Source organism: Pinus tabuliformis, chromosome 3_1 (genome assembly GCF_031772625.1).
Source record: "Pinus tabuliformis cultivar Carrire ecotype Pingquan chromosome 3_1, CPIR1, whole genome shotgun sequence".
Taxonomy (NCBI): domain Eukaryota; kingdom Viridiplantae; phylum Streptophyta; class Pinopsida; order Pinales; family Pinaceae; genus Pinus; species Pinus tabuliformis.
Window position 1 is genome coordinate 832,904,016 of NC_142301.1, and position 144,179 is coordinate 833,048,194.

A 144,179-nucleotide genomic window follows, 5' to 3' on the forward strand; every position below is an offset into this window, starting at 1 on the left:
AAGCAAAGCATTTGAAAGGTAACTTACCTCAGAACCGTCTAGTACCCTGTTGAAGATTTTTGACAATATTTGATTCTTCTTCTTCTTCTGACACGTGTCCTGACTCGTAGTACTTACCTTTGCTCGAAGCCTTGAAGGCAGCTTCTATCATGTCTGATGGACCTCCTTTCCTCATTTCATAAGTAGTTAGAATTCCGTGCAGCTGTGACATTTTAAGGCTTTGTAGATTCTCTTTTTCTTCTATAGCAGAAACTTTAGATTCAAACCTAGGGGACAAAGATCTTAGAACCTTTTTCAACCACAACAAACTCTTTTATTTCTTCACCCAAATTTTTCATACAATTAACAATCTCATCTACACGAAGAAAATAGTTAGCCACACTTTCATCATTATACATCCTGAGATTTTCATACTGAATCCTGAGGTTTTGAAGTTTTGCTCGTTTTACCTGATCATCTCCTTCATAGCTCAGAACAATCTTGTCCCATATCTCTTTTGCAGATTTAAACTGCATTACCTTGACAAATTTTGATTGAGATAGGCATCCTATTAGAGTATTGACCGCCTTTGCATTTGTTTCATATTTCTTCTTCTCAGCCGGATCTGTAGGAGTTGCTGATCGAAATGTATGCCCTGTATCTATGATATCCCAGACTTCTGTACCAAGAGATTGAAGATAGTCAGTAACTCTTACCTTCCAATAAACGAAGTTTGTCCATCAAAAATCGGTGGCCTGATTGATGCTTCCCTCTCGTAGTTGCTCATGATGCAAGATCCTTCTTCAAGCGATCAAGCTTCTTCTGAAGAACTTGGCTCCGATTCCAATTGTTGGAAATAATACTGAAAGGGGGGGTGAATCGGTATTATCAAATTCTTTTCAATATGCCTTCCAGATTTATACTTTAATTTATTCTTCAAATATTGATCGTTAATTTGTATGTCAATGCCATATAATAATGAAAAAGAACAAGAAAAATAGATAAGCACACCAAATAACACCAGATATAAGGTGGAAACCCAATGTGGGTGAAAACCACCTGCTGTAATATGTCTCTATCTTCTTTCAATTAGAAACTTCTTTTACAAGGATTTTGTACTAGTGCAGTCCTTTACCAGTACGCAGGCTGCAACCTGCAGAGAGCTACAACTCTCTCTCATTTTCCAATCTCTCCTGGAAGGGAGCTACAACCCCCTTTGCTCTTCTACTTCTTTAAGGACCATGTTTCATTAATTTTCAGACTGGATCCAAGAAGATCAAATAATCATCAAGTACATGCAAATCACCCAATCTCCTTATACAATCAACCAATGAATCACCCAACTTCTCAGAATGTTGTAAACAGAAAAGTAATACCAGAAATCTAAACCCAGAACTCTGCAGCAATAGACAAAAGACAGCCGACAAATGTTTCAAGACAGGTCCGCAACTTCACCGATATAAACCTGCGGATATCCGCAATCTTTCTGTGCCTGAACTACGCAGATCTGTACTATATCGTTCTGCTGCTCTGCGTACCACCACACCTTCCCCTTCTGCTGAACTGCGTACCTCAACTCAGATATGCACTGCACTGTCTGTCTGACCGCGTACCTCTGCACTGTTCCTTCTGTGCCTCTACGTATCTTCGCACTTTGCTTTCTTCTGCACTGCGTACCTCGCACTGCGCCTTTTATTGCACTGCGTACCCCCGCACTGCGTCTTCTCCTGCACTGTGTACCCCCGCACCTACGCCGTGGATCGCCTGCGAACCTCTGATTAGGGCCAAATTAACAGTCCTCCAATGTGCCACAGTCAGCCCGATCCATAGATCTGATCATGCTCCCGAGAGTTCACAACTTATCAATAGATTCGCCTTAATATTTCCCCTTGATTTAGATCTAGCTTTGTAAAACCAAACACCCAAAATTTCAGATCTTAAGATATTCAATATTCACAAGTGTCTCGCCAAGTGATCTCTTTCCCCTTTTTATAGTCAAACCCTTATCCACACCATGGGACAAAACCATCAAAATCAATACAAGGGATCCAAACCGGGTTCAATAAATTAGATCCTATACCACGGCCCCAAACCATAGGATCGTAAAAGACGGGCTAAATACCAAGCGCCAAACATAGGATACCCCATGTGAGCATGCTTCTTTGCATTGGAGTGAGTGAACGGGGGACCACACCTTATGAACGGTGAACCTGCGGGTATGTCCGCACTCCCTGGACGGCGAACCTGCAGGTCCACACCTTTTCAACGATGCACCTGCAGACCTCTTATTTTCCATCATTTTGAGAGCCTGAAAAGAGTTTTGCCACTTGAGTGAGTTTCCATCAAGTACAACACCTGAACCATAGAGCCAAACCAGAATCATAATGCCAACATTGTATGGGTGAAGTTGTAATACTCTCATCAATTGGAGTGATCCAGGTAAAAGGTTATTGGTTCGAATGAATACGTTGGCCGATATGGAGTGGGAAATGTAGGTAATCAAGAAGAATTTGAAAGTAACGCAGGATAGACAGAAGATCTATGTAGAGCATAATAGTTGTTCAAGGATTTCCGGGTTTGGGAATAAGTGTACTTGCGCATGAAACCGAAGAAGATCTCCTTGCATATGCAGTCATGTGCCAAGTTGGCACCTCAGTTTTGTAGACTATTCAGGATTATTGAGAGGATTGGGCCAGTAGCCTATGAACTTGCACTACCTCAAACAGTAAATTTCCATGATGTTTTCCATGTGTCATTGCTTAAGAAGTATGTTAAAGATGTTGATGATGTGATTGGCTGGTCTGTATTGTGGGTGGAGCCAGATGGAGAATTCAAGCTAGAACCTTAGTGTATATTGCAAAAAAAGGTGCTCATTCTTGGTGCATGGTATGGGTTACCCCTGCACATATACCCACAGTATGCACTTAACACAATAACACATCTACAATTGTCCTAGGATATTTAACTCAACGAAGGAGTCAAATCTATAGACCTTTAATGGCCAAGTGGCCCTCTTACAAGTTCCTTTGAATTAGAACTTCAATCACCCCACCTGAAACCTCTATCGGGATTATATGAACCCTTATAAGCCTTCTCTAGCCTCTTTTGTGCGATTCTACCTCAAATTTTCTTTATCATTAGACAAAAATATATATAAGTCATATATCGACGCTATTTTCCTCAAGAAATCTCTTACAAAGGAAATATCATGTAAACATACCTTCCTCTCTTTATATGGGCTTTTCATAGTCTCCGAGGTTATACCTCATCGTAATTGGCCATCGCATTGTTCCACAGTCTTTGCACATATACACCATCCTCCGACTATCCGATCTCCGACTATCGGAATATATTATATATGTTTTAGTCTTGGTAGACTAAATCCACACTTTGCGCCAATACATAGGGAAACCGCTCTAAAACACATATAACGGATCTCAAAGATTATAAATGCGCCACTATAACCTCCATTGGGTCCGTGTCTTTATCGCTCTCTGATATCCGAAACCCGACGCCTGATCGCCGATAAGCCCTGACGCCAATCGTTGATATATCACTATCGGTGATATCGCAACATTCATAAACGTTGACCCTTGTGCCTTTGATCACCGATATGTGATTTAATCGTGACCATTGATCTGGCCACGATCCAATGGTCCGCGATTAATTGTTATTTGCTATGTGCAAACCTTCAAGTCTCACTCTGATAACTTAAAAGGGACTCTCGCCGATGTGACTTAATATTTTCCATTGATCTTAATGATCTAATGGTTGCAGAGCATCAAGCCTTTACTTCTCGCTCACCTCTCTTACGTGGGCTTTTCCACGTTTTCAATGGTTTTCCTCTGGTTTCTTCAAGGCTTATTTCTTCTGCTGCACTGCTCAACTTCTCTAAGCTTTACTCCCTCACTCTGTTATCTATCCAGAGCTTCTCTTTGCTTCCTTAATTAGATTCAAAGACCCCTTTTTGATTCTTCTGAATCATGTTACGCCTTTGCGTATCCTTCAGGATTCTGCCTAGAATCTCCTGCAACAGAGCCTACAATTTAGGTAATTCATTCATGAAAACATTCTTCAATACTCTGACTCAGTTAGAAATAAACTTTGAATATATATTAATGCAAAAGAAAAAGATTACATTTGAGACACTTTGATGTCACTCACACACATACATAGGCCATATTCTACTATTGGTGGCCTCCTCCTACTGAACACACAGGTTCACTTATTTATAAGAATGCATTGGATTTGATCATTGGAGGATTTTGATCATCCCTCTAACAAAATCCCTAAAGCTCTCTGCGTGCATACATATGTGGCCATAAGTCTCCTTGAGACTTTATCCATTCCATCTTTTCCTCTATTTTAAATAGAAAAGTCTTCTTATCAACTTCCTTTTAATGCCTAAAATCTCTCTCTTGTTCCTAGAATCATGGAACTATTTAATAGTCGGATTTGACTTCTACCACTCAAGTTCTCAATTATTTATTTTTGAGAGCATTCACATATTCTCCATTATCTAATTAAGTCACACTTAAAGCATAAATATTGCCTTAACTTGATACTTAGGAAAACTATTTCCTAAAATGCATGACACCCTATGTCTACTATTTATAATGATTTTCCTTGGGCTGAATGTTTTTGCATCAGACTCCTAAAGTAGAAAATATTCATGATCTCATGATCATGTGTCTTCTGGTCTTGGTCTTCCTGGATCCCACACTTTGTTCTGTAATTGTCCAGATGATTTATTCCTTTGCTTCCACTGCACTTCTTTTGTCTTTTGCTCCATTTTCTTCTTCCTGTCAATCAAGTTCAACTTCTGATGGATCTTGCTTGCTGCTGTTACCATTTTTCTCCATTTGAATTTCTTCATCATCTGCTGCCATATTTCTTCCATTTCTATGTCCAACATATCTTTGGGCTAGTCCATCTTCTGCTTCTTACTTCTGCCTTCTCCTCTTTGTTTCAGGTTATTGTTGTTGTCTTCTATGCTGACTTTTCTTTTACTTTCTTCTTTCTTTGGTTTACTTTCTCTTGCTTTACTTGCTGCCATTTTTTATACCTCCCTAGCATCCTTACCCTCTTTCATGATTGAATCATGACTGTTCAACATTTTCTCCAACAATTTAACGTCTTTGTTCCATGGATTGAATTCTTCCATGAAGTATTATTCTTTCATCTTTACTTGGCTGCTCACCTGTGCCAAATCTCCTCTAGCAATTGCAACAAAACTTGCATTCACAAAACACTAGTTAAAATTAGAAACATGAGGCTTTATGCCTCTTCTTTCTTTGGCAACATTTCTTCTTTTGTTTCTCTATTCTCCTCTTCCTTTGTCAACATATTAGTATGCTGATTCGAATTCTCAATAGAATTCATGAGAATGTCCATTATTCTCTCTTCCACACCATCTATTCTAATGATGCCTTCCTACTCTTGTCCACTGTAGTGAACTCCTCCTCCTTTAACCTCCTGCTGGTTATCTTTGCTTTGAAATTGTTTGATTCCTATCGCCTCTTTACCATCTTCAAACAATCTTTGCTCAATCTCTTTGATCACATACTCATACTCATTCATACTATTTAATGAACCTGCAAACAAATTTTTGCATCTTTTTGTCTCCATGCCTACTTGAGACACACATTCTTCTTTAGAAACTGTAACTGCAACTTCTGTTCTACCTTTAGCTTCTCTCATCAGTTTCTCAAGCAATTTAATCTCTTCTCCACACTTAGCAAGCACTTCATCACAATGCTTTCTTCTTCTAGATTCATCCTTTACATGCTGTGTTACAATATTAAAACACTGTCTTCCATTGATCCTTGTAATCTCAAGGTGTTTCTGCTGTAGCAAATCACTACTTCCCTCATTCAAGAGGTCTTCTCCATCATACTCTATTCTCCTAGAGTACTCCTCTAGACTTTTGATATATTTAAAAGAATGTCCATCCTCTTCAAAACACTCCTTTGTTAGTTTTCCATTTCCCAACGTTAAATCCTTTGCATAGGGTTCCTCCTTCTTAACATCCTTCAATAGATGTCCTCTTTCCTACTGTCTGTCTCAACAATTTCCATGGCTATCTCTACTGTGCCTATCATCTAGTGAAATGATTATCCTTTACTATGTTTTCAACTAACATATTCTCTTCCTCAAGTTTTCTTCAGTCCCTTGTTGTTTATCTCCTCTGAAGATATCTTCAAATGGTTGTTTTTCTCCTGCAATATCTGCCATCATACACAAACTATCAATTTTAAAAATATATAAGACCCTATGGTCTCACTTGATGGTTCAGCCATCATATCTCCTTGCTATTCTAAATCATTCATATGATTAAGAAATTCTTCGATGGTCTCTTCTTCAATCTCCTCAAGCCCTTCACTTAGTTTCTTGACATCTTCCACCAGTTGTATATGAGATCTATCTACCTCATCTTCTTCCAGAACAAAATTTTGATTCTGCTGGTCTTTTTCCTTCTTCATGACAATATCAGCCAATTGTCCTTCACCTGCAAACATACACAAATTGTCAAATTTAAAACCATGTGACCCTTCAACCTTACTTGAAGTTTCAGTCTTCAAGTCTTCATCTTCACTATCTCCCAGAAATTCTCCTTGTTCTGGTTCACAAATGGATTCTTCCATTTCTAACTCAACTTCCTTGAGTTTTCCCTTCAACCACTTCACTTTCTTTTGCTGCAACCTTCTCTACATCTCATGCCATTCTACTAGCTTCTTCCTCAAGACCCAACCTAGTCTTTGGCTTTCCTCAAGCATTCTCATTAGTGCATTGAGTTGTTATTTAATTAAGCAATCTCTTTGTTAATTTCCGCTTGACTCATCTTCTTGCCATTTACCTTGGCATCCTTCTTCTCATATCTTCTTCTTTGGCTTCTCTCTAAAACTCTGCTATGACTATCAATAGTCATCTTCTTCTCTTCTTTCTTCATGAGCTTTTGCAACAAGCCTCTGCAACAGCTAGTCCTCCTAGCTGCAATCTTACCTCACTAAGCTCTCCTCACTTAGTCTTTTGGTAAGCACGGGTCCTCTATCTGGAACCTCTTCTTGAGCAACACCTTTGCTCCTTCTAGGCTTCTGCAATCTCTCACTTTCTCTTGAGAACACTTCAGCTGTCCTCTCTATCCAATCTCTTGTTGGATTCTTCAGGTTCACTGCCACTTCTCCTTTAGAGTATTCTCCTTACTCTGTCTTTAAGAACTCACTTGTTCTTCTCACAACTTCTCTTGCTATCACCTGTGCATTAGTATAAAAACACACATTCCTAATTTAAAATAGAACACATTACCTCACTTCCAAGATCTCAGCATGATCTTGTTTCACCATTCCAGCTGTCCTTTGAATGGATTGTCCTCTGTTTTGTCTCCAAGTCCTCTTTCCTTCAGAACTTGCGCTAAGCAATCTTGCTTTCTCTTTCCTTCAAGGAATCCTCTGTTCCTACTTACTCCAAGCCTCTGCTAGAACTACTACAATCTCCCACTGTAGTCTTTATCATTTAGCACATTACCTTTTCCTGTGTGCAAATTCCTTTTCGCAGAAATCTTCCCTGCTTTATTTCTGCTCTGATAGTAATTCTGCTTTGACCTCAATTGCTCTGATACCACTAATGGTGCAAGGTATGGGTTACACCCACACATATACGAACAGAATGCATTTAACACAATAATTCATCTACAACTATCCCAAGATATTTAACTCAACGAAGGAGTCAAATCTACAGACCCTTAATGGTCAAGTGGCCCTCTTACAAGTTCCTTTGAATCAAAACTTCAATCACCCCACCTGAAACCTCTATCGGGATTATATGAACCCTTATAAGCCTTCTTTGGCCTCTTCTGTATGGTTCTACCTCAATTTTTCCTTTTCATGAGACAAAAATATATATAAGTCATATATCGGTGCTATTTCCTCAAGAAATATCTTACAAAGGAAATATTGCACAAACATACCTTTCCTCGCTTTATATGGCTCTGTACTGTCCCCGAGGTTATACCTCATCGCAATCGGCCATCACATTTTTCCATGGTCTTTACACATATACGCCATCCTCTGACTATCCAATCTTCGACTATTGGAGATTATTATATATTTTTTACTCTTGGCAAACTAAATCCACACTTTGCGCCAATACATAGGGAAACTACTCTAAAACACATATAATGGATCTCAAAGATTATAAATGTGCCACTATAACCTTCGTCGGGTCCTTGTCTTTATTGCTCTTTGATATCCGAAACCCGATGCGCGATCACCGATAAGCCCTTATTCTGATCACCAATATATCACTATCGACGATATCGCAACATTCATAAATTCTTACCCTTATGCCTCTGATTGTCGATATGTGATTTAATCGTGACCATTGATCTTAAAAGGGACTCCCGCCGATGTGACTTAATCTTGGCCATTGATCTTAATGATCCAACGACTGCTGAGCATCAAACCTTTACTTCTTTCTTGCCTCTCTTACTTGGTTTTCCATGTTTTCAATGGTTTTCCTTCGGTTTCTTCAAGGCTTATTTCTTCTGCTACGCTGCTCAACTTCTCTAAGCTTTACTTCCTCACTCTGTTATCTCTCCAGAGCTTCTCTTTGCTTCCTTAATTGGATTCAAAGACCCCTTTTTGATTCTTCTGAATCATGTTACGCCTCTATGTATCCTTCAGTATTCTGCCTAGAATCTCCTGCAACAGAGCCTACAATTTAAGTAATTCATTCATGAAAACATTCTTCAATAATCTGGTTCAGTCAGAAATAAACTATGAATATATATTAATGTAAAAGACAAAGATTACATTTGAGACACTTCAGTCTCGCTCACACACATACATAGGCTAGATTCTACTATTGGTGCCTCCTACTATTAAACGCGCTGGTTCACTTATTTATAAGAATGCATTGGATTGGATCATTGGAGGATTCGATCACCCCTCTAACAAAAGCCCTAAATCTCTTTGCATGCATACATATGTGGCAGATAAGTCTCCTTAAGACTTTATCCATTCCTTCTTTTGCTTGTTTAAAATAGAAAAGTCTTCTTATCATCTTCCCATTTAATGCCTAAAAGCTCTCTTGTTCCTAGAATCATGGAACTGTTTAAGAGTTGGATTTTACTTCTACCACTCATGTTCTCATTTATTTATTTTTGAGAGCATTTACATATTCTCCCATTATCTAATTAAATCACACTTAAAGGCCTAAATATTTCCTTAACTTGATACTTAGGAAAACTGTTTCCTAAAATGCATGACCCCCTATGTCTACTATTTACAATGATTTTCCTTGGGCTGAATGCTCCTGCATCAATTCTCCATAACCAAGCAATTGAGTAGGTTAAAGTGCAGTGTAAACACTTTGGGCCCAATGAAGCTACATGGGAGATGGCAGATCAGATGTGGGCTATGTATCCTTCATTTTTTGTTGGTTGAGGCAAAGCATTTTTGGTATGATGTTTGGTATATGTTTTTGGCATATGTTTGGGTGATGTTTGGTAGATTTACATATGTATAGGGATGTAAATCCTACAATGATTTATGTTATAAAGCTCTAATAAGTGGTAAGGGTGTCATGTCTTTATAGTTGTTATATTGTCATGTTTGTATGCTTTTGAGTAGGGTGATCACTGTAAACACTGCATTGAGCTATTTTATAAAGCTCCAGGGGTAGTATATCTTCTTTTCAGGGATTTTGCTGAGGTACAGGTGTGGTTGAACATAGAGGGTTTTCCCCAAGGGCGATTGTTTTGTAACAATACTTGTGAAAATTCCATGTAATGAAAGTTGATAAAGGAAAAATATAACCACGGTTGATGGGACACTTATTCCAAGCTAAATGTTGGCAAGACATCCTAGTGTGGGTGTTAGTTTGGCTTATTATGGCTATGGAAATTGGCAAAGGCAATGACTAAGGCTTTTGAAAGGCAAAAATGGATTTTTTGGCACATTTATTTAAGAAATTAGTGGAAATTAGGAGAAAAAGAAGGTGAGAGGTCACAGTTGCATGTGAGGAGGAAAATGAAGGAAAATAATGGAAAATGAAGAAAATAGAGGTTGAGTTGATAAAAAGGCTTTTGAGGATTAGTTTGTAATCTTTTGTCGAATTAATTTCGGAGCTCTCTCATTATTCTCTCTCTCTCTATCTCACTCTTGGACACCTAGAGTTTTCTTGGAGCACTTTGGCATTGGAGAAGAAAGGAAAAGAAGGAAAGAGGAAGGTAGGAGAAAGAAAGGAAGAGCATGATCAAGAAACTACAGTAAGATTCTCTGCAAGTATCAATTTGCATGTGTGTTTTCCTTGTTAGATTTGGCATGCATGGAATTTCATGTAGTTTTTTGCTGTTACAGAATTGGTTTTGCTAGGTGTGACAATGTTATCATCAAGAAACTGCCAAGAAAATTGAACAAGACAAAATCTTCACTACTTATACAAGAGGATCAAGGAGAATACAAAAGAACCAAACACACGATGATCAACCAGAGTCAAATGCAAATGCCACAATGGACATTGAAAGCAGTGCTCATTACACAACCATAACAGGAAGTAGAAATGGAAATCGAGAGTAGCAAGGGAGAAAGGAAAGAGCCAGTACCTACAAACAAGAAACAGAGAGTGCTAGAGAAACAAATGAAGAGCTAAAAGAGGAATTGATGGAAGCAAACATGCTGGAGAAGGTCACAAAGAAGGAAAAATGAAATGCTGAGAACTCAGAGCAAGAAGATTCAGCAGAAAAATGAGAAACTGAAGAAGCAATTAAAGAACTTAAGGTTGATCAAACTGAAACGTGCTAATGGGCAACAAAATGGTACACTCAGAAAAAACCTCTCAAAGAAAAATATAAGAAACTAAAACATGAGCTCCAAGTCAGAAGAATGCCCAAGTTCAGAGGAGTTATAGATGTATTGCTACAAGCGGAAGAGGCACAAGCAGGAACAGAATATAAAGGGAGCACATCAGGAGCACATTAGGATTAGCATGAGGACATGCTAAATCATTGAGCTTGGGGGAGATGTTGGTACTATTTATTGCCATCCTTTTCTTCTAAAAATCCATCATTCATCCATCATTTTCTTCCATTAAACCCCTAATAGTCCATTGAAATTGATCAATAAGCATTATAATTGTTATTTTACATTAAATTTAATTTGTGGATTTTTTGTTAAAAATTAGAAAATTTTCAAACAAAATTTCGGGATGTCATGACTTCCTATAATTGGTTTATGTTGTGACACGTGGCATGGCAGGAAAATCAAAACCGAGGATAGGGACGTGATCACAGATGTACATACATGGCGAAAGATCTATTTGGCATCGCATCTGGAGCTCCTGGATACATGGTCAATGCTGGTCAACCCAGCCTTTTTGGTCATAAAAGCAGCAAAAGCCAGAGTTACCTAAACTGATTTCGTTTTTCTTTGAAATCAGTTAAGATTAGAAAAAAACAAAAATCACCTTTTTGATTGCAAAAACATCTGCGTGATGATGTATGTACATTCGATTGCAAATCGGACTGTGTGATAAGGAGACATTAAGTGTATCATATTGTATGGTATTGTTACGAGAACTCTGTTCTTGTATGTAATTGATTTCCAGACTTTAATCACAGGCAATGTTTTATCATTCTAGTGTTTTATGTGTTAACGGTTTCGACATCTGAAGCTTCCTAAGTGTACCATCAACGCGTGGAGGGCCCTACGTGGGGACTGTTATACTTCCATTTTATTTTTCATAGCATTTAGACTTCAGATCTAAATAGTGTTTGATGCCATTTCTTTGCTTGTGAATTCTTTAATTCGATTAGAAGTTCTTGGGTTCTTGTTTGATTCATGGTGATAGCTTGAAACTTCAATTGCTAAATTATTGAACAAGATCTTGTAAAAGATTTAATTGAGCACTGAATTTCGAAGTATCTCTGTGTGATCTCCGTTTTCATGCATTTGAGTCTTAGTATGCTTAAAAGAGTTTTTGGTTTTCATGAATGCTTAGTGTGTTAGTTGGAAAGAGTTTTTGTGAACGATATTCTTTGTAAGAGGATTGAAAACTCAGACTAGATAACACTTTGTTTTTCTTAGAACAATTGATTCAATTAGGTGATATAAGTGTTCGAATTGTGAAAGGAAACATATTCTAATCCTTGTAAAAGAGTGTTGTAGCCTGTCACAGTTGAAAAATTATATAGGTAGATGAGATCCTTTTAGGTCTATAGACTGTAGACACGTGCCTCTAAGTTTAACCTACTTGGTTGACATTTAAATTTAGTCTAATCTAGACCCCTGGATTGGTCACTACAACCATGATAGTAATGAACATAGCCCAAATCGGTCATTTCAAAACCTGTCCTCAATTCCTTCTTTATGGATGCAATGTAGCTTTCATTGTTCCCTATCATCAAAAGATCATCTACATAGACCACAAGATATACAACTGTTTTTCCAACTTTGTTGACAAATAAAGTTGCATCATCAAGATCATTTGTTTGAAATTGAGTTTAAGAAGATGCTCAGTTAGTTTTTCATACCAGGCTCGTGGTGCTTATTTGAGGCCATACAAGGATTTCACAAGTTTGCATACTTTATGTTCATGTCCTTTCATAGCAAATCCTTCAGGCTGGGACATAAAAACATTCTCTTTTAGATCTCCATTCAAGAAAGCAGTTTTTAAATCCATTTGATGGACTTTCCAACCGTTCTGAGCTGCTAGGGAAAAGAGTGTCCGGATGGTAGCCCCATTTTGCTGTGGGGAAATAAGTCTCCTCATTATATCGACCCCTTCCTTCTGTGCAAAACCTTTTGCCCACAAGCCTAGCTTTGTGCTTGTCAAGTGAGCCATCAGCTTTATACTTGTTCTTGTAGATCCACTTGCAACCAATTGGTTTGGTTCCTAATGGAGGATCAACCAGATCTAAGTGCCATCTTTATCTGGGCATCATACTCCTTTTGCATCGTTCTTTCCATTCATCATGAGAAGCAACTTCTTTGAAGGAAGTTGGTTCAAATGTGTAGACAAATTCAATTCACAATCATAAGAAACATCCATATCAACAGGTGAATCTGAGTCATCTACATCACCTCCATTTTGCTGGTTTGAATTCTAGTTCCTGTCTTTCCAACCTCTTAGGATGAACACTTTCAAGTGTCTTTATCAGCACTTTGGGGGACCTTTCTCAGATGGTCCAAGCTGCTCCATTGATTGAGTTGGGACTGAATCAAGATTGAGTCTCCCAATTCTATCAATCACATCACTTAAAGCATCATCCATTGTTGGATTTTCATGCGGGGGAGAGAGTGCTTCAGAAGAAGATTCCACATGTTGATCTAGTATAGGAATCCCCCCTTCAAGATGTGGAATCTAATTATCAAATTCTTGAAATGATTTTGCATTTGTGAATCTATCCAAGTGATTAATTTGTCGCTCAACAACATTGTTAGTTTTGGATGATTCAAGAAAGATTACATCTCTAGATACAACAAACTTTTTATTGACTTCATCATAGAGATGGTATGCTTTGGAGGTGTTTGAATACCCCAGGAAGATACACTTACAACTTCTTGCACCAAGTTTGTTTCTATGTACCTTTGGTATCAAGGCATAATAGGTGGAACCAAAGACCCTGAGATGCTTTACCGAAGGAATGTGCCCATACCACATTTCATATGGAGTCTTGTTTCTAATAGCATTAGATGGGCATTTATTCTTTATATATACAGCACATAGAACTGCATCAGCCCAAAACATCAACTTTACATTTTTCAAAAACATCATGGAGCGCATTTAAGATTGTCCTATTCATTCTTTCAGCTACACCATTCTGTTGGGGGATTATAAGGTACAGTTGTTTGATGTTTGATCCCATGTTGGTGAAGATAGTTTTCAAATTCATTTGAAGTATATTCTTTTCCATTATCAATGTGAATAGAGCCAATATGAGATTGTGCATCATTTTAAATCCATGTATGAAATTTCTTGAATGTTTGAAAAGCATCAAATTTGTTCTTCAATAAATAAACCCAACACATTCCGGTGTAGTCATCAACAAATGTCATCATATATTTATTTCCATTTGCAGAAGGAACATGCATTGGACCACATAAATTTGAATGAATGAGTTCAAGTTTTCTATGTTCTCTTGAATGTGAATCATGAAAAGACTGTTTGCTATGCTTTCCTAGAATGCAAGCATCACATTGCTTAAGTTTCCTAGGAATTGTAGGAAAACTAGCAACACCATTTTTTCTTCAACAAGCGGAGGTTTTCATAGTTCAAATGTCCAAATCTAGCATGCCATAATAAACTTGATGAAGTGTACCTTCTTCATAATGAGAATTGTATGAGAAATGTTGTGCACGAGCAGAGGTACCTTGCAGCTTGAGAAGCCTTTCTTCTTCTATTCCCCTCATGACAAGTGAGTGGTCAGATGCTTTTCTCACCTCAAGCTTGCCATCAAACATATGAATGGAGTGACCTTGCTGGTGGATGTGGACCAAGGACAGCAAGTTTCTCTTCAGCTGTGGGAGATATAGAACATGATGCAGAAGGAAGTGTAGAAGACCAGGCAATTCGAGCCTGATTGTGCCAAGCCCTGATGGCTTGATTTTTTATTGGTCTTCAAAGTATACTACTCCATCAACATTGTCAGTAAATTCTTCAAAAAAATATTTTCTTGAGTCATGTGGAAAGTTTCTCCTGAATCAAACAACCAATCATTTTTCCAAGAAGCAAGTGAAACATTGATTAAGTCTTCATTGACTCCGATATTACATTGTGCCACAACATAATGAGCAGATTTAGGTGCTTTACCTTTGTCTGTGTCATTAGTTTTACCTTTGGGTTTATTTCTTTGCTGCTCAATTATGTCCCAAGGTAACTTGCATGTATAGGCATCATGTGATCCATTTCTTTTGCAGCGTATTCAGTGCAAATTTGACTTTTCTTCTTGAGAGTGTTTGCTCCCCCTGCCTCTGAGATATCTTCCTCTTCCTCTTCGACCACCTCTTCCTCTGGAAGAATATTCGGCAAGATTCTTTTCTTTATGAGAAAGGCACACAACCTCTTCAGAAGATTCATGGGCTGTCTTCTTTCCAAAAGCTTTCTCTCTTTCAGCAATTTTTTTCACAAGAGAGTCAAAGGTAATATCTTTGAGATTTCCATTTTCTTGCAATGACTCAAGGTAATTGGAGTAAGTAGGATAAAGTGCCTTGATAAAAGCGATAAGAGGAATATCCAATTCAACCTTAGTGGATTTGATATCATGCATTATAGATTTTACTTCGGATGCAAGAGCAAGAGGATCATTATTTTGTAATTCAAGAGTGAAGAGTTTAATCATGAGTTGAACAACTTCAAGTGCAGAATGTGAGTCATAGAGTTCTTTCAGCTTTTGTAAGGCTTCGAAAGCAGTTGAAAATGGCGAAATATGGTGACTCACCTCTTCACTTATAGATGTTACAATTAATGCATAGGCTTTGTTGTTCTTATTTTCCCAAATGGCGAACTCTTTGTCTGAGGTAGGTTGTTCTGGCTCTTTGTCTCTGTCTCCAATACACACTCCTTTCCACAACTCATTAAAAATGAGGGTGTGTTTTATCATCCGGGACCACTCAGGATAGTTCTCCTTGCCAATGAGAACTATTCCCACAATAGATATGATTGAATGCATACTGTAAAAAAAATACTTCTGCTGGCAAAAAAAATCTGTGTACTGTAAAAAATACTTCTGCTGGCAAAATGTGCTTCAAAATAATACAGCCTTATTCTTCCTTCTTGATTAGGTAAGAAATTGATTTAATATACAAAGAGCAGAACCATCACCATTTTTTTATTTTTTTTTTTGCATTAGAATATGGTTGCAATTCAAGAGAAATAAAAGATAAACAATATCAACTTCTCAAAAGCAAATCGGAATTCTGATGCAAATCGGAATTTGCCAAAAACTTGGATGGAAATATAATAGGCAATATCATCCCTATGCTCAAATCCTATGCTTTACACCTTGACTGCATACTTTCTCATTGGAAAATACATCTCTTTCTTTTTCTGTCTCTCAGTCTTCAATGATGCCTGATGCTCTAATTAAAAAATGTGTCCAGTCTCAGTTCGGCTGCATAGCTGACACACATTTTGGGTGTGTACGGGCTGGCAAGAACCTCGAGCTGTGCACATGCAGAATGACAGACCCCTCTCTTTTCAAACTCAGCTTCTAGACTTTCGAGCGAGTCTTTTAGGGATGCAAATCAAGACCAGCTAGTGGACTTATGTGAAAGCAGGTCTGGCAATGGAGAGAGCAATAGTGTATGGAGGGAGCAGCGTGATATACCAGCGTATGGAGGGAGCGTTGTTATACTAGCGTGGAGAGAGCAGCTAAATATGAAAACAACGCATAGTATTCAACAGCATTTATGTATGAAACACACCAGCGTTTACCAATTCACCACACTGATATATATGAAACAACATATATTTATGAAACACACCAGCATTTACCAAGTCACCACACTGATATCAGGTGTCTCCACCACCATTGCCATCGCTACCAGCACCATCTCGGGCAGCATTACTAGCAATTTCCAAAACCTTAGCAGCTATATATTCAAGACTTCAAGAACAACGCACAATGATTAACCAAGAACAGCGCAGATGGGAGCAGGGCCTCCTTCTCTCAAGCGGGCAAAGAATGAATGTCAATTAGGGCCTATTCACTGAATACGGTTACCCAAACCTAACCATCTTTTGGTGAGCGTTTTGTAGGAGCAGCATAAAAAACAAAGTTATCGGATGGAGCAGAGAATAACGGTAAATAGTAGATGGAGTAGGGACAAGAGCAACATAGCAGGCTAGTGGAGGCGTCAAAGTTGCCAGGCTAGCTAGTCCGCATAGGATTCAATGTCAGAATAGGGAGTTACAAAGTAGAGGGAAGCCAAAAATGGCGCTGGCTCTGATACCATGTCAGACCAGGTAGTAACTCCTCAAAAACAATTCATTGATATTCATTCAGGTTGGTCTTTATTATATACATGAGGGAGAGACTGTTCATTTTGTCTCCCAATGACTATTCATATTCTCTATTATTTATTTACATCAATTTCAGTTGTTCACCCAATCTTGATGATTAGGTGTCAACAGGTTGATCATTCCTTTATTAACACCATTTTAATATTGGTTTTCATTTACATGTATATATGTTATTGTTCGATGACATCAATATTTTTATTACTGGAGCATCTTAATCATCATTAACACCAAAGCGTCATGTCACTTAATTGCTAGAGAAATGTGGTAATTGTCATTTGAATGTGTGTGTGTGTGCATGTGTGTGTTTCTTAATATTAGATTATTATAGGAATTTTCAAGAACACATTTACATGCTTAGTGGTTCTTACGCTATTTTTAATGCTGGTGAATAGCCACGATATTAGTTGATTACCCAAAACAAGCCATTCACTTATGTATTGTTTTGTTGGTGATAACCTCAATGCACATCAAGTAAGCAATGATAATTTTTTTCCTCATCCAAGAATATTTATTTATATAACCTGCGAAGACAATACTACCTCATAATCACTACATCCATGTTCCTACTCATAATTGAAGCAATACATTGTACTTGCCATGGTTAGACTTTATTGTTGGTATTGCTATCATTTAGGTACATGAGGTTAAGTTTTTAAACATTTATAGTAAGCAATGCTTAGATAATTTCTTTCTAAAACATAAAAGTAAACAATAGTTATCACGCATAATACTTAAGGATTTGCCTTGGAAACCCTTAACTAAGAAAACTAGCAAATGCTTGGAGTCATGCCTCTAATTCTAATTATTTAAATTCGCCATTTAGAATACAATATACAAGATCATATGATTACCAAAACCCTAATCTATTGACCTAAATTAGATTACAAGTTTAATTCCTTAATCAAAATTAGAAAATTGTGGACTAAAAAGCCAAGTGCCAAAAACTATTAAATATATACACAAAACCATGTAAAGTATATAACACATGCTCAAAAATGAGGAGATAACAATTGCTTAGTTTCAAACATGAAACCATTATGAATAATGTTAATGTAAAATCAAGTGTTGTATAATGTTTGATAGAATAAAACCTTGATACTTGGCTACGATAGTTCAAAGTAGGAGACCAATGAACCAATTAGAAACAAAGCCTTTCTTTTTTACCTATTGGTGGATGGAGGCAGATCCATCTCTAATATGAATAACACATAAAGGCTCTCAAATGAAGGGACTTAATTCTCATTGCATTGTTAGCCAATTGTTTTGTGTAGGTAAAAATAGAAAACAATGGACCATTGATTGGCATATTACAGATCTTGCAACTGTCAGAAGAACATTGACCTTTGTACAAGGTAGAGAAACAAATTTCATAAGTTATTTTCACAAAGCATCCATGTTGGTCAAGCAAGTGAGCTATAAGTCCCTCACTTATGGATCAAAGACCCTAGTTTTGTCCTTAATGAAAGTATATACATTCTTTGCTTGAGACAATTTCTCTACTTAGAGAGGCAATCAAGATTTATCAACTCAAGGTAATCAAAGGTTGTTATGCCATCTCGTTGGTTTTCTATTTCGAAAATAGGTTTCTATTATGATATGTAATTTGGTGATATATCATGTCCACCTAAACTAAGATAGTGATGAATATCTCCTTGTAAATTGAAACCTACACTATCTTCTAAATTAACTTCTTTTTCAAGATTATTTTTATAGATAGGTGCCTTTTAGACTATCATGTTTGTCGCAATGTGAAATTTCTAGATCTAAATATTCTAGAGGAATATATGTGTGACAATGTGAATCTTGCTCATGGTAAAAGTGTAACTCTTCTTATTATGTAATAGAAAGGAGATAAGATTACCTCTCAAGTAATTGTTTCCTAGAGGGTTTGGCACTCTCACGAAATAATACACTTGCACAACCCTCAATATGAAATAATCAACATATTCATTTTTCATATTTCCTAAAGTTCACAACGAAGTTCTTCATATTTACAATTTTCATGAGTAGTTACAAAATATTCCATGAACTACTTCTAGTTATGAATGGATTTGTTGGTAATCCCCTATACCAACTTGAATATGTCCTTCCAATATAAGGGTAAACAACCTACATACTTCATTATCTTATATTTTTTTGACAAATTAGCATGGAAGGTCAAAATGGCTAAGATGCCTAAATGTTGAGGTTTTCCTTTTATTATGAAATTTAACTTTAGGGAAGAGATCTACCATCTTCTTTGAGATATCATGTAATGGTACTATAATACTAAAATATTGACCCCACACAGGGATATGGTGAGGAAACATGGGTTGTTAATGCATTTCTAAGAATGGCCCCACATAAACCACCCTTATTCTAGCATTAAAAAAGTTGACATGGATGAATTGCTCTATGCAATCAAAAGGGATTCTCCCTAACAAAGGGTCCCAATCAATCCTTACACTATTTTCAATACAAAATGCATTTGGTTGATTTCTCGACAACCTTTAAATGGTTTTGAGTAGCTTTACCAATTGCAACTTGGTTTATCATTTAAGATTTTGGGGATGTAATAAATGAGTTGCAGTTAATCTAATATGCAAAATGAAAAATGATGCTTAGGCTAAACTATGAAAACCAATGAAATAAACATATATCCAAACATATCACTACTTTATACATTGAGTAACTTGTTACAAAGAAAATAAAATAAATAATTTAAATAACTGCTTGCATCAAAGAGAAGTTTGAAAATGAGCAATTGACTATAATACTATACTTATGGCTATAGACATACTATTTGTGATAGAAACAAAATAAGGCAAATAGTTCATACATGAGAAAAGACTACATTATAAAAGAAAATCCTTACTCCAAAACTCAATAAACTAGCAAACTTAGTTCTACAAATCACAAGTTTTAGAATTGAAGTCTGTTTCTGAATTACTTGGCCAATACTAGCTTTCATTCATTAATTTTATGAAGTAGCTTACAAAATTGCTAAAGCAAAAGGCTTCTTCTCTATTAGGTTTATTATTTATGGGAGGGAGATGGAGGTCATTCATTTTGATTCATCCAACTGGATCTATCTTCTTAGTTTTTCAATTTATTTGTTCAATTGTCTTCCTTGCTACTTGAGGGTTCATTTTATTCATTAGTGATATTTTTTTCTTTAAGATTTTGGTTCCCTTCTCGGTCATTCAATTTATGTACTAAGCTATCCTTGTTGTCATTGTATGTCGCCTTCATCTTAGTGTATAAAACACATAACACGTTGGTTAACTTTTGAGAATAAACCAATAATGCCATCGAACAAATCCCTTTTTGGCATTTCAAAATAAAATGAATTAGAACAAGTTTCAACAATTATGCTAAGTTCAAGGACAAGTCTTTTGATTCAGACGAATCCCAAAATCAAGACCTTATATTATATAAATTTGAATAGGGAGGCTCTTGTTTGGGCAGTTGGGTTGACCAACAAATCAGGGCAAGGCAATAATGAACAAGTGAAAAGGGGCATGATCTAGAAAACTAAGGCCAATAATTGAGCTTAGAAAAGATCTTAGTATGAATTAATCAAGTTCAAAAGCAATAAATGAACATTCAAATAAAAATTTAAAATACCTTGAACAAAAGGAGAGGACATTCAAAAATTCAAAGAGATTGAAAGGAGGGCCCAATTTGGAGATTTGGCATGGTCCAAAAATTAGGACCCATCCACATAAAAGTTGGAGGAAAGCCCTAAATAGTAATAGGGGTTGATTGCAAAATTGGGACAAGAGAAGAGGAAAAGAAATGAATAGAGGGCTTGACTTGGTCATTGGGGTTGATTTCCAAATCTAGTTGATGTAAGATTTGAAGCAAAAGTTTGAACTTTGAAAGGAGCATTCAAAATTCAAACAAAGGAGATGAAATAATAAAAAATCATGAACTAAAGGCCACAGGAAAGTTTGAAGGAAACCTTTCTTCCATTGAAAACTGGCTAACGCAATTTATTCCATCTCATAAACATCATTTCCTTCTTCTATCATAATTAAATAAGTTTTAATTACTTTAAATTCTTCCAAACACTAATTAAATAATTCTTATTGTTTAATTATTTCCTTATTACACATAATAATTAAATAACCTCTTTTAATATTTTCTGTATTTTCTTATTAATTAAATAAATTTTATTGTTTATTAAATTCATCTTATTCTAGTCTCCTATAATTATATTTTATTTTAATTATCTAATTAGTCAACTAAGCCTTCTATATTTTATTTTTCACTTTCTAAATTCATTTCTTCTTAATTTTTATTTATTTATTTATTCTTATCCTCTCATGCAGATGATTAGAAGAATTTTATTTTTATAGTCTACTTCCACCTCTTAAGTGCAAGTCTCCCTGACTTCTTACTAGGGATCTCAGGACAATTTTCTCATTAATTAAATATTTTTTATTATGTAACTAATTCTTCTCTTATAATTAAATAATTATTTTAATTAATTAACTAAGTCTTCTATATTTGAATAAATAAAATCTTTATTTTATTTATTTCTTTTCTAAATTCATTTCTTCTTAAAAAATCAAATCTTTATTTTATTTATCCTTATCCTCTCATGGACATAATTAGATGATTTTTAATTTTCTAGTTAACTTCCACCTCTTAATTGCAACTCACTCCTATTTCCCAGATCATGCAATTAATTAACTATATAATAGAATTGGTAACCTAATTCGTAAACTACAATGGATATTCCACTAGACAGTTCATCACAATAGATATGATAAAATTGTATCTAAAAATATGAAATCTCCACAGTATGCATGCAAATTAAAATTATGCAGAAAATAGATAACAATGGAATAAGAACTCACAGACCACGATTTGACACAAGATATGACTTAAAAAACTCTTTTAAAAGAAAACCCAGCTAGAAGGTGAGATTGCTCTTCTCTCTTTCTTTGAATAGAAAGTGGCTATAAGTATAAAGAAGCATTGCCTGTGACCCGTGGGCTACTATACCACACAAATCCTATATGTGTGCTCTTATCCCTCTCGATTATTTTTTTCTCATTTATGGAACAAATGCACTTGAAAGAATGGAATCCCTTTTCCTCCTAGTGGCTCGGTTATAACATAGCCCCGATAGCCCGATAGTTTGAAGGAAACCTTTCTTCCATCGAAAACTGACTAACACAATTTCTTCCATTTCCTAAACATCATTTCCTTCTTCCACCATAACTAAATAATTTTTAGTTACTTTAAAATCTTCCAAACATTAATTAAATAATTCTTATTGTTAAGTTATTTCCTTATTACACACAATAATTAAATAACCTCTTTTAATATTTTCGTCTTTTCTCATTAATTAAATAGATTTTATTATTTATTATTTAATGAATTCATCTTATTCTACTCTCCTATAATTAAATTATTATTTTAATTATTTAATTAGTCAACTAAACCTTCTATATTTTAGTTATTCACTTTCTAAATTCATTTCTTCTTAATTTTTATTTATTTATTTATTTTTATCTTCTCATGCACACAATTAGAATAATTTTAATTTTATAGTTTACTTCCACCTCTTAAGTGCAACTCTCTAGGGCTTGTCTCTAGGGAATCTCTTGACAATTTTCTCATTAATTAAATCATTTTTATTATTTAATTAATTCTTCTCATTTTAGTCTCTTATAATTAAATAATTATTTTAATTAGTTAACTAAGTCTTCTATATTTGAATAAATAAAATATTTATTTTAATTATTCTCTTTCTAAATTCATTTCTTCTTAAAAAATAAAATTTTTATTTTATTTATCCTCATTCTCTCATGCACAGAGTTAGATGATTTTTAATTTTCTAGTTCACTTCCACCTCTTAATTGCAATTCACTCCGAGTTCTTAGATCATGCAATTAGTTAATTATATCATGTAATTGGTAACCTGATTTGTAAACTACCGTGGATATTCCACTGGACAGTTCATCACAACAGATATGATAAAACTATATCTAGAAATATGAAATCTCCACTATTAGAGTTTTATTTTTCTTTAGATTTATGGATATGTAGATTACATATAATTGTGTATGCATGCAAATTAAAATTATGTAGAAAATAAATAACAATGAAATAAAAACTCACAAACCGCAATTTGACACAAGATATGACTTGAAAAACCCTTTCAATAGAAAACCCAACTAGAAGGTGAGGCTGCTTTACTCTCTTTCTCTGAACAGAAAGTGGCTACGAGTACAAAGAAGTATTTTCTGTGACCCGTGGGCTACTACATCGCACAAATCCTATCTGTGTGCTTTTATCCCTCTTGATTATTTTTTCCCATTTATGGAACAAATGCACTCGAAAGAATGGAATCCCTTTTCCTCCTAATGACTCTGTTATAACACAACCCGATAGCCTACAAGTGGTTATGTTTGACTACCTCAACTCTGAACCGGAGTTACAATATGGACTCTTCTAGAGTCTTCTTCATCATAATCATGTGGCTAGCCCCTTTTCCATGAATAATGGGAGCTGGTGTGGCATCCTCTTGAATTATGGTGGTTAAAATAGGAAGGTCAACTTCTGAGTGACATAACTTTTGCATACAAATTCTGATTGATGCAATTATTGCACCATTGGAAAGACTTTTATGTGTAGAAAATGAAAAAAAGGAGTTAAGCTAAAGAGACAAATTTTATCCCCAGAAAATTTTATTTGATGCCTCATAATGCTCTTAGAAGGTTTTAGGCCCCAATTTGTTAATTCGGGTCTCGCTAATAAAATTGGTCATGTGAGCTGATTCCTCCACTTTTTGCACTCTAAAAGCATCGAGATGGATGAAAAACAATATAATGATCCAATCCAGATCATAACCTTCCTTAAATAAATTATTCTCATCAAATCTTACCATTGATCTTCAATCTATTGCATGCAATCTCAACCATTGATTGACGCCTAACAAGCCTATAAATACAACCCTCATCTCACTATCTAGGGGAGTGGGAATTTTGTGTATCAGAGCTATCACTCTACGACTTTGTAACCAAGTAGTTTTAAGTTATTTTCAAGCATATTGAGCTACCCACATACTTATTTTTTTAAGCACTCAAAATGGAGCACAATTGGGTAATTAAATTGTGTTTGATTTATATTGTGATTTCACTCATATTTATTTGATTTTATTCCCCAATCACAATAAGAGCACTCAAAATTCAAACAAAGGATATGAAATATTCAAAAACCTTGAACTAAAGTCCAAATGAAAGTTTGAAGGAAATGTAAGAGGTAATAGGAGGGCCTAATTTGGCAATCGAGTTTGATTTTCAAAGTGAGGGACTAATCAAGTAATTGAAAGGAAAGAAAGGCTCAATTTTCAAAATCAGAGTGGGGGCTATGGGGGCAAAAAAAAGTTTGACATGTAAGTAAAGAAAGGGCCTAATTTGAGAAGTGGGTTAGATCTAAAATTAGGATGCAAGCTCAATAGACAAGAGAAAGGGAAGGAGTTCGAACTCAAGTTTAAAAGAAGAAATGAAAACTTGAAAGAAAAGTTAAGAGACAAAGCTCAATCCAAAAATTAAAGAAAATTCACACTTGAAAAGCGAACTTAGGGTCACAATTTGGAAATCGAACCAATTTTGGGATCAAGTGACAACTTAAAAATGAGAATAAGAAGAGCATTGATATTAGGATCAACCTTGATCTAGAAATCAAGGCGTAAAGAGAGTTGAAGAAAAGTGAATAAATAAAGAAAAGTACAAAAAAGGGAAGAAACCAAAAACTCAATGGAGGTATGGAGTTCAAGAAAGAAAAAAAAATTAAATCAAAATCAAGAAAGTGACACATGAAGGCCCATTTGACTTAACTGTCTAAAACAAATGAACAATGCATTATGTAATAAGGCAATGAGGAATCAAGGTTAGTGTAAATCCATAAATAAGAAAGCACACTTAGACTAGTGAAGCAAAGATGGGTCAAAAGTTTTTCTCAAAACTTTGCGGCAGGGGGGGGGGGTTTGTTGATGATTCAACATCATTTTAATTATATATTTTATATGTTATTAATATACATAACATTAGGGGTGGTAGGAGCAATGGGATCATCTTGGTCTTGGGGGAAAAACACCATTGGCTTAAGCATGGGGTTTAGAAACAACTACAAGTAATCAAACATAGGTGTGTGCTCTCCTTCATGGAAAGTTCTTGAAAAGTGTACATAGAGTGAGGAACTAGATTGTTATTAGCGATTCAAGCATAATTATCCATTTTAGAAACTCCAAGAAAACATCGTATGATAGCAAGCCTACATTTGTGATTACAAAATTTCAAAAAGAGACCCTTCCATTCAAGGAGACCATGTTTTTCCAAGTCCTAAAGGTTTTCAATTCATAAGCTAACATCCTTGCAAATGAGGCATCAAAACTTAATGAAGGGACCCTTAAAAAATTTGGGGTTTATATGCTCAAGCCATCCCCTGTGTTTTCTCCATGGTTTATCATGCATGAAGGCATATTATGAACCCTTCAAATAGCCCTTGTTAATGCAATGAAGAAATCATGTTATATTAAGTGGGAGATGGGATGTGGAGCACATCACTTCTATGCAAGCCTTGCACATGACAATTATTACTCTTTGTTAGCAATTTGAAGCTTCTTGTGGCTTAATTTAGGATTTAGGTGGGATAATGACTCAATATATAGGTGGCTCATCTAGTGATAACTCATATTGGTGCTTCACTATGGTTAACCTTATTTTTCTATTAAGAATTCCTAAAAGAGACTTCTTGGTGGTTCGAGAATATTGTTTAGAGTGTTGGGAATTTGTGATTTTTTCTTCACTTTGGTGCTTTGTTTAGGAATTTTGTTTTAGTGCTTTCCACTTTGTTGTGTGTTTGGGGCCTTCGTTATTGTTTGGGTTATCTATGGTTGGGTTTTTGTTACATGTGTGGGTTTAGTTTGATTTAAAACTTGAATTTATAGTTGGCTGCCCAAGATGATATTACTCTCCCTTGTGCATAGTCTCCAATTGTGTATTCTTGGGTTGACATCCCACCCTAGCTCACTGCATCTATTTCTAGGGACAATTTGGGTTGGTTCTTTAGGTGCCTTTTAATTTTTCTTTTGATAGGGAAATAGAGGAAGTTTCTAAATATGGTCTATATAGGGAAGTCCAAAAGTTATTCATGGTGCTTTGCATGCATGGAGATTCACAATTGGTAATAGAACATCAAATTTCTCAGTGACTGCCAAGGTTCATGAAAACAAACATCAATGCATATCTGTGATTGCATTTGTTATAGACACCCTTGTTTAACATAAGAGAAGAATGGCGAAAAATGAATAGATGGAATAGATCGATTTTTTGGTAGAGAGTTCCTGGAACGAAGTTAGGGTTTAGAACAAGAAGCAACAGCGGCGAGCTGGTAACAATGGAGGGGCAAGGAGGAGGGAGTTCCACTCCCTCCTAAAGTAACGTAGTATCACACAGAAGCAAGGAGGCGAGTGTAAACAGTTTCAGGAAACCTACGGAGGTGGAAAAAAAGAAGACAAACACAAAAGAACCGGAAAGCAGCAAATCCCATGAATAGGAAGAGATTCACGGGGTAGTCAGGAGGGAGACGAGACCGGAAGATAGTACTCAGAGAACTGAGTACAAATCTGCAACGGGACCCTATAAACCCAAGTCAACCATTAAACCTCAGGTGGTATTAAATGATCCTGCACTACAGGTGCACAGAGATCACATGGTGACTTACACAGTTATATGCAATTTTATGGGTATATGGCCCACGGAAAAGAATTTGTACACATGGATAAGAAACAACTGGAAACCAAAGGGAGAAATAAATCTATATCTAGGGTCCAAGGGTTTCTTTACATTGGTTTTCACCAAACTAGAGGACAAAGACAGAGTGTTTGAAGGAGGACCCTACTTCTATGTTGTTGCAGGCCTATACATGTGACCTTGGGTGATGAACTTTGTCCTAGAGCGAGAAACGTTCACATCGGTCCCATATGGATAAGACTATACTCCTTATCTTTAGATTATTGGCTGCTTGAATCCTTAAAATCTATAGGCAATAAATTAGGGCATTCTAAAAATATCAGAGGCAACCCTGCGAGGGAAATATGCCTCCTTTGCTCGCATATGTGTGGATATGGATCTATCGGGAGCACTTCCAGATGAAGTCATTCTAGAAGTGTATGATGAGGAATGGGTTCAGGTGGTGGATTATGAACATGTCCCATTCAGATGCCGTAAATGTCATGAACATGGGAACCTCTTTAGAGATTGCCCACAAAATAAAATGGAGAATATTCTGAGAACCAACAAAGGTAAATATCCTAAAGGATTAATCAAGGTGGGAGGCAGAGGGAAAGGAGGAGGAAGAAAGCACCAAAAGAAAACTAGTGAGAACAAGCTACTAAGCCATAACAATTTTGAGATGTTAGAAGAAGAAGGAGGGAACAATAGAAAAGAAAACGCACTAGAGATCAATCCTGCAGAGAAGGAAAAAGAGGACAACATGGAAATCATACATGAAAACAACAAACAGAAGGAGAATCGACTAAGCACTATGGAACTTGGTAGGGACCATGAGATGACTCCAAGTGATGTTGGGACAGAGGACCACGAACTACAGGAGATTCTTGAGAGGGAGAATCTTGATCTAGAAAAGTTCCTAAACCAAGGAACCAACAAAGGGATTGACTCTCTACCACAAGAGGAGTTTGACAGAGTACAACAACTCTTCCTCTGGAGATCTCAAACAAAGGCTACTGGAGTTAAAAGGCATCATGACAGCCAGGAGAACAAAGGGGTCAAATCAATGGAGGAAGCATCAAGACACTCTACCAAGAACCCAGGCAAGAAAAAAGGAAGGAAGAGACAAAATGAGTTGCTAATAGAGTGTGGGAGACTCATGATTAACTCAGGCAAGATGAAACATCTCACCAGTTACTCATTTTCAAACCCATTAATATGAAGCTCACGACCTGGAATATTAGGGGGCTAGGAAGAAAAAGAAAACAAAAAAATCTCAGCAATAGAATAAAAGAAGAAAACCCAGATATGGTTTTTATACAGGAAGCAAAATGTTCAATAGACAAAATTCGGGATATACACAACAAATGGCTTATTAAATATGAGTACCTAGAAGTCAAAGCTAATAATACAGGGGGTGGGATCCTCACTCTTTGGAATCCTCAGAAATTTGGAATTCTGGATGCTAAAGCATCTAGGAACTACCTTTCAATGATTATCCAACCTCTGGGTGACAAGAAAATCTATATGATCACAAATGTCTATGGTCCTCAAAAATTTGAAGATAAACTCAGGCTCCTCACTTCATTGGAGGAACTGAGAGAGACACCCGGCAATTCCCTGGATTTTGGGAGGAGATTTCAACATGATCAGATCTCTTACAAAAAAAAAAGGAGGGACCAGAACACTAGGCAAAGACTCTGTTACATTCTAGAACTTCCTAATCAACGTGAATCTAGTGGACACGGAAATAGCTAATGGCGCCTTCACATGGAACAATAAGAGGGGAGGAGCTTCACAAGTTGCCTTGAAACTTGACAGATTCATTATCTCGGAGGACCTCTTTCTCACTGGCCCTAACTTGAATGCTTTTATCCTTCCTTTTGGAGGATCAGACCACTGGCCTATTCAACTAGAAGCTTCATTTATTAGCACTCCGAGGAATAGACCTTTCAGGTTCGAAAATGTTTGGCTCACTCACCCTAACTTCATCACCAATATTGGAAAATGGTGGTTGGAAGACATGCCCATTCAAGGCACGAAAATGTTCCTTCTGCAACAGAGACTCAAACACATCAAGCTCAGACTTAAAGAATGGAACAAAAATGAGTTTGGCAATATTTTTAACACCAAAAGAGAAGTGGAACAAAAATTACAGAAAATTAACCAAATTCTCATAAAATAAGGCTTCACTGAGGAAAGGAAAATGCAAGCTGACTCTCTCCAACAAGAATGGGACAACAAATGTCAGCAGGAAGAAATCTTCTGGAAACAGAAATCAAGAGTGCAATGGATCAAAGAAGGAGAAAGAAACACAAGGTTTTTTCATAAATCTACCATGGAACATAGGGCACATAATCGGATTACAAAACTTATTGATCCTCAAGGGAAAGAGCTGAGCACGCACAAAGATATAGAATCCATTCTGGTACGACATTTTCAAAACACTGCAGAGGAGCCTATCTTAGATAGATCTCTATTCATTAAAAGCTTCACTCAGCACATTCCAAAAATAGTAACCAGAGAAGACAATTATAATCTCAATAGGCGAGTGACGGAAGAGGAGGTCATTGAAGTAATCAAAGAGATGCATAACAAGAAAGCTCCAAGCTCAGATGGTTTCAACTTATACTTCTTCAAAGCATGCTGGGAAATTGTCAAACATGATATCCTTGAGGTGGTGGAGGATTCAAGAAATTCAAAAACAATTCTAAAAGCGCTAAATGCTTCCTTCATAGCCCTAATCCCTAAGTAGGAGAAAGCTATGACACCAGATAGATTCAGGCCCATAGCTCTATGCAATGTCATGTACAAAATCATTTCTAAAGTAATTGCCAACAGACTCAAGCCCCTTCTTCCAACACTAGTGTTTGGGGAGCAAACGGGATATGTGGAGGGAAGGTAAATTCTCAATAATATCATTCAAGCTCATGAAGTGGTGCACTCTCTCAAGAATAATAAGCAAGCGGGTATGATCATTCAGCTTGACCTAGCGAAAGCTTATGATAAGCTAAGCTGGTCATACATCAGGGATGTACTAAAAGCATATGGCTTTGACCATAATTGGATAAGATGGGTTATGGCTCTGGTTACCTCTACTAGCTTTTCAATCCTTCTTAATGGCTCTCCATCCAGGACCTTTTGGCCTTTGAGAGGTCTCAGGTAAGGAGATCCGCTCTCCCCCTTCCTCTTTATCCTTATGATGGAAGGATTAGGCAAAGCGATCAATGCAGCCAAGGCGTAAGGAAGAATCCAGGGTCTCAAGCTAACCCAGAACGGAGACACTCTGACTCATCAACAATTTGTGGATGATACCATGCTGCAGGGCACAACCACGGTCAAGGAAGCCAAAGCTTTCAAATAAATTTTGCATGATTTTGCCATGGTTGCTGGCATAGAGGTAAGCCTCACAAAATCAAAAGTTTTCTTTTTTAACACTAATATTGTTATTCAGAGAAATCTCTCCAAAATTCTCGGCTTTCAAAGAGATTATCTTCCCTCCAAATACCTGGGAATGCCTCTCACTGACAAACCCCTAAGCAAGGAAGTTTGGGATCCAATGACTAATAAATTGAAGGACAAAGTCAGTAGATGGACAAACAGATCTTTGAATTTAGCAGGCAGGCTAGTTCTCACAAAGGCTATCCTGCAAACTATTCCAATCTACATGTTTTCAGCTCTTCCTGTCCCAAAAGGAGTTTTACAACTAATCAGAAACATCCAAAGAGATTTTCTTTGGGGTAAAGGGGAGGAAAAAAAGAAATGGGCTCTGGTAGCATGGGACAAGCTATGCAAACCCAAAACTCATGGGGGTTTGGGTCTCCATGACCTGGAAACTCTAAGCAAAGTTTTAGGAGCAAAACTTTGGTGGAGATGGCTAAAGGAAATGAGAAACCCATGGGCCAAGCTCTGGAAACAGAAATATGCAAAGGACTGGCAAGAAAAGGACCACATTCGCATGACAGGACACATCAGGGGCTCCCATATTTGGAACAATGCTTGGGAGAACAGAGCCTTAGTTCAGAAACATAGTTTCTGGGAGATCAGAAATGGGAACCTAGCCTGGTTTTGGGAGGACAACTGGCAGCAGGAACCTAACCTCTGCAGAGAAGGACTGGACATTCTCAAAGATGATACTATCAACAAAGGGCTACAAAAGGTAAGTGACTATTGGGATCAGACAAGGGACAATGGTAAATGGAGAACTTGGAAGGTACCAATTTACAGTGAAGAGACCCCTTTGAAGTCCCAGGTTGATGCTCTTGCAGCGATCCTGGAAAAGAGAAAAATTTTAATCTCAACTTCAACCGACCAACTAAGATGGGGAAGAAACAATGAGGGCAACTTCAACCTCAAAGAAGCCAAAAGAATTGCCACTGGATTTAACTTTCCAAGTCCTGACAAAATTTGGAAGGACCTATGGCAGAACCCTCATTGGATGAAAATCAAACTGTTCATGTGGTTGGTACATCACAAAAAGATTATGACTTGGGAAAATCTTAGAAAGAAAGGGTTTGCAGGACCATCTAGATGCCAGTTATGTGGTCTTCATGAAGAAACAATGGATCACCTTCTTAACCTCTGCACCTTCACCTCAACATTATGGAACTGGGTTGCCTCAATATTCAAGCAAACTGATAGGGATGAAAACGACATCACTAAAACTTTAAAGAATTGGAGGAGAAACTTATCAGAAAATGAGACAGTCAACATAGTCTGGACTCTAATTCCAGCGTTTTTGATCTGGGATGTTTGGAAAGAATGCAACAACAAAATTTTCAAGGATAATTCTGGCACAACCCAAAGCATCATAGCTAAGATCTTAAGACAGCTCAAAGAAACTGTAAATACCCTTCTGAAGCAACCTCTCGAGAATCCTCCTTCTCACCAGGATGCTCACTTTCTTTTGCTTTTAGGCCTCCAAAAGCTTGTCCCCTAGGGCACAAACAGGACTACTATACACACTACAATGGGGAAGGCTTTCTGGCAACCGCCCCCCCTGGCTTTTTGAAATTCAATATAGATGGAGCCTCAAAAGGAAACCCAGGGGCTGCTAGTTACAGAGGAGTTATAAGAGATGACAAGGGAAATATAAAAGTTATCTTTCATAGCCATTTAGGGAATGCCACCAACAATATGGCGGAGCTAATGGCCATAGAGCATTGCTTAGAAATATTGATGGATCTCAATATGCATAACACAATCATTGAGGCAGACTCTGAATTAACAATTAATTCTGTCAGAAAACTAGTTAATGGCTCGGCACCAGAAAAAGTTTCAAACCACTGGAGACTTTTGCAGGTCTATTATCGTATTCAATCACATCTAAGAATCTTGAGAACCCTCAGTTTTGCTCATGTACGCAGAAACGCCAACAAATTAGCGGATCGGCTGGCGAATGAGGGGGTGCTCTGTAATAAAGATAACAGTAAATGTAAATGGGAGTTGGCACCCGCAGGGAAACTGCGTGAGGACTGCCACACTCTAGCAAGCGTAGATAGGGAACATTATCATAGAATGAAGGAGAAGCAGCATTTTGGAAATTAAGATGTTGAAGGATGAGGGTTCAACATGCAGAAGACCTCCGACCCGGTGTGATTAGGCCTCCTAGAGGAAAGGTTAGACATGGAGAGAGAGCGGGATGCTTTTTTGAGGTAAACAGAGTTTCAGTGGTTTTCGGGCGACCCCAATCCCCTAAGTGGTATTTTAAGGTTTTCCCTCGGTGCCACTCATCATTCAACACGTGGCTGCAGGAAGGTGAGAGAAAACTGCCCATATCGGGCGAGTTTTCCTCGTGCTTCTTCTCTGCTTGATATTCTCGTCAATCGTCGGATCTCGCTTGTGATGATCTATGGCTATGATTCATCAAGCTAGTTGGCGGTGTTAACCACTGAGCTTTTCGCGAACATGGATGTGTCTCGTTCGCTTAGTATGGGTTTTGGGCGGTGAATTAGCCCGAGAGTTATCTCCCTGGGTGGACCCAATTTGACTTTATAGATGGTTTTGAAATTTTTTAAAAGTTCGTTGTGTTAGATATAAGGTGGGCTAGTTGAGCTCTTGCTTTCGCTGGTCTTCGATGCTCTGGCTCGGTTTCTTAAGTTTGGGGGGGCCGAGGTTTGTAACATACATTTATAACTTTTTAGTCAATGAATGAGAAGAAAAAACTCTTGCTTTAGCAAAAAAAAAACATAAGAGACGAATGACTTGCAATTTTAGTAAAGGCTGAGATTCAACTACCTTCAATTCATAATGTTAGTGATTTCAATGTTGGAAAATCCCAAGGAAGAAGAAACAATATGCCAAATGATGGAATATATGGATTTGGGTATCCTAGAATCTCATCTTAATAAACATGTTTTTTGTTAGATTTCATGTTATGTAGAACAATATTAATTTTAGGAGTCCTTTTTAGAGTTTAAAGTCTTATGCTTGCATTCCCAGTGTTCTTATAAGGTAAGACTCTTTTAATATTAACCTATTATTCAATTTATCAATATGTGTGTGTAAATTACAAAACAATGAAATCATTTTTCTCAAGAAACAAGTTAATGACCTAAGACCCATAAACATTTGGTAGGAGCAATATCCTACCCCTTACAAACCACCAATAAATTATTATAAGTATGGTTTTCCTTGACTAATGATGATAAACCAATTCATATGTATGAATATTAACTAATAATAACTATCCCCACCACTCATTAATAACTAAATCATGACATAATTTTTCATCGAACAAATACAACAAAAAAACAAAACACTAAAATATGACCTGTCTTCTCATTGTTTTGGAAAAAAACAAAATAACTCATAAACATATATAACATAGCTATGACTTCATATTTAAATAAAATTTTATTTTTTCGATAACGATTGTACTGAATCTAATGTAATGATGACTTCACTTTTAGATAATATTTTCATTTCTTAATTTGATATTTTTACAAGGGTAGAGTATTATTATTAACAATGTCATGTCGGATAACATGTTGTCTTCTCCCTGTATATTGTTTGTGTGCCCCTCAGTTGATTTAGTCGTAAATATCATTGATAAGTACCCCACGGCAAATAAATCATTGATAAGTACCAACCTTGTGGTGTCATTTTCTCTTGGTAGCATAGTCAAGCCCTACATTTTCACATATTAATTACTTGCCACGCCTTCTTTCAATTCTCTAGATGAAATAGTTGGTATGTATTTACAAGGCATACCAACCATGGTTTAATTTAATCCTTTGATTAACATCAAATTCTTTATGACCAATTAAATCCCAAATAATAAAATGGAAAAAAAAAATGCGAAATTATTCTCCACGCTATCTGCATCTGCATTAAGGTTCTGTTACTCTGACAACAAGCACACTTTTTTTTTCTTAATACAAAGAAGCCGTTGGAACGTGGGGAAGTGCAGCTGAATATTAATTTAGCTCCGATATCAACTTTTAGTTTTTTGCAAAGCTGGTGACAGCCATGCAAAACCCTTTGCCACTTCATTTCACGTGCAAACATTTTCTTGACAACCCATGTGTACTTTCCCTCCTGACACACCTTAATCCCAAGGCAACCAATATTTAATGCATTAGTTTATTGAGTGTTTTTTTTTTTTAGAAAAATCTTTGTTGAAAATCAGATAGAGATAATTTTGTCGACGCGTTTCGAACCAATCATTGTGGTTCATTGTCAGGACAAGTTGAATGAACAGATCTTGCAATGCATTATAAATAGATTGGGCAGAATATCCAGGTAACAGCTCAATTTGACTGGGAAACGGCTAGTTAACGGCTAGAATCATGAAAGTAAAATTTGGTAAGGATTTTTGTAAATCTAAGTTATAGTTGTTAAACTCTAAAATTTTAGGTGCCGTTTAGGATTTTGATGGTGCTGAATTTATTTCCAACATAAAAAAATATGATTCAAACACTCTATCTACAAGATTTTTTGAAATTTTTTTGCCCAAATTCCGACCACTTTTAAGTGTCCAAATAATTCTTCCGACTCCTTAAACAATTCCTTATTTAATAAACAAGAAATCTATAAATGCTTATATATATCCACCGTTAAATAATGTTTTTGTTTAAATTTAATAGTGAGTATACAACCTGACCATATTAATATATATATCCACCGTTAAATAATGTTTATGTTTGAATTTAATAGCGAGTATACAACCTGACCATATTAATAAGCATATAGAATAAGCCTATAGATTTAGAAATATGTATCGCCTAATCCTAAAGGTAAGCTTTCAAAAGTGCGCCATATGTGTCATTGTTGCGAAATAAGGTCCTAAACCAGTCCCTCACTAACTTAGCGACGAAGGAATGAAGCCTAATCCCTCCAAAATTTGTGGTGTAGTCAATGAACTAATATGATAGCGGACGGAAATATTTGGTGGAAATTTGGAGTTGAGCTACCGTCGTTATTAATAATTTGGAATATGTGCCCAAACATGGTATCAAAGTTTGTGCCAGGTAACATCATTTTTCAATGTAAAGGCAACTTTCGAAATGATTTAAAATGGAAGACAAAAGCTTTTTAAATATGTGACAAACATGATTTGTTTTCTGTAAGTAAGATTTTACTGATGGAAAATGAGATTTGAACCTCTTTTACTTTATTTTATATATTTTTTTAATGATGGAAAATTGGATTTTAAACACTTTTAACTTTAATTTGGAATATTTTTATTTTTATTGGAAAACAGCGTTTATGTTACAAAATTAGCTTATTGCCAGCTACACATTTACAGTTTTTTAATGAAAGGATGTTGAGTTGATTTATTGGAAACTCGTTAAATTCGAGTAGACTTATTGTTTTTGTTTTTTATTTTATTTTTTATTTTTAAATAATTAAAAAAATAATTTAATTAAATTTATTGATCGTCGTTTTTATTATATTTTTTAAAAATAAAATATAGTCCGTATATATTTTTAATATAAAAACTAAATTCAATTAATTGATTCTAATTAATAATTGTAATGGGTTTTACGATACAAATAATAAAAATTTACATTTTAATAATTAATAAATCATATATGAAAAATATATTAATTTTTATTTTTAAAGTAACTAAAATATACACATTTAATGATATAAACAACTTAAGTTTAACTCTCCATGTATATGTGATAAGTGACCTCTTAATATTGGTTTTTTTTTCATTATCAAAGTAATGTAACAAATGGTTAACAAACACATGTACTATCAAAAGCACAGGTACTACATGCATATTTGCATTATTAACTTGGTATTTAGTTAGAGTAATTAGGATAAGATTTAAGATCAAATTTTTCTCATTATCATTCTAACATTAAGAGTATATAGAATATTCTGTAACTTATAAGTTGCAATTTTGTTTTTAATATACAAATAAGTTTTAAAAAATTAATGGGTATTCAGATTTTGTAAATCACAATTCAAATTTAGGATTAAAAAATCTCTCTCCTAGACTTTAAGTAAAACTAACTAAAAGAGAAATGCCAAGGGAAAAGCCAAAACATCAATTAATTGGACTACCCTTATCACAATAGGTTAACATGTCTATTTATAAGAATTAAGTAGAAAAGATGACGAACCATTTTCCCAACTACTTAAACTAATCTTATAAATCATTAATAACCACATTAATAAAATTTATCTTAATTTACTCATCATATTAAGTCATACTAAAATGTCTTATTCTAACTTGAATATCTTATTTATAAAAAAAAATTACAATGAAAACATTTTATTATCAAAATGCTAATATTTCAAATGAATTATACACCCCACACCTTTAAACCACATTTTTAAATAAATAAATGAGAATAAATTTTATTATCAATAGTATTTTTTCCATTTTAAATTTATAAATTGTATTTTTTTCATTTCTTAACAAAAAAATCCCTATATTTTAATTCTTCACCTTAATCCTAGTTCATTACATCTTAATTAACGTGTTTTCAATCCAAACTATCACTTATTCTCACATGCAGTGATTTTTTAATTAAGTCAAAGTCATATTAGTTATAATGATGGGTAAAACCAAATTAAAGCACAAATAATTTGGTGTTTGAAATTGATTTACAAGGAGTCTTATTCATGCTCACATTTTTGGAAACCTCACCCATAAATTTGTAATATTTACCATAAATCTATAGTGTGAAAAAATACAAGCATGATGAATACAATTCCCTCACCAACTCCAACTTCTAAAATTTTAGAGTTTGGAATCGATTTACGACTCTCACCAGTGTTGAAATCTTGAAAAAATGATAAATTTAATTAAATTTTTATAAATGCACAATTAAAGAGCATTAATTAAATTTTTTTATAATTCTGGAATTTCTTACAAAGACCATTAGTTCGCTTCGACGAAACTAAAAGTAAAAGGAAAGATACCCACATTTTTGGTGAAAAGTCAGATTGATGCTACGCCGGCCGATCGATGACGGATCACGATGGCTCCGTGCTCATCGTGCATTCACCGCAAAATCAATATATAGAGATTGGAGGATTATTTTAAAATTTCGGAAATTGTGTTTTATTTAATAGTTGTGTTTATTCATTTATTTTGAAGCAAATCCATGCAGTGATGCGACAGATGACTGATTTTAGGAATTGCAAACCCTGAACGAGTAACTGCGACCGTGCATTTCATATATCAAGAAAGACCGACTCCTTTTTTTAATTTTTTTCACCGGAGCGCCCCACTCCCGAGTCCCACCCGTCCCTCGCACGAGCTGACGCAGTGCGGCACACCTGGCTAACATTTATTGCCGCATGAAGCTACTGACGGGGGCAGCTTGGACTCACATGTTATCGGGACTCGGTGCCTTAACTGTCACGGCGTGTTGGAACGGCAAGGTTCTTGCCGGAGACCAACCCGGGAGGTTTTGTAAACGGGTATTTCAGAGGGAGCGGAAAACCGCCTTATATTTCAGACTGGTTTTTGGTCTTGGGTTTCTATTATGGGGATAGAGAGGCATTTCGATCGAGTGGCCGGAGTTTGCAGGTGAAGGAGCCGCTGCTGGTGGCGGTTGTTGGATTGGGTCGGGTTGGGGTGGCGGGTTTGGCAAGCTTTAGTTGTTGTATAGTTCTTTTCCATGTAACTGTTTGAAAGGGGAATAGGGATTTTGCGTCAATAGAACGACTCTGCGCATTTTTCTCATGGATTGCTGCAGCCGGACAATAGTAGTGTCTGAAGCCGTCTTTGGCGGGCGGGTGAAATTCTTGGCTGTAAGTCGTCGCCTGTTCGAATCCCGCAGGCTTCTCTTTTTCCAGGGTCTTTGAATAAGGAAGTAGAAGGGCTTTTGAATGAAGGGAATGACGAAGATACTGGGTGGGAAGCTGAGAAGAAACAAGCCATGCCTCACGCCAGATGAACGGAGCAGCCATAATAAATCTAAACATTGCAGAGCTGATAAATCCCAGAGGCGCTGTTATGGCTATGCTCGTTTTTTCCTCTGGGTTTCTATGCTGCTCTATCTGTGCTCTGCAGGGCCGGATTTATTCTGGCTTGTGGGCTGGAAACCCGAGAAGCCTGAGGTTGTGGGGGATGTGATTCAGAAGCCCATGGTTCGAGCCGGTGGCCTGGTTACTAATGTTCTCGCAGAGGAAAATTATACGCAGGGGCGTGGGAGAAAGAATGTGTTTTCTGATTCGAGGGCAGAGTTTTCAGGTACTGTGGGTTGATTTTTTTTTTTTATTTTTTCTAGTGCTTTCGGATTGAGTTTCTTATTTTTTATTTTTTTTGGCGTTTCAGGATTTGTGGGTGTAAAAGTGGATTGAGTTTCTCATTTTTTTTTTTTTGGCGTTTCAGGATTTGTGGATGTAAAAGTATTTGTTTATGAGCTCCCATCCGAGTTCAATGAGGATTGGCTTGTGAACAGCCGTTGCGCCAGTCATTTGTTCGCTGCAGAGGTCGCCATACACCGTGCTCTGTTGAATAGCTCTGTGCGCGTGTTCGATCCCCAGGAAGCTGATTTTTTCTTTGTGCCTGTCTATGTTTCGTGTAATTTCAGTACCAAGAATGGTTTCCCCGCTCTGGGCCACGCGCGGCCTCTTATTGGCTCTGCGGTGCGCTACATATCGGAGACCATGCCTTTCTGGAACAGGAGCGGAGGCTCCGATCATGTTTTCGCTGCTACGCATGATTATGGAGCATGCTTCCATGCCATGGTAAGTTATCGTTGTCTTCTTGTATGGCAGAGTATAGTGGTCTCTCTGGGGCTCTGTATTTGATAGTTTGGTATTTTGCAGGAGGACGTTGCAATTCGTGATGGGATACCGGAGTTCCTGCAGAACTCTATAATCTTGCAAACCTTTGGCGTCAAGGGCAAACACCGTTGCCAGGACGTGGAACACATACAGATTCCTCCTTACGTTGCCCCCAAGCCAATCGAAGCTCTGTGGGCTGCTGCGCCTCCGAAGGCTAAGCGTGATATTTGGGTCTTTTTCAGAGGAAAGATGGAGATTCATCCAAAAAATATCAGCGGCCGTATATACAGCAAGTAAGATTAAGCAATAGTTTCTTGAGCTCTGTTTTCTTAGCGGTGGATTTTATGAATTTTAATGAGTTGACGTGTTTGTCTGTAATTTGCAGAGGTTTGAGAACAGTGATATGGCAAAAGTTTGGGCACAACAGGAGATTCTACATAAAGCGGACGCGATTCGATGGATACCACACAGAAATCCTGCGCTCAGTTTTCTGCCTCTGCCCGTTGGGGTGGGCGCCCTGGAGCCCCCGCATAGTGGAATCCGTGGCCCTGGGCTGCGTCCCCGTCATCATCGCGGACAACGTTGCCCTGCCATACCCAGACGTGGTTCCGTGGGCGAACATCTCGCTGTCAGTGCCTGAGCGTGACGTGGCGAAGCTGGGCAAGGTGCTGGAACGAGTCACGGCCACGAACCTCACCGCCATACAGAACAACCTCTGGAATGACACCATCCGACGGGCTCTGCTGTTCAATGAGCCACTCCAGCGTGGCGACGCTACGTGGCAGGTTCTACAGGGTCTGACACGTAAGCTCAGCAGGTCGTATCGGAACAGGTCCACGTCAGTGTTACTCGAGTAGAAAGGTCAGAATTACCTCATCTCTGGGTATGTTGCATTATTAGGTCTTGCACGTCGTAGATGTGTCAGGCAATAATTCAGCTCCGGCATGTGGATTTTATTTAGTGGCGTTCGGCTATAAGTTCTCTTACAGAAAATGGAATACGGTGGCAGGGTTACATGTACAGCGATGCAGCTGGTTTTATGACAGACTATTAGCAGTCACATGCAGAAGAACGCCACGCTGGATTGGCAGGCTCAATTGGGCCCCACGCCTTCTTTCTTGTTGTTGGTCGTGTCTTCGGCAGAGAGAGCATCCGCTGGCAAGTTGGGGGAGACCCAGAAAGCCGGGTCAGTGTTTGGGTAAAGTAGCGATCAAAGTCGCAAAAAGCCCAAGAGGACGATGACGTGTCTGGCGTTCTCCGGGAGGAGAGGAGCCGTGTACGGGTCTCGATTTTGACTTCCGTGAAGGCTTTTATCAATTTCCACCAACTCAGCATCCATCTCATTCAGACCTTCAAAACCTCTTGCTCTATACGCCTAATTATTGAGCTCACCAGTCTGAGATAATATTTTTTTATTTTCATAATTCAAAAATATCATATTCAAAGGGATGAGTCCTCTAAAGGAAATTACGTGATATACATATTTTAATTGAAAATTATTATTTTGTTTGAAAGACCCATATTGGTAGAATATATATATATATATATATATAGATATATAAAAGGCTTTCCACAAAGACAAAATTGATGAGACTTCTGGTAAAATCAATACGCTAAAAGAGTTGTTGCATATTCTCTGGTACAGTACATCAATCTGAAAAGTAAACGGACGCCGTAAAGTAAAATAAGAATCAACAGTGGTACGTTTAAAGTATGAAAATGATTTTATTGAAAAAAATTGCCCTTAACAAGCAATTGTATGAAAATGGCCATTAAATAACTGTAACTGCATGGCCTTGATTTTTTAAAATTTAATGCTGTAACTGGATGAGTATTAGAATGGCCTAAGTGACTGACATTTTTATAATTTTTAAAATATTAGTTTTGTTTTTATTATGCAAAAATAAAAATAAAAATAAACAAAAATAGTGGGTAGCAACGATTACTTGAATGCTAAGAAACTGGAGATTTCAATCCCTTTTGATTTGGATTGGAATCAACATACATTACTTTAACAAGAAGATATTGGAGTCTTTTAGTTGGATTTTGGTGTTTTTGATTTGGATTTGAATAATTTGTTATTTTTGAAGTAATATTGTTGTTTTAACCTGGCTGGAATTATTTGTAAATTTATTCCAAAAGTTTAGAGACCCCAGTAGAAATGGATTTGCAAGTAGTCTCATTAATGTTATTATTATTTATATAGCTATTTTATTCCAAAGACAAAAATAAAAAATTAAACTTGGTATTTGATATTTGTTTTCTAAGTAATAATAAATTGGGTGGAGTTAGTAATTCCTATTTACGAGTCAAGGCTAACAATATAACATTATCTTGATATATTTTAGACACATTTTTAAATTATAAAAAATAACTTATATTTATTATAAGTAAATTAAAATTGTAATATATTTTTTTAATTAAAATTTGGTAATATTTTGAAATCCTAAATTCATGGTTAATTCAAAATCTCAATCAATTGAAAATACCGCAAAATTCTTTGGAGCGGTTTAGATTCAACAAAATGCTTGAAATGAGAATGTATCAAAACCAAAATATATGTACCATAAGATTATATTTTAATATAGAGATATAATTTAATCTCTATATTAATACTTCTCTATATTGAGCAATGATTTTGAACATGTAACGAAAAGTTCCAAGTTGCATTTAACCTTAAAAGTCAAACATAAAATTAAAAAGCAAAAGCATAAAGCTAAGCAGTGAGCCACAAATTTTATTTGAATGCGGTCCAGACGAAAGGTATATGTAGAAATGGTTTACCAATAAACAAATTCATTTGTGAGGCAGTTTCCAAAGCATCAATATTTAAATAATATATTTATAAAAATTTACTGTATTAAACCCTAAATAGAATCAGACGACTTTTCCAAACCAGGGGCACCATGTTCGGGAGAGAGTTCACTGTTTACGAAACTAGAAAAGAAGAACGAAAATTAAATTATGCCGTTTCCTTTTTAAAATATTTTTGTTATATTTTTATGGTTATTTTAAATTTTAATATAAATTTTTATAAAATACAAATAAAACAAAAATATTTAAAAAAGTAGACTGACAAAGATTGGTTATTTTGTATCGTGGTAGTATTTCTAGGAATCTTGGAAGAAAATAAAGCAAATTTAGAAGTGACTTAGTGTAAAGAAAAATACATTTTATATTATCCTATTTTTAGATGTTAGGATTCGTCCCATTTGGAATAAGATTATGATCATGCGTTTAATAAAGTGAGGCTTGATTCATTATGTTAAAATTAAATGAAGAAAGTGAGTTTGATTTCATTATGTTAAAATTAAATGAAGAAAGTGAGTTTGATTTCATTATGTTAAATGTTACTAAAAAAAATTTTAAGATAGAATATTTGGTGTTGGTATGTGGAATGTCTTGCGTGTATCTTTAGATTTAAGCTATTAGGTCAGGTTTTATGGGAGTTTTTAATTTTGCTATGTTGTTTGATGTTGTGAATGCAAAGTTTCAATTTCCTTCGTGACAACAAACACTTTTTGTAATATTTAAAAATTTGGTTTAGTTGTTTGTTTGTTTTTTTAGAGTATTCAATGGTTTGTTCAACTGTGTCATTTCTTTTATGGCTTGTGGGCACTGTTCAAGTTGTGAAGTGTTGAAGTTATCCTAGATCTTGAGTTCTTTCTTGCAACATCTAGATTTTTTGTAATATATCATTAAGTTCTACGCTTGCCACTGATTTGTTGTCCTTTTTCATTCAATTCGTGACAATTTGCATCCAATCCCTTGACTCGTGCAAGGGTTGTTGCGTCTGTCTAGACTTCAACGTGATACTCCTTTTTTCAGAGGCGTAAGTACCTATGTTGAATGTTTTCGATGGACCTTGCTACATGAAAAAATGAGAAGTACATGAAAAATGTGATTGCACTCACGTTTTTCATGTATTTCTCATTTTTTGTGTAGCAAGGTTTGTTGAAAGCATGCAACATGGGTACCCCTTGGATGAGTAATTAAATTCTACATACGACAAGTGTTCCTGCTTGAAATTTGAGTAAAACTGTAAGAATATGAGTTGAAAAAACAATGTTTTTATTTTTTAATCTTTTTACTTTTTTACTCAAAAAATGGTGAATCATCCTCCATGGTTGCCATCATCATCTTGAATCTTATTGGTTCTTATAAAGTTGAATTTTTGTTTAAAAGCTCATTTTTTACTTTAAAATTTCTCTAATACAACGTCTTCCTCTGTTACTCTGTAGTGATTCCCCAACCATTGCTACACCTAATCCTTCTTCGATTGTATCTAGATGCAGAGTGGAGTCGTTTTAAAATGAGCTATTGGGCTATATACTTCAATAATGTAGGGTGGTATCTGCAAGATGCCCTCTATTATATGTTAGATCATTTCCATGTATGCATAAAAGGTCACATTATTATCTATCTTAACTTATGTGTGGAATGCCACAAGTGTATCTCACTACCATGATCAATTGCTTCTCTATATTGGGACACTGCATCTCCTCTGGTTCCCTCTATGTGAAAATTGCGATCAGTATCAGTAGCCATTCATACTGAAACATTGCATTGTTGTCATGTGCTTTTTGATAGTCAGTGAAAAATTGGTTTAGTAGAAATGTGGCTCAATTCATCTTGAACCCTTTTATGCACATGGATATTGTTACAATTACTCTTGTTGGGACTTCATCCTTTTGATATTTACGCAATAACTTGCATGCCATCTTTTGTGTGGCAAATCTAACAACCCAATTATTTATGCAGGGGTTGTTAAATCATTTCTTACCCCTATAAGTTCCATATTTCTTGTTGACTACCTCGGCAAGTGCTTTCTCTTTGCATTTATATGTGATATATGGTTCTAGATCTTCACCTTCTTTAGAAAGCACTATGATTTTGCTAATAACTTGTGGGTTGAGGGATTCTCGTTAATATTGCTATAGGAATATTCCATGCACACAACTCAATAGGCATTTAACACAGGGGTTTAAATTTATGTACACATGCCCAATCTTATGGTTCTCGATAGCACTGTGGTATTTTTTTTGTGCGTGCTATGAGAATTTCTTTGTGTTCGTAATGTCATGTTTCAAAAATTTTAAGTGCTTGATTGCACCAAGCATATCCCCTTCAACAATCATTCTATCTAAGATTTGGGGCATTACCAATGGGTATTGAAGATCCTTCTTTAGATGTATTAGCTTTGCATTGTTTTTTCTCGGTGGTATGTATTCTCTTTCAAACTTCCCTATTATTGGCTCATTTATTTCCACTTCTTCTGTTGGATGCATAGGGGTTGGAGACACCCCTGATGTTTTGGTCCTTGCTTTTTGCTTGGGAGAAAAGTTCCTCTAATAAATGTCATGGCTCTGGACTTTGGAACTGGTGCATATCTCATAGCTTTGGCCCTCTTTTCATGCTTTAAATAACTTCAGTAGAATGAGTTTTTCCATCAAGTCTCCCCCTCTTATACCTGAATATGTCACTGCGCTCTTTCCTAGCCGCAATAACTCCATATTTGTTAGGTAAGATTCATTATCCCTTCATATTTATTTCTCTAAGCTCCTTTTGCCTCAATGCATGGAGTCGGGCACGCTGAAGTCTTATCAATGACCTCTTCTACCATATTTTCCAATTTGGAAGGACTATCTCCTTATAGTGCACCCAAACTATCATCAATGTAACATTTTCATCGTGTCTCTTACCTTTTTCCAGTTTTCACGATTCCCCCAGCGAGTGCTCGACAATTATTTGATCCTTTGAATAGTGTACGTTGTTCTATGAAGTCCTCCTTTCCACATCGAGTGCAGAATTTGTAGTAAATTTTGTTAGTCCCTTTTTCCAATTTGAAGCTCAATCCACCATTTCTTCGGAATTGCCTTCAATGCTACCTCCAAAGTCACTATCCTTGTCACCTCGTCGTCATTTAGGGGATCACACACCTCTGTCCTAATATGGGAACACCTTATGGTGAATACCTCATGTAACATGTGTTGCCAATTCTCAAAGGTTGTATTCGAGTCTAATGCACATGATCTAGCACTTTTCCAGTGAAGATCTCCATCAACAGTTGGACTAAAAATATTCTTCCTTGCGAGCTGTTATGTTGTAAATATTATTGAGTTCTGTTGCGTAGAATCCATCCCTCATTCATTCTGTAAAACCTCCTCCCACATTTACCCAAATTCATAAGCTCGCTAGGATAAACATGAGATGAGTGTCATTATGACATGAACAAACTTCCAAGTTCTAGCTAAGGAAGTAGAACTTACAACTGAAGACTCACTGACATCTTACAGGGACTACAAACCAGTGAGACGTTGAACAACCACTCCAAGCGATCAATCCCTGAGCTGGACTCTAACTTAGAATCCCAACCACACACACAATAAGACAAGAGTGCAGTTATGAGGTCCCAACTGCACGCACAAGCCTGCATCCATGTGGTCATGGCCTAATTTCCTCAGTTCAGTGCCATAGGTTCCTATATCTTGGCCACTTTTTTACGTTAGCCTCCAGACCACTACCCAAATTTGCTTGTAACTTTCCAAAATCATAATTAACATGACAAGAATGCTAAACATTCAAACTTGAAGCAAGAACTTGAACTGGGCTACCTAATCCAGTACAAACATTTCATCAAACATATGACAAACATGTAAGCTACATGGCATGAATGCATATATGATCATAAAATGATAGTCTTCATCTAAGAATTACCAAAAAGGCTCTAAGCCCTCTCTGACTAGCTGCAATAACACTTGTTACGCTGTGCATTCATCAACCATACAATAATTTATCAAAACATGTCAAGATCTATAGGTAGATTACATCATATAACCAACATATAACTAGAAAATAACCAATATAGAAACCATGCTAAATCAACCATAATATTAACATCATAACTAGTGCAAGTGCTCATAGATCACAATAGAAAAATAAATTTTATTAACATGTGAAAATGCCAACCAAGTTAGGGACTTCTACATACCACCCGACCATAGATTGGGTCGAACCAAATCTCTTTTTCAACAAATCACCCCACGCCATATTCCAAGCATGAATGTGGGATCTCATAGAATAAACCAAGACAAAACAAACCATGTTGAAATTGATTGCAGTTCGCTAGAGTGACATGGCTTTGTCTCCTAGTTAAATCAATAAATTCGAGTTATATGCTAGAAGTAGAGTTTTGCATGTATTGATTGCTAAAATTTAGCAATCTAGTAGAGTTCTTGTTAGTTAAACTTAGTCATTGATCTCTAGTCGCTAGTTGAGTCAATAAGAGTTTAGTTGAGTAGTTATCATTGTTGCGAACTCATTGATCCTCAGTTAACTGATCAATTTACTAAAAATAACCCTAGTAATGCATGGAATTCAAATTCCCTAGTTGAGGTGGAGGAAAAGGCACATTGTAATTATAAATTGTATACTAGTTGATTGTGGAGTGCTTTTGCATTGCACAGGTGATTAATTCCTCTATAATTTGTGCGTGAGGAAATAGGGAATTCCCTATCTTTTAGGAGAAAATTTTCTTGAGGATTGCATAAGGAAATATGAGGAAATTTGAGGCCTATTTTCACTAAGTGTTGGTCAGAGTAGGTCAGCGAGGAGGAGATCAGAATCGCAGTGTAGAGTGTGCTTCAGGATTGAAGCAAGACATTGTAATTGATCCTTATTCTCATCTGAATTAATGCAAAACAGTGGATGGGTTTTTCCCAGTTGGGTTCCCCTGTGAAATCATTGTGTTTCTTGTGTTTTGATGGTTGCGTGTTTTGCATGTGTTTCTATTTTGTGTTTTCTTTTTTGCAGAATTGTAGAAGAAATTTGTCTCTTGATTTCAGTTCGAATTCATTAGTGGTAACAAAATTTCTTTCTATTTCTAAAAACTAGGGCTTATAGAAGCCAAACCACCTCAACCCTCAACCACAGTGATTCCACCTCTACAGTCTGGAAATCACTAACATCAACTAAATCGGTCTCTACCCAAGTTTTCAAGGACCTTAGGGACTAGTAACTCAACCCATATCCTTCTCGGGCTCCAAAGCGTTTGTTCCAACTGTGGCTCCAGGGACTAGTAACTCAACCCACCAAGGGCTCCATGATGTTTGTCCCAAACTATGGCTCCACGAACTAGTAACTCAACCCAAAATGTTCAAGGTATTCTAGAGTGTTTGTTCCAACCCACAACGATTGGGAACCTAAGCACCAATCATAAAACAAGTGGAAATACTCACAACACCATGAATATCCAGGGAATGGAAAGACAAGACTGAATCCATGGTCAATCTAGGAAATTCTCCATGCCAATGAAAACACATAACCAAGGAATCACATGCATATACCATGCATCCAAAAATCAACAAAGGAAATCACACATGCACCCTGTTACCTGCAAAGCAATCCCACTGTAGCTACTGATCTAACTGTTTCATTGCACCCCGTGTTTTCCTTTTCCTTCTTTCTCCAAATCCAAGTGAATGCCAAAGTTCTTTAAGAATTCTCTAAGTGTGCAAGAGTACTATAAGAGAATGAAAGAATGAAAGGAGAGTTCAATTCAAAACTATAAAAAAAGCTAAACCAACAAACCTAATCCAAAAAATGTGATTTGATTCTCTGAAGCGAAAAGCTAAGCTAATTTCCCTTGCATGAAAATATGTGTCTCTTCACCTTCCTTTTCTCCTATTTTTTTATTTTCCAAAATAAATGCCAATTATTACCTATTTTCCTTAGAAATGTCTTTGTCAATTTCCATAGCCATAATAATCACAAGTGATGCCCACTAAAATGTTTTCTGAACATTTAGGTTGGAAAAATTTGTCCCAGGACCTTGGTTTTATTTTATTTACATGGAAAATCAGTTAGAGGTTGTTATAAACCCCTCCCGCTTAGGGGAACGTTCTTGTTGTTCAATGATGCTTATAACTAGAAAAACGTGCTACCCATGGAGCATTATAACACATCTCGATGCAACATTTACATCATACCAAACTGCTGAAACCATGAACACCATAATTTTTGTTGGAGCTTTATAACACAACTCATTGCAGTATTTACAATATGTAAATGCATATATAAACATAACCAAAAATAAATATATCAAAACACATGTTCCAACACAACTGCTCAATTAACCAATATGGAAGGATACATAGCTTACATCTGATCAAGCATCTCCCATGTAGCTTCATTGGGTCCATTGCACTTTAACTTGCTTGATTACTTTGTTCTGGAGCACAAGTTGTTTCCGCTGCAATACACACTGAGGTTATTATTGGAAGTCTCCCTATGGATCCACCTACAATACAAACCACTCAATCACATGCTCAACATCTTGGATATATCTCTTAAGCAATGAAACATGGAAAATATCATGGATTTTCACTGTCGGCAACAGTGCACGCTGGTAGGCCACTGGTCCAATCCTCTCTAGGATCTCAAAAGGCCCACAATACTGAGGTGCCAATTTGACACATGGCCCAATTCCCAAGGAGCTCCTCTTGGACTTGATGCACAAGTACACATGATCCCCAACTTGGAACTCCTTGAATGTCCTATGTTGATTTGCATAACTCTTCTACTTTGTGCTACCTTAAAATTCATTTTAATAACCTGCATTTTATGTTCCATCTCAGCCAACATGTCTAGTCCAATCAACACCCCGTTCACTGGATCACTCTAGTTGATAGGAGTATTACAACTTTTCCCATAAAGAGCCTCAAATGGGATCATCCTCAAAGATTCATGATACCCATTATTATATTCAAATTCCACTAATCAAAGATAATCCTCCCACTTCCTCTATTGATGCATGACATACATTCTCACCATATCCTCAAGAACTCTGTTAACTCTGTTTGTCCATCTGTTTACGGATGATAAGCCGTACTGAAGGCTAACTCTATCTCCAAGCTTGCAAACAACTCCTTCAAAAACCTGGAAGTGAACTTGGCATCTCTCTCTGAAATGATCTTCTTGGGAGCACCATGTAACCTCACTACCTCCCTGATGAGTATCTGAGATACCTCGTTAGCTGAATTAGTAGACTTCATTGCAATGAAGTGAGCTACTTTATTCAACCTGTCAACTACAACTATGATGGAATCATGTTTCTTCGATGTCCTCAACAAACCCGTAATAAAGTCCATGGAAATGACCTTCCATTTCCATTCTGGAATTAGAATAGGATGCAACAAACCAACTGGATGTTTACACTTTGTTTTCACCTGCTTACAATCCAAACACGTAATAAAGTCCATGGAAATGGCCTTCCATTTCCATTCTATAATTAGAATAGGATGCAACAAACCAACTGGATGTTTACACTTTGTTTTCACCTGCTTACAATCCAAACACGTAATAAAGTCCATGGAAATGACCTTCCATTTCCATTCTGGAATTAGAATAGGATGCAACAAACCAACTGGATGTTTACACTTTGTTTTCACCTTCTTACAATCCAAACATCTTGCAACAATGTCAACCAATTCCTTCTTCAAGTTTGGCCAATGGTAGAACTTCTTCACAACTGTCAAAGTCTTTTGGTATCTCGGGTGGCCTGAATATGGCTTGACATGAAACTCCCTCAAGGCAACCTTATTGATTTCATTTTCATCTGACACATAAATCATGTTCTTGAATTTGACCAAGATATTTGTTGTGAGGTGATATTCCCCATCTCTATCACCTTCACCCTGATATTGTAATATATGCATTGTTGATATCTGTCATCATGCTTCCCTAGCTATAATATCTTCTCCTGCAACCTTGTCTCATAAAAACTCATTGCTGCAATATGATTCACTTGCACTCTCCTACTGAGAGCATCTGCAACTCTGTTCTCCTTGCCCTTAATGTACCTGATCTCAAAGTCAAACTCATTAAGAGTATCCAACTATCTATCTTTCCAAACATTCAGATTAGGTTGGTTAAACAAGTACTTCAGTCCACTATGATCACTCATTAGAATAAACTTACTGTCAAAAAGATAATGCCTCCACATCTTCAATGCATGAACGCTAGCTGCCAACTCAAGATCATGAGTCACATAGTTCGGCTTGTGCTCATTCAACTTCCTTGAATCATATCATACCACTTGTACTTCTTGCATCTAGACTCCACCAAGTCCCTTCTTGCAAGCATATGTATATGCCATGAAATATTTATTAGGATCTGCAATCTTCAAGGCCGAATAATTTGTAAGCAACTACTTCAACTGCTAAAAACTAGTTGGAGACTCCTCAGTGTATTCAAACTTCTTTCCTTTCTTCTGCAAGGATGTAATAGGATAGGAAATCCATGAGTTCTTGATGAACCTCCTGTAATAACCTGCTAGTTCCATGAATGATCTTACCTCATTCACATTCCTAAGAGCTAGCTACTCCATGATATCTCTAATATTTTTCGGATCCACTGCTATCCCTTCCTTGGAAACAACATGCCTCAAGTAATCAACTTCAATTTAAAAGAAACTGCACTTGTTGAGCTTGGCATATGACTGATTCTCTTTCAACAATATCAACACTATTTCTAGGTGCTCTGCATGATCTTCCTCATTCTGAGAATATATGAATATGTCATCAATAAACACTATCACAAACTTGTCGAGATAAGGACACAACACATTGTTAATCAAACACATGAAAGTAGTTGGAGCATTAGGAAGATCAAAATTAACCACTACAAACTCATAATGCTCACACCTAGTACAAAATTTAGTCTTATAGATGTTTTTCTCTCTGATGCGCCCCTGATGATATCTTGATCTCAAGTCAATCTTTGAGAAAAATGTTTCTCCCTTCAACTGATCAAACAAGTCATAAATATGTGGCAATAGATACTTGTTCTTGTAGTCACCTTGTTCAACTCCATGTAATTGATGCACAATTTGTTCTCCTTCTTTACAAATAACACTGATGCAACCCAAGGTGACATAGTTGGCCTTATGTATCCTTTATCAAGAATTTCCTTAAGCTCCAACTTCAATTCCACCAATTTTGGAGTGCTCATCTTGTAAGTTTCCTTTGATGCCGGTGTTGATCCTAGTACCAACTAAATAGAGAAATCCACTTCCCTATGAGGCAATAACTCTTCAAGATAATACATCCTAAAACTGCTGCAAAACAAGATAACTTTTCAAGACTTCATTATCCTCAATGTCCTCTTTGTCACTGGAAATATGCACTGCAAAAAATACAATGCTTTCTCTAAACTATGCTTAGCTTGCATCACTGTAACCATTCTCATTGATGTAGGCTTCTTCTTTATCTGCAAGATTCTCTTCTCTCCATCACCATCCAGACACTCAAAATCCTTGTCATAGAAATCTACCTTAGTCCTATGAATAAAAAACAAATCCATACACAAAATCATACTGTATGATCCCAAATGAAGCACATTAGATGTGTTGATATAAGCATACCATTCAACTCAAAGGCAAAAGCTATCACCCAATGGTGAACTCTTTTCTTGGTCCCTGTAGCCCACTGTAACAACCAAGACTCAACATGCACTTTTTTATTCAAGCCATAATTATACACCAGGTTAGGACTAACATAACTATAATTAGATCCAGGATCAATCAAAATGGAAAAAAATAGATCACATAACTTACCTTCCATCTGAATAATGGGTGCCTAATGGTCCACCTAACTATTATCAAGTGCTTCTAGATCTGAGGAATACTCTGACCAAAATCCCCAACTGTCTGTGCCCCCTAAGCACTGTAAATACGAGATATGCCACCCTGGTGCTGTGGGAAATCTCTCCTAAAATGCCTCTACCACAAGTCTAACATTACAAGGGTTTCCTGCCAATGCCTTTGTTCAGCGCCTTAGACTGAAATACATTTCCTCTCTTAATTGCATTGAACTTCTTATAAGGTGCTACATTCTCCTTATCACCTGCATCCTAAGGTCTTCCTCACTTTTTAACCCACTTTCCTTTAGTCTATTCATTCCCTTTCTAATGACGTCTCGACCCAAACTTATGATTAGACTGAACATAACAATGCTTCAACTTCCCGATGCCTTCTTCCAATGACCAAGACTCATCATACTCAATCTGACCTTTAAATTATAAATACAATCCATTAATGAAACTTTGGACCTTTGTCTTCTCATCGTTAAGGTAAGGCACATACCTCAACAATTCCAGAAACTTGGTCATATACTCTTCATCTGTCATAGATCCCATCTTCAACTCATAGAAATCCTCGGCATTTCCATCATAAAATATCTCATACAAGTACTTCTTTCAAAAGAGTATTTAAAACTCATTCCAACTCAACTCCTCTGTGTTGATGCCTCTGACATGGTTCACATCTTTCCACCAGATGTATGCTCCTTTTGCGATTGAAAATAACTATCATATCTTTCATATTCTTTGTATAATCATATAATTCAAAAAATTCTACATTCCAAGTGGCCATGCTTTTCAATCTTCCAATTTCTTCACATCCGCATCAAAATTAGGAGGTATAACTTTATTGAATGATATGGAAAATATTGCTTCTCACTCCTCCTATAAGGATGATGGTGATGATGACTATGATGTCTCTCTGAACCAAAACTAGAATAATATCCATAAGCTCTACCTTTCATGTCAGGTTTATCTAACCATCTTCCACCTCTGATTGTGTCATCTCTGTCCAACCTCTATCTTGATTGAGACCTGCTACCATATGCCCCATTAGTCCTTTCCTCCTATCCATGATTGATTCGTGGCTATCCCTACCTCTACAACAAGCTCTCAAGAATCACTGCATTGACCTCTAATTTTTTTTCCATGAGCTCTGACACTGTATTTCATGTCACTGAATTATCTTGTCATTATATGCCTTGCAACTTTTGATCTATGCCTTTAAGCTTCTCATTGTATCTGTTATATCAGGAGAGTACTCACCTCCTTGCTGCTCAACTAACCTATAAGTAGAGTCACGTGAACTATAATCCACCATTTTTCTTGTCATCTTTGATCTTCTACTTCCTATAAACGTACCACGTTAGATAAACCAAATATAGACATAATAAAAATTATACCTTAGTGTGAAGTTTAGGGGAGGCTATCTCATCTACACAAACAATCCATATTAGCACAATATGTATATACATAATGAAATCAACATATCAATCATCTCAACATCAACATGACGACACAAGACTGCAACAATGACCATCACAATGCATTCATAACAACCATATCGACAACTAACATGCATGCATAACAATCACATCTAACCCATCCAGTCCAAGTGTTTGAACCTGGAAGCTCTGATACCAATTTGTAATGCCTCCTCTCAAATTTACTCAAATTCACAAGCTCGCCAGGGTAAACATGAGACAAGTGTCACTATGACATGACCCGACCTCCAAGTCCTATTTAAGGAAGTGAGGCTTACAACTGAACACTTACTAGCATCCTACAGGGACTACAAATCACTCAGGCGCTGAACAACCACCCCAAGTGATGAACCCCTGAGTTGGAACCTTTTTTCTCTGACCTAGCACCCCATTCGCACACACAAGAAGGCAAGAGTGTGGGTATGAGGCCCCAACCGCACATACAAGCATGCTCCCATGTTGTTATGACCTAAAATCCCTAGTTTAGTGCCAACGATTTCAATATTTGAGCCACTTTTCTAGGATAGGCTCCTAACCACTGCCCATAACTGCCTGTAACTTTCCAGAATCATAATTAACATGACGACAATGCCAAAATTTAAAACTTGAAGCAAGAGCTTGACCTGGACTACCTAATCCAAACAAAAATTTCATCAAAACATATGGAAAACATGTAAGCTACAAGTCACAAATGCATATCTAATCATAAACTGATAGTCTTCATTGAGAATAACCGAAAAGGCTCTAAGTCCTTTCGAACTAGTTGCAATAACACTTGTTAGTCCCTGTATTCATTAACTTATCAAAACATGTCAAGAACAATAAATAAATTACATCATATAAACAACAAATAACCAACATATAAATCATGACAAATAAGCCATAATATCAACATCATAACCAATGCAAGTGCTCATAGATCACAATAGTAAAATAAATATTATTAACATATGAAAATGCCAACCAAGTCAGGGACTTCCACGTACCACCCGACTATAGATTGGGCTAAACCAAATCTCTCTTTTCATTAGGGGAATTTTGAGGTCTAAAATGGGTCTCCTAAGGAAATTATAAAATAATAGTGGAAATAATAAAATAAGATTACATTACATCATCAAATTTTAGAGGGAAAAAAGAAAAAAAACAATTTTTCAACTCGTATTTTCAACTTATCTCCCTATGGGTTTACTCAAATTTTGAGTGACAACACTCGTTGGATGAAAAATTTGATTCCTCATCCAAGGAGTACCCATGTTTCATACTTTTGATGGACCTTACTACACGAAAAATGATAAATACATGAAAAATGTTATTGCAATCTTGTCTTTTCATGTATCTTTTATTTTTCATGTAGCAGGGTCCATCGAAAGTATGCAACATGGGTACTCCTTTGATGAGGAATTAAATTTTTCATCCAATGAGTACTCCCGCTGGAAATTTGAGAAAACTTTAGAGAGACAAGTTGAAAATACGAGTTAAAAAAATAGTTTTATTATTTTATTATTTTTTAATCTTTTTTATTTTTTTACTCCAAAAATGGTGAATCATCTCCCATGGTTGAGATCATCATCTTAAACCCTATTGGTTCGTATGAATTTTATTTTGGCGTTACATTTTTCTTAGGAGGCGCATTTTAGATCTCAAAATTCCCCTAATATCTAATCATCCCCATGCCATATTCCAAACATGAATGTGATATCTCATGGAATAAACTAAAACAAAACCAACCAGGGCTTCCAAATGCAAAACCAAATCAACCCTCAACCACAATGTTTCCATCTCAACGGTTTGGAAATCACTAACATCAACCAGATCAGTCTCTACTTAAGCTGCTTAGGGCTCCATGAACTAGTAACCCAACTCACAACCTTCTAGGGCTCCAAAGAATTTGTTCCAACCCCGGCTCCAGGGACTAGTAAGTCAACCCACCAAGGGCTCCAGAGCGTTTGTCCCAACCTACAGCGCCAGAATCTAGTAACTCAACCCAAACTTTTCTAGGGCTTCTAGAACGTTTGTTCCAACCCACAACCATCGAGAACTTAGGCACCAATCATAAAACAAGTGGAAAAACCCACAACACCATGGTTATCTAGGAAATGATGAAACCACTATCAATCTAGGAAAATCTCCTTGCCAATGAAAACACATAACCAAGGAATCATATGTATATACCATACATCCAAAAATTAAAAAGGAAATCACACATGCAACTTGTTACCTGCAATGCAATCCATTTGTAGCTTCTGATTCAATTGTTTCTTTGCACCCCCTGCTTTCCTTTTCCTTATTTCTCCAAATCCAAGTGAATGCCAAAGTCCTCCAAGAATTCTCTAAGTGTGAAAGAGTATGGGAGAATGAGAGATCAAATCAAAACTATAAAAAAATAAACCAACAAAAGCTAAGCCAAAAGTTGTGAATATTTCTCTGAAGCCTTTTTTTATCATTGATACCTCTATTTTCTTCATTTTCCTTCATGTTTCCTCTAATTTCCCTTGCATTCATATCAGTGTCTCTTCATCTTCCTTTTCTCATTTTTCCTTTATTTTCGTAAATAAATGCCAATTATGATCTCTTTTTCTTTACAAATGCCATTGCTAATTTCCATAACCATAAATAACCACAACTAATGCCCACTATAATGTTTTTCCCAACATACAGCTTGGAATACGTGTCCCATGACCATGGTATTATTTTATTCACATGGAAAATCAACCAAGGGCTATTACAGGTGGTGGGCTCCAGTATTGTAGCAATAATGCTACAACTCCTGGAGCTTCCTTATCTAATTTTATCAACCCGGTAGTTCGTAACAAACTTGGAAGCGACGGTGCTGTATGCACAAGTACTAGCTCTTGTCGTAGCTGTCACTTGGTCAGCTGGCACAAGTCCGCTAGGGGCTCAAGCCAACTTCTATGAGCTCTTAGAAGAAGCTTCTTAACTGATGAATGAAAGCTAACTCAAAGGAAATTAACCTACTTGCAGAAAGAACTGAAAGCCAACAAGGAACGCAAACCCTAGCAAACCCTAATCCTACTGATGCAAAGGTGGGAATGCAAACTACTGAAAGAGATGCCATTACTTCTAGGAATGTGAGATGCAGGTGTCTAGACTACTTTGATCTGAGGAAAACATATTTTTGTATTTTTGTTCAAGTCGTTGGAATTATTATGCATGTGCTTCTAACTGGGTTTTGACTGTGCAGGGATAGATCAAGGGGAGGAATTCTTGGAAGAGGTCAGGAAGGCTCAGAGAGGGTCTAAGGAGTCCCTAGCATCCTTTCAGAAAGTTTCACAAAGTTTGGATGCCAAGCAACCATGTTTATGAGCTTCTACAGGAAGTCTGCAGGGGTTCTACAGGATGTTCAGAATTTCTACAGGAAGTTCAGTAATTCCCACAGGATGTTCTACAATCAGATTTTTGGGTGATGGATGAGTGGAAGAGGCTGCATGGATGGATAAGGAGGTAGGAGAGGGGTTTGTAATGACTTAGGGACGGAGAGATGAGATGAAGAGGGGGTGTGCTAAGCTGGTTTGTCTAAAGGAGGGTAGAGGGAATGGAAGGCCGAAAAGGTAGAATAACGTGGGTAATAGAAGAGTTGGGAGACAAGGGGTCTACTTGGGAGATGAGTAGTTGGCCTAGGCACGACTTAGAAGGATAAGGGAGTGAGGGAGTAGTACTGCACAGTGTAAACGAAACAAATCATCCACGTCCTGCACATAACTAAAATTTCATCAACCTATTCTAACCGTTTTAATAAAACCAAAGAACAGCAACGTTATTTCTGAGGAAAATGATGCATGGCACTGAAGCAAAAAATTATTCCACAAGATCTGAATGCATGGACACTTCTACAAACGAAAATATTGCATCAAAGATTGCATGAACATGTAAAACAATGTTTTTGGTGGGTGGCACTGTCTGCAATTCCAGTCCCTAAACAGAGGTGAAAATGAGTGTGCAATCAACCCTTTTTGGAACTCTTATTAACTCCAATCTCCTTACTCTATTCTAAACTACTGAAGCAACTATGTGTCATAAAACTAACCTACTTAACCACACCAAGAAATTCAACTTAGCAAACTGCGTTTCCAAATGCATGTAAAGGAAAAGAAATACAATGCTGAAAGAAAGATAACAATACAAAGGAAGGAGGCCTTAGGCTCTCAGGTTGGGCCCAACCCCGAGAGCTATGGCTCCTTTAAGAACTCAGAACTGAACTCAAATCTGCCTGCTTTCCATTAAAAGATAACAATCATAAATCAAATAACATGCCACTAATGGCTTACAAAAGAGCAAAACAGAGCTATCAGCTCGTAGTTCAGAATGTGCAACAAGGTTTCCAAAAGTCCTCTTCGAAGGCTATAGCCCTATCATTTATACATCTTGAGGCCCCAAGCTGGCCTCCTAAATCAGTGGGGCTTGGCTGACCAAACTAAGAGTGATCTGTTGCTTCCTCAAAATCCGTTTGGCTGCCTTCTAACTCGGTGGTGGTGGCTGTTGGAGCTCGGAGTTGGGGGTGAAGATCACGAGGAAGGCCATTCAATGTTGTGGACAACCTTCCTACAAAATCTCAATCCCAGCTTGGCTGTCTCCTAGCCCTCATCTGCGTGGTTTTGCTCCATTAAATGTCAAAAAACCTGAAATAAGCACGTGTTAGCCACCTAGGAATAGTGACTACCCTCATTCGTACAAATGACATAAATATACTAAAAAATGATGCATAAGTTATGAAAAATGAAGGGTTGAGCAAGGGTAGTTAGGTCAAATGAGCCCAAAATGTTACCAAATTTGGGGCTCATCATCACCCCCCAGCTAAAATGATTGCTCATCCTTGAGAAACTAATCCAGCTCCTCGTCCTTCATTGCCTTCACTACCACCCTCACATCCCAGGCCTCTGCAGTAGTGTCCTCCTCACTGATATGGAACCCAGCCTTTCTTTCCACCTCTTCCCACTGTTCATGCTCATCTTTTTCTGTGCTGCCTTCCATCAATCCTAACAACAGAGGTGGGCTTAGCTTGAGGCCAATCCAGCTGGCCTGGAGGTTCTGCATGGATTTCTTATAGAGGGGCACCCGTACTAGAGCTTCCCTCATTCGAGTTGGAGTGTGATATTCCCTGATTTTTAGACTGTGGGCCAATGTGTTCCATCGGCGGGTGCAAGCTTGAGCACAGTTGTCCCCTAACAGTCTCTCCATATCCTCGAAATGCGCTATGGCCTGGGCCTGCTGATCCATATATTTCAATAAAGCTTGAGGGTCGGTGGATAAGTGTTGGTGTGCCGATATTAATGCAGTTGGATCCCCTGGCTCTGCTCTAATTAGTAATGGCTCATTCAGCTCTCGGTTCATGACCTCTTTGACTTCTGCTGCTCTCTTGTCTTCATGGTTCAACCATGAGGCAAATGCCATCAACTGCATATCCCCTAAGACTGTGTTTGGATCCCATGAAGTCACATTAGGAAGGGCCAAATTATGGAGATAAAACTCCGATAGTTTGGCCTTATCCTCTGATGAACTGGTATTGCATAATTCTGTGAACTGCTGCGGGTCTTGGAGTTGGGAGATACCCCTTTGCGCTAATGCATTGATTTGAAATTGCAGCCACTGGTCTCTTAGGTACAGGCCATAGGATTTGGCCGGCTGTCTGCATTGTATAGCATCCATGGCCCAACTGGCCATGCAGGCCAATTGTGCCTCTTTTTGCTGCAACTGCTGTTTGAGCGCTTGTATCTCAATTTGTGCTTGCAGTTCTTTTTCCTGTAGATGCGAGGTTGGCTCCCCAAGACCGACTTGCAGTCCTTCTCTGCCTTGTTGTTCTGCTGTGATGTCCCCTGAGGATGTGCCCGTTCCTCTCCTCAGCTCCTGTAGCTGCAGTCTAAGTTTTTCGTTCTCTTCCTGTAGGAACACCCGCTGGTAGTTTGCCACGTGTTTAGCCATAGCTAATTCCTTTCTTGCCTCCTTGAGTTGTTCCTCCAAGGGGCCTATGTCTGCCACACCTTTTGATTTGGCTATTTTCATCCACGTGTGGGTTCGTACTCTCTCTTCCTCCAATGCAAAGAAAAGTGGCACAGTGAATTTCTGTGGTATAATTTTTCCAGCTTCTAAGAAGTTATAATATGAGCTCAGACTTGGCTGAGGACTAGGCTCCAGAATATGTTCTTTCTCTTCTTCTCTTGGTGGCTCTACTTCGTCTTCCCTCGGTGGTGATGAGGGTGCCTCTCCTTCCATCCTCTCTGTCTCCTTAAGCCGGGCCAAGGTTTCCTGTAGAGCGGCCTCAGCATCCTGTAGCCGGGCTTTTGAAGCCAACTGGTCCAACCTCTCTTTCCAAGTAGTTGTTTTCGGGCTCCCCCTCTCATAGGTGACTGATATCTTTGAGGGGGACCTCTCCCTGGGTGAAGTAGGGGTATCCTCTATAGTAATTGGGCTGTTGGACGGAGGTTGTGGCTTGCCCGTTTTTATTCTCACACTTCTCCTAGCTTTGAAATATAGAGGGGCCTCCCTCTTTCTCTTTTCCTTTGGCTTAGGAGGTGTACTGAGGGCGGCCAGCATGACTGCTGCCTCCCTTGCAAGAATGTCGGCTCTCTTTTCCTTGGGTTTTCCTTTCTCAGGGCTTCCTGTAGAAGGCCCTTTATCAGCTGATTTCTGGCTTCCTGTAGAAGCCGGTTTTGGTTTTCCTGTAGAAACAGGTGGCACCGTTTTAGTTTGTTTTGCTGAGTGTGTTTTGCTTTTTGACTTGGTCGAGGCTGCTGTCGAGGTGCCTTTACTGACGTGGACCTGCTCAGTCTTGTCCACCCTACTTTGTAACCTTTTCTCTCTGGGCGTCAACATGGGTGTGTCATTCTTCTCTTTGGCAACCTTTTTCTCTTGTTTCTCCTTTTGCTCTTTCTTCGGTGCTTTGGCCGTGGGTCTTTGGCCTTTTTCTTTCTTCTCTGTGGATACTGACTCCTTCTCCTCGCTGCTGGAAGAACCAAGCTCTTCGGTCAACATTTTTATATTTCCATCCTTAGTCAGATTTCGAAAGGCTTTCCACGAGAGAGGGACTTTGTATGTGTGGAGTGCATCCTCCACGAGGAGCTTAATGAGCCCATGGTGGGCTACCTGGTTTGGCGTGCCTTCTTTTAACTTGGTGGCACATTCTGTCATAGACTGCAGTAGAAAGTAGGGAATACTTAGTTTGTTTTCTGCAGGTAGGTCCATCTGATGTCTCAATTCAGTGAGTAGCCGGAAATGGTACCCATACACAATGCTAAACCGTCCTTCGCATGTGATGTATTTCATAATTTGGAGGTTGACCTCGCTCCAAAGTGGCAGTAAGATAGTTCTGCGAACCCCGTTCTTATCCTCTGAGAATTTATCCTCTGGTGGGAAGAACTCCTTTTTAGCCTTTTGGCCTAATTTCCTCTCCTCCTTGTCCCACGGTACCCCCATTGGGAGCTCAGTGACTCGGCGGATGAACTGTGGGGTGAGTCTGAGACTCAAACCCCTGAAATTGACGGTGGCCAGCGTTTTTGATTTTGGCTTCAGAGCTCGCAAGAACTCCTCTGCCACCTCATCATCATATCCTTGCAATTTGTCGCAGAACGACATCCATTGTGCACGAGTGAACAACTCTACCACCTCAGGGTTCTCCCTTAGTTTCTTTGAGTTGGTCGGTTCCTTTCTGATGAATCCACCCGGCATGGTGAAAACCTGCTATGTAGCTGGAGGTGGCGGGTGCGTATAAAAAACTAGCCTTTTGGGACAGAGCATAGAACTACGCCTCTGCCACGCACACAATTCGCGAAGACTATCTCCAGATGAGCCTTAACAGGGCTTAATTACAAATCACATCCTGTAGAAAACCTTACATACACTTCGACGACAATTCATGCAAACGGAAGACAACACTTGCAATTTTTATGATCAGACTGTAGTTTTACGTTTTTGAGAACGTCGACTCCGCCACCCTCGAAACCAATTGCATGGGAGGCACAGGTTCAGGCTTACCTTTTCCAATTCGCCACCTTTGACGTGAAGAGACCAATTTTCCTCGTGGCAGTGAGCTTCCTGTAGCGTAGCTTTCCTGTAGAAGCAGCGCACGGGTTCTGGAGAGCACTGCAGTGGTTCTGCGCCTTCTGTGCCACTACCAGACGTTCGAACAAGCCGAAGACTTGGAGTAACGAGCTTCAGAGAAATTCGGACGCTCACTCGACTTCTAAACGGCTGATGATAAATGCGTGGGGTGGCGATCTAGCCGATAGATTTGAATCCGATGGAATTCGTGGCGCGGGGGTGAGCTGTCCCTGCTGGACCGTTGGACGACGTCACCTACTCATTCCACTGCAAGTTTCCTTGACTGTTACATCATTCCCCGCAGATCCGCCGCTGTCATTTCTGTTAAAACGCCGCTTCCCCCCGACTGGACACTTCTCACGTGTCTATTACCCGGTTTGCTTGCCACAACCGCCACTTTCCAACCCCGACTAGACCAGCTGACTGGTCGTCGTGGCCAGTTGAATGGCCATTCGACTGCTCAACCCGTTCATTTCATACTTGCAAACATTTCAAAGTATTATTCATGTAATTCGACGAAAGAAGGGTGAGGCACTTACCTGTGCGGCCGCGACATGATTTTCCAGGTTTCAGGACGATGGTGATTAGATTTGCTCGCTGCTGCTATTTACACAGGCCCGGAGGTCCTTCCTTTTCGCAGGCTGCTGATGGTTACGATGCTTATTACCTGGCTGTGGGTGGTGCATGTGCCTGCTCTATTATTGCATGTTGCAGGCGATTTAATGGTGTACACTCTAGCTGGCTGAACTACTACGGGATTCCTGTAGGATGTCCTGTAGCAGTTTTTCCTCCTCGGGTGCATGCTGAACGGTGAAGACGGTGGCATCACGATCACGATCGCAGGGCCCTTGGATAGCTGTGATAAGTATTGCATGGCATCTCGGCATCTTTTTTCCATTTGAGAATCGCTTCCTCTGATAATTCAGTGTTCTGATTTGACTGTGCAGGTATTTTCATTGCATGGCAACTGGGGTGGTAGAAGGAGGCGACAACAGTGTGTGATGGAGAAAATAGTAGCTTGCATGCCTCCATGCCGAATCTCGGTCGTTAGATCTCCCCACACAATTAGTTCTAGGTCGTCCAAAACTTCTACAGGAAGTTTCCTGTAGAAATACAGAACTTCCTGTAGAAAGTCTGTAGCTTCCTGTAGAAGACTAAGCTGTGATCAAATCGTGCCCAGACCTTGGAGAAGATGAGTGTTTTCGGAGGGGGTGCTGGTGCGGTCACTTGGTAGCATAATAAGGACCCTTGTCTTTGAGTTGAGGGACCTCTTTTCCTTCATAGAACACCTACAACCTGCATGCATTGCCACATTGTGAACTTGCTGTCTCTGTTTTTTTGTTTTTTGTTTTTTTTTTTTGAAAGACAGCAGGGGCACCTCCATGAGGTTTTCACCCTTACCATCTGCCTTGAGCGTCTCAGAGAGGTTTTCACTCAAGGGTCTTTTTCAAACCTTTTTTCTTTTTTGAAAGATAGCAGGGCGCCTCAATGAGGTTTTCATCCCTACCATCTGCCTTGGGAGCCTCAGAAAGGTTTTCACCCAAGGATCTTTATTTTTTTTTATTTTTTTATTTTTTTAAGATCTTCAGGGTGTGCCCAAAACAGAGGCAGAACCCTTCTCTATGACCAGCACTGATTTTTCCACAGTTTTGATGAATTATTGTCTTGAGAGAGGTTTCCTGTAGATCTTCAGTCGATGCCCATTGACAAGCATAGGGATGGCCTCCTCATCAATGGTCCGAATAAGCACAGATCCATTGTCATGACATTTTTCCACTGCATATGGTCCCACCCATCTGGTTCTCAGCTTCCCCTTGAAATATTTATGCCTGGAATCATACAACAGCGCCCAATCTCCCGGCTGAAATTGTTTGTCATTGAGGTGTTGGTCATGCCACACCTTCCTCTGAAGTTGAACCACTTCTGAGTGAAGAAGGGCCTGCATTCGGTGCTCGTCCAATCCATTCAGCTGCAATAACCTTTCTTATTGGGCATGGCTGAGATCTAGGTCCAGCTGAGCTGCCATCCTCAAAGTGTTGTATTCGAATTCAATTGACAACAAATCTCTCTTCCCATAGACCAACTCATAAGGTGTGAAGTCGATTGTGGTCTTCCAAGTGGTGTTGTAAGCCCATGTGGCCTCAACCAGGTGATCTGCCCAATCTTTCCTGCTGCTGCTCACCGCCTTAGTCAAGATCCCTTCTAGTGCTCTATTGGTGACTTCCACCTGCCCATTTGCCTGAGGATGATAGGGGGTGGAAGTCCTATGCTTGATTTTGTGATGAGCTAGCAGGTCTTCAATTAAGTTGGAGGTGAACTGGCTTCCTTGATCGGTGACTAGCTCTCTTGGGTAGCCAAATTTGTAGAAGATGTTTTCTCTTAAGAACTCGGCCACCTTTTCTTCTGTCGCTGCTTTGATCACCTTGGTTTCTGCCCACTTTGTCAGGTAGTCTGTGCACATAATGATGTAAGACCTTTGCCTCGAAGGAGGATTGATTGGACCCACAAAATCCATACCCCACTTCTCAAATGGCTCAAGAGTCACTTGAGGTTGGAGAGGCATTTCATCCCTTTGAGTCGGTTTCCCCATCCTTTGGCATTGGTCACATTGGATGATATACCTTCTGACATCTTGATGAAGCGTGGGCCAATAGTAGCCTGCCTGCAGGATTTTGAAGGCAGTCCTCTTTGCTGCAAAATGTCCTCCACAAGGCCCATCATGACAGGTGAGGAGGATATCAAAGACTTCCTCCTCCCTTACACAACGCCTTAAGATCTGATCAGGGCCAAGCTTGAACAGGTTGCCCCTGATCCAAGTGAATGAGGCACTTTTTCTAACGATTCTGCTCTTCTCTCTTGAGGATAGGTGCGGAGGGAACTGTGCTGAAACAAGGTAGTTTGCTATATCAGCAAACCATGGAGAGAGTACTGAAATAGAAAACAGATGTTCATCAGGCATCTGGTCATCCACTGTTCCATCCTCATGTGCAGATAAATCCAATCTAGACAAAAAGTCAGCAACAACATTTTCTTTACCTGGTTTGTCAACGATAGTCAAATCAAACTGCTGCAACAAAAGTAACCATCTAATAATACGAGCATTCACATCTGGTTTATTCATTAAATATCTAATTGCAGCATGATCAATATGTACAAATGTTTGATAGCCAGTGATATAATGTCGGAACTTGTTCAGTGCATGGACCACGACCAAGAATTCTTTCTCAGTTACAGTGTAATTCAGTTCTGCCTTGGATAAGTTTTTGCTAACAAAGTAGATGGCATATGGAAGTTTTTGTTCAACTTGTCCTAAGGCTGCCCCTATGGCTTTGTTCGAGGCATCAGTGTGGATGTGGAAAGGTAGGGCCCAGTTTGGACCTCTGAAGATTGGGGCAGACACCAACTTGTCCTTTAATTCATTCAGAGCCCTCTGACAGTCGTCAGTCCATTTAAACTCAACATCTTTTGCCAAGAGGCTAAACAATGGAGAGGCTAGCTTGCTGAAGTCTTTAATGAATCTCTTATAATACCCTGCTAATCCTAAGAAACTCCGAACATCTCTTACCTTTTGAGGAGGTGGAACCTTCTTGATGAGAGCAATTTTGTTGGGATCCACCTGTAACCCTTGGCAAGAAATGGTATGGCCTAGCACGGTCCCTTCAGTCATCAAGAATTCACACTTTTTAGGACTAAGGGATAGGTTCATCTCAATGCACTTGGTTAGGACTTTTCCCAGATTGGAAATGCTTCCTGGAAGTTGGACCCATAAGGAGTGAAGTCATCCATATAGATTTCCACCGCATCATGGACCAGCGCAGAAAATATGCTCAAGACGGCTCTCTGGAAGGTGGCAGGAGCATTGCATAATCCAAAGGGAAGAACTCGGTAAGAAAAGGTACCCAAAGGACAAGTGAAGGTGGTCTTATCTTGGTCTTCCAGGCTGATTTGGATCTGTTTGTACCCGCTAAACCCATCTAGGAAAGAGAAAAACTTCTTTCCTGCCAGTGCATCCAACACTTGATCTATGAAGGGGAGAGGAAAATGGTCTTTCTTGGTAGCTTTGTTCAGTTCTCGGTAGTCCACACAGATTCTCCACTTCCCATTTTTCTTGGGAACCAACACCAGAGGGGACACCCACTCGCTATCCGAGATGGGGTAAATGAATCCGGCATCCAACAGTTTTTGCAATTCTTCCTTGACGATGTCCTTAAGGGCTAGATTCATTCTCCTCTGGGGTTGCCTAACTGGTTTGCAATCCTCTTTGATGTAGATGTGATGGGTACAGACCGAAGGATGGACTCCTTTTATCTCCTTATAGCTCCAAGCAAAAGCATCTAGATGACTGGCCAACAGACTACACAGCTCCTTTTCCTGGGAAGGAGATAGGGAGGAGCTGATCTTTAACGTTCTCTCAGGGCCGAACTCCACATTTTTGACTCTGGGAGTGAAAGGGTTGGTCACACAAAGGTCCACTAAGGTGCTGGCTTGGGCATCCTCCACCAATTCCTCTAAGGACAGTGCACTGGGAGGTGGATTCTGGATCAAGGTCTCAATCAAATCATCCTCGGTTGGGGGATCTCCCCTAGTGGTGTCTAGGGTGCACAAAGGTGCTGAGTACACCTCATCCTCTTCTCCTTCCTCCAACCAAAGTGGTAAGTCATGCTCTAATGAGGGTTGGGCAGGAGGGTATAGGACTAGCTGCTTGGACATAGGACCATTTTTGATGGTCATGTTTCCTGCACGACAGCTTATGTAAGCATCTGCAGTGGCTAACCAAGGCCTTCCCAAAATAAGAGGGTATCCAGTGAGCTTTGCCTTTGGTTGCAGAACCAAGAAATCTGCAGGGTATTCCCAAGTGTCAACAGAGACCAAGACATCCTCTACAATCCCTTCGGGAGTCACAGTGGAGCGATCTGCTAGTTGTAGGACTGTCGAGGTCTTTCTCAAGGAACCCTGAAGGTTGAGTTTGAGCATGGTATCTCTGGTCATCACATTAATGGCAGCCCCCAGATCAATCAAGGTGTGAGGTATGATGGTGCCATTGATGTGGACATCTACTACAGGACTCCCAGGATCTAGATACTTTGGGCAGATGGCCTGCCCTAACATGAGATCAGACAGTTGTCCTATGACATTGATAGTTGAAGCATCTCTCTTTCGCCTGCCTGGGTGTCTGAAACACTTTTCCTTAACCAGTTTGTTGTATATCGGTACATCTTTGATGGCTTGGAGAAGTGGTATTTTCACACACAACTGTTTGAGTTCCCCCAGAAGCTCATCCTCCTCTGGGTTGGGTTGTGTGGTGGCTGTTAGTCTCTCAGGAAAGGGTGGAATGGCCTTTGGTTCACTTTCCTATTTATCTTCCTCGTCCTCTGGGGGAGGAGGTTGGCGATCCGGAAGAGTCTTTCCAGATCGCAGATTGATCTCCTGGATCTCCACAACATAGGTAGGGCATGATGTTTCCCCAGTATATACCTGTTGGGCCTGTCTGTTGTTGGGGTTCAGGTTCGGTTGAGCAGGCATTTGAGGTTGCCTTGGAGGAGCAGGAGGTAATGGTTGTGGTTGAGCTGGTGGTGGAGGCAAAATGGCGGGAGGAGTATTGTACTGGGGCCTCCACCCCGATTGAGGTGCATTCCACTGAGGCTGTGGCTGGGCATGTGAGTGATACGAATGAGTAGTAGGCTGAGTATGGTATTGAGGTGGGTAAGACCATGGAGGCGGTATAGACCAGGAAGAATGAACAGGGGGTCCCCAGGAAGGCATAGGAGTAGATTGGTTGGGGCTGTAATAAGCTTGGGGTGTCCCTTGCATCCCTGCTGGTAAGGTCTAGGTCCTTGCGGCCTCCTTTGGTTGAGGAAATAGAGAGGTTCATTGGGGGCCTCTATCCCTTGATACATGGCTCTAAGCCCAGGTAAGGTTGGACATTGGTTTGTGGGGTGGTCCTCCTCACAAACAAAACATACTTCAACTGAATGTAATGGGCATTCATTCTTAGGATGTTTCCTTGTACACCTAGGGCAGAAGATAGCCAAGGCCCTCTCAGCTTCTTCTTTCTTCTGCTGGATTCGGAATGTATCAAGTTGCATGGCAATGGTCTGTCTCACCTCACTCTTGAGGTCCTCTAATTGATTTGCAAACTCATGTTTGGAGAAAGGAATACCAGCTGAGAGGAGGTTTCCTCTACCTCATTTCCGGGCTGCCCTAGAGTGGTTTCTAAACACAGTCTTTATGTCCTCATATGGCAGTTGGTAAATATCTCCTCCAGCTAACATGTGAAGGGTATCTAAGAGGTCTTCAGGGACTCCTCGGAGCAGGACCAACTTGAGGGATTCAGGGTCAAGTGTGCACCTGGCCCGTTTATAGCTAAGTTGGAACCTTTCCTCGTAATCCTCTAAGGACTCATCATTTCCCATGGTCATCCGAAAGATTTCTCCCTTGGTTTCCTTGGACCTACAGTAGTCCCGGTATTTGGTATTGAAAGCTTGCTGCATCTGAGTCCAAGTGGTGATACTGTTCCCAGGTAAGCCCATGAACCAGCGTAATGCTGCATCCTTAAGGGTTGAGGGGAAGAGTTTCAGCTTTTGCTCATCTTCAGTATAGTCATAGGTTCGACAAAGGACAGAAAACCCAAACAGGAAGGTATCAGGATCTTCAGTAGTCAGTCCATGGAAGTGAGGTAAAGCGGAGGGGATAATGTTCTTCATTTTCATGTCCCCATTGGTCTCTCGGATGGGGAAGGCACCTTCAATTCTCTCATCTCCTCCCCTATTGTCAGCCATAGCTTCAGATGGAGTGGTCTCTAATTCTTCTTCTGCTATAGGATCTTCGTATATCTCAGGAGGTTCGCCTATAGGTTCTTCTGGATCACTGTCACCAAAGAAGAGAGAAGGGTGACTCAGTGATGTGGTGGGGGTGTTGGGTAAGAATTTGCCTGTTTTATCACGATTCCTACGAGGCATGAAATGGAAAGACTTTTGATTGCTTTTGTTTTTTTCTTTGGTACCTGCAAAAACTGAAACAGATTGATCTACAACTAACTATCTTGCTGAAATGAAAATGCAGAATTGAAATGAAAGTAGGAAAGAACTAATCTACTTTGCTCAAATGAAATTGCAGGGATTGAAATGTTAGTCTACGCTTGCAGAATTGAAATGCTAATATATTCTTGCAAAAATGAAATTGCGGAATTGAAATGTTAATCTATGAAAGCAGGAAATGTCTATGCTACTTTTGCAGAAAGGAAATTGCAGAATGGAAATGAAATAAACTACTTAGTAGAAGGCGAGAGTAGGAAAAGTAGAAGAAAAGCAACAATCACTAATACTCTGACGCTTTCCTGGCAACGGCGCCAAAAAGATGGTGGGCTCCAGTATTGTAGCAATAATGCTACAACTCCTGGAGCTTCCTTCTCTAATTTTATCAACCCGGTAGTTCGTAACAAACTTGGAAGCGACGGTGCTGTATGCACAAGTACTAGCTCTTGTCGCAGCTAGCACAAGTTCGCTAGGGGCTCAAGCCAACTTCTATGAGCTCTTAGAAGAAGCTTCTTAACTGATGAATGAAAGCTAACTCAAAGGAAATTAACCTACTTGCAGAAAGAACTGAAAGCCAACAAGGAACACAAACCCTAGCAAACCCTAATTCTACCAGCTAATCCTACTGATGCAAAGGTGGGAATGCAAACTACTGAAAGAGATTCCATTACTTCTAGGAAGGTGAGATGCATGTGTCTAGACTACTTTGATCTAAGGAATACATATTTTTGTATTTTTGTTCAAGTCGTTGGAATTATTATGCATGTGCTTCTAACTGGGTTTTGACTGTGCAGGGATAGATCAAGGGGAGGAATGCTTAGAAGAGGTCAGGAAGGCTCAGAGAGGGTCTAAGGAGTCCCTAGCATCCTTTCAGAGAGTTTCACAAAGTTTGGATGCCAAGAAACCATGTTTATGAGCTTCTACAGGAAGTCTGCAGGGGTTCTACAGGATGTTCAGAATTTCTACAGGAAGTTCAGTAATTCCTACAGGATGTTCTACAATCAGATTTTTGGGTGATGGATGAGTGGAAGAGGCTGCATGGATGGATAGGGAGGTAGGAGAGGGGTTTGTAATGACTTAGGGACGGAGAGATGAGATGAAGAGGGGGTGTGCTAAGCTGGTTTGTCTAAAGGAGGGTAGAGGGAATGGAAGGCCGAAAAGGTAGAATAACGTGGGTAATAGAAGAGTTGGGAGACAAGGGGTCTACTTGGGAGATGAGTAGTTGGCCTAGGCACAGCTTAGAAGGATAAGGGAGTGAGGGAGTAGTACTGCACAGTGTAAACGAAACAAATCATCCACGTCCTGCACATAACCGAAATTTCATCAACCTATTCTAACCGTTTTAATAAAACCAAAGAACAGCAACGTTATTTCTGAGGAAAATCATGCATGGTACTGAATCAAAGAATCATTCCACAAGATCTGAACGCATAAACACTTCTACAAACGAAAATATTGCATCAAAGATTGCATGAACATGTAAAACAATGCTTTTGGTGGGTGGCACTGTCTGCAATTCCAGTCCCTAAACAGAGGTGAAAATGAGTGTGCAATCAACCCTTTTTGGAAGTCTTATTAACTCCAATCTCCTTACTCTATTCTAAATTACTGAAGCAACTCTGTGTCATAAAACTAACCTACTTAACCACACCAAGAAATTCAACTTAGCAAACTGTGTTTCCAAATGCATGTAAAGGAAAAGAAATACAATGCTGAAAGAAAGATAACAATACAAAGGAAGGAGGCCTTAGGCTCTCAGGTTGGGCCCAACCCTGAGAGCTATGGCTCCTTTAAGAACTCAGAACTGAACTCAAATCTGCCTGCTTTCCATTAAAAGATAACAATCATAAGTCAAATAACATGCCACTAATGGCTTACAAAAGAGCAAAACAGAGCTATCAGCTCGTAGTTCAGAATGTGCAACAAGGTTTCCAAAAGTCCTCTTCGAAGGCTACAACCCTATCATTTATACATCTTGAGGCCCCAAGCTGGCCTCCTAAATCAGTGGGGCTTGGCTGACCAAACTAAGAGTGATTTGCTGCTTCCTCAAAATCCGTTTGGCTGCCTTCTAACTCGGTGGTGGTGGCTATTGGAGCTCGGAGTTGGGGGTGAAGATCACGAGGAAGGCCATTCAATGCTGTGGACAACCTTCCTACAAAATCTCAATCCCAGCTTGGCTGTCTCCTAGCCCTCATCTGCGTGGTTTTGCTCCATTAAATGTCAAAAAACCTGAAATAAGCACGTGTTAGCCACCTAGGAATAGTGACTGCCCTCATTCGTACAAATGACATAAATATACTAAAAAATGATGCATAAGTTATGAAAAATGAAGGGTTGAGCAAGGGTAGTTAGGCCAAATGAGCCCAAAATGTTACCAAATTTGGGGCTCATCAACAGGTTCCACGTACTTTTCTCCCTCCATTAGATCTAATGTCGTAGTAACCCTTAAGTCCCCAAATTCGAATATCATCTACCTTCTTTTAAGGTTGATTATAACTTGATTGTTAAAGTTCCAATCGATCCAAAGAATTGCTGGATAGAGATTAGTGTTGTCCACAATCTCAATGACCTTGAAGTTAGCAATGCTCTTAACCCCATCAATATTAACTTCTTCTCCTACCAACTTGCCAATAGGGAATATTCTTGATTCATTAGCCATTCTTAGCTAAATAGGTGACCAAATAGGCTTTGTTCTTCCCATCATATCTCATTTTTGCCTCGGAAAAAGGTTCACATCTGATCCCAAGTCTAGGATAATGTGGTCCATATTGTATGCTCCAATTTGTGCATTAAGTCTAAATTTCCTTGTTGTCCTCTTCTTGCGCATTATTTGTTTAACTACGCATGTGGGGTCTTGTGCTATAGGCCCTTCCAACCCTTGTTAACATTAATCGATAATTTTGTGTAACTCATCTAGGGGTGATCTATATTTTATTAACTCTACATAATTGTCCAAGAAAATTTTAATTAGGCTCACTTCTCCTCCTCCTCCATTTGGTGCAGAATTGTCATAGATTGATGGCATGTCATATACAAGTTTTCGTTGTTGTGTAGTTGAACCTAACTAAACCCATGTTGTCACAACCAACTCCCTTCTTTCCTCCTTGTATGTTTCTTTTTCATTTGATGGATCATACTTAAGAGGTGGCTTCACTTTGTTCCTTAACCATGGGTACTCTTGATTCCCCATCCCATTGGAATCTGCTCCCATTCTTGCTCTTTGTGTGTAATTTCTCCCACTTGTGGTCAATCTGTGCTCTCTTCTGTAGCTATCATCTACACATTTTCCCCCCTTTTCTCCTACCATATTATAATGGGCCGAGGACATTCCTCAATAGTATGGTCTAGTTACTTGCAATAAGTACATGTTGTGCGCCGGTTAGGGAAATATCACTCTAAATGCCTTGATTTTCCATACTTATAATAAATAATTGGTCCTCAGCCTCATCCAAATCCTCCTCAGCGTCTACTCATATACCCTTTTCCTTTTCCTTGCATCCTTTAGCCTCTTCCTAGATTATATCATCTAGGTTTATTATAAATTGCTCAACAAGTTTAATGCACTACAATTATGTTTGTCATGCCTTGATTGATTTGAAAAAGTCATGGAACAATGTTTTCGTCTAGATTTTATGTTTTTGCACCATCAGAAACAAAGTCGGTATATGTCCCCCTATAGAAATTTCTCTATAGATCAGCTAGCTCTGATAACATGTAGAAATTCTCACTGTAGATCACCTGATAATGCAATATACTAAAGCAAAATACTTGATCTACCTCTACTATCAAACTTTGCAGAAGCTTAATCATTTTGAGCAAAATCAAATAGAACACATATAATAGATGAAGAAGAAACAATCACACATGATACATAGAAGAATACTATGGGGAAAGCCTCAACTAAAAACCCCGCTATCTGTATTATCATACAAGTGGAAATATGTTTAGATTACAAAAAGAATCAGCTCACAAGTTATCTTGCTGTCTCTGCAATTAAACAATGTTGCTCATAGACAGTCAAAGGCTTCTCCAAACCTTCTCCTCTACCCTCCAAGCCTCCTATTTCCTTGCGCAGTTTTTCCTGGGGTCTAGTGCTTCCACTTGTGTGAATTCCCACTTCACACTGCTCACTTGGCTTAGAAGTAACTACGCAATTCTGAAGGAGATAATTCCTTATGCAAGGATGAGTTTCCTATATAGGAAAAATCCTCCAGCTGATAGTACAATGTCCCTTCCTCTGATCTCAAATGGGTCTCTGACTGAACTAACATGCATGAGTTATTTATGAGAGAATATTTAGTTATTTGAAGTGCAGCAGTTACATGCATGCATGCATTAACTAACTGAACTCACAATTAATTCAACAAACTATTTGAACTAATCTAACTGGACTTAACTCAATTAACTGAGCTAACTGATTACAACTCAAAGTACAACTCATCCTGATCTCCTTTAATCAAGGGATAACTTCCTCAATCAATGGAGAAATTGTTGCATGTCCTCACATAGACTTCATGTTTGATTTTCTCCAACTAATTAACTCAAGATGAATTAATTAATTATTTTACAAACAGCTGCTATGATCAAATTCAAATTTTACTTCTTAATTTTAGTTCAGGGAATAACTAAAATTGGAATCTAACCCGAAATGCTATTTTTAGCACTTCCATCTTTCATTCCTTGTTGCTATGTCCAACACTGGTACCCAAATTGCTATTTATAGCAGCGTTATTTTTAGTATTTCTTGTTGCTATTTTCAACACTCGCTCTCAACAAGAAAGGCATTCAACTCAAACCTGATCCTGAACCTTTGGAATGTTCTGCATGCAACACTTCTCCCAAGTGTTGTTGCTCCAACAACTCCAGAAACAAAAAATATCCAACCTGAATCAAAATGATGCCTCTGTCATCAAAGTCTCTGACTGCTATTGCCTCTATCGACTGAAAACTTTGCACCTCTATGCTCTTCAGTATCTGACTGCTTTAGCCTCTGTCACTTTGATCTCTGACTGCATCAATCACACTGATTCCTCCTGCTGCATCTGTGCTACTGTTGGTCCTGTCTCCCAGCACTGCATCCGCACTGCACCTCCTCTCATCATGTTGCATCGTGTTGCCCACTGCTGCACTGCAACTCAGTTACTGAGAAGTAAGTAACTGATCTCCCAACTAACCTACCTGTTGGGCTAAAAACATCCTCTGATGCTAAAGCTTCCTCTGCCGCTCCATCCGCATCTGTTTCTACCCACTTAGCTAGTCCTTCTACTCCTCGTCGGGGTTCCCGTAGCAAGGTCTAATCAAAGAGGCTGGGTACCTCAAGGATCCTACCCTTATTTCAGCCTTCTTGGGACAATCACTTCACATTGCCCCACCTCCCACCTGGAGGTATGGATGCATGTGATCCCTCTGCTCACTTGACTCGAAATTTCCCCCTACTAGAGGTCTCTGCATGAGTGGATGCCTCCACTCGATCTCCTCTCATCTTCTCTAGTTGTGGTTGCTCCACAACCTCCTGAAGTTGCTTCACCAATTGTGGCTCCTCCACAATTGTCTGAGACTTCTTCTGGCACTGCATGTTGAGAGGTAATGTACTCTCCCTCTCAACCACCAAGTCTCCAATAGTTGCCTTGATCCTCAAGGCTTTGCATGCATCTTGAACCTCAAGAGCATACATGTTCTTGACTCGTGAACCGATCTGATTCACCTGTCTCGTGGTGATGTGTCGAAGGAAAACCTTTCCCTTACTGAAGACTACATCATAGCCTTTGTCTTCCAGCATTGCGATCGACACCAAATTTTTCCTCAGTCCTGGTACATACTTGACATCGGTCAAGGTAATATGAGCTCCATGCTCCCTTTGGAAAACAACCACGCCTACACCTGAGACACTATACTTTTCATCATTACCCATCGCTATGAGTATTTGGAGATCTTTCTCCTCCAAGGTACTGAACAAACTCTTGTCTCCAATCATGTGGAAAGAAACTCCATTGTCAAGAAACCAACCACATCCCACCATGGATGAAACCATGCATGTGAAGAGGGTGAAATCCAACTTGAACTGTGAGGCCAATGCCTCACCTTCAGATCCTTCCTTGGATCCCATCTTGGATTTCTTTAGTGGACAATTTGTAGCAAAATGGCCCACCTCATGACAATGAAAGCATCGCACTTTCGATTTGTCAAACTTCTTCCCACCATGGGAAGAACTCGATTTGGGATGAGAATCCTTCTCCTTCCCTTTCTTCACCTTACTCACTAAGGTGCAATTTTCTTCATCCTCCTTGGATGAAGAACCATCTCTGGTGCTTCTTCTTATCTCCTCCTCCATCAGATCCGACCAAAGTTGTTCCCAATTTGGCAGTTTTTCTCTTCCATTTACCGAGTCTTGGTAGCTATTCCAGCTTTTAGGAAGATCAAGGAGTGCAAGACTCACCATGTCATCATCAACTATCGTGATTCCTACACTTCCAAGCTCATCCCTGCAGGTGGTGAGCTTGTTTAGATATGTAGAGATCATGTTGCCCTTTTCACACTTAATTTTCCGAAGCTTGTCTTTCAGTGCCAGCTTCCTTTGATCGCTGCTGTTCTGATATAGATCTTTCAATGTTTTCCACATTGAAAACAGTGTCTCCTTCCCATGGAGGCTCGAGACAATGTGGTCTCGAACTCCCTCTAGGAGGATTCTTCTTACTCTAGCCAAACATTTCTTCCATTTCGCCAATTCTGTAGCATCAACTACTGCCGGCTTGGGGACTTCTTGATTAATGAAGTCCTTTAGACCGTTATCCTCTAATACTGCTTCCATGTGATCCTTCCAGGCTATATAATTCGAGCTGCCATCAAGGGCATACTCGAGTCTTAAACCGTTGAACGCCATTGGTGAAATTGAGATGTGATAAGAACTCGATTTCTATATTCAGGAACCTCAAACTTCGAACTTCTCCCTTCTTGTATACTGTTCTTCGCTTTGATCACCTTTGCTCTGATACCATGTAGAAATTTCTTTATAGATCAGCTAGCTCTGATACCATGTAGAAATTCTCACTGTAGATCACTTGATAATGCAATATACTAAAGCAAAATACTAGATCTACTTCTACTATCAAAATTTGCAGAAGCTTAATCAATTTGAGAAAGATCAAATAGAACACATATAACAGATGAAGAAGAAACAATCACACATGAAACACAGAAGAATACTCTAGGGAAAGCCTCAACGAAAAACCCCGCTATCTATATTATCATACAAGTGGAAATATGTTCAGATTACAGAAAGAATCAGCTCACAAGCTATCCTTCTCTCTCTGCAATCAAACAATGCTGCTCATAGACAGTCAAAGGCTTCTCCAAACCTTCTCCTCTGCCCTCCAAGCCTCCTATTTCCTTGCGCAGTTTTTCCTGGGGTCCAGTGCTTCCACTTGTGTGAATTCCCACCTCACACTGCTCACTTGGCTTAGAAGTAACTGCGCAATCCTGAAGGAGATAATTCCTTCTGCATGGATGAGTTTCCTATATAGGAAAAATCCTCCAACTGATAGTACAATGTCCCTTCCTCTGATCTCAAATGGGTCTCTGACTGCACTAACATGCATGAGTTATTTATGAGAGAATATTCAGTTATTTGAAGTGCAGCAGTTACATGCATGCATGCATTAACTAACTGAACTCACAATTAATTCAACAAACTATTTGAACTAATCTAACTGGACTTAACTTAGTTAACTAAGCTAACTAATTACTACTCAAAGTACAACTCATACTGATCTCCTTTAATCAAGGGATAACTTCCTCAATCAATGGAGAAATTGTTGCATGTCCTCACATAGACTTCATGTTTGATTTTCTCCAACTAATGAACTCAAGATGAATTAATTAATTATTTTACAAACAGCTGCTAAGATCAAATTCAAATTTTACTTCTCAATTTTAGTTCAAGGACTAACTAAAATTGGAATCTAACCCGAAATGCTATTTATAGCAATGATATTTTTAGCACTTCCATTTTTCATTCCTTGTTGCTATGTCTTGCACTGGTTCCCGAATTGCTATTTACAGCAGTGCTATTTTTAGCATTTCTTGTTGCTATTTTCAACACCCCCAAATCCCCAAACTTAACTCCATAATCCCTTACCTTGTGCTAATGGATTCACAACTCCCCTAGTCATGTATACAGTGACAGTTGGACATTCATTTCTATGGTGTTATTCCTTTCATTATATGGTGCATCAAAAATCTTTGTACTTTTCTTTTCCTTTTGCTAAATCCAACGACTATATTGTCAGCATTTCCAGTTGTGATGATAATTGCACCATCCTTGCCTATTTTCACTACCTACATATGATGCTTCTAGCTTCGTGGCAGTCTCTAGTGCTTCAAATTACGTGTCAAACTTTTGTTGGCTTAATGGGATACGTATATGTGGCAATAGACTTGCAGTGAACCATTCTGTACATTGAGCATCAAGAATTGGAAATGATAACTAGTCTAGTAAGACTTTCAACCTCTAGTTCTAATCCCATATCAACTCGCTAACATACTACTTAATCTCCTTGATCTTTGTGATACACTAGGATTTCAATTTCAGTTTCTGAAACTCCTTCAACAAGGCTTTCTTGATCTCTCCCAATTCTCTACCTTACTCACCTGGCATAGTCTTCTTGAATTTCATGTGCCAAGTTAATGAAACATCCTTAAAAATTGTCTCTAGCTATGTAACGTTTATCTGTTCATCTTATAACTTCTTAACATTCCAAACTACCTCACACACAAAACGATGGTGCTCAAGATCCTCCGATATGGTACTGTGAAAGCCTAACATTCGCATGGAAGGCTCAATGTTTGTCATCATTCTCTACGCAATTATGCTATGCGATACATTTTTCTGATTTGCTGATATCCTAAATCCTTTCTAACTACTTCCACTACTATTACTACTTTGTCTATTCCCTTTACTAACTAAATTTAATTGCAACAACTTACTGGGCGATCTTACTTCTTAACGGAACGATGCACCTGAGGTCGTGGGTTCGTTGTAAGGTATGGATTGAGCAGGGTCACTGGGATACTTTAGTTCTTCTCCTTCCAAGCTAAGTTGAGGTTATCCTTCCTTGTCCTTTCCTTTCTCCTTATGCAATCTCTCATTCTTCTCGAGGTTTGACACTCCATCGAATAGGTGATTGATGCAGATCTCTTCCCAACTTCCACAACAATGTTTCCATCTTGTTCCTTCTCTGGCCTTTCTTGCTACCATTTTATCTGTTGTAGGCTTCAATGCAGATCTTTCTCTCACTTCACTATTGCGCCGGAATCTCATCTCACTGCACAATACTCTGCTAGTTTCTTTTGTTGCATTCTCTTTTTGCATTGATGTTTGCGCCTTAACTTGTCTGATATATTTAACTTGTATTATATCTTCCATATTTCTATCTATCTGATTTCTCAACATCCGTAATCCACCTTATTCTCTCTCTTATAACCCTCTCCTCTCTAACCTCAGGCCACGACTAGTCAACCCCTAGTCTACCCATTGCATGTGAAGAGATTCAACTACTCATATTATTAGCTTCCATCATCATTACTCCTTTCTCACACAACAACATCTTTATCTAATTGAGTAACGATTTCACAATCTTCCTTGCATTCCTCCAAAAAAATTCCTCTCGGCTTCATTATATGAATGAGTAGCATCTATCACAAATTCAAAAATGTATCCCTCTAATACACTGTTCAACTAGAAATCAACTGCACATGAAACTTTGTTGTTCACCAAATTCACCCTTCAAATTGGTGCTAGATTCCAATTGTATGGTACTTCAGTGAGCCAATTTCTGATGTTCTCTAATAGTCTTAGTAACCACTTTGCTAGAAATACGAGAAACTCAATAAAGAAAATATCATGCAACTATGTAAAAGTGTACTTTTGCAACCACTTCTAGGGATTGATCCGCTAGTTTTTATTTTTTTCTATTGCAAATTCACGTTCCTTCATTTGTATCCATTTTTGTATCTCCTCCTTAGTTAACCCCCACATTCCCTTCAATCACAGATCCAGTCTAGACAATAGTTGTTGGCACACAAAGGGAAAACTTGAGTTTAAAGTGAAACAACCAACAAAACCCCTCAGACACTAGTCCTTTCGCATCACCCGTAAGTAGGTGAAGTCTCACTTGAGGTATCTTGTGAGGGACGACAAGAACCTAGATAGTTCTGAAGTGGTGAAAGGGGTGTGGAACCTAGGCTAGCACAATCATTCTCAACAAAAATATTTTTTGAAGTGTACCCCAATTTTATGCAGTAAATCAATCATTATCAGAACACAACATAACATATAAACCATATCAATTATACCAAACTGTGCACAATAGAAAATTATCCTAAAAAACAATTATATTACTTTAGAAAATTCTTCATTACATCACAGTTGGCGCAACTCACGAGCCTAATACATCAAATTACGGTGTAAAATATTCACAAAGTACTCATCCTAAATTGAACATAACAAGGCACTTTTCCATAAAATAACATTGCAACTTTATTTATATGTTTACATTGGGGCACAAGGATGACAAACCACCTATTTTTACCATGGAAAATTCTTATACTATGGGTAAAAACCCCCAAAAACTAGCCTAAAATATTTCCTTCCTTTTCATGTTCCATGTGTTGCTCCTTGGCCAACATTATTGCGTGATATCCATTCACACAAAATCCTCGAAATCCTGCCTCAAAAATGATACTCCAACACCCAAAGTTAGGTATGCCATGTTGGAAAAAATCCAATCAAATTCTTAGGACCGTAACTCCAATGTATGAACTTAGATTTGGGTGCATAATAGCTCATTGCAAAGTTCTTGATAATAAAGACATTATAAAATGAAACTAGCATTTGAATAAGGACAATGGGATAAAATAAGGACACACAAATGGGATGCAAATACATGCACAAATTTAGGGCACACAATTGATGTTGGAATGCAAATTGGGATACTAAAAGAGGTAAAATATGATGCAACAAACATAACTAGTAATGAAATGAGAATAAAAAAGGACATAAAAGGGGATAAAAAATGGAATAATGGGATGTAGAAAAAGGGACGTGTTCTAGATCAATGTTCTTATCATGTGTGAGAGAGAGAGAGAGAGAGAGAGAGAGAGAGAGAGAGAGAGAGAGAGCAAGTTATTATTGTAGTTTCCCCCACCAAAATTCGAGTCTCCCTAGTGACATATTTTCCTTTCATGAACATACTTGTATGCATATACTCAAAATTACAAATGGGAATATGTATAATAAACAACTCATAAAACTAAACACAATGCAAAAGAAAATAACAATCCAATAACATATATAATAATATAAAATAAAGATGTAATATTTAAATCTACAAGTGGAGGGGTGGCAGGAGGGAGAGGGATCCTTTTGGGTCTCAATGGAGAAAAAGAAGTCCAGTATGCATGGAGATTAGGACATAGGACAAATAATATGGCATAAATATATGGCCTCTATCTTGGACTTCTATTAGCCCAAGAGAGGGATGTGTCTGAAATTTTTATCATTAGATATTCCCTCATCATTATTCAATGCCTCCTAAAAGGATCCCCTCGTTAATAAAAAATATCTCAACCTCCTTCTATCTAGGACCAATAATCTTTCGGTATATTTTTCTTCAAATTACTATTTCCACATTTTGAGATGTCAAAATTCAAATGTAAAATGCTCTAGCAATTCAAGTGTGCCTCCTTGCAGTCAGGAAATCAATGATTAACGAGGTCCTTGGAATGAAAATTACTCCATGAAGATATACATAGGTGAATTCTACCATCCCCTCAATAAGAAGTTAGAATATGGTATCCAACAAGAAACCATTATTAAGCTGACCCTCTTGGGTTCAAATTCCATCCCATCTTGCTAGGAAGGGAAACTTCATATCATATGATGTCATAGTATAGTCACCAAGGTTGATTTGGAGGGTAGTACGCATGCTCGACATGCACCCTCCCTCTCCAGGCAGGTGGATCTTCCTACGGATGACCTGTTCTCTACTATAAATTTAATCCTCCGTCAAGCTTCATAGAGGGTTGCAAGGATGGGTAATTTATTGCAATTGAAAGCTGAATTGAATTCTGTTACCTTCAAGTTTATAGCCATGTGAGGAATTCATTTGAAGCAATTCCAGGGGAATTTCCTCTATTTTTGGTCGCTGGGGTGAGGCAGTCTTCCTAGTGTGAGGAAGATTCATTTTGTATCTGATAGTCACAGGGGTGAAGGAATTCAAGTCACCTCCTTGTATCGTATTCTCTATGTTGCAAAATTCTTCACCACCATTCCTAAGTATTACATGTCAGCGCTAGCTCAGGTTTCACTAGTTCGTGTGGTTCCTCAAAACGAATGACATAATTTCAGAGGCTATGTGGTAAGAAAGTGCTACAAGGAATCTCAATTTTCAAATTCAGTGATCCTCTCTTCAGTGGTATGGGCTTCCTTGGAACCTTTTGATTTTGCAATCCCTTCTTTAAAATGTACAATGGCCTTAGAGTTCGGAACTTGGCTAAAAGTGAAAAACCAGGCCTATATTAACCTTTTATGCATAAATTTGAATTCTCCCCCTATAACACTTGGTTTTCTTCAATGGGATAAATGTGCCTTTATGCTTTGGTCAAAGTCTTGGGGAGTCCATAATTTAGTGCCTTTGATGGAATGATTAGCTTACTTAGTATCCCCTATCTCCTTCTCTTGCGCAACCATCCTCCCTTTTCGCTCTCTAATTATCAAGTTTCCCCTCCCCACTGTTTGCAATTGCAGTCCCACTCCCTTCTTCTCCAGAAGCTCACGCTCCTCGACTGAGTGCTCCTTCGTTTGTGCATCTAGAAGCATGGATCGTTTCAACTCTGCCCCCACAACCCTAGGAGGTTCCAACGTCTATGAATATTTTCCTCACCCTCCAGTTGACCTTCATACAACAGATGATGATCTCAACAAGCATATTCAACAACTTTATAATTCAATTCCCTTGCTCATGGATGAAGTGCAACAACTCAAAACTTGTCTTAACTAGCTAGAAGATGAAAATGAAGCATTACATCGCCAGATTGCTGATCTCCAAGCTCAGCAGAATGAAGAAGACCAACGTAGTTAAGGCAGTGGAAATTTTGGAGCCCTGTCAGACAAAATGTCAATAGATCCCATTGCTTGAGGAATGGTTGCTTACTGTAAAGTTGTCTTTTTCGGGGGACAATTTTGTTGGGGATTTATAGTTACTATCTAGTTCTCAAATTGTATGTTTACAATAAGTTTTAAGAAGGTCTGAGTTGTCCTTCCATGTTCTCTCTAGCAAAATGTGTATCAGTTGGCAAATTGTAATTCTCTTTGGGTTTTCCTACCGTGTACCAACACAAACTTAATGTCAATCTAATCATTTGTGTAAGAAAAACTACAAGAAAATTAATAAATATTTTTTTTAATGGAAAAATGTAATCTCTTATTGATTAAAAAATGATACATTATGTAAATGTTTGTAAATAAATATAGTTACCAATTTAATGAGAATTATGATCTCAAAAAAATTTTGATGCAAAAAATCAATATTTTTGAGTCAAAAACACCAAAATTAATCATCAAATCAAAAAGTGATAGTACTAATAGTACTGTTTTTTAAAAGTGATGTACTAATAGTACTTTTTTTGAAGTGGTTAAAATTTTAATATAAAAAAATAGTATACTAATAGTACTTTTTTTCGAAGTGATTAAAATTTTAATCCATTTGGATGGCAGCTTAAAATTAATCCTTAAATCAAAAAGTAATGTTATTTTAAATAGAAAATTTTTCTTACTTAAAATTATAAGTTAATTTAAATTATGGCATTGACAAATACTATTTCAAAATTCAATCCTAAATATACCGAGACAAATAAAAAATATGCGCGAGAATGAGAAAAGTGGTCATAGGTGATTTGGAGAGTCATTGTCCATTCGTTTCCCCCAAAATCCAATTTCACTTTTTTAATGAAATAAAATATTATATATATGTATAAAATTATAATTTGTTTTATTTTATGTTATATATATATATTTTTTAAATTTTAATGTTTTAATGGAATTGAATTTTATATTATAATTTATAATTTTTTTCCAAGTAACTTTTAATTTTTTTTAAGTTTTAATTTTTTATTTTTTTTTAATACAAAAAATTGAGGTTTTTAGGTTTTTTTTTTAGCTCTTTTCTGGATTTTTAATATATATATATATATATATATATATATATATATATATATATATTTATATTTATATTGAAATGTATTTTTTTTTAAATTTTTACCATTAAATTATTAATATTTTTGGAATATATATATTTGTGGATATGGTTAATAAATTTTATTTATTTATTTATTTGAAATATATATGTGGATATGGCTAATATATTTTATTTTATTTATTTATTTACCTTTAATGTAATGATAAGAAAATAATAAATACATTTTTAAATGATGATTTTGAGTTTTTTATTTGCATTGGTATCAATTTCCAAAGTCATTATTTTAATTATATTTTAATTTCAACTAAAAAAAATTGATGTTACTAATAACATCACTTTCCAATTCAAGGGTCAATTTTAAGGTCTTTGTCCCATTGTCAAGACACAGTTTCAAGCAAACTAGAACTTTAACAACCTCCAAAAAGAGGTTTAAGGATTACATAGACCAAATTTTTTATGCTACTGATCTGTCCAAAGGGAAACCAAACGATTAACATAAGTTCAAAGTCTTGAGGTGTCTAAGACCTCATCTAACTAGAGCATATTGTAAATAGAAACTTATAAAAACAAGTTGGTTTTGATAGACCTTGACAAAAATACTACTAGTGTTGCAAGCAAAAAGCCAATGAGTCACAACAACTATTGGGTAAAATATCTAGGCATCTATGTTGGCTAGTCACTACCCTCATCCAAGGAGAAAGAGATGTTGGCTGATCTCCTGGCTAGAATGGTCAGCTTGCAGTCTATACTGTCAATTTTTTCCTCCAACTCTTCTAATTTGATAGAATTATCCTATTGAGTCCTCCTATACCTCCCTATGATCCAGACTTATGCAGGAATGAAACATAATACAGATATAAACATAAACACAAAGATGCAGCAAAAATAAATCTTTATTTCATTAATATCAAAGAATTGAAAGATGCTTACATACATAATGGAAATAAACTAGCTTGTGCGATGGTAGCTTATCTCTGAGAAGAGATGTGGTGGCTACATGCCTCTGAAATGTGTTACAATAAAGTTCAATGGCCTTTTTAGTATTGAACAAAAAAGAGAAACACTAAACAACCAAAAACCTAACCCTAAGAGATGGAATGCCAAGAGTTTGTGGGCCCCTTTAGGGTTAGTTGGATAGCCAACTTCCCAAGGTTGTAACTTGGTCATATCATCTCTGTTTGGCAAGTACGATACCTTGTTAGAAAGGTCTCTCTGAGTACTACAATATTTGTGGTAGGCCGTTGCCTATGGCTATGGGTTTGCTGCAGACCTCAAAAAACGCAGTTTAGGGGGTCAAAAAAAACTCCGAAAGTTCAAGATTCGAAAAACTGCTAAAAATAGTAAATAATGCTATAATAAAAGAAACTGATGAAACTAGCTAGAGGTCCATGTGGAATAGTTGGGTGGCCACCAATATCTATTTGGATCACCCTATGTGGCATGCAATATTGAAATGACATTTAACCTTTTTCTAGCTTCGTTCCATGATTGGTTAAGTGACAAGAGCACATGCAATGCACCAAATGTAATGGGAGCCACAACTCCCTTTTGTGTGAGCTAACATCATATCAAGGTGGGGAGTGGAGGGTGGGGGGGGGGGGGGGGGGGAATGCCTGTTCATAGAAAACCTCCTTGGGGGACTCCAAAAATAGGGTGTTATCGGTAATGCCACTTTTTGATTTGAGAGTACAAATAGGCCCTAAATCTAGCCTTTAAACAAATAAGAACTCTAGAGAGTTCTCATTAATTTAGTAACTTAGTTAACAACATTAAAAAATATAAAAGCACCAAGGTACATATAGTGAAAGCCTTGAACCTTAATTCTTAAAACCCTTCATGAAAAACCATGGATACATTATATCGGGAATATTTATTCCATTGGCACAACACTCTCACGTAGGAGCGGTAAATCACATCAAAGAATACGAGGATTGTAACCGTCAATCCTTCCTTGAAATAAAGAGATTGCACAAAATATTGCACCATAATCCCCTCATGGTTGAGATACATGAACACCATAAAGTATCGATATCACATTAGAAAAAATGAGTGCAACCAATGAAGCCACCACCTAATCGAGGGTGAGCACCTTGAATCTATCCATTACCAAGAAACTAACTTGAAAAACATAAGAATCCTAACATCAAACTAGATAATAAGATGCATGATAAGTAATATGGAAACCTTTCAAAGGAAACTCTTATGCTGGATAAATATTAGTGGTCAATATTATATTTTAATGACAATTTGATTATTCCTATTGTTAATTTTTGGCCATCATGATAGTTCAAGAATGGTTAATGTCAAAGAGGTATAAAAGCATATATGACATAAGGATTGGAACATGGATTGTTGAATGTATATTTTGATTTCTTGGAAATGGAAAATATACCATGTTTTCAAAGAAAAAAAAAATGGACAAAGGTTAGGGTTAGAGAGGTGTTATTAAAGCCCCAGGTTTCCTTACATACTGCTAGGTTTTACAGAAACGTGATTGAGGCTAAGTCCATAGCCACCATACCTCAAGTGACAGGGGATTCACTAGGGGTACAATACCATACCATGTGCATTCATATTGGGGGATATATATTAAGGAAAAATGACATAATATATTGAGCATATAATAGGGGGTAACGAGGTTTTATATTGACAAGTATAAAAAATGGAGCTCAAATTTAATTAAAAATATAAAGGGGTATAAAAAATGGAAAAATGGATACCTACAATATCTAGTGAAATTAGGGTTTTTTTGAATTAGGAAAGTGTATTGGGTTCATATTGGTAGGGGAGTAAATAATGCATTTTTTAGAGGTATTTTCCAATATGTAGTTAAATTAAGGGTATTGTTTAGTATGCCACAAACGCACGTGATATGTCAGAGGTTCATTGAGTGAAGCCCCTATGCGTCAAGCATAAACCTGTATGACCAATCACCACCAAACAATATAGTCTAAAACAATAGAGAACATTGAGTAATCACATCACCATTTTTAGAACGACCATACGGAAATGGAAGCTTGAGTGAAGGAAACTTCGATTCTGAGAAGCATCTTGATGCTGAAAATATCCTATTGTGCTAACCACCTTATAATTGAAGAGTCATTTCCAAATGGAATAGAAAGAAACAACAATTTAATCCTTGCAATTGAAACTTTGGAACCTGTTAGCTTTTTATCCATCTCTAGCACTTGCTTTTTAATTTTTTTGAGTGCTCTGAGGTATTGTTAGATTCCATTTGTGCTTTATTTCCTTCCCTAAGTCATTTTCTCACCTTTGTTTCAACCTTATTTTCCTATTTAATCTGGGCCTCAAGTGTAGTGATTTCTCTACTTTAAATATTGAGTTTTGTTTTTTGGTTAAGACCTTTGAGTACTTGTTGTATTTTGAGTCAACTACATGTAGTAGATAAATAAGCCAGCCACTTATTAAGCACAAAAGGCATGGTAGTAGCATGATCGAATGTTGCTTCACCTTCCTTAATGAAGCAAATTCTTGTTGCAAAATTTTAAGAAGTTTCATTCACTTTAATATTCTTACTTTTTTGCTACACGTATTGAATTTCTTCCTTCATTTTCACATATAGATTAACTAGTTGACAAATGAGTTGTTACATTGCATCCAATTGATCCTCCATAGATTTTGAAGAAAATATTTGTAGATTTTCATTTGTGAGCTTTGTAAACTTTCATTAGGGGAATTTTGAGGTAAAAAATGGGTCTCAAAATGAAAAATGTACTAAAAAAATCAACTTTAAAAGAACCAACACATTTTAAGATGATGATGTCATCCCTTGGGGTAAATATTTTTGGAGGGAAAAACATAAAACTACTTTTTTAAATGTATTTTCATCTTATATCCTTATAAATTTACTCAAATTTGAAATCTGGGAATTCATTACATGTGAAATTAGATTATGTATCCAATGAGTACCCACTTTGCGTACTTATGAGTAGACCCACCTCGAGGAAATTTCAAAATACTCGAAAAAAACATGTTTCTTTCAAGAATATTTTTTTCATCTATTTTTATTTTTCTTGATCTGGGTCTACTCAAAAGTATGCAAATTAAATATTTGTTGGATATAAAATTAGAATCTAATTCCGCATATAGCAAGTTCCCACACTTCAAATTTGATTATAACTATAAGGAGATAATTCAAAAATACAATAAAGAAATGTAGTTTTCTTTCTTTCTTTTAAATATTCATAACTCTTATGCTTTTTTTTCTTTCAATGTGGTGCACAGATACCAGAGATTGGTGGCCACTACACCCACAGTAACTATCTGAGCATATTTGCCTGAAGGGATCACTTCTTGTCTACTCATTAGTAGAGCCTAACCTCAAGATTGTTGAGGAGAATTGACCTCATGACTTCCCATTAGTAAGGCGCTTTTAATGATGGGAACTCGACCAATTGAGCTAACCCTCGGGGCTTATAACTCTTATGTTATTATTTTTACTATTATTTTATTCATTTCCTTAGGAGACCCAATTTAGATCTTAAAATTCCCATAATGTTCTATATTTATTCTTATTTGTTTGTTTTGTGCTAATGTTTATGCATTGATATTTTCCATCTAATGGATGATTCTTGAGAAATTTCAAAAAATAACTTAAATACTTGGTTGTCAAAATAATTTATTGAGTTGAATGGTGTGATAGGGTCTGAAGTTGATTTTGCGTGCTGGGTGGATGAAGTATGGGTTTTCGAACTCTTCTCCTTTCAATTGTGTGGCTTATCTTAGCGTTTCCTTTTTGATGAACTCAACATATGTGTTTATTTTTTTTTATGTTGGATTGATTCGACGACGTTCTGTGAATGTTGTTGTTCAATTGGTTGATGTGTGTGATTTGTTGAGGCTTCCCTTGTTGCTTATCTTCTTCGTTTTCTATCTCAACATTTCTTCCTTGATCATTGCTAGTAAGGATACTTGAATGAATGTTTTTGTCAAGACTTGTTTATTATTATTTTTCTCTATTTCCTCATCTTCTTCCTCTACAATTTTGGTTTCATGCACTAGTGGAGAGTCCCGAGTCAAGTTGATTTTAGCTAGATTAGGTTGATTCATCTTCTTTGTTGAATTCAATTGAGGCTTATTTCTTCTAGCTATCAAAGCACTTATTGGTTTTATTTGCATCTTGCCTATGCTTTCCTATTGTTAAGGCTACTCATCTTCTTTTTCTTGTTCTACCAATAATTTGTGTTTAACTATATCAATGAAAATAATTTTTGAATGCCCCATTGCTTCAAAAATTTGGGGCTAGACCAACGATCCCATCATTTCCTTGGTTCGGGTCTTTATCCTTATCTATTTCCCCATGTTGGCTATTTATTCTAGGATTTACTTGTTGAAAATAGCAACAAGAAATGTTAAAAATAAAATCTAGAAATTCCAATTTAATTTGTCTTTGAACTAAGTTATGAATTAAAATTGTAATTCTTTTCTCATAGCAACTTGTAATAGTTAACTAAGTTAAGTTGACGTAGTTAACTTAGGAATTTCGAGTTGTAAGTCTATCTGGAGTCATGTAAGTGTGATCCCTAAGTTTTAGCGGTCCAGATTGAGTTGTAATTAGATACCTCAGTTTGACTGAGTTATAGACAGTTAAACTAGTTCTAACTATTGGAGGAACTAGTAGAGGTCTAGTAGTGAGTTTGTGCACTGGTGCATACTTAGTGCCACACCAGCTAACTGAATATCACTCAAGAATAACTCATTCATGTTCAGTTCAGAAGAAGACCCAGTTGAGGCTAGAGGGCAGGGACAATGTACTATCAGTTGTATAATTTTGCAAGTTGTACAGATGGTGCATGCAATCAGTTGAGGACCTATGGTTGGATTGCACAATTATGGACGAGGAATTTCCCTTTAAATACAGGTTAATTCTCTCAGGAATTGTGCAAGGAATTAGAAGCTTGAAGGCTAGGAATTTGGCTAATTGTTGGCCAAAGGAAGTCATTAGGCAAAGGATAGGAAATACTTATGCAGGTTGAGCTCAAGGTTGAGCAGATCATATTGTATTCATCCAGATTCTTTGACCAGGAATGGCGCAAGGAAACAGGGGCTTGGAGAGCAAAAGAATAGGCTAAGGTTTGGCTTGAGCTAGCTTGTGAGCAGAGAGTTGATTATACTTGTGTAGGAGTTGTTCTAGTGAGAACAAGCTTTGTATTTTCACTCATATTTCTGATTAATGCAATATAGATAGTAGGGGTTTTGAGTTGTGGCTTTCCCCGAATACATATTGTGTTATGTGCCATTGATTATCTTCCTCTTGTCGATTACTGTTTTCATCAATATTTATGGGTTTCCACTGTAAAGAGTAGAGTAGATTCTTGTCTTGTGTTTTAGGAAATTACATGAGCTGTGAATCTACACGAAAATATACATGGTATCAGAGTTGAAGACATTATAGAAGAGAATATTGATGGAGCTCTAGTTCAGGGTAGATCTAGAATATCCTATGTGAGGACTTATTAATGGAGCTAGAAGACTGCTAGTGGGCAGATCATTGAGCCAATGTTTACTGACACAAAAGGAGTTGTGATCATTGATATTGGCAGATTGAGGAGCAAGAATTTTTTTGGAGGTGAATTTGCAGAGAAGATTTGAATTTTTTTGTCAAAAATTTTCAAAAACAAATAACGAATCTAGATTATTTGCAAACAAATACCCAAATTCAAAAAAAAAGTTGTCCGAATTGGAGTTCGGATAAGGGATATATCACCGATTTAAAATCATTATTTATTTATATTTTTTCTAAAAAAAATTCGTGACGGCGGATGTACGAGTCAAGAACTTGTATGTACTTGAGGTACAAGATGCATGCAAAGCCTTGAGGAGCAAGGCAAAGGTTAGAGACTTGGTGGTTGAGAGGGAGAGAAAATTACCTCTCAACATGCAGCGCCAAAAGAAGCCTCAGAAGTGACTTTAGGAAGTTGTGGAATAACAACAACTAGAGAGGCTGAGAGGAGACTGAATGGAGAGATCCACTCAAGTAGAGAAGAAGCAATCTCAAAGAATTGTGGAGTAGCAACAATTGGAGAAGCAAATAGGAGACTGAGTGGAGGCATCCACTCATGCAGAGACCTCCAGTAGGGGGAAATTTCGAGCCAAGTGGGCAGAGGGAGCACATGCAGCCATACCTCCAGGTGTGAGGTGGGGCGATGTGAAGTGATAGTCCCAAGAGGGACAAAATTGGGTAGGGTCCATTGAGAGGTTTTATCTCATGGATCATACCTTGCTATGGGAGCCCAAAGTACATAGTAGTGGGAGGAATCAGTGGTGATTGATGCAGTTAGAGATCAGAGTGACAGAGGCTAGAGTAGTCAGATACTAAAGAGCGCAAAGAAGGGTTGACAACAATGTAGAAAGGAAGAGTCAGCAAAAGTGCAAAGTTTTCATTCGACAGAGGCAGTAACAGTCAGAGACTTTGATGACAGATGCATCATACTGATTCAGGTTTTTTGTTTTGTTTTTTTTTTCCAATTTCAGTAGTTGTTGTAGCAACATCACTAAAGAAAAGTGTTGCATGCAGAACATTCCAAAGGTTCAGGATCATGATAGATTTTAATTCCTTTCTTGTTGAGAGGGAGTGTTGAAAATAGCAACAAGAAATGTTAAAAATAGAATTTAGAAATTCCAATTTAATTTGTCCTTGAATTAAATTGTGAATTAAAATTGTAATTTTTTTCTCATAGTAACTTGTAATAGTTAAATAAGTTAAGTTGACTTAGTTAACATAGGAATTCAAGTTGGAAGTCTGTCTAGAGTCATGTAAGTGTGATTCCTAAGTTTTAGGGTTCCATATTGAGTTTAGATTGAGCTGTAATTAGATAACTCAGTTTGACTGAGTTATAGACAGTTAAACTAGTTGTAACTATTGGAGGAATTAGTAGAGGTCTAGTAGTGAGTTTGTGCAATGGTTCATCCTCAGTGCCACATCAACGAACTGAAGATTCACTCAAGAATAACTCATGCATGTCAGTTCAGAGGAAGACCTAGCTGAGACTAGAGTGTAGGGACAATGTATTATCAGTTGTATAATTTTGCGAATTATACATATGGTGCATGAAATCAGTTGAGGACCTATGGTTGGATTGCGTAGTTATGGATGAGGAATTTCCCTTTAAATACATGCTAATTCTCTTAGGAATTGTGCAAGGAATCAGAAGCTTGAAGGCTAGGAATTTGGCTAATTATTGGACAAAGGAAGTTATTAGGCATAGGATAGGAAATACTTATGTAGTTTAAGCTCAAGGTTGAGCAGAGCATATTGTATTCATCCAGATTATTTGACCAGGAATGGCGCAAGGAAATAGGGGCTTGGAGAGCAGAAGAATAGGCTAAGGTTTGGCTTGAGCTAGCTTGTGAGCAGAGAGTTGATTATACTTGTGTAGGAATTGTTCTAGTGAGAACAAGCTTTGTATTTTCACTCAGATTTCTTATTAATGCAATATAGATAGTAGGGGTTTTGAGCTATGGCTTTCCTTGGATACATATTGTGTTATGTTCCATTTATTATCTTCCTCTTGTTGATCACTGTTTTCATCGATCTTTATGGGCTTCCGTTGTAAAGAGTACAATAGATTCTTGTCTTGTGTTTTAGGAAATTACATGAGTTGTGAATCTAATGGAAAATCTACATTACTGTGCTATTATGACTAATTGTTTCTTCAACTTGGGGTCATCTAGAGTTATATCTTGAAGAACCTTAGCCCAATTTATGCCAAAGTATTGCACTTAAGCTTGTGTGAGAGTCTACCCTTTTTCTTTATTTTCAGTTGGCTTCTTTAAATTTGATGGTGCTAGAGAAGTTGGATCAACCCTAAGTGGTTGGGTGTAAAGTTTAACCTCTCTCTCCTCCTAGCTTTTGGTCAAAGGGAATATGACTTCTTCATTTTGGTGCAAAATTGTTCTAGGATTGTGATAGTCCTGATTGTTTGTTGGATTAGTTTGTTGAACATGGAAAGCACAAACAACCAATATGGAAATTCTTTGGGATGAACCTGATCATTGTTGACATAATAGAAAATTTTCAATTCCAAGTGAAGTTGGATATGTGATGTGGTTTGGAGTTCTCAAAAAATGTGTTAGTTGAATCTCTAGTGATGGGACATGTAGGCTTTAAATTTGTGACCCATGTTTCTAGTATTTCATCGATAGGCATAAACTTTATTTTTCCTAATCATTTACTACTGAGAAATTTATAATTTTTCATGGACGAGGTGACCTTCTTAGTAAATACAACCTCGCCAATTGATGATATTTGTGCCATACAAATACAAATAATCAAGGAAGGGAATATGATTGGCTTATCTAAATTTGACATTCCTTATAGTTAGGTTTCACAATGTCAACCAATTTCTTAGCCCAAAGAAACTATTATACATGTCCATTTTATTGTTAAGTCATTTATTTGTCCAATTATCGACCCTTCGTAATTCTTTGTTGTCGTTCCACTGGTGAATTCTTATATCAAAGCATAATTTGGAGTCGAATTTCTTGATAATATTGTCACCAATGTGGAGAAATCCTATAATTTTGTGAATCAACCCAATATTATCTTGATGTGGTTGTCGAACCATAAAACCCCATCATGGAATCTATTTATTATGAATTTGGAAGCTTCCATGTTCTAGCCCTGGAAATTTGCAACAAGGGGGGCACCTAGGTAATCTCTAATACTAGTGGCATGTAGAATGTTGTTCATGATTCCATTCTTCTCGACTGGTGACCACTTTTTGAATTAGCCCCATTTCTTATTCCATGCAATCTCTTCCAATTTTTCTTTTCAAATGTTGTGGAGCTGAACCTCCAGCTCTATCTTAGTCTGTTTTTCAAATTGAAATTTGATGTTAGGAACCACGAGGGTTTCTATTGTCTAGACCTATCTGTGTATTCTTAGCATTTTTAAGTCTTGGTCGAATTCTTCACCTTGTAGACACTCTAATAAGTCCGAGTTAGAGTAACTATGCTATGGGAGATCTGGTAGCTTTGCAACATCTAAAAACTCATGGATTTAACTTCGGTGCTCTATTGCAACAATGGGTAAAAGAGATGTGGGCCATAGACATAAGTTCAAAATATTGGGTTGAATTATGGTCATTACTACTACACAACAACCCAAGCTTTAATTGTCTAGTCACGTTTAATTCTAATGCATGTGAGGCACATGACAGAGTAGCAGTTGGCATTTTAGCTATTGCTTGTTTTGTCAAATCAGGATATATGTCAAAATCATTGGCGTGCTATTCTTTGTTGATTATGTTCTTGTTGGCTTGGATGCTCCTGTTGGTTATAATTTCTTAGTTTATTTTTATGAATCTGTCAATTTTGTTCCTATCTATGATTTAGATAGTGCCATTTTTCTTATTTTTCCAGTCAATTTTATCATAATGATGCTGATATTTTTTTCATTGCTCTTTTCTTTGGATATGTTGATGTTCCCCTTGATGTATTTAATTTTGGGTCTAGTTTTGGGGTCCAAAAACATGTGTAGATCTTACTTTTGTTTCATACTTTCCTTTTGCATTTGTTGTGAAATGTTGAATGTTGATACCTTATTGCTTGGGAAATTGTTTATTATACCTAATTTGTAACTACCACACTTGGTTACTATATCATTTGTTAAGAAATTTATCCCATGTATTTGGGAGCATATGGGGCCAAATTCTTTCATCTCTATAGTTGATCCTTTTCGATTCATTTTCATACTGTTTCATATTGGCTACAAGATTAAATCTTGACTTTAATTTTGGAATATTGGCCTATATTGATAACTTGTTCCCTCTACATTCTTCCTTATTCTCTGACCAAATTAAATGCTTCATTGATATGATTTGATGGAGAGTTATGTTCGCTAAATCTTAATGAGTTTCCAAAGCCATGCTTTAAGTCTTTTGGGAGTGGTTTTTGAGTTTTCTTTACTTTCTTTTCATAGAAAATGGGTATTGATTTTATAGAAAAATAAGGTGGAATATTTTCGATTGATATTACTCAATAGATTAATATTCCTTGGCCATTGACTCATAGTTTTTCAAGTACCATTAACATAGTTTTGCATCTAAATTTTGACCAATAGATAACGAAAAACTAACTAGAATTCCTCCCACAACAGTTGGTTCGAAATTATCCTTTCTTCATGCATAACTTGGTACAATTGTTTAGCTTTTGTGTCGTCCCAATATTCTATATAGAGTTTCCCTTCTCGTGGATCAAGGGGAATCACAATTTTTCTATTGTTACCTTTGATTTTTATTCTCTCTCTTTCTAGAGTGATATTAACTTTCATCCTTGGACCCTAGGGGTGTCTGACTAGTGCTGAATATGCAGGTATTCATTCCACCAAGTTGATTACTTTGAAATCGACAAAAGTTGGTATACCCATTATTGTAGTTTGAACATTCTTTATAGTATCAATGGCCTCCAAGAATATTTGATCTACTAATTTCAAGTAGTTTATGGTTCTTTGCAAAATCAGTAATTTCAAGTAATTTGTGGTTCTTTGCAAAGTCAACCTACCAAGTTTTACTCAAGTATCTTGTGGGAAGATATTAAATTGTGATATGAAGTTGAAAACAACTTAATTTATCATGTCCCTTAATTTACAAGTCAATTTATGGATTGTAGTTTTTGCAGAAATTTTATTGAGATAGTTGGTGAAGATTCTTGTATGGTCATTGATCCTACCAACATCCTATTAATGTGTTCAATAGTTCAATCGATTGATCTATTGATTTATTTTATTTCAATAATTCTTGGAGGATGTTATATTTACTCAACATTGCATGCCAATTCTGTCGATTAGCGGTCTATCATATTACTTATTTTTGAAGAAATCAAATGCTTCCCTCATAATTTCTTCCTCGTATTGGGTATTCGGATAACATGTACTAGCTTTTGGGGGGGTTTCTTGTCTAAACTCTAAGGTGATGACATGATTTTTTTTTGAATTTAATACTTATTTCTTGAGCAAGGACTGTAGAAGATTGATCCCTCTTTTGTTTATTAATTTTTCCAAGATTTTGTGATCCATAAAATATCATGGATATTCCACTAGACAATTCGTCACAACAGATATGATAAAAATATATTGAAATATGAAAATCTTTACTATGAGGATTAACTTTCCTTTGATTTATGGATTTATTAATCCATTATTTTCCTGCTTAAGTATGCAATGGATAAAATACATAAATAAACACTCACAAAACTATAATGACACAAAATATGCTTTGGGAAACCATTATGGGAGAAAAACCAACTAGAAGGTGAGGCTTCTTTGCTCTCTCTTTCTTTGAATGGAAAAAATGCAAATACAAAGGAGTGAAACCTGTGGCATGTGGGCTGCTACAAAATAAAAACCCTCTCTATATTCTCTTTCTATCTCTCTCTATCCAATCTTAGCTACTCTGCTCATATATGGAAAAAAACACTTGAATATAATGGAACCCCCTTTTCCTCCTAATGGTCTGGATATAACACAACCTAGTAGCCAACTAACCTAGATACATCTTAACACCAGATCTATCAATCAACGAGAGGGATCAAATCTCTCGAGGTGTAAACCTATTTTTTGAGTGCAAAACTTGAGGAAAGTTTTGCACCTCGAGAGATTTGATCCCTCTCGGTGCTTGATAGATTCGGTGTTAGGATGGATCTAGGCAAGTTTCAGTCGTGTGAGGTCATACAAAATTTGTTGAACATCTAATTATTTTGATCATTTTAAATATGCTAAATATATCTAAGATTAATTTGGTCATTTTAATTTAAAATTTGCTTAGTTACCTGAGTTTGTTGAGATGAGAGAGACTGTTAGTAACTTGAATGATGAAAAATGATGAAATAAAATATTTGAGTGCAAAGTGTCAATGTAACAATTTTGATTGATAGGAAATGTGAATAATAAGAATATAGTCAATTACAAACAATCTTCATTGCGATAAATCTCTTCTACTGTTCTTACTGTCACACCTATTAATTTTTCCATTTTTTCATATCGATTATATGAAAAGAGTAGTTTGAATCATAGACCATTCAAATATTTAACTTGAGCTACTATAGTAAACAACATACCTTGTCTCTCTTGGTATCCAATATTAATAGTAGTTTTATCCAAAGTCAACCATTGTGACTTATGGAATGTTAAACCCCAAATAATTTTCAATGATAGTTATTTTCTATTACCGCATTTGAATTCAAAGTAATTAACAATGTTGAACGATGGAAAATGGGAATAATAAGAATGTAGCCAATTATAAATAGTTTATAGTTTCAAGAAGCAAACATTTTGAGAAAGAAAACATTTTATTTAGGATGAAAATTTAGGTATTATATTTATGGTTGAATTACTATAATAAATAAGTCAATGCACGCCATGAATAATTTTTATGTGCTTACACCGAGAGAGTGTGTGTATGTTTTGGGGGTGAGAAGGAAAGACAAGGGGGGTCAGAGATATAGATGGGGGAGAGTGGGAATAAGAGAGAGGCAAAGAGAGGGAGGGAGGAATATATATAAATATGGAGAGAGAAATGTTAGAGAGAGATAGAAGGGGAAGAGAGAGAGGGAGGGAGAGAGAGATATATAGATAGATATGGAGAGAGAGTGTGTATGTTTAGGGGGTGAGATAGAGAGATATAGAAGGAGAAACAATGGGAGATAGAGATATAGATGGAGAAGGCAAATATGTCCTTACACTAAAATCAATGCACACTATTAATCTAATTACCTTGAAATTAATGTACATCATACATCTAGTTGCATCAAATCAGAAATAAACATTTACAGTAAAATCAATGCATCTAGTACAAACAATCAAATAGGATTAGAAATCAACATCTTGTTGCGGCCTCAAAATTCTGCAGCCGAAACATGGGGGATAACCACCCGGTCCGGACCTTAAGACAACTCCTTTTCCGTTTAAACTGGTGGTTCCGACTGGGGATAATGGGACTAGTTTCCTAGTGTGGGTTTTAAGATGAGAGTGGGTGGCTTATGAGTGCTTTGCAATAGAATAATGATAATCTAAGGATATATTCTACAATGCAATTCCTCTAACTAGCTTATTCTAATATAAACCCGGGTGTTCTTGTGTGATATGCGATCTACAAGGATATCTATTTAGCATGTGATAATAAAGATTGAACACAACTAAAAAGAGATGATAATGTAAAAGACAATTCCTTTGACTAAATAGTTAGTCAAAAGAATTTATAAAATATATCGCATATATGATGAGTTATATATGAAAATCACGACTTTAGCTAGGCATCATACAAATGTGCAATTAACACTTAACAAAAACAATAAATCTCACATATAATCCATGAAGGTAAAGTTTTCCACTAACTAAATGTAAACAAAATCAATCATACACGATAATAGTACCATATGTGTGAAGTCCTGCTCATTTGACCAATGACAAAGACTAACTTCTTTCTTCAAATCAAATTGTCTCCCAAGAATACAAAAGTGCATCAACAAAGGAAAGTAGTCTGATATCTAAAAGAAACGATCATGTTCCATTATTTCACCAAAGCATTCACAAACTTACAATAGTGCATTCTTTGCAAATGTTTTTGATAAAATTATGGACCCTTCTCTAAATGCATGAGAAGGGTATAAATACTACTCTAACTAAATGTGTAAAAATGAATTATACAAAATTTGAGGAGGTTTCAAACAACCTTCCTCCTAACTAGGTAACTAAATCCAAAAATAAACAGAGGCTAAATAAACGAAACTAAGAGGATGAATTGTTGTTTGCCAGCTTGTCCTTTAAGTCGCAAATATCGGTCATTGGTTGAATTTGAGGAGGTGGCCCGAAATGAGTCCTGAGCTGTCTAGTGAAGATCACATCAGTGAGCGGTGGCAACATCCTTTGAGTCGTGTGAAGGGAACAATTGAGAGTCATAATCTGGCTATGTGGCTTAACCAGATATTGCCAATACGACTCCCAGTTGGTCGTGGTCAATTTCGCAATTGCCTCTCTCTGAATCCCCACCTTCTCTTACCAGTCTTTATACAGAGCAGTTAAATCAGGAATTTCTTTCGTATGGCCTTCCTTGATGAGATTGGGGGCGAATAGGATGTGGTTCAATACTTTGACGATGTTCTTTGATACTCCTGTTGCCCTTGCTGCTGCTAGTTCAACTTGTTTGATTCTGTCATCGAAATCTATAAAGTGAATGTATTTATGAGTTTCTTCAATCTTGGGTAGTTTACCCTTCATTCCATCTTCTGTTTCCTACCACTCAATGAACTCATAGATTCTGGTGTTTAAATCATTAAACTCTGTTCTCTGGTCGATTGCCTTGTCTGTCAGCTGGTCGCTAGTAGTTAGATAGGGAGTAATATGCAACATCTTTTGGCAGAAATACTCTTGTTGTCTCACCAGAAGGGAATTTAATTTCAAGGCCTCTTTGATGAACTCCTCAGTAGTGGGACCATCCTTGTATATTTTCATGGACTGCTGCATTTCCTGGAGTTGCATGTTTTTGGCCGATATATCAGTCTCATGGCTAATTTTTAGGACGTCCATGTCTTGCTGCAATTGTGCTAGTTGCTCCACCGCTTGCCTGTTTGCACTTGTTTTCTCTGCCTCGAGCTCTTGTTCGAGATGTGCAATTCTCTCCTCTTTTTCCCTTAGCAGAGTAGAGACCTCAGTAGCCTTGTCCATAGTGGTCGATGCGTATGCTCCCGTGAACAGTGATAGTCTAGTCAAGTTCTCGATCGGACTGAAAGGAATTTCCTTCTAAACCACGTCCATGGGCTCATTTCCAGGTGGGAATTCAGGTGCATCTACCCTTCTCCTTTTCCTCTGCCTTCTAACTACAACCTTGTGGAGAGGGCTATAGAACACATCAAGTGGAGGTATTTCAGTCACTGAGAACAATCTCTAATGTGGGTAGAGCAGGGATAATTTCAGTATGATGGGACGTTGTTGCTTGTTCCTCCATAGGTGTATATTGTTTGTCGACAGAATTGGGATCTATATCCTTTTGAACATGACGTGGAGTTTTGAATTCCTCTATTTCTTGGGCATTTGAGGCTTTGGGAGTGCCTTGCAATTTTTGATTAAAATGATCGCATTCCTTCTCCAAACTATTGCCTTTGGTTTTTGAACCGATTTCTGTAGCTGGGGTGATTATCACTTGCTTCTCAGCCGACTTCCTACTTGAATCAACTGTGTTGTCAGCATCTTGGGACTTCCCTATGTCTGGTGTCTTCTCAGTGTTTACCTAAGAGTCTATTTGAGAGCTAGGGCCTCCACTCTCAACAGTGACGCTTGAGTAGTCTTATCCTCGGGTTTTAATAGATGCATTGGGATCACCCGGAGCCTCTCATCTCTGAATTCCTGAAATCTTTGAAAATATTTAGGTTTCAGATTCGCTTTTTCCCATTCGAATGCTTGTTCGAAGGATACAGTTGACTGTAACAAATCCTCAAAATGATTATCATCATGATTGTATGGCTTGAGTTTAACTCTAGTAGTGACATTGTATGCCACTTTTTTTGGATCAAATTGCCTCTTAGGAAATATATGAAGCCTGAGGGCTTCCATATGTGTTGATTCCTTAGTGGCATGAACAAAATTGGCTAAAACAAAAGAACTGCATTTGATAGGGAAAATGGGCCATAATGACTTCTTGCCATCTTTTAGAATTTTAGTTAGGCCCTTTCCCACAGTTTGGTAGGAAATATCTCTTGCTAATAACTTATCAGAAACATATAGAGGAAGGACGTGTGGATCAGCTGTGCTACCAAAAACCCTAATATAGGTGAACCATTCTTCAATAAAATACTTGCCAACAGTAAGCAGGTCTGCTGCAGCTTCTTGGGAAAACCTAGGGGCTTTTCTATTGAAAATCATTTGATGTAGGGGAAACACAACGGTTTGGAATATGTTATAGAAGTGAGGTATGTAATGTGACTCCCATATTTTTTTATGATTGAGATGGATTGGGTAAGGATCTTGTAAGGTCCATTTCCAACCCATGGTTGGAAATGTTGTGCAAAAACAGATAACATCCATAATGTAGGCACGAAAATAGAAGGGAGGGAGGTTATCTGAGAAGGGGGCTTTCTTCTGTCGATATTCGGTAATGGTGGTGGCTAGGTTTTCAGATAGGATGGAATGCCAATTCATGATATGGGAATTAACATAGGCATCAATCAGAGGAATCCATTCAATTGAAAACTTAGTATTATTGGGTAGCCCATACAATCTACATAACATGGCTACTGCATAGTTGTAGGGGTTTTCCAAAGAGGCTATAACATACATACCAAATTTTTCATACTTGAATTTGTTGTACAACACCCTCCAACCCTGAATTAGCTTGAAGGGGTCTCGATTCTTTTTTGCGAAGTTACCCACAAATGTACCGTCGTAGATATCCTGGGGATCAGGTGCGTGGTACATCTTCTTCAGATCCTCCACCATGAACGAACCAATCAGCTCCATCTTTGAATTCTTGAACTGCCTATCTTCAATTATAAGGTTTTCAATCACCTAGTACTTGATCATATCTGTGTAGGGGAGGATTTTAACCCTTGCTCCTATACTATGAAGGAATGAACAAGAAGCATCTCTACATTGGAGTTCTGAAGGCCTTTTGGAATCAATTGTTGCTCTCGTAACAATAATTTTAGGATGCTCGTCCTCTAGCCTATTCTAAATTACTTCCCAAGCTGCTGCGCCTTTGGTAACATCACAAATTGTATTAGCAAAGATATGAGCCATCTCTATAAACTCAACTTCAACAATGGTTTGTTTACTCTGTTTCTGCATCACTTTTCTAAGGGACATGTCTTTTATCACTTTCCTAAGATAGACAAGATATATCAGCGCATACGATATCTAGCAATTAAGATTGAAAACTTCTGTGAAATGACTTTGGATCATGAGAAAGGTTTTAATGAGATACTCGATTATAACTACCCATAACCAGGAAAATGATTATCCTTCCTTGGGCCGCTAAATATTTAATAACCTGTCAACTTGTTTGTTTTAGCATTTAAACATAATTATTCCACACATTTTACCGGACTTAATTGTGCATCGCAGTCTTAAACAGGATACAGTATAGCGTTACTGGATGAGTTAAGCAAAATGCGATTGCGAGATCGCAATATCGCATTTCGCAAATTGTTTGTGGTTGTTCTAATGGCATGGTCAAGTCTTTTGCGACCTATGCGAAGTGAAAAATGCGATTTATAAATGACCAGGCGATGTTATCGTAGTGGGAGACTTAATCGCATATCACACTTTTGTAAAGGTTTTTTAACATGGTCATGTGGAAAAGTGCAATTTGCAATTTGCAATATGGATTTCATCCTTAGTTAGTTTTGCAAGGTTTTTCTAGGAATTTTCTTAGAGTTAGGGTTTTATTATCCTAAGCCTATTTTTTTTTTAAAAGGGTCCCCATTTACATTTCTAAGCCTAGATATTGTTTGTTATAGATGGGGGGGTTGTTTCATAGTACAACAATTGGTGATTCACTTAGGAGAACAAGTTATCTCTGAGTAGTTTTTTGAAATTTCTAAAAACTTTCAAAGTAATTAGGGTTATAAGAATAATGATTACATGAGTTATAAAGTGAACAACATGTCTCTAGAATCATCATTACTTGCTCAACTTATTTACCTAATTACTTTACACTTGTAATGATAGAAGTATAAACATTTGCATCAACCAATAATGTTTAAAGAAATATAGTAGGTGTCTTTTGCAGATTAGTTTTTTGTAGTTTACTCATTTATCATAGATAGAGCCTCTACTGCCGGTAGGCGTTCATAGCCTCGACAGGGTTATATTTTAACCAACAATGATTCATTATGCCATATGTATGAATTTTCAAATTTCAAAATGATATTCACTTGGACCTTTTCCTCTTTTTTCTTTTTTGAATGTAATTTTGCTCTTTTTGGTTTCTTAAAAGACATTTTCTAGGCATGGTAACCTACTAATGACAATGCCATTCACTGGTTGTAACTAAACTGAACAAGCTGGCTCTTGATGAGACCCCTTGTCTTCTGATTGGGGAGACCAGTAGCTATTACCCTATTTGGTATGCAATATTGGGAATATTAGTTTAATCACTTCCCTATGAACATGGTAAACAAGATCGTAATGATACTTTTTATCTTTTATTTTTTTTATGTTTTAGAATTACACTCTGAAAAAGGAAAATTTTAACAGATGGGGTGGATCATTGGCTCTTTTGACAGTTTTGGTTGATAACAATAGATTTTTTTAAGATGTTGATCTGCAAAAGTCCTTACTATGTTAAAGATTCTTTTCTTGACTGATAACAAAACCTTCATATTCTATAAAGATAAGAGTTTGTTTGTAAAATAAATGTTTTAAGCAAGGTCATGTTTTTCCAAAGAAACCAAGTTTGCTTTAGCACTCAAATGTCCTAATTATTCCTTTTAACTCTTACTTTCTTATAGAAGCGAGAAACATAAATGTTGCCAAAGATTTTATTTTGAAAAGCCAAAAGTAAATACTATTTGACCATTATTTTCCTAGAAATCAATATGTTACAAAATTGGAAGAGGCTATCTCCTAGGAGAAGTACTTTTTCAAAATTTTCCCATTGACAAGCAAAGAATCTTTCTTACCTGACAAGTCTTGTAGAAGAAATGTTGATTGTCCAATTTTTTCAATGATCTGAAAAGGGCCAAGCCATAGGCTTTGGAATTTGGTATGTCTACCCTTTTCCTCATATGCTTTGTCCCATTTAAGAATTAAGTCACCTACTTCAAGATTTTTATGACTGGCAGAAGTTATATCAAAAGAAGATTTGACTAATTGTTGATGATGGAAGTGGGTTGCTTTATCCTTTTCTCTTTCTTCTTCAAGCTTGAGAATTTGAAATTGTCTGGCTTGGAGAGAATATGAAGGGTTTTCATCAATAAACTGCACTAAGGCAAGAGATGGGATTGCTACGTTTGTGGGAAGAACAACTTATTTTACATAAACTAAAGCAAAAGGAGAAGAACCACTAAAGGCTTTCTGAGTTATCCTGTCTGCCCATAGAGCAAATGTTAATGCTTTGTGCCAATTCCTTTGATTTTGATCAATAGTCCTTTTGATAATTCTAATGAGGTTCTTGTTTGTTGATTCTGCTAATCCATTACCTTAAGGATAATAATTGGCTGAATATTTCAACTTGAAACCTCGCTTAAGAGCAAATTCTACCATTGTATTTCCAGAAAAGTAAGATGCATTATCAAACATTAAAGTTGAGGGTAAGCCAAACTTGGTAATTATGTACTGATCAATGAAGTCTGTAATATTTTCTGTATTATCTATCTTTAATGGGACAACTTCTATCCACTTAGTAAAGTAATCAGTAGCTGTAAGGATGTACCTATGTTGTTTGGAAGATTTAGGAATAATCTCACCAATTATGTCTAATCCCCATTGTTCGAATGGTAGTTGGATGTTAACTGGTTGTAAAGGGAATGCTGACCTTCTTCCTCTTCTGACTGTGGTTTGAAAAGTATTGCACTTCCTTGCATATTCATGTGCATCTTTAAATACTGTTGGCTAATAATCCCCTGCATGTAGGATTTTGTGGGCCGTGGTATTTTCCTCCAAAATGTCCTCTAGCTGGTCCATTATGTAATTCCTGCATGACCTTTTTGGCTTCAGGTTTCTATAAGCATCTCATTAATACTGAATCATAATTCTTCCTAAAAAATACATCATTGACTAGTTCATACTGATTTGATTTCAATCTTAAAGCTCACTTTGTTTTATAACTAAGATGCATAGGAGCATATCCATTTTTTAGATAAAATTTCAAATCAACATATTGTGATTGGGTCTCATTGAGGATTACCTCTGATATTTGTACTTCATTACCTTGATATTCTTCTGATGGTAACTGGGAAGCTCCTGTTAACATCCTGCAAAAACCTTGGCCCTTAACAATTTTAGTTGGCCGGATTTCTACATCATATTATTGGAGTGCAGTTACCCAATTAGCTCTTTTCTCCCCTACTTCTCTTTGGATCAATAATTATCTCTTACTGCAGGGTAGGGTACAATTATCCTTGTATGGGTTTAAGAAGAAAAGGTATGAAATGTTTCAGAGTTTTAAAAACAACAAATGCTTGTTTCTCTACATCTGAATAATTTAATTCGTCGCCTTGTAAGTCAAAACTGCTACATATGATGTATTAGATGAGAAATTATATAATAAAAAAGGTTTGAGAAAGTCTGGGGTTGTCAATGAGGGAGCATTAATGATATATTTTTTAATCAACTCGAATGACTCTCTTTCATCCTTATTCCATCTGAAAACTGCATTTTTTCTTATCATCTCTTGAAGAGGTAGAACAATTTATGAAAAATTTGGGACAAATCTTTTTACAAAATTTATGTGGCCTAGGAATGATTGCATGTTTTTCGTATTGTGTGGGAGGGGAATTTTTTCAATCTCTTGGACTCTATTAGGGTCAATGTAAATTCCTTTCTTGGATACTATAAACCCAAGGAGTTTTCCTTCTGGTAAAGCAAAATATGATTTATTGGGATTTAAGGAAATGCTGTCTTTCTTGCATCTTTCGAAAATGTGTTTTAGGTCAGTTAAATGATTGTTCCTATCCTTGGAATAGGCTGTGATTTCATCCAAGTAAATAGCCACCGATTTATTAATTAGACCTCTTAAAGCAATGTCCATAGCACGTTGAAATATGGCACCTGCATTAATGAGTCCGAAAGGCATCTTTTGATAGGCATATGTTCCCCACTTGGTCCTGAATGTTGTCTTTAATCTGTCATCTGGATGGACAAGTATTTGATTATATCCTGAGAATCCATCTAGAAAGGACATTAATTCAGAACTTGCAACTGATTGTAAAATTTGTTCCATGGTGGGCAAGGGAAAATTATCTTTTTGGCAAGCTTGATTTAGGTTTCTAAAATCAATACAAATCCTAATATCTCCATTGTTTTTCCTTACAGGTACCATATTTGATACCCACTTAGAATATCTAACAGGGAAGATTATTTTGGCTTTGAGAAGCTTGTTCAATTTAGATTTGATTTGAATTTCAAGGTTTGGGTGAATTTTGTGAAGTTTCTGTTGAATTGGCTTTTCACTTGAAGTCATGGGTATGGTGTGTTGAATTATAGAGGAATCATAAGTTTTGAGATCTGCATAATCCCAAGCAAAAAAGCCTTTATATGTCTTCAACAACCTGATGAACGATATTCTTTCTGCAGAAAATCTATGTAGGTTAACCCGATAATGCAATATAAATCAAAGCAAAATACTATAACCTACTTCTACTATCAATTTGCGGAAGATTAAAGATCGAGCTAAACAATATGACCAGAAGAATAAGAATCAATGGCACAATACACATGAAAATACTTTTTGGGAAATCCTCAGATAAAAACCCCACACTATTGTATTATCATACATGGTGGAAATACATAGGAATTATACAAAGCCTTAGCTCTCACAACTAGCCAACTCTCGGTACAATCCTCACAAATGCTCACAGGAAATCTTGGATTCTCTCCAGCCTTCCTCTCTACCCTCCAAGCTCCTATTTCCTTGCTCTGTTCCGTGTGGATGATTTTCCTTTTACCAAGTGGAAAACCTCCTTCAAAACTGTGCAATCCTCAAGGATGAATCCTTGACTGCATGCATGAGTTTTCTCCATGAGAAAACACATGAAAATGATAGTACACTGTCCTTGAACATTTATCTCAACTGGGTCTTTCTCAAAATAGACATGCATGAGTTTCTGATGAGGGAATCTTCAATTAACTGGAGTAGCACTAGTTGAGTGCATTAATGCATCAACTGACTGTTAACTCACTATTAGTTCCTCAAACAGTTTGGAACTAATTTAACTGGACTTAACTCAATAAACTGAGTTAACTAATTACAACTCAAACATAACTCAATATTATCTCCTTAATTTAAGGGATAACTCTTGCATGACTTCAGAAAGACTTCTAAATTGAATTTCTCCAACCAATTAATTTAAAATAAATTAATTAATTATTTCCAAGTAGCTGTTAAGACTAAATTCAATTTTAATTCACAATTTAATTCAAGGAAAAATTAAATTGGAATATTATTGTTGCCATATTTCAACACTCCCTCTCAACAAGAAAGGGATTATTTGCCACCCCGATCCCGTCTCTATGGAACTCGAATTTACACTTTGATAATGCCTTTGTCAAAATTTCAGCATCTTTCTCCTCTCTCGAAATATACTACCTCAACATGATCCTCCTCGCTAGTGAAAAGCCATGGGAAAAAAATCTTGCCTTATGCTTCTCCACACTACCACCAATAGCTTGCTTTACCTTGTAAAGCCCACGGGAACTCACAACTTACTTGTTCTCTGGTCGCGGAACCACATCCCAAACACTGTTATGAACTATGGAGTCACACTCCTCCACCATAGCATCAACCCAAATCGGTTGCTGCACTGCTTCCTCAAAGGAAGATGGCTGGGTATCAACACATTCCCCAGCAAGGACCATGTATCCAGTGTACCTATCAAGTGACCTCCTCTGTCTTTGCTGAGAAGATGGTGCTCCCACATTCTCTCTAGCATCCTCCAAAAATCTGTCAGCTTCTCTTGTGCACTTCCGTCCATCTCTAGAACATTGCTTGAGTGGATGTATCCACTCATGGAACTTCTTCACACGGTTGCTTTGAATCATTCTGAGGCTCCTCCTCCTTAGGAACCAACAGTTCCTCCACGGCCTGTAGTTGGAGCTTCCTCTCAAGGGAAACTTGCATGGCCTTCTGCTCATCAAACTTGAGATCTCTGCGAACCACTGTCCTTCGACTGGTGGGAAAGTACACCCGATAGTTGTGACGTGTATTAGTGTACCGCACAAATATCCCCAACTCTGCTGTCAGTTCAAGCTTCTTCCGTGCATCCTTTGTCACATGGAAATATGCTGATGAGCCAAAGATCCTGAAGTGACCCACATCTGGTCTCTTACCGGAGAAATATTCCTTTGGTGTCTTCATCCCAAGTATGCGATGCGGGCTTCTATTATGCAAATAGACCGCTGTGTTGCATGCCTCATCCCACAAGTGAAGTGGTAGGCCTTGGTCAAGCAACATTCCCCATGATTCCCCTACAATAGTTCTGTTCTTCCTCTCGACCACCCCATTCTGCTGTGGGTTATGAGGTGCCATCAACTCTCGTTTAATTCCTCCCGCTGCACAGAAGTCCTTAAACTCTTGAGAGACATATTCTCCATGTTGTCGCTTCTTAAGGCCTTGATCTTCTTCCCTAACTCTTTCTCGACCAAATCTTTGAACTCACAAAACTTTATGAAGGTTTGAACCTTCTTCTGCATGAAATAAATCCAGCATTTACGAGAATAGTCATCAATGAAAATCACATAATACCTTTTCTTCGCTGTGGATGTCATTGAGAATGGTCCACACAAATCAATATGAAATCACTCTAAGATAGCCTCTGCTCGACTATCTCGATCATGAAAGGAAGACTTGGTGTACTTTCCCAAGGTACAACCTTTGCATGTGTCAACTTGCTCAAGTTTACCTTTGGGAAGTCCTGTAGATATTTGCTGCATTATCTTCATAGCCCCATGATGCAAATGGCCCAACCACCTGTGCCAAAACTCACCAATGTCTTGGTTTTGCACCAATTCTGATTTCGTACTTAATGTTGCACAATCATCTACCTCTAGTTTATATAGATTCTTCATCCGAATCCCTATCCTCTTGGTTTGACCCGTGGCTATGTGTCTTAGGAACGCCTTTCTTTTACTGAAGACAAAATCGTAGCCTTTGTCCTCCAACATCGCTACCGATACGAAGTTCTTCTTCAGTCCAGGCACATACATCACATCTGTCAAGGTGAGAGGAGCTCCATGCTCCCTCTGAAAAGCAACCTTACCCACTCCTGAAACACTATACCTTCCGTCGTCACCCATCTCTATGCGCATCTTGAGGTCTTTCTCCTCCAAGGCACTGAATAAATTTTTATCACCGGTCATGTGGAATGAGGCTCCATTGTTAAGATACCAGACATAACCCATCATTGATGACAACATGCATGCGATGGGGGTAAAGTCCATTTCGAAGTGAGAGGCTAATGCCTCACCTTCCGATCCTTCCGAGGATCCCTTCTTGGACTTCTTCGATGGGAAATTAGTTGCACAATGTCCCATATTATGACAATTAAAGCATCTTACTTTAGACAAGTCACCCTTCTTCCCTCTATGAGGATAATTCAATTTGAAATCGGAAGCCTTCCACTTCCCTTTCCTTGCCTTACTTGCTAAGGCCATATTTTCTTCATCATCATTCTTGGATGAAGAACCATCTCATGTGCTCCTCTTGATCTCCTCCTGCATAAGATCCGACCACAGTCGTTCCCAATCTGACAGGTTCTCCCTTTTATTCACAGAGTCTTGGTAGCTATTCCAACTCTTTGGAAGGCCAAGGAGAGCGAGGCTCACCATATCATCATCGACAGTAGTTATTCCCACACTGCCAAGCTCATCTCTTCAGGTGGTGAGATTTTTCAAATATGTGGAAATAGTATCGCCCTTCTCCATCTTGATTCTTCGAAGCTTATCCTTGAGTGCCAATTTCCTTTGGTCACTACTGTTATGGTAGAGATCCTTCAATGTCTTCCACATTGAAAATGGAGTATCCTTCCCATGGAGACTGGAGACAATATGGTCTCGAACTTCCTCAAGGATGATCTATCTCGCCTTTGCCACACACTTCTTCCACTCAGCCAACTCTTGTGCATTAGTTGAAGCTAACTTTGGGATTTCTTGATCAATGAATTCCTTCAAGCCATTGTCTTCTAATTCATCCTCCATTCTATCTTTCCATGCTATGTAATTCAAGCTACCTTCCAAGGCATACTCGAGTCTCAAGCCATAGAACGCCATTGGCCAACCTTGAAGTATGATATGAATTCGATTTGCACCTGCAACCCTGAACTTTAAACTTCGAATTCTCTTCTTAGTATACTGTTCATAGCTCTAATACCATGTAGAAATTTTTTGTAGGTTAACCCGATAATGCAATATAAATCAAAGCAAAATACTGTAACCTACTTCTACTATCAATTTGCAGAAGCTTAAAGATCAAGCTGAACAATATAACCAGAAGAAGAAGAATCAATGGCACAATACACATGAAAATACTTTTGGGGAAATCCTCAGATAAAAACCACACACTATTGTATTATCATACATGGTGGAAATACATAGGAATTATACAAAGCCTTAGCTCTCACAGCTAGCCAGCTCTCGGTACAATCCTCATAGATGCTCACAGGAAATCTTGGCTTCTCTCCAGCCTCCTCTCTGCCCTCCAAGCTCCTATTTCCTTGCTCTGTTCCTTGTGGATGATTTTCCTTTTACCAAGTAGAAAACATCCTTCAAAACTGTGCAATCCTCAAGGATGAATCCTTGACTGCATACATGAGTTTTATCCATGAGAAAATACATGGAACTGATAGTACACTGTCCTTGAACATTTATCTCAACTGGGTCTTTCTCATAATAGACATGCACAAGTTTCTAATGAGGGAATATTCAGTTAACTGGAGTAGCACTAGTTGAGTGCATTAATACATCAACTAACTGTTAACTCACTATTAGTTCCTCAAACAATTTAGAACTAATTTAACTAGACTTAACTCATAAACTGAGTTAACTAATTACAACTCAAATATAACTCAATCTAATCTCCTTAATTTAAGGGATAACTCTTACATGACTCCAGAAAGACTTCTAACTTGAATTTCTCCAACTAATTAATTTAAAATAAATAAATTCCAAGTAGCTGTTAAGACTAAATTCGATTTTAATTCACAATTTAATTCAAGAACAAATTAAATTGGAATATTCTTGTTGCCATATTTCAACACTTTCTTCAGATGATAAGCCTAGATCTAGGTTTACATTTTGAGGTTTTTCGTTTGACCCTAGGTTTACTACAAATCTCAAAGTAGAACTTTGAGTTTTGGAGTTAGTACTTTTCTTAAATCTATCCTTTAGATCATAAAGATCTTCCATTTTAACCACATAATTTGGGATTGGATTATGATCATGATTAAGTTTGATTTCTAGATCATGCTCATGTTCATCTATGATCTGTTCTTCATATGATCCCTTTGATGTAAGGAAATTAACTATATCCGCATCAATGTTGAATACTCTCCAATTTGTTACATTGTCGGGAATTGATGGCCTAAATATTAATTCTATTGAAAATCTGTTTGGACTAAAATCTTCTGAGGGTATAAGCCTGCATGCCACATTAGCAAGTAAGTCAGCATTTGCATTTTGTAATCTAGGGACTGAAGATATGTTGAAAGCAGAAAAATGAGAAGTCAATTTTTGAGCTAAAGATTGATAGTGTTTAAGGTGCCCAAAGACACAATGAATTATATTTCTCACCTGTTTCATAATTATCTCTGAATCACCATAGACTTGCAGGTATTTGACATTAAGACTGATGCCTTTATACAATCCTTGGATTAGTGCTTCATATTCAACGACATTGTTTGTGCACTGAAATTCAAGTCTGCAGGCCAGCATGGTTTTCTCTCCTTGCCGATTGATCAAAATGCATCCTGTACCTGTGCCATCCTCTGCTTTAGAACCGTAAAAATAGAGGGTCCAAAATGGAGAATTATTAGAAACTTTATCTACTAAATTTAGACATTTGGAAGGATCCGTTGTGAAAAAATTTCGATTTGAGAGACTACAACATTATCTGAAAAGGGAGACCTATGAGCATTAAAGGATCCTAAAGAGGACTCAGCTGAGTAATTTCCAATGATATTATTAGTGAAAGAAACATGTTCATTTCTTCCCTCAGGGTCAATAACCGTATATTTCATGAATTTATCTTGGTCTACCCTGATTTGGTTAGGCTTACCATTGTGTGGTAACCACATGTGAGACCAATCAGTGTCGAAATAAATGTGCACCTTTTCAGACCAGTCTCTACTGAGAATTAAACCATAAAATTTAGGGATATCGGCTACCAGAATATCAATTATTTGGGAAAATTTTGGATTAGAGGAAAGCCTAATTGAAATTGAGGCTATTTCTCCAAGGACTTCAACTTTTGTCATATCTAGCTGAACTATGTGCATTGCAGGTTTTTGAGGTGTAATGTTCAATTTGGTACACACAACCCTTGGCATTATATTTGAGGAGGCTCCTGAATCAACAAGGCAGTTTTGAACATTCCTATTGAAAATTTCATAAGTGGGTAGAACCAGAGGAACATGAGAAATAGACCTATCACCAATCAGAACTAGATATGAAGGATGTACCTTGTTTGAGGATGAGGTAGGTTTTCCCATATTGTAGGAAATTTGAGTAACTACAATAGATGGCAGAGGAGATACTAGAACTGCTTTCAATTCTCTTAATAAAATCTTCTGCTACTGTTTGAGTTTAGTGAGCTCATGCAGGGAGATGTTAGCTCTAGTCTTTTTCATGTCGTCCACTATATTGTATTTGACCGTATCAGAGATTACCAATGTTTTTGAGGCATTTGGGGAATCTGGAGGGATAGGATTGGTTTCACCAGTCTTAGATTTCTTAGATATTGTTTTCTCCTTTGCAGGAGTAGCGAATTTATGCTTGTGATTTGTGATAGACATGTTCGAAGATTTTTTGCTTCTTGAAGTTGTTGGCATCGCTTGTGCCTCTTCTTCAGTTGGTAGAATAAAATCCCACATCCCGTTTAGTTCAATTTCTTCTTCCATTTCTGCTTCCTCTTCGTTTGGTGAATCTTCTTCTGCTTCTTGGTCAGACTCATCATTTGAAATGATGTTTGGGGTTTGTGATGTAGAAGAAGGGTTCCTTTGGAATGATCGAAAATGTTTCTTAGGAGTAGAGGATTCTGCAACTTGTTTTATAATTTCGACCATTCATTGGACATTGTCTTTAACACTTTCTGAATACCTTCAAGATCGAAAGGGTCTTTTGAGGCCTTATTCTTAGAGTCATCCTTAAGTGTCACTTTTTTGGTCTTCCTTTTGTCTATTTGTGATCTCTTTTCCAAAGCTATGATTCTTCTTTCTACAGATAGGGCTTCTTTCATGTTTTCTACAAGGGTAGCCTTATTGGCTCTATCTACAAAAATCACAATATTAGAAGGTAGAGATGATATATACCATTTTATTTGTACATATACAACAGGTTTAGAGGTAGTTGGGATTTTGTTTAGCAATTTGTTAAATGTGGAGTTGAAATCTTTGATCTTTTCATCTGGATTAGCTTTTAAATTAGAAAGATTATTGATCAAGGATGCTATTGTCCTATCATCACCAAATTTTTCAAGAAACACTTCTTGAAAAGTATCCCAGTCTCTAATTGATCCTACTGGGAGGGAAAAATACCAAGACCCAACAGATCCTTGGAAGGTATAAGGAAACAATCTGATTACAACATCTTCATGTGCATCCCCATTGAGATTCATGGCTAACAAAAAATTATTTAGATGTTATTCAACCGAGAGAGCATCATCAGGATTATACTTAGGCAGCCATTTTTCTGGGTTTGCTAGGAGTGCATTTGGATTTGCAACTAGAACAACACCAGGATTTGTCCAAGGTTGATTGGCCATAACTTGAGTTGGGGACTGGGAAATTGGGAAGGTCGGTCTAGAAGTAGGTATGGATGATGAAGAACTTACTACTGGATTAGTACTGATAATTGTAGTACTAGTTGGAGAAGTGGATGTTTGAGAAGTCGTGGATTAGATAAAAGTGGATGGAGGAGTAAATGGATGGAAAGATGATGTGATCTCTCTAGTATCTGATTCAGATGCTGATGAAGAGAATTTCCTACGTCGTGGAGGAATGGGGAACTCGAAAGTTGTAACCCCAAGTCTCTCACTTTGCAGTCTAGTCAATACACCAGTTTGCTATAATAAGGAGGTAACACTCTCTTAAGATACTTCAGGTCTCTGTGATTTATCTGTAGAAATGGATATTTGTTCCAATTGTTGTGTTAAAGAATGAACTTAGGGAGATTCAGGAGTGTAATCTAGGGAAGGTGGCTGCCTTACTACTTCAGGAGATGAGGGAGATGTTTCCACTACTTCAAACTTCTGATCAGGAGATTCTGAATGAGTTTGAGAAGGTGTAGAAAATGTGGAGGGGTTTTGACTCTTATGAATTCTTTTCGGAATATTTTTAGCTTCATCTGCCATTCATAGTTGAATGCCCTCCTTCTAGTGCCAAAATGTTGTGGCGTAAAAATTCTGTAGCCGAAACATGGGGGATAACCACCCGGTCTGGACCTTAAGACAACTCCTTTTCTATTCAAAGTGGTCGCTCCGACTAGGGATAATGGGACCAGTTTCCCAGTGTGGGTTTTAAGATGAGAGTGGGTGGTTTATGAGTGCTTTGCAATAGAATATTTATAATCTAAGTGATCTATTCTACAATGCAATTCCTCTAACTAAGTTATTCTAATATAAACCCACGTGTTCTTGTGTGATATGCGATCTACAAGGATATCTATTTAGCATGTGATAATAAATATTGAATATAACTAAACGTAGATGATAATGTAAAAGATAATTCCTTTGACTAAATATTTAGTCAAAGGAATTTATAAAATATATCGCATATATGATGAGTTATATATGAAAATCACGACTTCAACTAGGCATCATACAAAAGTGCAATTAACGCTTAACAAAAACAATAAATCTCACATATAATCCATGAAAGTAAAGTTTTTCCACTAATTAAATGTAAACAGAATCAATCATACACGATAATAGTACCATATGTGTGAAGTCCTGCTCATTTGACCAATGACATAGACCAACTTCTTTCTTAAAATCAAATTGTCTCCCAAGAATATAAAAGTGCATCAACAAAGGAAAGTAGTTTGATATCTAAAAGAAACGATCATGTTCCATTATTTCACCAAAGCATTCACAAACTTACAATAGTGCATTCTTTGCAAATGTTTTTGATAAAATTCTGGACCCTTCTCTAAATGCATGAGAAGGGTATAAATATTACTCTAACTAAAAGTGTAAAAATAGATTATACAAAATTTGAGGAGGTTTCAAACAACCTTCCTCCTAACTAGGTAACTAACTCCAAAAATAAATAGAGGCTAAATAAATGAAACTAAGAGGATGAATTGTTGTCTATGAGCTTTTCCTTTACGTCGCAAATATCGGTCATCAGTTGAATTTGAGGAGGTGGCCCGAAATGAGTCCTGAGTTGTCCGATGAAGATCACATCGGTGAGCGGTGGAAACATCCTTTGAGTCGTGTGAAGGGAACAATTGAGAGTCATAATCTGGCTATGTGGCTTAACCAAATACTACCAATATGACTCCCAGTTGGTTGTGGTCAACTTCGTAATTGCCTCTCTCTGAATCCCCGCCTTCTCTTGCCAGTCTTTATACAGAGCAGTTAAATCAAGCATTTCTTTCATATTTCCTTCCTTGATGAGATTGGTGGTGAACAGGATGTGGTTCACTGCTTTGATGATGTTATTTGATACTTTCACTGCCCTTGCGACTTCTAGTTCAGCCTGTTTGATTCTGGCATCCCAATCTGTAAAGAGAATGTATTTATGAGTTTCTTCAATCTCGAGTAGATTGGCCTTCTTTCCATCTTCTGTTTCATGCCACTCAATGAACTCAGAGATTCTGGTGTTTAAATCATTAAACTCCGTTCTCTGGTCAATTGCATTATCTGTCAGCTGGTCGCTAGTAGTCAGATAGGGAGTAATATGCGACATCTTTTGGCAGAAATACTCTTGATGTCTCACCAGAAGGGAATTTAATTCCAAGGCCTCTTTGATGAACTCCTCAGTAGTGGGACCGTCCTTGTATCTTTCCATGGACCGTTGCATTTCCTGGAGTTACATGTTTTTGGTCGATATATTGGCCTCATCGCTAATTTTCAGGACCTCCACGTCCTGCTGCAATTGCTTTAGTTTCTCCACTGCCTGCCTATTTTCGCTTGCTTTCTCTGCCTCGAGCTCTTGTTCGAGCTGTGCAATTCTCTCATCTTTCTCCCTTAGCAGAGTAGAGACCTCAGTAGCCTTGTCCATAGTGGTTGATGCGTATGCTCCCGTGAACTGTGATAGTCTAGTCAAGTTCTCGGCCAGATTGAAATGAATGTCCTTCCAAACCATGTCTATGGGCTTGTTTCTAGGTGGGAATTCAGGTGTATCTACCCTTCTCCTTTTCCTTTGCCTTCTAACTACAACCTTGTGGAGAGGGCTATAGAACACATCAAGTGGAGGTTTCAATGACTCTGAGAACAATATCCAATGTGGGTAGAGAAGGGATAATTTCAGTATGCTGGGACGTTGTTGCTTGTTCCTCCATAGGTGTAGATTGTTTGTTGGTAGACTTGGGCTCTAAATCCTTTTGAACATGCAGAGGAGTTTTGAATTCCTCTGTTTCTTGGGCATTTGAGGCTTTGGGAGTGCCTTGCAATTTTTGATTAAACTGATCCCACTCCTACTCCAAACTACCACCTTTGGTCTCTGAACCGATTTCTGTAGCTAGGGTGATTATCACTTGCTTCTTAGCTGACTTCCTACTGGACTCAGTTGTGTTGTCGGCATCTTGGGACTTCCCTGTGTCTGGTGTCTTCTCAATGTTTACCTGAGAGTCTATTTGAGAGCTAGGGCCTCCACTCTCAACAGTGACGCTTGGAGTAGTCTTATCCTCAGGTTTTAATAGATGCATTGGGATCACCCAGAGCCTCTCATCTTTGAATTCCTGAAATCTTTGAAAATCTTCAGGTTTCAGATTTGCTTTTTCCCATTCAAATTCTTGTTCGAAGGATACAACTGACTGTAACAAATCCTCAAAATGATTATCATCATGATTGTATGGCTTGAGTTTAACTCCAGTAGTGACATTGTATGCCACTTTGTTTGGATCAAATTGCCTCTTAGGAAATGTATGAAGCCTGAGGGCTTCCATATGTGCTGATTCCTTAGTGGCATGAACAAAATTGGCTAAAGCAAAAGAACCGCATTTGATAGGGAAAATGGGCCATAATGACTTCTTGCCATCTTTTAGAACTTTAGTCAGGCCCTTTCCCACAGTTTGGTAGGCAATATCTCTTGTTAATAACTTATCAGAAACATATAGAGGAAGGACGTGTGGATCAGCTATGCTACCAAAAACCCTAATATAGGTGAACCATTCTTCAATAAAATACTTTCCAACAGTAAGCAGGTCTGCTGCAGCTTCTTGGGAAAACCTAGGGGCTTTTTTATTGAAAATCATTTGATGTAGGGGCAACACAACAACATGGAATATCTTATAGAAGTGAGGTATGTAATGTGACTCCCATATTTTTTTATGACTGAGATGGATTGGGTAAGGATATTGTAAGGTCCATTTCCAACCCATGGTTGGAAATGTTGTGCAAAAACAAATAGCATCCATAATGTAGGCACTAAAATAGAAGGGAGGGAGGTTATCTGAGAAGGAGGCTTTCTTCTGTCGATATTCGGTAATGGTGGTGGCTAGGTTGTCAGATAGGATGGAATTCCAATTCATGATATGGGAATTAACATAGGCATCAATCAGAGGAATCCATTCAATTGAAAACTTAGTATTATTGGGTAGCCCATACAATCTACATAACATGGCTGCTGCATAGTTGTAGGGGTTTTCTAAAGAGGATATAGCATACATACCAAATTTGTCATACCTGAATTTGTTGTCCAACACCCTCCAACCCTGAATTAGCTTGAAGGGGTCTAGATTCGTTTTCGTGAAGTTACCTGCAAATGTACCGTTGTAGATATCCTGGGGATCAGGTATGTGGTACATCTTCTTCAGATCCTCTGCTTTGAACGACCCAATTAGCTCCATCTTTGAATTCTTGAACTCCCTATCTTCAATTATAAGGTTTTCAATCACCTGCTTGATCATATCTATATAGGGGAGGATTTTAGCCCTTGCTCCTATCCTATGAAGGAATGAACAAGAAGCATCTCTACACTGGAGTTCTGAAGGCCTTTGGAATCAGTTGTTGCTCTCGTAACAGTGATTTTAGGACGCTCGTCCTCCAGCCTATTGTAAATTAATTCCCAAGCTGTTGCGCCTCTGGCAGTGTCAAAAACTATATCAACAAAAGATAGGAGCCATCTTTGTAAACTTAGCTTCAACAATGGTCTGTTTGCTCTGTTTCTGCATCACCTTTCTAAGGGACATGTCTTTTGTCGCTTTCCTAAGATAGACAAGATATATCAACGTAGAAAATATCTAGCAATTAAGATTGAAAACTTCTGTGAAATGAGTTTGGATCATGAGAAAGGTTTTAATGAGATACTCGATTATAACTGCCCATAACTAGGAAAATGATTATCCTTCCTTGGGTCGCTAAATATTTAATAACCTATCAAATCGTTTGTTTTAGCATTTAAACCGTTTCCACACGTTTTACCGGACTTAATCGTGCATCGCGATCTTAAATAGGATACTGTATAGCATTACCGTATGAGTTAAGCGAAATGCGATTGCGAGATCACAATATCGCATTTCACAAATTGTTTGTGGTTGTTCTAATGGCATGATCAAGTTTTTTGCGACCTATGCGAAGTGCGAAATGTGATTGCGAATTGACTAGGTGATGTTATCGCAGTGGGAGAATTAATGGTATATCGCACTTTTGAAAGGGTTTTTTAACATGTTCATGTGGAAAAGTGCGATTTGCGATATGGATTTCATTCCTTCATGGGATAGGAGCAAGAAGCATCTCGCCAAGAGTTATGGTTTTATTATCCTAAGCCTAAATTTTTTTAAAAGGGTCCCCATTTACAATTCTAAGCCTAGCTATTGTTTGCTATAAATGGGGGGGTTGTTTCATAGTACAACACATCTATACTGAAACCAATGCATCTAGTACAAGAAATCAAATAGGATTACAAATCAATATCTACATTGAAACCAATGCATATAATGCAAGCAATCAAATATGAGTAGAAATCAACATCTACGCTAAAATCAATGCATCTAGTGTAAGGTATTAAATAGGATTAGAAATCGACATCTACACTGAAATCAATGCATCTAGTACAAGAAATCAAATAATATTAGAAATCAATATCTACACTGAAACCAATGCAGCATGTGCAAGCAATCAAATAGGAGAAGAACTCAACATCAACACTGAAATCAATGCATCTAGTGTAAGGTATTAAATAGGATTATAAATCAACATCAACAATGAAATCAATGCATCTAGTGCAAGCGACAAAAAAGGATTAGAAATCAATATCTACACTGAAACCAATGAAAACTGTCCAAGCAATAAAAAAGGCGTAGAAATCAACATCAACACTAAAATCAATGCATCTAGTGTAAGGTATTAAATAGGATTATAAATCGACATCCACACTGAAATAAATGCATATAGTGCAAGTGATCAAATAGGATTAGAAACCAACAACTACATTGAAATCAATACATCTCTTTTAGTGAAAACCCAAAATATTCATGACTTTCTAGATCTAAATTCTATGTCTGTATTTGTCTCTGTGTGTCTCTTTCTTCTTCCCTCTCCCTCCACCTTCCATTATGTGTCTATATCCCTCCCCCTCTCCTTCTCCCTCTTCCCCTTCCTCTCTCCGTCATCTCTCTCTATTTTCCTCTCCCTCCCTTTCTCTATAACTTCCTCCATGTCTCCTTATTTGTCTCTCTATCTCACCCCCCTAAACACATGTCACTCTCTCTCTCCCCATATCTATATATATATCTCTCCCCCTTCCTTTCCCTCTCTATCTCTTCCCCTTCTCTCTCTCTCTCTCTCTCTGCCCACTCCATCTATATCTCTATCTCCCATCTATCTCTCTTCCTCCCTCCCTCTCTTTGCCTCTCTATTCTACCCTCTCCCACGCCCCATCTATATCTCTATCTCACCTTGTCTCTCCTTCTCACCCCAAAAACATACACACTCTCTCTCCCCCTCCCTCTTCCTCTCCCTCTCTCTCTTTGCCCTTTCTCTCTCTGTCTCTCATCTCTCTCCCTCATTGACTCTCCATCTCTCCCTTACAAATCCCTCTCCACCTTTCTCTCTCTATGTATTTCTTCCCCTTGCAACTCTATCTCTCCATCCCCCCCTCTCTCTCCTCTCTCTCAAGTCCTCTCTCCTTTTCCTTCCTCCCTCTCCCCTTCTCTCCCACCTTCCTCCATCTCTCCCCCCATCATACACACTCTCTCTCTCCACCCTCCCACTTTGTCACTATCTCCCTCCCTCTCTCCTTCTCTCTCCCCCCTCCATATCTATGTCTCCCTATCTCTCTCTTCCCCTTATTTCACTATCTTTACCCTCTCCTTTTCTCTCTCTTCCCTAATCTCCTCTCTCCCTCATTCCATCTTCATATCTCCCTTGTCACGCCCTCTCCCTCTCCACCTATATCTCTCAATGTATTTATTCTTCACTCCCTCTCTTTCCCCCTCCAAATCCATCTTAGTCCCTCCCTCTCTCCCCCTCCTCTCTCTCTTCCTTTCTCTCTCTCAATGTCTCTCCCACCTCTATGTCTCTCTCCCCCACTCTATTACCCCTTCTGTCCCATTCTCTTTCTTAAATATGATTCCATTGTATTGTATTTAAGAAAGTATCTTAATTAAAAAAAACATAATTGGTTGTAAAAATATTAAACCTATATTTTGGATCAATCATGTTAAAGAAAACACAATAATAAAAAACTAAAAGAATCATGCACTATCTTTCCTCTATCATTGTTAATCACTTTTCTTTCTCACTTTACTTGGATCCTTGGTTAATATGCATCTATCCTGGTCCTTTATAATATTATTTATATTATATAAATTTCACATATGTATATATAAAAGTAGTCTCATTTTTTAATTTATTAAAACCTCCATTTAAACTACATGGGATATTGTTAGTAGTGGTGAGGATGGAGGGTTTAGATATACCTCAAACGTAATTATAACCTTTTTCCTCTTAGATTTAATTAAAAAATGTTGTAAAATTAAATTAAATTAAAGTATTTGTAAAATATTTTGATTTTGAAATAAGTTATGGTTTTTTGGCATGTGGTATTGATAAGCCATGGTATTGTAACAAAATCATTAAAAGCCTAGATTCATAACATAATAATCCAAAGGCTAGATGGCCCATGATATTGATAAACCATGGTAGTAGCCCATGGTATTTGTTGGACACCTAATCCTCAATGGGTTAGTGTGGAAGCCAAATAGACAAAAGGAGTCCAAGAGACCTTGGGATGTAGAACCCAACGGTCACAATATGTACTATAAATGTATATCAATTGTTAATAAAAATGTATTCTCATGTTTTATCTTTCATATTTTATTGTTGCCCATGTGTGTTTAACATGGTATCAGAGCAGGCGTATTCCTACCCTACATAATTACTTTGAGCCATTTGTTTTATGGCCTTTATGTGCAGATCATTTCTGCCATCAAATCTGCATTTCATGAATATTTCTCATGAATATTTTCTCAGCTAAATTTTAGCTGCAACCTGTCATTTCTCCAGCGCCATTTTTGGCCTCTCTCTGCCATTCTGAATTTGCTCAGTCGTAATAATCTGCTCTCTGCGTGATAATGGGTAACGCTTGGTATTCCCATCGAATACCTGCTCCTATAGTGCTGTCAGCGTTCCATTAGTGTTCCTTTGCCAGCTACTCTACTCAACGTCTCTCTCACCACCTGCACCAGCAATGATGACCTTAACACCTCTTTCATGAGCCTGTTGAGCATATTCTACCATTCTTTCAGGTGTCCGATGGGCAGATACAATGGTTATCTCATATGGAACCTGAAATGATTCAAGAACCTCTGCGGCAGCCTTCATGACAGGGAGATCAGAATCTGAACCCATTATAATGCCAACATGTGAAATGCCTTTTCTACCAAACTCAGGCAGGTTTCTGCTCTTCAAATACCATAAAATCTAGAACTTCAATGTCACAGATTTTATTATATTTGTAAACATAGGTAGAGCACATTCTTTTGCTCCAACCATTCAGAATGCTGTCACTTTAACGCGGAAAATCAGATGTGCCCCCCGATTTATGGCATGATCTGAATTATCATTTCCAGAGCCAATGGACCAATCTCTTCTTGAACTTTCTGATGATTCTGGATACCTTGTATTTGTATTGCCAGAGATTCCAACCCAGCTATTTCCATCAATTATTGATTTAATGTGTGCTCTAACTACATCCATGGAAGGACCTACAACAGTGATATGGCCCATCTTACGCTGCTTTCTCATACGCAATATTAATCACCCGGCTTGTGCGTGGGACTGTGGGAGATTCAAAAGCTGAGTTACACACATTATTTCAGACCAACATGGTCTCTTTATCCCTTTGTCAGTAGTGATATCGTAGCATTTATTGGAGTTGATAATTTTGGGTCAAACAACTGATTTGAACTTCATCTTTGACTGATATTCTGAGGCTGTCTCATTGTGGCAAGTTCTCAGGTTCATCTTGGGAAGTCGGAGATACCCTTGGTACATCATTCTTGGATAGTGTCATATTATGAATGTTGCAGTCCTTGGGTTCAAATCCGACGATGCCGTATGTATGCTATTGAGATGCGAACCTGTTACTTGAACCCGAGGTATTAGGACACTGGAGCAAATGTCGTATACTATTGTGAGTTGAATTTCATTTGTAGTGGTGCAGTCGTTGTTTTGGCTGGCATGCATTATGGAGCGTTGAATTTGATATGATGTCGTATGATATTTGTTGAATGCCTTTCATAATATGGATGTTGAGCTGCCCACATATGTTCCTGTGATGTTTTTCGTGACTTTTCCGTGAAGGCAACGAGAAAACGTAATTCATTTTCCTTTGATTTTTGTGTGCAAAGCATATGTATCAAATTAATTACGTTTGGGTGCATGGGACCATTTGCACAGACTTAAGTCTGACGCGCGGGTTTATGTAATTTTCCGCTGGCTTGGAAGTCTCCTTCGTGGGTTTGGCACGACACGGCTTTCTACTTTCTTGGAACAAGTGGAATGCGACGTTTGCTGCTTTCTTAGAACACGAGCCACCGAGTTTGCCTCAACAGGCTGCAATCTTCTCTGTCTGCGAGAGAGATTCGACGCTGTGAAGATCTGTCTGAGTTCTGGTACTTTTTTACCATTGTGCTTGTATTTGTCGTGAGACTCTGCGCTTGTATTATTTTGACTTGATTTGGACCAGATTATGTTCGACGTTTCAAAGGCGTGTCAGATTATTATATTTAGTGCATTGAATATTGATAACATCTATGGATGAATATTGGTGGGACCATAATCTTGTTACAAGACTACAAGATCTCTTGGCCTTGCTGTAGAAAAAGAATGAAGTCTTTTGGAGCTCTAAACCTTGTATTTTCTATGAATTTCTAGCTTATTGAAAGGGTTTGAACTCTTACGCCTTCTTGTTATAAAACTATTGCACTCATATTCTTGTGATGAAGAACCAACGAAGAATAGTGTAAAGCTTGGTATGACAATTTGAATTCAGTGCAACTTGGACCACCGAAGATTTGATTGAAGAAGTTTGAAAGTTAAAATTATTATCTGAAGGCAGGCCTCGTCATCCACTTTCGGCCATATTTAGATGGACTGAGGGTTGCCTTGTCACAGTGTTCTTGTAGCAGTACACTATAACTCTGTAGCTGGAACAATCACTTCACCTTTGATACAGTGTTTTAGCATTCAAGTGCAGTGATATCAAATACTCATATATTGTACTGATCATTGTCAAATACATAATTTTAGTGATATCATCATAGCATCAAATTTAAGGTCTTCAACAGTAACGTAGCTTCATCATCTTATTTTTATATGGATTGTAATTGGTGCTTGCTAGTTGCACAATGATCATTTGATACATGTTTATAAAGGATATTGTTGTGTACTACGAGTGATATTACTTTTCTGCATTGAGTAGTAGTTGTGATCATTTTTTAAGGTGTAATTCTGACATTAAAGAAAAAATGGCCAGAACCAATGAAGTATTAGAGTTCCTCAAAACTCTCATATTGTCTACTACTCATGATACATTAAAAGTCAACAAAGTTTCTCTCACAGACATTCAGGTCTGTTTACAAAATGCACAAGAGAAAATTGAATTTTTGCAGCTCGAATCTCAGCTACAGCAAGAAGAATTAAAACAGAGGAGTCATTCTGAACATGTTTCTGTTCAAAACATTGATACTGCAACCCATCAGAAGGAAGTCAATAATGTTACAACTGGTTCAGATTTAGTACCCAATAAAGCAGTAGTTGTACATGCAAATGCAGAAACACAATTTGCACTTCCCAAGCCCATCATCAGACCTTGGGAACAACTTGTCCACAACAAGCACAGAACTGGTCTTGGATATGAGAAGGACTTGTCCTTTCATATTCCAGACTACTCCAAACCAATCCAATTTCAAAGTGCTGGATTCATTCATGATAGTTCACCTGCTCTTCATGACAGTTCATCTCCAGCTGTTCCAGATTCTGCCCCTCTTCCACAACAACAACAACATATTGTGAAATGCCAACACTATGACTGAGTTGGCCATTTGAAAGATCACTGTTTTGATCTTCATCCATGTAAGCACTATCATAAAACCACCCATTCTTCACACATATGCTTCAGAAACAAACGTCCTGCACGAACAAAGATTCATCTTGGATGGATCGCTTCTTGGCAATGGGCATCAACAGCCAAGAAGATATTCCAATCACATGTCAAAACTTGTTCCAGAGTATTAAATAGTCTTGCAGTTGATTTTTCTCCATAATCTCACCTTGTATCTGACAGGGGGGAAATGATGGTCATCTACAAGCTTCAAAGCCACATCAAGCGAGCCTGAGCCACAACCTACCACACCAGTTTCAGAGTTGAAGCCAGATTCAAAGATGCCCCTGAGCATGCCTTTAGTTGGTAATTTGGGACACTTCCTCTAACAGAAGACTTCAGCTTCTTACTAGTTTCGGAAGAATTCCAGGAATAGAATTGGGGACACTTCCTCTAGCAGAAGACTCCAGATTCTTGCCAGTTTTGGAAGAGTTCTAGGAATTGCATTAAGCTTTCCAGAGTTGTTGGTCATCCTTAAACCATCACAGGTTGAGACTTCCCTTTTCAGGTTGAAGTTCTCCCTTTTATGCGGGGTGAGACCTCCCTTTCATGGTTGAAGGTTTCCCTCTTCAAAACAATAGGAGCACTTCCTCTAGCAGAAGACTTCAGCTTCTTACCAGTTTTGGAAGAGTTCCGGGAACTGCACTAAGCGTTCCAGTGTTGGTGGTCATCCTTAAACCACTGCCCTTTATACCAACATTTCAGAGAGCACATTCAGCCTAGTGCTGCCATGCATTTTTGCACATTTTGTATTACAACTCTCTTCTTGGACTCATACATAACCCTTCGGATTAAGGGGGGGAATGTTGGACACCTAATCCTCAATGGGTTAGTGTGGAAGCCGAATAGACAAAATGAGTCCAAGAGACCTTGGGATGTGGAATCCAATGGTCACAATATGTACTATAAATGTATATCAGTTGTTAATAAAAATGTATTCTCATGTTTTATCTGTCATATTTTATTGCTGCCCATGTGTGTTTAACACTATTATAATTTTATTCCCTCATCTTCCTCTCTATATTTGTCTTGTGGGTATTGGCCCATGGTATTGTAAAAAAATCTACTTAGAACTTAATAATATCCATGGTAAACATTCATGATTAAAAATATTTTCATATTGTAAATATTAAGTTTTCATCAGCTTATTAATTAAATTTATAGATGGATCACATCTATATTAATTATTAAAAATATATTGATTACAATGGAGCCGACATTACATTACATTACATTTCTTACATTACATTACATCTACACATGTGCCCCAATATTTCACGTCACACCCCACCCTAAATATTACATTCTACTCAATATAATATTTCCCCTCATTCCTACTAATTTTATAGTCGAATTTGTTTACTTTAAATTACAAATATAAAGAAAAATTACAATAAGTAGGAAAAATGTAATATTATAGTATTATATTTTATCCAATATAGCTTAGTAAAAAGTGGATGGAGGTAGGCAAAAATATTAGATAAATGTAATAATTACATTTTTCCTAAATGCGGAGTGCCAACATATCCATAAAAATGTTTTACCGTTACAAGAAAGGTTTACCTTTATAGGCTACATGGATTCAACGCCATCATTTTCTACAACTAATTATGTATCTAAATATAACATCAAACTAACATGAATCTAGGCTAGTTTAATCCCCCCTTAAATAGATTATATTCTAGAGGAATTCCATGAGTCAATACCATGGATTTTTAAAACCATGGGTCAATACCATGAGCCTTTTTTTGTGTTATTTTAATTTTATTTTCACCAAGTTACAATGTTTACATTACATTAAGTTACACATCTCTACCATATTTTAATTTTATTTTGACCTAGTCAAAATGTTAACATTATATTACTTTACGTTACACATTTCTAGCATACTATAGACATTAGATCTTGTTCAATGAAGAAATTACATTTATCCCTCATACTAAAAAGTAATTTTTTTTTTTAATTACTTTATCTCATTATATAAAGTTTGATGTAAAATAAAAGTGAAAATTCAAGTATTTAAAAATGGATGACATTGATTTTTAAAGTAACGTTATTAATTTTTTTAAAAGTAATATCTATATATATATATATATCTATATATATATATATATATATATATATATATATATATATAATTTTTTTAATGTAACACTACCTAACAACTTCTCCCTCTTGTATTGTGTTGTAGAGCGCCTCTAGGGGCAACTAGTGGTTAAGTTTGACTCCTTCAACTCTTAACTAGAGTTTTAATATTGACCCTTCCTAGAGTTTTTTTCATGATGGTCATGTGATAATCCATTTTCCATGAGTAATGGTGCTGACATGGCACCCTCTTGAATAATGGTCGAAAAAATAGGAAGGTCAAATTTTGGTTGGCATAAATTTTGCATCCAAACTCTGTTTGAGGTTTTTCATGTGCCATTGAAAAGATATCCGAGTGTAGAAAAACCTTAGGGGGTTTAGCACAAGAAAAAGTTTTTGTACCCTAAAATACTTCATTAAATTACTCAAACTTTCTCTAGAAGGTTTCAAACCCCAATTCACCAAACTAGGACCCACCAATGAAAAATGGTCGTGTGAGCTCATTCCTCCAATTTTTCCAATTTGAATGTATCAAAATGGATGAAAAATAATATAATGGTCCAATCCAAATCTTTTTTGGAAAATATTCCAATGAGTGGTCTCCTAATCCTCATATATTACAAAATAGATGTCTTTTAGAGGGTTGTCAAGTCCAATATGACCTTCCTGCCAACATGTAAAATAATAGATTTAACCTTGACCTTGACCATGAATTCTACCAAATGTACCATTAAATTATCTACAACCATGATTCTATTTTCATCTATATTGATAAGTGTTTCATATTCTTGTTTGCACATTTTTCTCAATGGCTTGGTCTTTTATAAGTGTAATAGACTATGTGATATTTATGTTTATTTCTCTGTTTTAACCAGTAATCTTTGTTGGCATTATGACAAATGTGTTTTCCATGATGGAAACATACTTAATAAACATGTCAACATGATGGTAGCAGGATGCGTATTCCGTCCAGTACAGATGTGACAGAAAGATTAGACGAAGGAATATTAGTTCATAGATAGAGGAATGATAAAGATGAAGTTTGAGGAAGTATACGCAGGTTCTGTAAAGTAAATTTGTGTACATACGCAGGTTTGGTGAAGAAAAGTCACATATACGCAGGTTTGTGAAGCAAAGTTGCGTATATACATAGGCTTTATGAAGAAAAGTTTTGTACAGTTTCTGCACCATGGTATTGGCCCATAATAATGAGTGCGGAAATGAACATTTGATCCCGTCAAAGAATACCATCAACATATCCAAGAAATTGGCCTAAGGTATTGGCTAACGCCTAAGCTATATAAGGAGATGGAATCAAAGTGCTAAGTGTGCAAGTTATGGGTTATTAGTGAATAGTTTGTTCTAAAATAAGTAGGCACCAAGGAGTATGATGATGGATCAGGTTCAATAGATTTGAAATGACTATACATTAAATAATCTGCTTATGGGTTGGTTTGATATGTGATGATAATGCTTTGATATGTGTTTGTTACTGTGTATGGGTTTGACTGAAGTTCTGTTGTGCAACGAAGGTATGAGTCAATAACCATATATTTGTACGGAATATTGGCTCAGAAAAAAGCGCATACTACGTGGGTCTGCCTCTAGGTAGCCATGTGTTGATTCTACAGTAGGGACATATTTGTACCCGGTTATGCTTCTTGAAAGGCATGTACACACGCGAACATGTTTTGTAGGGGTCATGTACATATGTTAGGGTTTTGCTGAATATGATGTCTGACCAACTTTATAAATCTTGTTGTGTTTGCTGCTGTCTATCAATGAAGTCTTTCATGATGATCTGGGTTTACCAATGATGGTTGAGGTTGAATGATTTTTTGAATAATAAGGATGCTGCTATCTGTATGTGGTTCAGAGATATGTGATTAGTTCTGTAAGTGATTCAATGATTATTTTAGTATGACAGTGATTCAATTTTAGGGTTCAGTGTTTTGAGATCTGTACGTAGGTATGCTTCATGGAAAGTGCATATATATGTAGATATACTTAAGAATAATAGCATATTATGGCTGATCATGGACTGTAGTGACATAATTTGGTTTTTGTTATGAACAGTATGTGGCTTGGTATTTTGGTGAATGGATTTACAACGATCTAACTACATTGGTTGTTTGAGATTGATTTGGGTCTTGGTTGGTACAATGATTAAGTGATTTGATATGATGATTGGTTTTAGTTTTATTACTTGATATTGGGCTTAAATTATGGTAGTGGGTTTAATCTGAAAATTTGATGAGATGTGGCCTACAGATTTGATGTTTTGGTTCAGGTGGATCTAGTATGAAAATTATGAAATGTGGTCCACAGAGGTGTTGAGGGTTGGAGTCTTATGTGAGGAAGTCAAAGCTTCCTTCCAGTGGTAGCTAGTAAATGAGATCAAGGGGCTGGAGCTCCCTTCTAGTGGGTGCTCGAGAATGAGAGAAGGTTGTAGCCTTCTACAGGTTGGTGCTTCAGTGCTGGTATGAGTCTGTGCAATTACAAGATTGTAAGAAGTATTTCTTTATAATAAAAAGAAGACAAATATGACAACAATGGTGGTTTTATCCCACATTGGGTTTCCACCTAAGAATCTTGGTTTTCATGTGTGTTGATGTCTTGCATATGTGTGATGGTTTATTCTGTCCTTACTACACATGATTACTATTCAATTAATGCCTATTGAAGTATTGATACAATGGTTCAAGTTAAACAGATGATGAATTAATTGAAAAGTAAGTTAATTGGATATACACTAGTTGTTTGCATAATAGTCACATACATATGCAGGTTTACTTCAGTATAGTCATGTACATAAATCTGAATAAGAAAAGAAAAGTTTAAGTGAGCTTTAAAATACCGATTCACCCCCCCGTTTTAGTATTTTCCTCAACAATTGGTATCAGAGCAGTTCCTTCAGATGAAGCTTGATTTCTTGAAGGAGATCCATCAAGATGAGTAGTCAAGAAGGAGTATTTTCTACCAGAGCACCTTTATTTAATGGAACTAACTTTGTCTTTTTGGAAGTTAGGATGAGAGCATACTCGCAGGTGCTAGAAGATTATGTATGGGAAATCATTGAAAGTGGATATCAATATCCAACCTCCATTCCCACATATATTGCAGGAAAGAAACAGTATGAAGTCAATGCAAAGGCTGTAAATGTCATCTTGGGAAGTCTAGTCGAGTCTGAATTCGTGAAAGTAATGCAGCTGAACACAACAAAGGGAATGTGGGATAAGCTTATCCAAAGTTATGAAGGTGACACCAAGGTAAAAAGTGCTAAACTCAAATAATTTAGAATACAATATGAGACACTGAAAATGCATGATGATGAAAGAATTGCAACATTTTTCCTTAGAGTAGATGAAATTGTTAATTCCATGAGAAATCTTGGTGACGAAATAAAAGATGCTATTGTTGTTGATAATATTTTGAGATCACTAACTCCGAAGTTCGATTCCAACATCTCTACTATTCAAGAAATGTTGGATTTGAAAAGTATCACACTTTATCAACTCCATGGAATATTGACAACATTTGAGATGAGGAAAGATGGTCCTTTAGACATGAGAGAAGCAACCTTTAAAGAAACATATAAAGGGAAACAAAAGGAAGCACCCAAAGGCACAAGGTACATATCATATGAGGAAGAATCAAACTTCGTAAGAAGGTTGCAAGTGGGAACTGGAAAATTCAGAGGTAAGATTCCCTTTAAATGTTTTTCTTGTGGAAGAGTAGGCCATTATGCATCCAAATGTCCTTATAAATAAAATCATAAAGAGAATGGAAAGAATGTTTCTAAAAAGAAGTTCTCTGACAAGAAAATATTTTACTCTAATGAATATAGTCATAACAAATTGGATGAGAAAGAAAATTCAAATTTAGATTCTAACTATCTAGTACTTATGGCTCTTGAAGATCAGTCATTAAATGAATCAGTTAGTTGTGAGGTAAGTGATTCAATGAAAGCTCTAAAGGAGAATGATAAACTCAGGAATGCTAACAAATAATTGGAATCAAAAGGAAACAATATGATTGAGGAAATAAACATGTTAAAGATGGAATTAGAAGCATCCAATAGAAGAACTGAAAGCATAAGAAAACAACTTCAAGAAAATGAAAAGTATTGTGAAACATTAGAATCTAAAATTATGACCCTAAAGGAAGATTATGAGAAGATAAAAAAATGGGCAAAGGCATCTGAGTCTCTAGAGAAGGTTATTAATGAACAATGCTCTCCTTTTATCAAGACAGTGATTGGGTATGATTATACATAATGTGATGAAAAAAACAAGTACAACGTTGTTCCAGGGAAATCTGAATCAAGTCACACATCTCCTAGATCAAGGACACAATATGTTCCCAGGCACAGATGATGGTTTTATGGATATTGTTTCTCTTGTAACTCATTTGGGCATAATGCCACAAATTGCAGGTCAAGTATATAAAACATAACCAAGAGATGGGATAAGTTATAACACATAATTAGAAATTCAAAGCAGATATGGAGGAAGAAGGAATCTTAGTCAGAAACGTAGGGAATATTAACCCTGTTGCAATCCATTTCTCTTAAAGCTTACTTCTCTCAGTGACTGTAGAAGTAATGTGAGGTACCTGACCTCATGAGAACAAAAGATGATTATCAGGTCCTTAGGATCAGTGATGTATAAGTTCAGGGGGAGAAATACATATATTGATGATGATTCCCATGGTTGTGTTGATAGTCATATTACTAACAATGAATCTGATGTGATAATAGTGGATAGGTACAGATATAGCATGCTCAGGGTTATGAAAATTCAACATGTCACCTTCTATATTCGGATCCTATGAAAGAAAGTCGCGTATGTACTCAAGTTTTGATTTAGAGTGTCACGTATGTTTCTCTATGATGAAGAAACAATGGGATAGGCTTAGGGAAAAGTTCTGATATACTTCAGTTAGCTCTTATTTGGCTTTCTGGTTCTGAAATTGATTGATTACAGTCTTATTGATGCTATTTAGAAGTGGTTTTGGCTTTTATGAGTTGTTGATGCTTTGATGGATCTCTGATTGATGAAGTTGCTTTGATGTCCTTACTAGTGGATGAGTTGATATGATCAGACTTGACAATAAACAATTGGCACAAGTTCAGGGGGAGCATTTGCTATGCTTCTAATAGTGCATTGTTGGTATTATGTTTGCTTGAGAATTACTTGGTACATAATCATACTTACCATTGGTGATGTTGCTGAAGATACTCATGTTACTGATGTTTTTGAATGGTGCCAATGCTGTTATCATAATGCATGAGTTTCTTTTGGTGTAATTATGGACAATGATTATATATTGTTTGAGCCACTGATCATATTTGTGATGATAGAAGACTCATGATCCGGATTATCCACAGTTTTCAGTTCATTCTGCCAACGTTTCAAACCCCAAAGGGGGTCCATCATCAGGACAAATCAGAAAGAATATGATTGAAAAATTATTGAGAGAAGAGAGCCTTGTGACCTAGATAAATAAACCAAGAACCCTAATTTTTTATATAAAGGCCGACCCTACATTGCTTTAGAAATTGCAGGTCTGCAATTCTCCTCTCAATTTTTATCCTCAGGATTTCGAGAAGACAGATCTCCTTCCATGTTTCCCCTCCGTACAGGGAAGTTATGTTAGATTTTAAGCTTCTGTGGAAGTTTTTTGTAGTTTCATGATCCGGATTATCCACAGTTTTCAGTTCATTCTGCCAACGTTTCAAACCCCAAAGGGGGTCCATCATCAGGACAAATCAGAAAGAATATGATTGAAAAATTATTGAGAGAAGAGAGCCTTGCGACCTATATAAATAAACCAAGAACCCTAATTTTTATAAAGGCACATTGCTTCAGAAATTGCAGGTCTGCAATTCTCCTCTCAATTTTTATCCTCAGGATTTCGAGAAGACAGATCTCCTTCCATGTTTCCCATCCGTACAGGGAAGTTATGTTAGATTTTAAGCTTATGTGGAAGTTTTTTGTAGTTTCATGATCCGGATTATCCACAGTTTTCAGTTCATTCTGCCAACGTTTCAAACCCCAAAGGGGGTCCATTATCAGGACAAATAAGAAAGAATATGATTGAAAAATTATTGAGAGAAGAGAGCTTTGCGACCTAGATAAATAAACCAAGAACCCTAATTTTTTATATAAAGGCCGACCCTACATTGCTTCAGAAATTGCAGGTCTGCAATTCTCCTCTCAATTTTTATCCCTGTACGGATGGGAAACATGGAAGGAGATCTGTCTTCTCGAAATCCTGAGGATAAAAATTGAGAGGAGAATTGCAGACCTGCAATTTCTGAAGCAATGTAGGGTCGGCCTTTATATAAAAAATTAGGGTTCTTGGTTTATTTATCTAGGTCGCAAGGCTCTCTTCTCTCAATAAATTTTCAATCATATTCTTTCTGATTTGTCCTGATGATGGACCCCCTTTGGGGTTTGAAACGTTGGCAGAATGAACTGAAAACTGTGGATAATCCGGATCATGAAACTACAAAAAACTTCCACAGAAGCTTAAAATCTAACATGATAGAAGACTCTCTAGTGATAATATGATTAAGGACTATTGTTCTTCTTTCTGGAAATAACATGTTGATCTTGTTATCTCATGCTATGATTATTTGATGATGATGTTTTTGTCATGGATGAAGCCTATGGTGTTGTTACATGTATATGTTATGATGCAAATGGTATGATTCTAGAAGAGTATGGTTCTAAGCATGATGATCTTGATGATATGGGATCACAAGGATGCATAGTTGATGATGATGAATTACAGAAAGGGATCTTATGGATGATTACTTACACTACATAATCTGGGCCGAGAGAATGATGTTGCTTCTAGTTTCATGAAGATATGGTTATTAATATACTACTGCTACTTTTGATGGATGATACTTGGAGACATGGAATATTTAGTTACATATTGATGATGTTGATGAATGATGCTACACCGTCATATCTTACTTTGATTCTCACATATTTTGTTGATGCATGAAAAGATATGTTGCTGTGATGGAAAAGATCTATATGACTTTGATTAATATGGATTGAGGATCTTCCTACTAAGGGAAAGAGAAAGTTGACTTTGATGAGGTCAAGGGGATGAGTTCTATGGAACAATATTATGCTATTGATGATGCATACTTGGTCATAGGTTGATGATATTACATTGCTTCTTGATGATGTTCATGGTGTTGCTGTCAGATGCTTATGGTGCAGATCCTATATGGTATATGATGATTTCTGAAGACTATCTTGGTCTTACTACCTCACTATTGAGGTCTTTGGTCTTGGTTATAAATTCCATACCTATCATTTGATGTAAAGGTCATGTAAAGACCTACGATGTAATCATTGTAATACTTACTCATGTTTGGAGTATTGGGGTCAAGTCAATTATGTATGTAATTTGATTTTGGGGATGCGATGTAATGTTGAGTCAAATATGTAACCCCGCTATGTTGGGTGATCAATGTAATCATGAGTCATTTGTGATAGGAAAGGTCATGTCTAGGTGAGTCATAGAGTCATGTACTTCTTTGTATATCTTCAGAAAATTTAGCATGTGCTCAGGGGGAGCATGGTCAGTATTCAATATTCATACTCAACAGATCATATCTACAATGCTCATGTCAACAAAGGGAGAGAAGCCTTCATTCAACATTGGTCAACCCTTTGCCCTTGATGTCAAAGGGGGAGAGAAGCTTGGTGTTTGGAGAATGCTTGGTATATCTACAAATGTGTTTACATGTATCTACAGGTGGTGGTGACCAAACACCAAAGTGGTTTCCATCAAGTCCAAAGGGGGATATTGTTGGCATTATGACAAATGTGTTGTCCTTGATGGAAACCTACTTAATAAACATGTCAACATGATGGTAGCAGGATGAGTATTTAGGCTAGTACATATGTGACAGAAAGATTGGACAAAGGAATATCAATTCAGAGACAAAGGAATGATAAAGATGAAGTTTGAGGAAGTATACATAGGTTCTGTAAAGAAAAACCACGTACATTTGTAGGTTTGGTGAAGAAAAGTCACGTATACGTAGGTTCTGTGAAGCAAAGCCATGTACATACATATGTTTTGTGAAGAAAAGTCACGTACAGTTTCTGCACCATGGTATTCTAAATACCAGGGGTCTTTACCATGGTATTGGCCTACAGTAATGAGCATGACGATAGACATTTGATCCTGTCAATGAAAATCATCGGCATAAATATGGAATTGGCCTAAGTTTTAGGCTAAGGCCTAAGCTATATAAGGAGATGGAGATCAAAGTGCTAAGTGTGCAAGTTATGGGTTATTAGTGAATAGTTTGATCTGAAATAAGTATGCACCAGGGAGTATGATGATGGATCAGATCCAATAGATCTAAAATGACTATACATTGAATAATCTTCTTATGGGTTGGTTTGATCTGTGATGATAATGTTTTGACGTGTGTTTGTTACTATGTATGGGTTTGACTAAAGTTCTATTGTGCAATGAAGGTATGAGTCAATAATTACAGATATGTACGCAAGATGGTTTCAGAAAAAACACATACATATGCGTGCCTACCTCTAGGTAGTCGTGTGTCGATTCTACAGCAGGGACAGATTTGTACGTGGTTATGCTTCTTGAAAGGCGTGTGCACAAGCGAAAAACAATGTAAACTTTGAAATGAGAACTGAAACGATTACTCGTTTCGTTGAGGTAGCAAAAAAGTCAGTCGATTTTGAAAAGTGGCGATGCAGAATACGTATATATATATTTTTTTCGGAGCATATTTTTGACACTTTAAATTTTCTTTGTATCAAATATAAATATTTGTTTTTAAATGTTAGTGATTTTCATGTTGATTTTGAAATGTGTTGATGCAACATCAACCCTTTTTTTAAGAGGGATTACTTTTGACAATTTATATTTTTCTAATGTATTAATGGTGGATATTTTTTTTTAAATGTTACATTTTTTGACACTTCAATTTATTTATTTATTTTTTAATTTTTATTTTTATTTTATTTATTTATTTATTATTTATTTTTTATGTCCAACTGTTTTTTAAATGTTGATTACTTAACAAATTTTCTAGTTGTCTTATTTCTCTTTTTTAAAATGTTGATTACTTTAAAAAAGACAAAAAAAAAATGTAAAAACAAATTTTATCTTGTAAACGATAAAAGATTTGATTTTTTTTTTTTTCAAACTATAAAAATACAAAAACTTAAAAAATATTAAAAAAGCTGAAAAAAAAAAAACAAAAAAACAGAAAAAAAAATCTAATGAAAAAAAAAAACAAGCAAACAAACAAACAACAAAAAACTTAAAACAAACAAACAAACAAACAAACAAACAAACCTACCTTTAAAAAAAAAAAAAAAAAAAAAAACAAACAAACAAACAAACAAACAAACTAGAAAATTAAATTAAAAACCAAAAAAATTATTATTTTTTTAAATAATTTAAAAACAAAAATAAAAACAAACTAACAAAAGTTAAAAAACTATTAAAATTTAATTTACAATTAAAAAAAACCTATTAAAATTAAATTTAAAAATTAAAAAAAAACAATAAAAAGATATAATAAACATAAAAAATCAAAATAAAACAAATTTGAAAACAAAAAAACATAATTAATTAAAAAATTTAGAACATTAATGTTAAAATCTTAAAAAAAGTATGAACAAAGAAAATAATAATAATAATAATAATAATAATATATATATATATATATATATATATATATATATATATATATATATTTATTTATTTATTTTTAAGTGGGCCATTCTAAAATCCCTGCCGACTTATATATATATATATATATTAAGGGGGTGGGGCTGAAATATGATTCTGAGAAACGAATTTTGGCCTCGCCCAGGGGCCCTGAGGAGCGTAGCTACGTGTAGCTCCGCTTGCCCACAACTGCGCTCCCTGGGGGTTGAAGTCCGATATTGTACTTCAGCCTTGCCCATGGGCCCAAGGGGCGCGTCACCGATATCAGACTTCAGCCTCACCCATGGGCCTGGGGGGCATGTCCCTAGGTAGGTAGAGCTGCGTGCATCTTCGCCCGCCCAGGGCCGTGCCCCCTGGGGGCTGAAGTCTGATATCGGACTTCAGCCTCGCCCATGGTCCTGGGGGGCGCGTCACCGATATCGAACTTCAACCTCGCCCATGGGCCTGGGGGGCGTGTTCCTAGGTGGGTAGAGCTGCGTGCAGCTCCGTCCGACCAGGGCCACGCCCCCTGGGCCCTTGGGCGAAGCTAAAATCTGATTCTCAGAATTGGATGTTAGCCCCACCCCCTGAAAAATGTTGTTAATATATATATATATATATATATATATATATATATATATATATATATATATATATATATATTTTAAGTAGGCGGGGCTGAAATCTGATTCTCATAATCGGATTTGATTCTCAGAATTAGATTTCAACCCCGCCCACTTAAAATAAATAAATAAATTATTAAAATAAATATTTTTGTTAATAATATATATTTTTTTAAGCGCGCAGGGTTAAAATCTGATTCTCAGAATCAGCCTTGCCCTCCAATATTTTTTTTTAATTATTTTTCTTTTTCTAATATTTTAATATTAATGTTCTAAATCTTTTTATTAATTATGTTTTTTTTTTTTTTTTTTTTAATAGGTTTTAAAATTTTGTTAGTTTGTTTTTATTTTTGCTTTTAAATTATTTAAATTGTTTTAATTTTTTGGTTTTATTTGTTTAATTTTCTAATTTTCTAGTTTTTTTTTTAAGGTTTTTTTTTTATTTTTATTTTTTGTAATCGTTTTTTAAAATTGTTGTATTTTTATTTGTTTATTTTTATAGTTTTTTTTTTTAGAAAACATGTTTTTGTTATTATTTATTCCTTTGTATTTTTTTTTAATTCTTATTTTTATAGGTTAATTTTGTTTTTATTTTTGTTTTTTTGTTTTGTTTCATGTTTTTTGTTTTTTTTTTAATGTTTGATTTTTTTTTGTTGTCTTTTTTATATATTTGATTTTTTTGTCATTTTTTGTGGTTCTATTTTTTTTTTTAAATATATATTTTTATTTACTTTTTGTTATTTTTTTGTTTTTGTTATTTTTATTGTTTTTATTTTTAAATTTATGTTTTCATTATTCTTTTGAAATTTTAATGTTTTTTGGAGTCATGATAAAATATTTTACGTAATTTTTTCAAAATGTTGAAAATTTATCCTGAAAAAAAGTAGATGTTATTTCAACATCAACACATCTTTGCACAAAAAATGGTTTTCATTGGCATTTTTAAAACATGTTGAAAATTTACACTAGAAAAAAAAAGTGTTATTCCAGCATCAACACTTTTCATTTTTGAGTTGATTTTTCATGTTTTTTGAGGATCTTTTGGCTAGAGTTCTCGTTTCAAAGTTTACACTGTTGAAAGTGCTTTGTAAGGGTCACGTACATATGCTAGGGTTTGCCTAAATATGACATTTGATTATCTTGATCAGTCTTGTTATGTTTGCTGGTGTATGTCAATGAAGTCTTTCACGATGATCTGGGTTTAATAGTGATGGTTGAGGTTGAATGATTTGTGGAATGATTTGTTGAATAGTAATGATGCTGCTATCTGTATGTGGTTCAGAGATCTTTCATTGGTTCTTTAAGTGATTCAGTGAGTATTTCAGTATGACAATGATCCAATTTAAGGGTTCAATGTTTTTAGATATGTACACAGGTATGCTGCATTGAAAGTGCATATATACACAGATATACTTAAGAACAATACTGTATATATTTTGATATATGGTTGATTAGGGTTTGCAGTGACAAAATCTGGTTTTTGTGATGAACAATATGTGGATTGGTATTCTGGTGAATAGATTTATAATGATCTATCTCCTTTGGTTGTTTGAGATTGATTTGGGTCTCAGTTGGTACAATGATTAAGTGATTTGATACGATGATTGGTTTTAGTTTTATTATTTAATATTGGGCTTAAATGATGGTAGTGGGTCTAGTTTGAAAATTTGATGAAACGTGGCCTACATATTTGATGTTTTGGTTCAGGTGGATCCAATATGAAAATTATGAAACATGGTCCATGAAGATGTTGAGGGTTGGATCCTTCAATGAGGAAGTCAAAGCTTCCTTCCAGTGGTAGATGGTAAATTTGATTAGGGGGTTGGAGCTCCCTTCTGGTGGGTGCTGGTAAATGAGATCAGGGGGTTGGAGCTTCCTTCCAGTGGGTGTTGTAGAATGAGAGAAGGTTGTAGCCTTCTGCAAGTGGGTGCCTACGTGTTGGTATGAGTTTGTGTGAGTAAAAGATTGTAAGAAGTATTTATTTATAATAAAAAGAAGACAAATATGACTACAACGATGGTTTTCTCCAACTTTGGGTTTCCACCTAAAAATCCTAACGTTCATGTGTGTTAATGTGTTGCTTATGTATAATGGTTTATTCTATTCTCATTGCACATGGTTACTGGTCCATTAATTCCTATGGAAGTACGGATACACTGGTTCAAGTTAAACAGATCATGAATTAACTGAAAAGTAAGTTAACTGGATATACGTTAGTTGTCTGCATAACAATCATGTACAAACGCAGGTTTACTTCAGTATAGTCACATACATAAATTTGAATAAGAAAAGAAAAGCTTAAGTGAGTTTTAAAATATTGATTCACCCTCGATCCCCCTCCTCAGTATTTTTCCCAACAATCTTGTGTAGAATGTGTATCCTCCTCACGTAAGCCACAACACTTTGGATTTTCATTCTTTATTGTATTGAAAATCTCTTGTGGTATGGTTAGTCAATGTTTGAAAGATTTCATAGTACAATTTGAGTTGCACCCAATAGGCATCTTGTTTGAAGGTATCTCCAAATTCAAATTTATATTTAGTATCTCCTTTGTTCATTCAATTTGTGTTATTGAGAAATGACAACAAGAAATTTTAGTTTAATTTGTCCTTGAATTAAACTGAGAATTAAAATCAAATTCTATTCTCATAGAAACTTGTAAATAGTTAATTAAGTTTAATTAACTTAATTAGCTTAGGAATTTCGAGTTGGAAGTCTTTTTGTAGTCATGTATATGTTCTCCCTAAGTTTTAGTGGTCCAATATGAGTTTAAATTGAGTTGGAAATTAGATCACTCAGTTTACTGAGTTAATTTCAGTTAAATTAGTTCCAAACCATTTGAGAAACTAATAGAGAGTTAACAATCAGTTGGTGCACTAGTGCATCCACAAGTGTTACTCCAGTTAACTGAAGATTCCCTCATCAGAAATGCATGCATGTCAATTCTGAGAAAGACCCAGTTGAGACTAGAGTGCAGGGATAGTGTACTATAAGTTGTATTATTTAATGGAGTATAAATATCATGCATGCATCAAAGATTGATCCTATGTTTGGATTGCACAGTTTTGGAAGCATGAATTCCCTTTAAATACGGTCTATTCATCCTAGGAATTATGTAAGAGATTAGGGGCTTGGAGAGCTGCAGAATTTGCTAAGTGTTGGCCAAGAGCTAGCTTGTGAGCTGAGAGAGTTGAACATACTTGTGCGGAATTGTTCTAGTGAGAACAAGCTTTGTATCTTCACTCATATTTCTAATATATGCAATACAAATAGCAGGGTTTTGAGCAGTGGATTTCCCCAGATACATCTTGTGTTATGTTCCATTGATTTATCTTTTTCTTCTTCATATTGTTTTCATTGATCTATTGGATTTCGTCGGTTGAAAGTAGAAGTAGATTCTTGTCCTGTTCTTTAGTACATTGCATGAGCTTGTGAATCTATAGGATTTTCTACATGGTATCAGAGCTGCAAACAATATACTGGAGGAGATTTCAGAGTTTTGAGTTTTGGGTTACAGGTGAAATTCGAATTTGTAATACATACTTCAAGATCGATAGATGGTGTTCTACGGTTTGCGGCTAGAGTATGCCTTGGAAGAAAGCTTGAATTTTATAGCCTAGAGGGACAGAATGGAGGTTGTGCTAGAGGATAATGGCTTGAAGGATTTCATTGATCAAGAAATTCCCAAATCGACAACATCAGATGCACAAATATTGGCCTAATGGAAGAAGTGTGTGGTGAAGGCGAGGCGATAAGCCTTGAGGGAGTTCGAGACCACATTGTCTCGAGTCTCCATGGCAAGGAAACTCCGTATGCTATGTATGTGCCCAGGTTGGAGAAGAACTTGGTATATGTTGCCATGATTGAGGATAGAGGTTATGATGTGATCTTCTTGAAAGGAAAGGCATTCCTTCGAAACATAGCCACAGGTCAAGTAAAGAAGATAGGGATTCGGGAGAAGAATCTCTATAAACTAAAGGTAGAGGAGTTTGCTGCTTTGAGCACAAAAGCAGAGAGGGTGCAGAGCCAAGATGTTGGAAAGTTGTGGCATATGCGATTAGGCCACTTGCATCATGGGGCTTTGAAGATATTGTAGCATATCTCTGTCGGTCTTCCCAAAGGTACGCTTGAGCAAGGTGATACATGCAAGGGGTGTACTTTGGGAAAATACACCAAGTCTTCCTTTCAAGACAAAGACAGTCGAGTAGAGACTATTCTAGAGAGAGTCCATTCAGATGTGTGTGGACCATTCTTGACAACATCCATGGCCAAACAAAGGTATTATGTTATATTTGTTGATGACTGTTCTCATAAATGTTGGATATTTTCCATGTAGAAAAAGGATCAAACTTTCACAAAGTTTGTGAGTTTAAAGCATTGGTAGAGAAAGAGTTGGAAAATAAGGTTAAAGATATATAGAGTGATAATGACGGTGAGTATGTCTCAAACGAGTTTAAGAAATTATGTGCAGCAGAAGGGATTAAATGGGAGTTGACGACACCCCATAACCCTCAACATAATGGGGTGGCTGAGAGGAAGAACAAAGGCATAGTAGGGGCAAAAAGGGCGATGTTTCATGATCATGGCTTACCACTACAGTTGTGGGCTGAGGCATGCAACAAAACAATTTATGTTTAGAATTGTAGCTCACATCGGATACTTGAGATCAAGACGCACTAGAGGGGGCTTATTCCGGTAAGAGGCCAGATGTTGGTCACTTCAGGATTTTTGGGTCATCGGTATATTTCCATGTGACCAAAGATGCATGGAAGAAGCTTGAGCTGACAACAGAGTTGGAGATATTTGTGGGGTACAATGATACACCTCACAACTATCAAGTGTACTTGCCAACCAACAGGATGACAGTGGTTCGTAGGGATGTTAGATTCGATGAGGAGAAGGCCATGCAAGTTTCCCTTGAGAGGGAGCTTTAGCTACATGCGGATGAGGAGATTTTACCTCCTAAAGTTGAGGAGCCTCAGATTGATGTGGAGCAGCCACATCATAGAGGATCCGGGAGTGGAGACATGCACTCAAGTAGAGTCTTCCAGAGAGGGAAGAAAGCACACTAGAGATGCTGAAAAATTGTTGGATGATGCACGGGTGAATGTGGGAGCACCCATTTCTCAGCGCATGCAGAGGAGGTCACCTGAGAGGTACAGTTGATAGATGGCTCTTATGGGCGAATGTGTTGTGAAAAATCCATCTTCCTTTAAGGAAGCAGTGCAACAATCATTTGGGTTGATGCCATGGTGGAGGAGTATGACTCCATAGTTCGTAACAATGTTTGGGATGTGGTCCCGAGACCGAAGGACAAGTCAGTGGTGAGCTCCCGTTGTCTTTACAAGGTAAAGCAAGCTGCATATGGTAGTGTGGAGAAGCATAAGGCTAGATTTGTGGCCCGTGACTTTTCATAGGTAGAGGGGATTGACTATGATGAGACCTTTGCTCCTATTGCAAGGTACTTGTCAATCAGATCTATATTGGCACTATCAACACAAATGGGTTGGAAGATACATCAGATGGATGTGAAGACACCCTTCCTTAATGGCATGATTGAGGAAGAAGTGTACATAGAGAAACATGAAGGTTTTGAGAAATTTGACCGTGAGTCGCATGTGTGCCAGATCAAGAGAGCATTGTATGGGATGAAAGCACCTCGTGCTTGGTACACCAGGATAGATAGCTACTTCATCGGGTTGGGCTTCACGAAGAGTGAAGTAGATGCAAACCTATACCACATAGTGGTGGAAGGTAAACTGTTGATCATTGTACTTTATGTTGATGATCTCATACTAACAAGTGATGATCAATTGATCAAATATTGCAAGGAAGACCTTGCAAGAGAGTTTGAGATGAAGGACATGGGGTTCATGCATTACTTTCTTGGCATGGAGGTATGGCAAGGAGATGGGGAGTTGTTTGTGTCTCAGTGCAAGTATGTCAATGAGATACTCAGGAGATTCAACATGGAGAGCATCAAACCATGGAGACTCCTTTAGCAGGTAAGTGGAGGAAGGAGGATGCTACTTCAGGGGAAGTAGTGGAAGCTACTACTAATAGACATATTGTGGGTTCACTCATGTACTTGGTGAATACACGACCGAATATGTGCTATGCAATTAACTACTTAGTCAAGTGTTTGTTAGGCCTACCAAGCTTTATTGGAAGGCGGCAAAGCATGTGTTGAGATACCTCAGGAGCACTTCTCAGTATGGATTATGGTACAAATAGATAAAGGGAGTGAAGATTCAAGGCTTCACCGATGCAGATTGGGTAGGGAGTCCATCCGATAGGAAGAGAACATTAGGAGGGATCTTTAGTATTAGGTCAACGACAGTTTGTTGGTACAACAAGAAATAGAGATAGGTTGCACTCAATTTGATAATGACAGAGTACATGGCTGTGAGTTAGGAAGCATGTGAGGCCATCTTCATGAGGAAGATCCTGGTTGGTTTGTTTGGTCAGCAGATGGATCCAACTTGTGATTTACTGTGATAATCAGAGTCATATCAAACTCTCTAAAAGTCCAGTTTTTCATGATCGGTCCAAGCATATTGATATCTGATATCATCATCTCAGAGATTATGTATTGAGGCGGATTATGTTGTTAGAGTACATTCCCACGGAGGAGCAAGATGCTGACATTTTGACAAAGGCATTGTCAAGATGTAAATTTGAGTTTCACATAGACAGGATCAGGGTAGCTGATAATCCCTTTCTTGTTGAGAGGGAGTGTTGAGAAATGGCAACAAAAAATTCCAGTTTAATTTGTCCTTGAATTAAACTGAGAATTAAAATCGAATTCTATTCTCATAGAATTTAGTAAATAGTTGATTAAGTTTAATTAACTTAATTATCTTAGGAATTTTGAGTTGGAAGTCTTTCTGTAGTCATGTATATGTTCTCCCTAAGTTTTAGGGGTCTAGTATGAGTTTAAATTGAGTTGGAAATTAGATCACTCAATTTACTGAGTTAATTTCAGTTAAATTAGTTTGAAACTATTTGAGGAATGAATAGAGAGTTAACAGTCAGTTGGTGCACTAGTGCATCCACAAGTGTTACTCCAGTTAATTGAAGATTCCCTCATCAGAAACTTATGTATGTCGATTGTGAGAAAGGCCTAGTTGAGACTTGAGTGCAGGGACAATGTACTATCAATTGTATTATTTACTGGAGTGTAAATATCATGTATGCATCAAAGATTGATCCTATGTTTGGATTGTGCGGTTTTGGAAGCATGAATTCCCTGTAAATATGAGTTATTCATCCTAGGAATTACGCAAGAGATTAGGGACTTGGAGAGCTGCAGAATTGGCTAAGTGTTGACCAAGAGCTAGCTTGTGAGCTGAGAGAGTTGAGCATACTTGTACGGAATTGTTCTAATGAGAAAAAGCTTTGTATCTTCACTCATATTTCTGATATATCAAATACAGATAGCGGGGTTTTGAGCAGTGGATTTCCCCAAATACATATTGTGTTATGTGCCATTGATTTATCTTCTTCTTGTTCATATTGTTTTCATCGATCTATTGGCCTCCTCTAGTTAAAAGTAGAAGTATATTCTTGTCCTATGCTTTAGTACATTGCATGAGGTTGTGAATCTACATGATTTTCTACATGTGTGTCATAGCTCATTCCAATGAAGAGTGATATTTTTTACGGATTGTTGTAACTACTCAAATTTTTCTTCCAACCTCTTTTTTGTCGATGAGGAAGTTAACGACCATTCATCATCAGTCTCAATGTGTTATCCTTTGTTAAATATTCTTCACATGTCTAATATCATGCATGCATAATGGTCCTCTAATTTTTTTAGGAGTCTAGCGACATACCACTTCACTAGGAGAGCTTCATAAATGTTATAAGGAATTATACTTAATAAATATTTAAACCTTTTATCATATTCGTAGATTTTCTCTTCTAGTATTTATTTAATTTTTTTGAGCTTTTGTGACACAAGGCGTTTGACATCATGGGCCCTTAAAAATAAGAAGAAAATAATTTTTATTTTAGTATTTGATCTTGTTTGATTTCTATGAAGTTCATGAACCATGTTAATTTTATTTTCCTTAGAGAACCTACCAATTGAGTTATCTACTTATCTTCATCATTTATATTGTTGGCTCTTCGAAATATCTTGCATATGACCAATGCCTTTTCATATCTTCATCACCCTCATATAGATGGATCAGGCTCAACCCTATCATTTTCTTTTTTGGAGATTCTAGTGTTGGTATATCTTCAGGTGGTGGAAACTGACTGATTTGTTGGAATAGTCAGTCAAGTATTGTATTGGTTCAAACAACTCAATTATCTTGTAGATCAAAGAGTTGAATCCAAACTTCTAGGATTTCTTGTCTCCAGGAATATTTTTCTCACTTATAACTTCAAAATATATCGTCAATTAGTGGCATGTCTTTGGTTTTTCATGCTTTATGTATGTGTTCGATGAATCAATTCTTTTGTGGATGCGACAATTTACCGAAACTATTCACCAAATCTACTTCTACGGTTAATAAGTTTGATAGGGGGTTATGTTCATGAGATCTATAATATGAATAAGTACACCATCATTTTATCATTATCAACCCAATTCTTGTTAATGTTTGATATCTTGATAAGAATTTGATCCCTTGAATTTCCTTTGTCGCCTGTTCTATACCAAGTCGAGGAGGTTTATAAGTTAATATGGAAATTATGATTAATAAAT

General features: G+C 37.3%; 1 protein-coding gene across 2 annotated transcripts; it reads left to right on the plus strand.

The window, feature by feature from the left end:
- Positions 1 to 37,582: 37,582 nt before the first annotated feature.
- On the plus strand, positions 37,583 to 40,344 carry LOC149190078 (putative glucuronoxylan glucuronosyltransferase IRX7). Of its 2 annotated transcripts, XM_089412019.1 has the most exons (5): positions 37,583 to 38,388; positions 38,530 to 38,888; positions 38,970 to 39,220; positions 39,313 to 39,788; positions 39,937 to 40,344. In XM_089412019.1, exons 1-4 carry the CDS (start codon positions 38,025 to 38,027, stop codon positions 39,782 to 39,784), a joined length of 1,446 nt encoding a protein of 481 aa, XP_089268145.1. In that variant the 5' UTR covers positions 37,583 to 38,024; the 3' UTR covers positions 39,785 to 39,788; positions 39,937 to 40,344. The 2 variants fall into 2 exon arrangements, with proteins under 2 accessions (XP_089268145.1, XP_089268144.1); XM_089412018.1 differs by having other exon boundaries at positions 37,584 to 38,388; positions 39,313 to 40,344.
- The last annotated feature ends 103,835 nt before the right edge of the window (positions 40,345 to 144,179 follow it).

Coding starts and splice junctions, on each gene's coding strand:
- LOC149190078 (XM_089412019.1), top strand. CDS start 38,025: ATGAAGGGAATGACGAAGATACTGGGTGGGAAGCTGAGAAGAAACAAG. Junction 38,889..38,969: donor GAGCATGCTTCCATGCCATG/GTAAGTTATCGT, acceptor GGTATTTTGCAG/GAGGACGTTGCAATTCGTGA. Junction 39,221..39,312: donor AGCGGCCGTATATACAGCAA/GTAAGATTAAGC, acceptor TGTAATTTGCAG/AGGTTTGAGAACAGTGATAT.